We start from the raw sequence: 144,179 nt of genomic DNA on the forward strand, positions 1-144,179 counted from the left end.
ATTTTTTGCTTTACCGGATCCGCCACCGGATCCGGCGCTGACTCACCGGATCCGGTAGGTCCAAAAACACACCGGATCCGCCGGATTACCGGATCCGCCGGACCGGATTGCAATCCCTAATTGAAACGAAGAATAAAGTCACTTTTGTTATTATTTACAAAGACTACTATTATTTCATTATCATTTCAACTTCCATTAGAAGTTCGGCCAAAATTTTGTGGGAATTGAATTAACGTTGCCAATTTCCACCAAAAATCAAGAAAATACAGACGTTTGGTTAATTGAAACGAGCTCTGAAAAGCAATCGCAAATTGCTTTTCTATCCTTTCGGAAATTGATTAGGGTTGAGGAACCTACTTCGTTGGGTATTGAGTACGCACGAATTCCTTAAGCGTATATTGTAGGTAATGCAAGTTATTTCTCGGGACTAGGGCCGTACAGTGTGGCTACGGCGAGGACCCGGGCGATGCCAAAACAAGGGGCGCAAAAACATTAACGGGGTGAATCTGCTGATCAATAAATACTGTGCAACCAAGATTACAATCTCACAAAAACACTTTCTCACGCCCAAGCTTCAATTTGATTTAATTATGTATAAGGGTTTGTGTTTTCCTTACATGGTACGAAATCCTGAAAAAATGCCCTCTGAGGAACTACTTGTTAAATCAAATGCTTTTTATCATGTAAATACCTATGCTTGTACAATTTATTATTCCTAAGGAGTGCGTGATAACCGAAATTTACTAAAGCGCGAACGAAGCTCTCAATGAATAGTAAGCATTCTACTATATTCAAACAAGATTAAACTCCGCTCTCTATTGCAAAATTTTAGTAGAAAAGGAAATTATTTTATCACAACATTTTAGCATCAGGACGTTTTAAATGTCCTTTGGCGTCACTCTTTGCCGGTCCTTTCGTAACGAAAAGTGCAGGAAATATGGAATCTTCTTTTGGACGTGACTTTTAAAGGCGAAAAATACGGATATCGTGTACTTCACAAAATGTTGAAAGCTTGACCCCGTTCTGCGTCTTGCTGTAAATCGAAATATTAGGGATGCTATCACAGGGATTAGTGGTAGTTTCATTTGCTTACTTTATGACTCGTAGAAACGGTGTGAACTGAAAAAAGTAATGAGTTTCTTTACATGCAGTCTGGGAGCGCTACCAAATCCATTATGCAGCAATATAAACTTGCGGAAATACGTAATTAAGAATAAAAAGGAATGAGTTGGAATTAGGTAATCATATATTAGGATTATAGCTAACTAAAACCTTATTCTTGGAAATAAAAATATGACCTAAACTGTACTAGAAGTTTTTATAGTTATGCTAAAAATACACCTATTGCTTTTAAGATAAAATTTCTACGAAGAAATTCAGTCCACCGCCCGCATTTTCTCTTTAAGCGATCATCAAATCTATCGAATGAAACTCGCACTAAGCCTTTATGGCGTCGCACGATATGCGGGGCGTGAATTGATTAGATTATATTCCAGCCATGACACGCAATCCGGCCGTTACACCTGTTTTAACATAGAAAAAGTTTCACTGACCAACCAAACTCTTTTAAGAAACGACATCCAAGAAAGTAAGTAGGCGTACAAGCTATGGCCAGTGGCCACGACACAATTTTAATTCTGAAATTTTATCAGGACTCAAAACTCATCATGAAATGTTGGCATACCTACAGCGGACTGTCAAACTAAAAAGCTACGAGATATTACAATACCTACGTAAAACTTTTGAAAGCAATTTCAATTTTGGTCCAATATCTCTAAAAGGTGAGGCCTAATTTTCAACTCGCGACGGCGAACGTCTCTAGATGGTTCATGATTTTGTTTTTAATGTTTTTAATTCCTAGACTCTGAAATGGCATTTGAAATCGATACAGTCGCCCTGCGAGAATAGATGATGCGCTAAAGAGCCGGTAATCATCTGACTGCCCCTCATTTCTCAACGCTGATGCCAAAGAAAAATGGGGCACTTCTGTACAGGATATTACTTTGATGGTCGGCTAAGGGCGTCCTGCCTACAATTAAAGTACCAGAAAAACAGCCAGTACCTACTAGAACGTTTATTGACTCGATTAGTAAAACAGTTCACAGTGTGGTGAATCACAAATATGAGATACCTATCTCAATAGCCATCTATTGGAAATTAACTAATGTATTGACGTCTGTAATGGATGCGATCTTGCACGTAAGGCCGTTGCCTCGAATTTTGCGTCCAGCGGGGCGGCGGCGGCGCGGGTACGAAACGAAAATGTAGGTAATGTAAATATGCCGGTAGTGTCGTTTTATAGTTGTGGCCAGTGACCCGTGTGTGGGGACCCTTATCAACACTTTGTCAGCAAGTGTTAATATAATATTATGTATTAGTTTAGCACATAAGGTAAGTGCCCCCTACTTCGGTATATTAAGGCTCGTACGACTTTAACAATTTATTTAAAAATAGCCAAGGATGATATCAATTTGAAAGCTTTTGTATGCTAAAGTTTGGTCTTTTGACAGTAACTTAATACATAAATTATAGTTATATTGTTTAAACTTTTTTTTAATATTAATTGTTCTGCGGACCTCTTGTTTGAATCCTGTTTCGTGATAAAATTTTGCTCTGTTTCTAAGTTCGTGAACTCATGTCCCCTATTTCGGGATAAAGTTTTACGCATCGAGTTAGGATATTTTAATAATGAATTAATAAAGGGTTTAATAAATTTAAAAACGATAGTATAAATTTAGAATAAAAGAATTCTGTGATATTACTTACCTGAAATATTCATGAGAAATAATGTGAGTCTGTCTAGCTAGGTAGGTACGTACCTTCGTATAAAGTTTTGATTTATTATTCTAACAAAATATGTGAAAATATTTATATAACCATCAGAAATGTAGGGGGGCCTTACGCCTCCCCCCCTCGCCTTCGTACCCATAAAATTTAGATTTTTTATTTCTAACGATGTGAAAATATTTATACAAGTCTAAATTTAAAAAATGTGGGGGCGGGACTAACTCCCCACCCCTGGAGCTGCTTCAAGTGAGGGTAGTCCCCCCCCCCCTTAAAATAACCCCATATACGCCTATGACTCATAATAAAAAATAATTAATTTATTACTTAGGTAGGTAAGTATTAAAAACTAAAAAATATGTCGATTTCTTTGATGTTATGTGTCATACAAGTACTTAACACTATACATTTATCTATCACGAACTTGGGAAAAAGTAACAATAATTACGGTTCCTTGTTTCGTGATACTGATTATTCCAAATTCCCCAAGTAAAATTCATGGATTATTGTCAAATTGTGTCAATTAACTATTATCTATCCCATATAAAATACAAATAAACCAAGATAAATAAAACGAATCGAATTAAAACCAAAATTACGCTGGTAGTACTTATGCTAATTTATCTTAAAATTGGTCATTTATGTGAACTTCAAACTCGTGTCATATAAATTCTAGTGAACGAAACATATACCGAATTTAGATCATGAGAAACTTAGATAAATGTATTTTTTGTTTCATAACTTACATTTCAATTATCATAAATAATTATTTAAAAACCAAGCATCAAAATATTATCCATAATATTATCCTTGATTCGGTAGTATCACGAAACAGGGGACACCCGAAAAATAATATGTACGCTATTTCGTGAGTCAATTAATCGCAATTTTAAAGGAATTCTACGTTTTCATATAACTTTTTTCTAAGCCAAATCAATTGTCAAGGAACACATGAAACCACTATTACAAGTTTTATGCAAATGGACGTTACTTCGCCTTTTTATAAGCTTAAGAAGTTGGAGCGCTAACCTTACGGTGAGAGCAACATTTTCACGCCGCACGTCTGTTTTTGGCTCTCTGAGAGTTTGAAGCTTCGTATTGCTCTCATTTTTGGCGCCACAATGTTGGTACTTGGTTTTTTAGATAGCTTAAATAATAGAGTTTTTGTAGTAATAAAGAAATATAATAAATAATATTCCATTTGCTTATTATTTGAGCTAGAAAAAAAACTTACGAACTTACGTACTATCACGAACTAGTAGCCGTTTACCTTAGCTGACCTGTCTGTACTTTGCCAGCTGTGGTAAAGCGCCGGATATCTTCTTCTTGATGTAATGCGTTTGCCAACCTCTTTCCTAGATTTTGTGACCCTTATAACTACCGAGGGATTGTAAAACCGGTCATTAAGCTCAGTACTCTGAACGACTCTAGTACTTGCTCTACCAATTCGTGGGTGTGTGATCGTAGTTTTGCTTTTCAGGCACACATACCTAGGTTAAGGAGTCGTATGCTAATTGTTGGATAAGTTTGCCAATTGGGATATACCTACTAATATTTATTTATTGTCTGCAATTTTATTATGAAAACAAGTCTAAATTTAATGCTCATCCAATAGCGATTTCAGGAACTTATAATGTAAATTAAGATTTAATATACCTAGATAGACAGGTAGGTACTCAAGTTCTTTTTCTAATCAAAAGAATTGGAAAACAACAAACAAGGTTTTCCAAGAATGAAGCGATGACTTCTTGAAGTAAACAGAAAGCAATACCTAGAAAGAAAAATAAATGCTTTTAAAACGTGCAAAAGTTTCCATTGCGATAATAAATCAAAGACAGTTTTTAACTTAATTAATAATCATATCTAAGTTAATCTTATAATTATTGCTTAATACATTTTATCATATAGCTACTGTAATGAAAGAATTGTTTCAGGTTTATTACATACTTACTTGCTGTTGATAAGGATCTGGCGGTTTCATCCTCGGAGATAGGATCACAGTGGCCTGCACCTGAATTTCATCTAAAGTGTATGATGACCAAAGAAATCGTCAAATGTGATATTTTATTTTAAACCAACTGACCCGGAAGACGTCGTCCAGTTATTAAAAAATATTCTAATAGACATCTATGTCTAAAAAAGACGTTCAATTATTCTCGAATTTAAAATGTTTCCGGGAAACTCTATTATTTCACTTCATGAGAATTATTCTCGGAAATATAAAAAATGTACCAAATCAAATGTAAAAAAAAAAACGATTTCCCCTGCCTTTTTTGCGAATTACGGGTAAAAATTTAGTACAAATAATTATGTTACCTAATTAACTAACTACGAGTACTAGGTAATTTAGTTGGAATTGTTTTCTGACTAACTAAGCCCGAAAACATATAAAACAATGTGGTGAACTATGGATTTGAACGTTACTATGCAGTCTTGTCTCAAATTGAATTTTACTGTACTCACTTCAGACTTCGACTACTCGACAGAAGCGTCCTTTGTAAGTCGATTTAAAAGTTACTCGTTTTACGAGATAAAACCCAATCGACTAAGAATTTAGATCGAACACTTGAGACTTAGTTGATGAATATCGATAGTGTTTATTGCATCTAGAAATACACAAACGATTTTAATGAATTTTTCATCAAGAAAATTCTACCCCAGACCAGCCGTCCAGACCACAGGGGTAGAGCCCCTCATAATCACTCGAAAGATACGGTTCAGAATTCTTCAGAAAATAAACTATATTCACCAATGTCTAAGTAGGTACCTACTCATCCCTGATCGTGACATGATTGGAGACTCTACTATTTGTAAAATAAAGCAACTATTGCTCATTTGCGATTTTAGGAGTAAAATAATAATGCCAACAAAGTCTTAATATTTTAACAAATAAAAAAATATACTTACCTTTTGTCTTGTATAATAACACCAAACATTTTGTGTACCTAGTAGAGTACCTTAACATCAAATATTTTGTGGTGTAGAGTAGGTACTCGTACCTATGTACATACCTAACTAATATGAATGTTAAACAAGCCGTCCAAGGGACCAGTGATCAGCTTTCCCTCGTGTTTATAATGTAGATGACCGACGGATTTTGCAGGGCTGACAATAATGTAATGTAATAATTACCTACTTATTAACTAAAATAAGTGTTGAATAATGGCCACTTTATTAATGCTCCGGTCTTAAAAATCTTTTATCCACCTACAAAGTTACTTTAAAAAGGGTCTGAAACTGGAAGCCTGAGTGGCAGTTACATTATTTTCAGTAGTAAGATGAGCTAACAGGCCTAATAAACAAGCTTCAAAGGGTCGATCAATACTCAGCCTATCTGAGAAATTTTATTATACCCGAGAGGCTGCGTATTTTAATTATTACATTTAATAGAAGCGATGATCAATCATTGTCAAAAGATTCGCCATTGAAGTTCTTAAATATTTACTTACGGTAACGTCAAATTACAACAGTTTATTACGACGTAATTTTAGAGTAATGTGTCCTTTTTCATTCAAACTTTTACGAAACTATGTTATAATGCTGTAAATTGCTTTGTGATATCACTTCGTATAAAATGACATGTCGCACGTATAATGGCCAATTTCACATAATGAACATAACACCTGGCTTACCGCCATTAGGTACTTGTTTTTGATAGTTACTACACGGCTGATCCAGGGTATGTTTGATGATTAGGATGTTATGCCTTGTACTCTGTATTATTTGGTCTAGATTTACGAGTTTTCATATTATCTTACGTGCGTCTTTTGTAATTATTTCCGTGACAATTAGTTTAATAGGTACCTTTAATCTTTATAGCATTTTTCGGATGTAAAAGCTTAGTTTTTTTTTATGTGACAGGCGTTACAGGTGCGTTGCCGGCCTTTTTAAGGTGGAGATACGCTCTCCTCTTGAAAGCTTGCAGGTCGTATCCGTCCGGAAACACCGCAGACGACAGTCCATTCCATTATGTATTTAATTTGAGAACATTTAATTTTGTCACAACCCTATTCATTACACATAATCAAAATACGAATTTCTGATACAATGGCAAAGCATTTGCAAGAGTTAGATCTGGTTATTTCAGTATAATATTAATGATTACATGAAATCAGTTACATAGGTTTTCCCAACAAGTGCCAAAGAGTGTAAAGTTGTTTACACGGAAATATTGCATTTGCGATAAGTCCGCAGGTGGATTTCATTGCGTTTTCTTTCTGTTGCAAATTATCCTGCATTGCGGCGTTTAACAATTCACAAATACCACTTTAAGATGCAAATTTTACACACGTAAGATTGGTTCTTTAATTCTACCGTTTAGTGATACAGAAACGATTGAATTTCAAGACTACGTTTGTATTCCACATTGAATTTATTCTACGGATTTATGCTTAAAAGTTTACTTATCTTAAATACTTCTTCTTTACTTGTTCAAAATAAGTATCCTAGTATTAAATTATGTATATGATTCATGAACATTTAATATGTTTCGTACGTTTAATATGTTTAAACATATGAATCTATAGGTAGGCATACATAAAAAGTTTCTTGCGCAAAACATAAATAAAAAAAGAAACTTTTCCAAACTCATCGAAGAGCTTAGCAAAAAAGTTTAAGCAATTTCACAGCTGAGCACAGAAAATTATAGCGGCCCTCACTAATCAATGGTGGGATCGGCTTAGGGCTGGCGACTTGCAATCGAATAAATAAAAAATCTTATAAAAGAAATTACACAAATCATAATTTTTGTCATCCCTTTATACTTACTACGAGAGAATAAATGTATACTTCACAATTTATTTGGAACATTTCAACCGCAATTTCCGACCTAAATTAACAAAGCATAGCGCATAATTTCCATAACATAATCCCGTTATGACTTATTCCGAATTCCGTCGTCATCGTCGTTGTATTTTATAGTTCTATCTTCTCCGCAATCACAATTTTATGGCGCTGCAAGCCTGCAATAGTGCAATGCTTGTATAATATGCAAAGAGCCGACATTTTGAACCAATTCACAAGCATCGTGGAGTGAAATGAAAAAGACATTAGCGCATTAAATGAACTCTCCGATCTAAATGAAAATGATTATTTACTAGAGGGCATAATAAGGACTATAACTAGGGATTTAATAATATTTAAATTTGATAAAACGTTCAAGAGTTCAATCCATCTAACTCATTAATCTTACAAAGTATAAACTAAGGCCTAACTATCTTCAGAAAAACTTCTACTGTTTCTAAACTAAGACTAAAAGTCTTTGTAAGTGCTACATTATCTTAAGACGTAACTAAGGCTGCTTGCTATTCCAACAGTATCTTTTATCTAATGATACAGTAGTCTAATGGAAATGGAAATATACACTATGGACTGGAATAAAAATCAAGCTTTTAATATTAATTGTAAAGGACCAAAATCACGATTTAATTTAATTTTGCAATCTGAACACTGATCTTATTAGTTTTCCCGTCGTTTGCAACCCCACGCCAGTCATTGTACACGCAGTGCCCATACGATTTCTTGAATCGATTATAGATTACGGTTCGATTGAAAGAATCGCCATCCCTATCGAACATCGAATGAGATTAGCAAGTTGGGGAAAGGTCAAGCCTGCACACTAGTTTAGATTAGGTTTGTTAGGGTCTGCCGCTGGCCAAGGTGATTGGGATTACTAGGATACCAAATGTTCGCAATGACGGAATTGAAAAGGCACACAGAATACCTACTACTGATTAATTCAGAAAACTACTCTTTCCCATTAGCAATTGGCATTTGACCGTTACCTAATGTTTAAAATTAAACTAATTAGGTAGGTACTAGTTTCATTTAAAAGAATACAACACCTCTGTATCCAACGGACTTTTAAAACTTATGTAATTATGACTTAGTGTACTAAGTACTACTAATTCTATCCGAATGCATATCAAGTACCTACCTACTTAAAAAAAAACCTTATTAATTGTTAATACGTACGTAATGTAACCAACTTATAAATAGTTTTCCTATTTGTACCAAGATAAATTAACCAATAACGTGAAAGAGCTTCGTTGGACTAACATCAAATTAATGGGAGTTCCTTGACGTCATCCATTATTGAACTTTCACCCGAATACCTATACTTAGTTAATTGTTATTGTTGGCACTTAAGTAACCAACAAAAAACTCAAAACATAATGTTTTATAGTATTCTGTGTTCAATTTTAAAAATTATAGGCCTTTATTTTCCAAACCATGTTTTTCATAATTTTCTCGTTAAATCTGAACTATTACTTATATTGTAAATTTTCAGAGGACAAAATCATAAGCTTATTTAATTTAATTATTCAATATGCGCATCGGGTGACTATATTAAAAGAAGGTAAATATTAACACTTAATTAAGTCCTGAAACAATAAATTATGCAATAAATAGACCAACCAAAAAGTTTCGAACCAACGCTCTGTTTGCAACGTCATTTATTTTTAAAATTTACTCAATTATGCTTTTCCGCTGCTTGTTGGATACCTGTTTTTCGGTTTTTTATAGAACAATGACGTCCTGTATGACGGTTTCAACGGCTATTATAACAGTGGCTCTAGAGTTTTCTATTGTTGCCGTGCCTGTCCCGAGCAGGTAATTATGCCCTTTTTTAAACCGCAGCCAACGTTGCAGCTGAGGACAACACGTGGAAAAAACTGTGCCAAAATATTACAGGCATAATCAGCAGTAACATTGTTGAAGAAATTGGAAAAAAAGGATTTTTTTTTTTCGAAATTACCTCACCTTTAGGTAGAAAAATGCGTCATTGAAAAATGTTCTTTTGTAGAGTCGTATGTAGGTTGATGAGTTACCAATCAGCCAGTCAATCAGGATGCCTGTATTTATTGGCAAGTTTTATTCGTTTCGGCGTGCGCGAGTGCCATTTTTTGGCCAAATATGAAATAAACTATTTTCAGTTCATTTCATTTCGTGTTTCAGACGAATTGGATTATTTTTACTTTGTGTTCTGTTTTTTACAAGGGTATTGAAATATTGTGCACTTAGCACAATATTATCACATAACTAACATATGATTTTACTGTTATCCTACAACAAACATAAAAGCATTCCTACTTATATACCTTACCTATTAAATATAAAGCTCTAAGTAGGTATGTATAATTAAAATACTACCTTCTATCTTTCTATCTTTTGTTNATTTTGTTTCAAATCGTATCAAATATATTAATTTATAATTATCCATTAATAAAAGCTACCTTCTTCTTATAATTAGTACCGTCGTGAGGTATATTATACTGTAAATTAAATTGATACCAAAGACATTGGCTTGGCTGAATAAATTCCGTGTTATTCATTCCATATAAATGGTATTCTAATTGTGGCATTTAATTTAATCGCGTCTCCGTCTGCTTCTGAATTTATTGTACCTACAAGCTCATAGCGATTTCGATTTGAATTCATAAAATGTAATACATTTTCAAATACATGGCCCGCCTATTCGTCAAATTCTGGAAACGAATGTCTTTATCGAGTCATATAATACCTACTTACATGTACTCACGATAAGATACGTGGGCATAGGCATTCCTCTCCAGTACAATTTTAAAATATGTGACGATTGGTATGGTAGAAGGTTGGAATACCCATAAAATCAATTGAAAAGAGATCATTAATCTACATGTTCAAAATAAATAAGTTGGTTGTAGAAAAACCTGTGTCAATTAACAGAAAGCATGCTGATAGATGCCCTAACTTTTTGGGAAAATAGTAAATTTTTACAGACCCAGACTATAATTAATTCTTACTATCTGTCCAACATCTGCTATTCACTTACCAAACCCGCTTAATAGTACTTATTTGGTGTTACGGAGGAGGATATTAAAATGAGAAACGACGCTGTCCGACAGAAAACAGATTAATCAAATCAAAACGTTTTTATAATAGCTTACTCATTGCTCTTTGTAGAATTTATCCTCGTTTTATTCATATTTCATTAAAGTCAAACAAAAGATATGAGGCAATTAAAATAAGGATCGCCGAATACAAAATGGGTAATCAGGTGAAAAGTTAACGCGTTCAATTCGTAAAGAAGTCACATCTGCTATTCGATCTCGGAGCCATTCCTGGCGAAGTGAATGTAGAACGAGAATAAATTGCACCTAATTCCGGGAAAATCGGTGAGATGAAATTGAAATTGGTGGGTAATGGCCCTGTGTAGGTGATCCAGTTCCTTGCGCCTTCTAACGCAATTAATGCGGACATGTCGCAGGCAGACGGCGAAATAAAACAATCACCTACACAAACGTCGCATTAACCAAAACCAAATTGAACCAGGCCTAAACTGCTAATCTAATTATTTTGCAAGAAATAAAATGACTAGAATCAATTTTTTATGTAAGTTATGGAACTGAAACAGTAGAGATAAACAAATTTTGGGACTCCATTAATGTTAACAACTTCTGTAATAATGACTAAAATGTCTGAACTTAGATGACAACAGCGACTAAACTTAATTAACCCTGGTGGCACTTATTAAAATTGTATAGTACCTGTCGTAAACGCTTTATAAATATTTATCTCATTTAATAAAACCTAACAAATGTGAGAGAAATTCTTGCGAAGTTCCTCCACACCTAATTAGCTGATAAATTGGTCTGAAAAGTATAGTTTATGGTTAAATTTTCGGGTGTTTTTAAAAATGACCGGTTTTCATGAAGCATACCTACCTACATTCTAGAGCTGGGATGCTAATGTTAAGTACTGGTCAACTAACTATCAGTGGCTGTATCGAACTAGCTATTGGCTACACTGAAACCTACCTTTGTGGTATTTAAAGCAGTAAGTACCCGTGTGACCAATGTGTACGAGTAAAACGACCGCAAAACGGTCAAACAGTTACACAATCACCGTTTGAAGTCGAATTGAAGAGTCGTCAAACGAAATTGGATCAGTTCCCACAATCAAACAAGATGCGTATTACTGAACAAAGTCATTCCCCAAATTTGTAGCTGAATTTGTTAAATCAAATAGGTACTCGCACACACACAGTTAAACTCAAAACAAATGTACGTGTTCAGAGTTCCTTAAGGCTTGTAACCTGCTCAAATAAGTATTCAAGACAGAAGACGGTAACTTTGTAGAATCTCTTCTTTACCTAACTCACGGCGACATGCCTTGATGCAATAAAAGTAATAGGAGGCCGCTACACCTCCTCTTTCTCCGGGCGGGCCATTATGTTGGGAGTTATATGTAATTCATTTTCAAAGCATAATTAATTTCCCCGTGAAGGAAAAACTCAAAAGCCATTGGTACCTGCCTCTCTATTATGGGCTTATAGGATAATGGCTCTTATAGTTAAGTATCTGAAAGCATTTTAAGAGTAAGTGCCCTAGTTGCTACTTTTCTGTTTTTTAAGGTAAAATTATTTTATATTTTACTAACTTGACGGCAAGCGGTGGATACTTCAGGACGATATTTTAAGTAGGCTTACCTACCTATTCATTTATAGGTAAGCCTATTTAAAATATAGGTAGCCTGAGTCGTGATATGATTTACATCAAACAAAAAAAAAATATTCGCGGTCATTTGGTTCCACCCATATGCCATGATCTGTTGCAAATAGTTAGGAGTAACTAAAGAGCTCTACAAGAAATGGTTAGATTGTTGCATACCTAGTATGCTACTACTTAGGTATCTATTTCAATGTTGTTCCTGTAAAATAAGTATTGAATAAAACAGAAAACGGTTGTGGAAAATTATGAAATAAAAACTACGTTATTTAAAATTATATGAACAATTTCAAAATTTATTGCGAAATTATTTTATAGAGATTGAGCGAACACATATCTAAAACAATCATGTGAGCTTATGTAAAATATTTAGGGCAAGTTTATGTGTGAACACGTGTAGGTACATACCTACCTGTAGAATCAGACGTTACCTAAAAGTACCTAATATTTAACAAAAACAAACATCCTTTGATTCATAACCAAATAACACCAAAAACGAATCGGTTTAATTATCCCCAAAACCGTGCGCACTGAAATCTCAAATTCCAATAAAATCCATCCAATATTTTTTTTCAACTACGCCAAACGAACCAAAGTTTTGCTAATAAAGTTCCGGAATTGACGGGACTAAAACCGATCGACCTTAATTAACTTATTCGATGGCTATTGAAAGTTTTAATTCCTTTTTATGGATTCCGCATTGAAGCCGCCGCGGAGCTCCCAAATGAACAAATAAAGAGTCGTCATTTCGATACACAAAATTAATCTTTCTGGTGATTAATCCAGTTCAATCAAATGTCGAATCAACATTACTCTGTATCTTCAAGAACAATTTGTACGCAAGACACATTGCGAGCCTACTCCTTATTTAGCTGCTTGGCCGGTGTCCAAGCCTGAAGACTATACAATTACTTTGTGAACGATTTCGGTCGATAGCTCTCACAACATACACATTCTTTTCAGTACTTAGGTAAGTACGCCCATAGAGAAATGAGTACGCCACTTACGCTGAACCTCTGTTGCTATAATGTTGTTACCTACTACCAAAATAGTAGATTTTGATAAATACTTACTTGGTATTTACTTACTTAATGGCTTAGAATTAGATTAATAAAATAAATCTATGCTTAATGGATATCCATTTCGTAAATGTAAGTAAGTGTTGGTCGCGCATTAAAGTTGAGGTGGACACATACTTACTTACCATCGCGCATTAAAATTGAGGTGAACACATACTTACCAATTAATTTACCATACTCACTCTGCTTTGTTTAAATAGTTAGTTAGAACATACAAATCGGTCAAAATACAGAAGCCGTCGACGACGCAATATCAGCTACAAATCTTTGTTTATGTGATGACCTCTCAAGCTCAACTCTCGTTGCGCGACTTGTTGTACCTGCAACTTGGACCTGCAATAATTTGTTCAATTTTAATAAACCAAATCCACCTTTAGTTTTAAGAGATCCATCTCTAAGGAGCAAAATGAGTTTTGGGTTAGTTAGTAGTATCTACTTATCTAAAGTTTCATAATTATTTACACTAAATAAGTATAATTTGTCAATTAGGAAAAAATTTCCTACAGATCGTCAGTTGCAGGTTCACTTGGGGTAACTGACAAAATACAGTTTTTCAGTAGAGCCGTTTAAAGTTTTTTTTCGTCTTAAATCGGACATAACTTTTTTCCTATTTAACCTTTTTTGGATCTGTTTTTACAGAAATGCTTAGAATTCTACGCGGTTTTAGATTAAATAAAAAGAATTATCTAATATGTCTTAGTTAAGGAAATAAATTGCAGTTACACCAATGTATTTTCGTACTTTTGACAGTTACACTAATTTTACACCATACTTTTGGAAAAAACATAGGTCAAATTGGTGTAAGTACTGCCCAAACTAAAATAATTTGATGTTTTTGCTGGGTTTTGTTTACTTAGTTGCTGTATAATTTATGTAAAAGTATTAAAAAATAAGAGAATTCATGAAAAAAACAAATTTTGTCGTTTTCTTTGTTTTTTTTTAATTTTATTAGAAGTAACTTTTATTTTATTCATTAAAAAATGTTAAAAAAGCCACGGGAATCAAGAAAATATGTGTATTTAATTTTTTAAAGACAGAAATATTGAAATAACTAAAGTATTACTGTGAAACTAAGTCTTGTAATTTCAATATTTTTTTAAGCTTTGACTTACCAATACCGTATTTAGCTCTACGGGGCCACTTAAACTGAAAACAAAATGGATTTAATTTCCCACCTCTTTATAGCAATGTTGAATTAAGGTCATGAGTACTACAACAGTAAAAGTAACAGAGTAACAACAGGTTAATGTTAGCAACGCGCAGTGACGCCTAGTTGGCTGGATAGTTGCTCAATTTCAATTTTTTTTTTGTTAAGCTAACTTTAACTTCTTTAACTGATACTGCTGGTATAATAATAATGTAATATGCCTTGAAACTTTGTAAAATCCTATTTTATTTCATGTTATAAACCTTAGCAAATCAGTGTAATTGCAAAGTTTTGTAGCAAAATTTTTACATTATTACAGATACACCAATTCAACCTGGTAAAATTATTACAATGTCAGTTACACCAAAATTGTAAAGGAAATCTGAAAAGTTCACACCTGAAAATGTCCGTGTAATTGTAATTTTTTTAAAGCTAGAATTTTTTTACGTATACCATTCGAAAGAGCAGAAAAAACTAAGAAATACTGTATATTTAACTCAAAAACCGTATTTTGTCAGTTACCCCAAGTGAACCTGCAACTGACGAGATGTAAAAGTGGTAAACTAATAAAATCATCTAAGTTATTTAATACTTGTTGCGTACTTTTAAAAGTTAAAAACACGCTGATTTGATACTTAAGTCAACACGCACACAATCTTTCGTTTTCCGCACTTTTTGTTTCATTTTTTTTTATTGTATCCACAAGCATCCACGCATGCCGGTATCAATGGTATAGCCTGACCAGGAACATAAAAACCCTGGCATAGTGGCGCGTCAATTGCATTTGATAGTGCAACACTGAGTACAGTCGTACCTGTGTTAAATTAATAGGCTAACTTTATGTATCAGGATTCAGAATTACGGGCTAATTTGATATTTTCATAAATTAACGAAAAAATATTATTATAGGTAACCTGGTTTAAATAAATTAAATGAAACCATCAATCGAGCTAGTAGGATTTATTTTATTATTCATCAATAATAAAATTCAGAACTTGAATATTCAACTGCAGCAATGTCTGCTAAGAACGCTTCAAACTCGGTACTTCTTTCCCAATTCCATAAAATTCAACACTTAAAAAGTGACAAAAAACTTTAAAATAGGTAGTTGAAACAAACCACAGCTAATTTTCATAGTTGACTGTACTATACGATAAACATGTCAGTCAATTTGACAACCTTTGTCGGAAACATTATTCAATGAAAATATTGTCCGAACCCTTAGTATTTCTNAAAGCAATAAAAATAAGCTATGCATAACCCGTGCGCAAAAATACTGTAGACAGTTGTTATTGATGATTAATAGTTAGTACCAATCTTAATATTATGTTATCTGTATAAATCTGTAGAGCGCGCGAGCGGAAGGTTTGTGATTCCTAAACGTAACACCCGACTGATGCGCAGAAAAAGATAACTGTCAATCAGAGCCCCGATTACGGTAACTTTTATAACGTCTACAATCCAGTGGGTCTAGACAAAGTGCAAATTATAATCGCAAACCAGTCGAAAAGTGATCGAAAAGCCCCTTTTTTGTATGGAGTTTTGACGGATTCGATTTTCGATTCGATCAAAAAGTGCGTTTTGTCTAGGGGGGCAGACGCGTTTCTGATTCTGCGATACGATTGGTCAAAACAGCTGACGTACGCTGTTGAACGACCAATCGTATCGCAGAATCGAGAAGCGTGTCTGGATTGTTGACGTTAAAAATTACCGTAATCGGGGCTCAGTTGTGTCATGTCAAGTGTGAGCAAGCGGCTACGAGGTTATCTTTGAAAGCGTGTTGAGTTTGGTGGCAGTGCCGTATTATCCATAAGGCACTTTAGGCCAGTGCCTAGGGGCCCACTATGGCCAGGGGCCCACTATGACCAAGGGCCCAACACTCCCGATAAAAAAATGAAAAAAAAAATGTTAAAGATTATTTTAATGCAACAAAACTCAAACCACCTCAAATCTTCGACATTAAATCGTCATATTTCGATATTGTGGAACCTAATTAATTTTCATGACGTTAGCATTACTGCTTTGGTTTACATGACAGGTCGACGGTCGACGCCTTCAGAGGCTAAAAAGCCTCACGGCGGAGGCTAGGGAGAAGGCTTAGGGTGTGTTGGCTGTATTTATTTATTTATTTATTTATTTAATTAGGACAACCAACAAGACAGACACAAATTCAAGCAAAGGGGTTTACATACATAATTTTGTCTTAGGACTAGGTGCTATCTTAATTACAGGCTGCCACGGCATGCAAAAGTGGACTTTGACAGAATATTAAACTTAAACGTACAGCTGATTTTGACACAATATTCAATTTAGTATCATTCGATATAGCCAACACTTTCAATACCATCCCTCATTCCACCATACTCTAGGCACTTCAACATCACAGAGTGCCTCAGTACCTTTGAGCGCTGCTGGCCGATTACTTACGGGACCGCGAAGTCCTGTATGTTAACAGAGACGGCCAGCTCCAACGGCGCGGTGTAGCCAGCGGGGTTCCGCAGGGTTCGGTCCACTCTTGTGGAACCTAGGCTTCAACTAGCTCCTCCGGGGCGTCCTTCTCGCGGGCATGAGTGTCACATTATGCGAATGACACTCTGGTCACTACCCGGGGAAGACATTTGGGGCCTCGGCACGGCTGGCGTCAGCGGGCAGCACATTAGTCGCTCGCAGAATACGACGCCTCGGTCTGAAAGTCGCGCTGGAGAAGACTGAGGCCCTCTTCTTTCCGGGGCCTCGCCAGCGCGCCCCTCCCGACGCGTTGAGGACATTAGGATTGACGTCAAAGGCCAAATGAAATATCTGGGCCTCACGCTTGACGGGAGGTGGCATTTTAGCCCGCACTTCAACGGGCTAGCGCCACGCCTCCTCAAGGCAGCCAGCGCACTGAGTTGGCTCCTCCCGAATTTGGGAGGGCCACAAACGAGATGTCGTCGATTTTATGCCGGCGTTCTGAGGAGCATGGCGCTGTATGGCGCCCCAGTCTGGGCGGACGCACTCAACAAGAGGTAGAATGCTGCCCTTCTGCGCAGACCCCAGCGGGCCATAGCGCAGAGGGTCGCAAGGACCTACCGCACGGTAGGGCACGCTGCGGCGTGCGTCCTCACTGGTACTCCTCCTTGGGAGCTAGAAGCTGGGGTCTTGTCTGTCATCTATCACTGGATGGCAGACCAGAAGGCGCGTGGAAAGCGCCCGGCCCCGGAGCGATGCGGCGCCGTCACGAAGACATGACTCGCGCGCATTTTGGCCGCCATTGGTCCTGTTCTGGACCAATGGTTGGAACGACCGCACGGGGTCCTCACGTTCCGTCTGGCGCAGGTGCTGACCGGGCATGGCTGCTTCGGTTCGTACCTGCAAAGAATCGGGCGGGAAGAAATGCCCGTGTGCCACAAATGTGGAGCGGCGGATGACACGGTGCACACCCTCGCGGTCTGCACAGGCTGGGAGGAGCAGCGCCGTGTCCTCACTGCGGTCGTGGGCCGGGATCTTTCGCTTCCGAGCCTGGTCATCGCCATGCTGGGAAGTGAAGGATGCTGGAAGGTGGTCGCCTCCTTTTGCGAAGAGGTCATCCTTCAGAAGGAGGCAGCGGAGCGCGAGCAGGAGAACGATCCTCTCGCCCCATCGCTCCGCAGGCGGAGAAGGGGCCGGAGAAGGCGGTTGTACGACTGTTCTACTCTGCCCCCAGGTGGCGGCCAGCAGGCCGGGGGTGCGGGGGCACCCTTGTCACCTTCGTCTGACGGGAACGGCTTGGCGTTTCGGGCATTCCCGTCGGACCCCCACAAGTGGGGCGTGTAGGGTCCGCCGTGTAGGCGAGCTGTCGCTGTAGCGTGGTGTCGCGGAAGTCTAAGGCTACGGCCGGATACTCGCGACACCCCCACTCGGGCTACGACGGAACGCCGCGGAGGTTTTAGTGGGTATACCCCGTCCTTTTTAGGGCGCCGGGAGTCCCACACACCACCCTGTCCCCCGGCAGTGGTGACGGTGCGCAAAGCATTTCCTCCGCGACAAAAAAAAAGGGGGCCCAAAACGAGCTGTGCCTAGGGGCCCCGAGATGGTTAATCCGGCCCTGTTTGGTGGAACGTTAAATTGTAGGAAAAGTGGTTGTCAACCATCCAAGATATTATCTCCTTGCCCGTTAACCCACGTCTATGGAGATTCCACCCCTAGAGTTCCTTCTGATAGAGACCCAGTGCCTTTATCAGAAGTGGGATTCGAAGGGCACTATTCAAAGGAGATAAATCTTTCAGCATGCACACCATTGAAGTAATGTTACTACTATAACTCAATGATGCACACCTACGCTACGCAACTCATCAAGTTTTACATGGAGGATGCTGGCTCAGACATTTGGACATTGAGAGTTGGTGCAGGTTGACGGAAATTATTGTGATTGACGTAAACTGGAAGGGCCTTTGTGAGTGAGTGAGTTGAGGGGGCCGGGCCACCCTGTTGCCGTGGTTGAAGGGGCTGTTTACGCCCGGGCCACGCTGATGTAATGTTGGTTTCCTGGTCGCATGTCTGCATGCCTGGATCAGCAGTAGTAGTGGTGCGGTTTGAGGTAAATGGTTGAAGGAGCCTTGGCTTAAGCCTTGCGCGTCAGGCCATGTTACCTAAACCCCAGGCTGGCCGTGTCGGCGCCGGACACAGATGCTGCAATTATTATTGATGATTAATAGTTAGTACCAATCTTAATATTATGTTATCTGTATAAATCTGTAGAGCGGAAGGTTTGTGATTCCTAAACGTAACACCCGACTGATGCGCAGAAAAAGATAACTGTCAATCAGTTGTGTCATGTCAAGCGTGTTGAGTTTGGTGGAACGTTAAATTGTAGGAAAAGTGGTTGTCAACCATCCAAGATATTATCTCCTTGCCCGTTAACCCACGCCTATGGAGATTCCACCCCTAGAGTTCCTTCTGAGAGAGACCCAGTGCCTTTAAATTAATTAAATAAAACATAAACGGTAAATATAGTTAGTAACTATTTCTGAATAGTTAATTAATAAAATAACCCGGCCTAACCACTGCCTGTGCTCTGTGCTGAGGTTTCGTTAAAATAGTAAATGTCATTGTCAATGTCAATTTAAGTCTGTGGTCAGTCAAGTCAAACAAATGTCAAACGATTGAATTCAGTTACTTTCGTAATTCGTTAGTTTTTTTAAGTTTTTTCAGAAATCTGCAACCAAATTAATAAATTGGACGAAATTTCAAGATGGAAATTGAGTACTATGATGTTACTGCAGAGTTAAATGCTAGAGAAATATTGCGGTACCTAAATAACATGGGAATTCAAAACATTAGTGGAGAGGTCCTCAAATATTTCATAACTGGTACAAAAGACTGTTATCATATTATTTTATTGCTTAAGAATCAAAATGTACAAAATTATAAACAATTTCGTTATGAATTCACGTTCACTCATCATGAGTGTAATAATACAAACTTGAGTTTTGTTTGTTTACAGATCTAAAAAAACTTATCAAGTATGATTTGGAGCAGAAAAATCTAGAAGCGAGTGGACAGAATCAAACACCAGAACCTTCAGGACCTGAGAGATTGCACAGTGCTAGCACCTTTTCATCAAGGATAAGATCGAAATGCCCTCAAAGTGCCCCAGTCAGTTGTAACAGAGATTGTCAAAGAAGAAAACCCTTAGGTTCTCGTAATGTCCATTCTGCGCCGAGCATAGGTCACCGGAAACCAGAAACGAACACCGCTGAACACTATAAAAGATCATGTTCATGTGTAAGAGTGGTGGAAAAGAAACAAGATGTTATCTCAAAAGAAAAGATTCCTTCGTCTAATAGTAATTGTAAGAACTACTACTAAGTTACTAGACACAATATTACAAAAATATTGTGGTATTTACAAAATTTTCATAATAATAAGATCCTAGCTTCATTCATCATTTTCTTTTACAGTAATCAAAGTTCCTCAGCAGCAAGCCATAAAGAAGTGTGATCCAGTGTCACTGTATCACCATTACACATCATTGTGGGCCAAGTATAAGCCCAATGTGCCCGGTGAAAATAATTGGTCCGATTTGAGATGGAATGTCAGACAAAAAATGGCTGGAAATGTACCTAAACCTGTAGTTAGTAAAGTAAGTTATTTTTAAATCAAAAATCGTGTTATTGTTATTATGTGTTTCGAATGCAAATAACTAATTACTGTTTTGGGTTGGGGGCAAATCAGTGATTAGCTTCTTCAGCTTCTAGTTTTACTATTATGAAAGACACTATCTTGGATTTTTATCATAAATCTTTATAAACTCTTTTTAATTCAAAGTTTTCAATTTCCAGGTTCCTGAAGGTCAAAATCTTGACAAAAAAAGTTCATTGAAGAAATGAACAAAATGCAGTTTCAAGCTAATAATGTGCTATCAATTCGACAATAATTAATGCAGGTGCTTGGTTTCTGTATAAAATAAAATCACTCAAATATCATTTATTTTTTATTTACACTAATGTTACAAATTATTTATATTGCAAATAAGTTTTTACACTTGATCTAACTTAAATGGTGCTTGTTGCTCTTTAGCAATCGAGTTGAGGTTGTGTAGAATCCTCTCTTCAATTTTTTCTGCTGCTGCCATTGTGAGAATGAGTGTATCATGTTTTAGCATGGAGTATACATTGAGCCCGTACACAGGCATTATGTTCACATGGGGCAATGCATCTGTAGCCACTGTTATGTTACGAGGTACTATATCAGTACTGAAAACAAATAATACAGATTAATAAATAAATTTTATATCATAAAAATGGTAAACATAGAAACTGTATGTGTAATTGTGGATAGTAAATGGTGGCAGCACAATAATTGCATGTTAGCAATAATTAATGTCAATAGAGAATTTTCATTTGAAAAGAAAACAATACTTACTCATCAACTATTAGTACTGATGGGCCCCAATTCCTATTTTCAATCAAATCCTTCAAATAATCAGGTTCATCAGATGGCAAGTCTAAATCCTTGATGATGTGTAAATCATCTTGTGCCAATTTTGCTGATAATGTTGAAGTCAGTCCGTAGATTCTTTGATAGAACGGTAACATGTAGAAATGCGTTGTAGCGGAGCGAGGTCCGTGAGCAATTCCACCCCCGCGAAACAGAGGCGATCTGATGGATCCATGTCGAGCTCTGCCTTGACCTTTTTGAGGCCACGGCTTCTTTCCTCCACCACGCACCTCAGCACGAGTTTTTGTATGCGCCCAGGAAACCCATCTGTACTTTCTTTGCCAAATAACGTTAAGGTGAATTATATCGATTCGTGGAACTGTGGCAAACACTGAGGGGTGGAGTTCAAACAAACCCAACTTCTTCTCTTCAACTGTATCTATATTCTCAACCCACACTTCGCGGGGCTTTGTGTAAACAGGAGGAAACATCCATTCTTTCTTGGTTACATCCAAAGAACTGTTTGAAACTGTTGCGGTAGTTTTAGTTACAGCAGATGAATAGACTCGAGACGGTACTGCTGTAATACTAAGTCTTTTGAGTGCAGTTATCAGCACAGAGGCCATAATTACAATAAATCTATATCAGTTTCAATTTACTTGAGGTTTTCCGAAAATAGCTGGAAAAAAAGAAAACATAACCTAGAAACTTCAACTCTGACATTTGATTGACATTGACATGCCATAAACAAACATAGTCAATGGCACAAAAAAAAATATTGTCAATGGTCAATGGCAAAGAGCTATAAATATTATGGAGGGGCTCTATTAAAAACTTTGCTATCCAGAGGCGGGTTTACATATTTACCGCTCGTAGGCTACAGTTCAATGCTCTAAAAATCAATATCTATCCATAGGTAATCTATCTATCTATCTATAGGTAAGTAAAAAAATGTAAGAACAGAGCCCTGAGCCCCGATTACGGTAATTTTTAACGTCAACAATCCAGACACGCTTCTCGATTCTGCGATACGATTGGTCGTTCAACAGCGTACGTCAGCTGTTTTGACCAATCGTATTGCAGAATCAGAAACGCGTCTGGATTGTAGACGTTAAAAGTTACCGTAATCGGGGCTCAGATTACGGTAATTTTTAACGTCTCCAATCCAGACACGCTTCTCGATTCTGCGATACGATTGGTCAATGGTCATTCAACAGCGTACGTCAGCTGAGCCCCGATTACGGTAATTTTTAACGTCAACAATCCAGACACGCTTCTCGATTCTGCGATACGATTGGTCGTTCAACAGCATATGTCAGCTGTTTTGACCAATCGTATTGCAGAATCAGAAACGCGTCTGGATTGTAGACGTTAAAAGTTACCGTAATCGGGGCTCTGTTTTGACCAATCGTATCGCAGAATCGATGAAGCGCATCTGGATTGGAATCGTTAAAAGTTACCGTAATCGGGGCTCAGCTATTTTATGTTTGAACTTGAGTTTTAGTTATATTCGAACACGTTTGTTTTGTGGATATGACTAGTCCATAGATTTACAAGTCAATGTCAGGCGTAATCTGTCAGAGCCGTCATCTGTCATTACAGTTTTTTGTTGTGTGTCCGCGTTGCTTTCTTTGAGTTGTTTCTTTCGTTGATAATTCTAAATTATCTTACAAATAAACACTTACGAAGTTGACTGAAAAAAGCTATGGTAAGTTGTATTTCTTTTACGCTAGTTTACATACTCCATTTTGTCCGTTATTATTCAGCAAATCGCATCATTTACAAGGGCAATTTTGTCATTATTAAATTAGTAAATAAAAGATGTACTCAATCGAATACTATTAGTAGGAATCCTATAACTGTTGATGTTCCAGGATACGCCCGCGACAGGGACCAGCTCGCCTGGTCTCATCGGCACAGCGCCTCTGCTCCCTCCGCCGATGCTGGCTGGGTTACAAGCGATGCCTCAGGCTGTGGCGATGCCGCCTGTCCCGGGACTGCCGCCCAACATGACAGCTATGCCGCCGCCGATGGGCTTCCCGCCCATGATCCCGCCTTTCTCTATGCCACCACCAGGATTCCCGTCATTCAAGACAGTAAGTACAATAATTATAAAATCTTACTTGTTTTGGCACCAGCTGATCCATTGTCCTGAAGTGGTGATAGAGTAAATGCTATTTGTTTTAGCAATGCCAGGAAGAGAGCCTACATACCAATAAAATTAATTTGTATTTGAAAACTTAGTCCCTTTATTGGATCCACAATCTATCAATTTAAGTACTTAAATCTAATCATTCCATATTTTATAATAATTCTAGTTTAATAAAATTATTTATACTATGTCCTGTTTCAGGATTTAACTGCTCCTGCACCAGATGTGGCTCCAATGGCCAATCAAAGCAGTCCCTGGTCTGAGCACAAGGCTCCTGATGGTAGGACATACTACTACAACTCTGTCACCAAGCAAAGTCTCTGGGAGAAGCCAGACGACATGAAGACTCCAGCTGAAGTAAGAAAAAAATCATTCAATTTTTTTTTTATTTGACAAAAGATGATTATGGTAGATAGCATTTAAGAAATTGTTTTACTAATACTTCTCTTTATTTATTTATAGTGCATTAATAAATGGTTGTCAAACAAGTACTCATTAGGTATGTACTTATAGAATTAATCAGTAAGTCAATAATTTCCATTTTTCAGAGGCTTTTGTCTTCATGTGTGTGGAAAGAATACACAACAGATGCTGGCAGAGTTTATTATCACAACATTGAGACTAAGGAGTCCAGCTGGGTTGTGCCTAAGGAGCTCCAAGAAATCAAAGATAAAATAGCTGCTGAAGAGGCCGCCCAGTAAGTATAAAGTTTGCATCAAACAATACTATACTAATTAAATACCAACATTATTAACTTACCTTCTAGTTGTTAGATTTTATTTATGAAATCAAAGAAATCATACTATAGTTTCTTTAATGGACTGCTTAAAATGTATTCATTATAGTGTTTTGCTAAATTACTTCTTCTTTTCCTTTGCACCACCGTGACAATAACCGGTGCTTTTTGTATGGAATTTGACAGATTTTTGACGTTTGTCAAAGTTAAAGTAAGATGGTACAACTCAGTTTTACTGACATCATGTGAGCATAACTTGAAAATTTGAAATAAATATACCTAACTGCTCAAACCACCTTGGGTTTATTCTAATTATACATATGTATAATTCTAGGTATATTCTAATGCCAATTAACTACACAAGCAATGTTATTGCCTTGAATGATGTTTAATTATTGCAAAGAAATTTTATTACAAACTAAATGAATTTAACTATCAGGGCTGCACTTCTTGCGGAGGTGACTCCAGCAGAGGTGCCCTTGCCGGGCTCACCAACTGTCTCCAGCTCTGGCATATCGGCTCTGGATGAAGCAATGGCCAAGACACTTGCTTCGATCGACCCTTCACTTGCAAACAACATACCGATTCCAGAAGAAAGTAAGTCAATGCATTATTATTATTATGTTTGTACGCTTTGGAGCTCACGGGTCAAAAGTGGCCCGGTCCTTTATAAGGCTTGCGTGGGGATACAGATCCAACATGTAGAGGCCGTTTTAAGCGCAAAATAATCGACAAAAGTGAAAGTGGTGCACATGCTGGATGCTGGATCTAGTCTCTGACTATATCATGGGATGTAGCCAGAGACCATCCCCAGCCTGTGCACAGGAGCTGTTGCAGTTATTGGAGAATGGACTAGGGTTATGGATGAAGGATGGATGGACTGGTTACTGGGCTATGGATGGAGACTATGGGACACCTGCCTGGTTTATAGTCTCTGACTTATTATTATTATTATATTTGTGAAATATTGGGACTAGTAGAAATATTTTATCATATCAGTCACTATTTCAGCCATAGGACGTCCACTGCTGAACATAGGCCTCCTCTTATGATTTCCACAATGGCCAGGTGGTAGTGGCCTGTATCCAGCGCCTTCCTACCACCTTTATGATGTCGTCGGTCCACCTTGTGGGTGTTTTGATTGCTGATATTATTCTTTCTTTTTTTTCTGATTTATCTTTAAATATTTTGTCAAATCTTAAATAAGTAATTTGTTTTTACAGTAATGCCCGAAGAGATAGTAGCTCCACCGATGGCCGGTGGCGCCGACAGCAATGATCAAGCACCCGAATTCCAGTACAAGGATAAAAAAGAAGCTATCGAAGCATTTAAGGAGTTATTGCGGGACAGGGTACCTAATTCTTACCATATACCTAGGAATATAAATAAAAAAAACTGATATTTTTCACACCCAAATTCCTACAAAATTTTTTTTTTCAATAACTCGATATTATACCTTTTGTATTTGATTCTCTGTGTTCTTTTCTACCTTTTGGTTATTTTTCATAAAATTTCATCACATGATAAGCTGCTTCTCAGATATTTAATTGATTTTGTTCTCTTTCTAGAATGTGCCATCAAACGCGACATGGGAGCAATGCGTCAAAATAATCTCAAAGGATCCTCGCTATGGTGCGTTCAAGAAACTCAATGAAAAGAAACAAGCATTCAATGCTTACAAAACACAGAAGTTGAAGGATGAGAGGGAAGAACAGAGGTGAGTAACATTATTCACAATTTTTTTATGTTTAGTAATTTGTTATTTCACAATTTACTAATAGTCCCGTTAGCCCCTTGTACTAAGCTAAATTATGCTTGTATCACGAGTGAGCTCACCACAATAGTCGAGCGGCGGCGGGGACCGAATCCGCGTTCGAACGCGTTTCTCGAATCACGAGTCGGCCATTGCGACCCCTTCCCCGTTCGGCTATCGTGGCTTCAATATTACCTCTGTCTATCCATTTATCTATGCATTTTATGACAGGAAATTTTGTTATGTATTTATTTTATTTTAATTGTATTTTTTGTGAATCCAAAAAATTCGCATCTATTTTTTGTTCCAAACAGGTTAAAAACAAAGAAGAATCGCGAGAATCTTGAGGAGTTCTTGCTGACTTGTGACAGGGTAACGTCGCTTACAAAATACTACAAATGCGAAGAAATGTTTAGTAATCTTGAGGTTTGTATATTTTTTGTTCAAACTGGAACCTTATCCAAGAATTTATGTGTTTACTTCATGAATGAAATAACATATTCTAACAAGTTTATCCTACATTTTATAGATTTGGCGTTGTGTGCCTGATTCGGACAGGAGAGACATATTTGAAGACTCTATATTCACTATCGCAAAGAGGGAAAAGGAGGAAGCAAAAGCACTAAAAAAACGTAACATGAAAATGTTAGCACAAGTAAGTCTATTATATAAAAGAAAGTCGTGTTAGTTACTCCACTTATAACTCAAGAACGGCTGAACCGATTTAGCTGAAAATTGTCAAGGAGGTAGTTTAGAGCCAGGAGAAGGACATAGGATACTTTTTATCCCGTTATTTATTGCCATTAAGGCGGAACAAAGTTCGCCGGGTCAGCTAGTATCTTATCTTATATATCTATATATATAAAAGAAAGTCGTGTTAGTTACTTCGCTTATAACTCAAGAACGGCTGAACCGATTTAGCTGAAAATTGTCAGGGAGGTAGTTTAGAGCCAGGAGAAGGACATAGGATACTTTTTATCCCGTTCGAAATAAAAAAAGTCTGCTTATTTATTGACATTAAGGCGGAACAAAGTTCGCCGGGTCAGCTAGTTAGTGATAGTTCTCAAAAGCTCCAAAAGTAAATAATCTGTTATTTATTACATTATTCAGCTGATGATTTTACCTACCTGTCCTTTACATACACCCTTTATTTAAATATTTAATCATATCTATAGGTATTGGAGAATATGAATGAAATATCATACAGCAGCACTTGGAGTGAAGCTCAAGTCTTGCTTCTAGAAAATTCATCTTTCAAGAATGATGTCAGTTTGCTGGGAATGGACAAGGAAGATGCTCTGATTGGTAACATAATATTGACTAAAGCATTAATATTTTGCTATTCTAATTAATTCTTTTAGTTATGTATACCCTGTGAAGCTATTTTATTTTTAAAATATCTGTCTCTCTCACTCATCTGGGTTTAAATGGAGTGTGAAAGGGACTATGCTAATCAACATCATCATAGGTCTGTTTTTCTTTCAGTTTTTGAGCAACACATTAGAAACTTAGAAGCTGAGTACATTCAAGACAGGGAACAGATTAAAAAGAGGAATAAAAGGCAGCAGAGAAAAAATCGGGATAACTTCTTAGTAAGCTTAAAAATTATTTAACATTCATTTTTATTATGGTTATGAACAAACTGACATAAAAAAAAAACAAACAATCCATAAATGAGATTTAATTTTTTTCATTTGCTTTCTTTCTTTCATGCCAGTATGTTTGAATCAAACATTACGATGTATTGTGTTGTGTAATAGTTTACAAACTTGTTATTAAAATTACAGATCCTTGGTAAGGATAATGTAGCTAGTGGTGTGCTTTTTAAATTGTATTTTGAAGACTAAAGTTTTTCCTATTTTACATAATGATATTGATTTCAGGCACTGCTTGAGGGTCTACATGAAGAAGGGAAACTGACGTCAATGTCTTTATGGGTCGAACTATACCCAGTAATATCGGCTGATATGCGATTCTCAGCTATGCTTGGTAAGATAATATTGATTTTATTTAAACAAACAATTAATATTTATGATGTCAGGCTGGTGTAATTGACGATAAAATTTTAGTATTATTCTTTATTCGTTAAATAAAATATCACAATCTTTACTTTTTTACTACTATAGCCTGACTAGGAACATAAAAACCCTCGCCATGTTGCGGAAAACTAATGGTACTAATTTCTTTTAATGGCAACAGTAACTGAAAACTTCATTATAATGTCACCTTGCATGTCAGTTTATTGCTGTCATAGTATAAACAAACTTTATTTTAAATGTGCGCAATTGATTTTGTGAATAAATTACTAAAATCTTTTTATAGTCGTGAAAGAAAAGTGGTTCACAATGTGTTAAAGTATTTGTCGAAGAGAAATACTAAGGGTTCGGACAATATTTTCATTGAATAATGTTTCCGACAAAGGTTGTCAAATTGACTGACATGTTTATCGTATAGTACAGTCAACTATGAAAATTAGCTGTGGTTTGTTTCAACTACCTATTTTAAAGTTTTTTGACACTTTTTAAGTNCGTGGACATGCGGTGCGAGGGGAGGGTCATCCGATTACGCGGGGTCTCTATCGAATCGCCAAATTTTTTGTACGCCTAATTGTCTATGGCACACTCAAGCCTAAATTTTTTTTCAAATTATTTTTATTACGCCACTTTATTTTTCCGAAACTTAAATAGCGCTCGGCGGCCGCTACCGCGGCAGCTGTGTATGTGTAAAGTCGCAAGTTTAACCTAACCTAACCGAGATTTTGTTATCCAGCTACACGTGTACCAAAACCTTCATGCCAATAATACTTTAATAAAAGAGATGATAAAATTAGGGATTTCCAATACTTCAGCGTAATATGCATGATGCCGAAAGAAAGGTTTGCCAATAAATTTTAGGCGAATATTTTTTTCGGCCAAAGTATAATAGTGCGAAAACAACTGTCAGGCTAAACAATATTAATTGTGAGTTAAAAGTACCTATCGACCAATGTGGTTTGGCTAAATGAAATTTTAGGCGTACCGAGGGGGCACCCGATCACGCGACCGCGCTGGTGCCTCTTAGTTTTATACATTTCCTAATACAATATTGGAATTCTATAAAATTCCTAGGAAAAGTATGCATTTCCTAGGATATGTGCGTATTAAAAAATCTCTAAAGCAATATTTTATACATTTCCTAAATAGCTTCGGAATTGTATACATTTCCTAGGAATAGTATACAATTCCTAGATTTCATACATTTCCTGTAACATATACATAGTTGGTCAGGGAATTTTGAAAAAATTGTCAGGGAAAGTCAGGGAAAAGTCAGGGAATTTTTTCGAACATTTGCAGTGGACACCCTGGTTATGTATACCCTGTGTAGCTAGTTTTTGATATATCTGCCTCTCTCACTCATGCTGGGTTTAAATGGAGTGTTAAAGGGACTATGCTAATCAACATCATCATAGATCTACATTAGTTTTTCGTTTTTCTTTTAGTTTTCGAGCAACACATTAGAAACTTAGAAGCTGAGTACATCCAAGACAGGGAACAAATTAAAAAGAGGAATAAAAGGCAGCAGAGAAAAAATCGGGATAACTTCTTAGTAAGTTTAAAAAATATTTAATATATAATTTTTATTTGTAGAGATGGTTATAAACAAACTGGCATGAAAAAAAAAACGAATTATGAGAACCATAAATGAGATTTATTATTTTTTCATTTGTTTCCTTTCTTTCATGCCAGTGTGTTTGAATTAAACATTACGATGTATTGTGTTGTGTTATAGTTTACAAACTTGTTATTAAAATTACAGATCCTTGGTAAGGATAATGTAGCTAGTGGTGTGCTCTTTAAATTGTATTTTGAAGACTAAAGTTTTTCCTATTTAACATAATGATATTGATTTCAGGCACTGCTTGAGGGTCTACATGAAGAAGGGAAACTGACGTCAATGTCTTTATGGGTCGAACTATACCCAGTAATATCGGCTGATATGCGATTTTCAGCTATGCTTGGTAAGATAATATTGATTTTATTTAAACAAACAGTTGATATTTATGATATCTGGCTGGTGTAATTGACGATAAAATTTTAGAATCTTTCTTTATTCGTTAATAAAATATCACAATCTACTACTTTTTTACTACTATACTCGCCCTGCAGTGGAATGAATCGGTGGGTTAACTTTAAGTCATTCAACGTGTAATCAAATGTACGTTTGCTGCATACATATTGTGTAGTTTGTGTTGATTCAATATTGGAAATATGACTTTTGTCTATGATCATTTCAAAAGCTTCGAAAAAAAATCTATATATATAAAAGAAAGTCGTGTTAGTTACTCCACTTATAACTCAAGAACGGCTGAACCGATTTAGCTGAAAATTGTCAGGGAGGTAGTTTAGAGCCAGGAGAAGGACATAGGATACTTTTTATCCCGTTCGAAATTAAAAAAAAATCTGCTTATTTATTGCCATTAAGGCTAGGATTTACCGCCTCGATGCCGTGCATTCGTTACCTCAGCCCCCGCACACCTCGCACTGACACTCGCGCTGACACTCGCGCTTCGCGATGACGCCACAGTGTAAAAACAAGCCGTAAATTGGATTAAACCGTAACCTTCAAATAGTGAATAAATAAATAATAAAATTAAATATCCTTCGACATAATATTTTAACACTGCGCCTCTAGTCTCAAACTAAGCAAAGCTTGTACTATAGGATATGAACATATTACTTAAATAACATAACATAAATAAATACATTCATATTATGGTTAGAAAACACCCAGCCAGAAACAAACATTATTATAATGTTCATGCACACAAATGTTTGTCAATCAATAATGTCAAATAAAGATGATAATATTAAGTCAAACAAATACTTTTTACCGACAAAAATAGTAAGCAAATGATCACAAAAATGTAAACTTCATTTTAGGTAAAAATTATGATGTCAGGTTCAGGGATGCCAGAAGTATAAAATTATTTTACATAGCGCCTCTAGTCCCAAACTAAGCAAAGCTTGTAATTTAAACAAACATGGCAATGTACCATTCTGCTTGCTTTGGCCGCTAAGCCCTTGGCCAACTCAGTAAACGACCAATGACGGACGATTGTCACTCAACCACAAAGTATCGAGTAAATTAAAAGATATTTTTTAATTAAAAATATTAACCAATAATATTTTTAGTTAGATCAAATATATTTTAAAGTTAAGTTATACATAGATCGAAATGTATTTATTAGGTGATCAATATTAAAAGGCAAACTTGATATAAAAATCATCAAATTAACAAAATTAAAGATCAATAACTAAAAAAGAGGATCAAATATTATTTTTGTTTACCAAATATTAAAAGAGTATGTTAAACATAAATATTATGTTACCTTAAATGAAGATCATTCATAATTTATCCGTAGATCAACTAATATAGACACAATAATTAATATAAAGATAAAATATAATAAAACACATCATTTATTTTTAATAGTGCACATACAAAAAAGATCAATTAGTTTTTAGAGGATCAAATAATATTGTCCCCTTATTTAAGTAGTATCGAAAAAAGATTTGAGTATTATCGAAATGAGTAGGTATCGATACTTAGGTGATATCGGAACATCCCTAATCAAGGTATTGCATTCGCAAAAATATAGAGCAATTCACGAAAAAGAGCGATTTGCATAACTTTAATACAAGAAACAAAAATAAACTTGCCGTTCCAAATTTTAGACTGCATAAGATTGGGAATTCATTTATGGGGAAATGTTTTAAATTATTTAATAAATTACCACAAACTGTTGTAGAACTACCCATTCATTCATAAATTCAAAGCACATATTAAAAGTACCTTAATGAAAAAGGGCTACTATAAAGTCGATGATTATTTAAAAGATAAAAATGTTTGGGATGCGTAACTGCCTAGCTCGCATAAATATTTATAACTATGTATTTTGAAAACCTGTAAACCTTTGAAAAAGAGGCTGACAATAGTGTCTGAGTTTCTTGCGCTGCTTCTTCTCAGCACTGGCCCATTTATTGTCCTGAAGCAGTGGTAGGGTTAATACTGGGACGTATAAACGTGCTTTTTTAAAGCCTACTTACAGAAATAAATGAGTTTTACTGAGTTTTTTTACCACAGATTACAGAAACTAAAGGAAGATGTGAAAAGGGGGCGGGGCCAGTGTCGCAGCAATATGCCCAAAAACAGAACACATTGCTCGCGACAGCAATGATGACAGCAGCGACGTTATACGACCTATCCTATTTATATTGCTTGCCGGGTCATGTATACCTTAACCTTTAAAGTCCCAGACGGCATACATTAATGCCATAAAATTAAATTAAATTCATAAAATTCATTTATTTTTGCAAATAGGCTTTAAAAAAGCGCTTTTACACGTCCCAATATTAACCCTACCACTGCTTACTGGGACAATAAATGGGCCAGTGCTGAGAAGAAGCAGCGCAAGAAACTCAGTCACTATTGTCAGCCTTCTTTTCAAGGTTTTACAGTCTTTAAAATATACAAATTATAGTCATAAGTATTGATGGGAGCTAGGTAGTTAAACATTCCAAACATTTTTATCCTTTATATAATCATCAACTTTGTAGTAGCCCTTTTTCATTAAGGTGCTTTTGATATGTGCTTTAAATTTATGAATGGGCAATTCTACTACAGTTTGTGGTAATTTATTGAAAAGTTTAATACATTTCCCCATAAATGAATTACCAATCTTGTGCAGTCTGAAAGGATGGTGCCAGGGTCTGGACCAAGTGCTGCCCAGAATCAACCCATAGTGCATTTTGTTCCTCAGGTCAATACTAATGTGTAAACCGAAGTGCACTGAAATCTATCCCTGGAGTTAAGAGAAAAAAAGAGTTTTGTTTTGAATTATTTACATACAAAGTATCATCGATGTATACGTACTTCGCATAAGATTTCGCGATTTTGGCATTGAATAACACTCGATATGTTGAACTTAACCATACTGCATCCGTACACCTTACTTTAGTGCGACTTAGACATTATTTATAAGCGATCTAGCGCTGTTGCAGTAGTTTGGTTAGTTGACAGAAATCATTATTTCCAAAATGAACCAAGAAGTTTGAGTTCTCTAGCCTTGCAAAAAATCTATTTATTGGTGTATTACAATCGATTATTGAAATTATAGTAAGCTAAAACTTCTTGCTTCATTTTGGAAATAATGATTTCTGTCAACTAACCAAACTACTGCAACAGTGCTAGATCGCATATAAAGAATGTCTAAGTCTCACTAAAGTTAAAATGTACGGATGCAGTATGGTTAAGTTCAACATATCGAGTGTTATTTAATGCCAAAAACGCGAAATCTTATGCGTAGTACGTATACATCGATGATATTTTGTATATAAATAATTCAAAATAAAACTCTTTTTTTCTCTTAACTCCAGGGATAGATTTCAGTGCGCTTCGGTTTACAAATTAGTATTGGCCCGAGGAACAAAATGCACTATGGTTTCATTCTGGGCAGTACTTGGTCCAACTTCCATACATGGATTGGCACTGTCCTTTGGAACGGCAAGTTTATTTTTGTTTCTTGTATTGAACTTGTGTAAATCACTCTTTCTAGTAAATTGCTCTACATTTTTGCGAACATATAAAAGGTTTTCATAAATGAACTGTGAAGCTACTGTCAGTATATTAATCTCCTTAAAGAATTCTCTCACACACATAACAATTAATTATCTATTGTGTCTAGATTCGCGGGCCTTGAAGGATTAAAAACAAGTTCGATTTATACTATTATCATTGATTTGCGACCTTAAGGGCTTCCGCTAAAACTAGCACATGTGTGCGCTGCTCATACTAATCTTCGATATTGAACCACGTGCGCCCGCGCGCGCGATATTTCAACCGACTTCAAAAAAGGAGGAGGTTCTCAATTCGACCCGTATGTTTTTTTTTTTCTATGTTTGTTACGCGATAACTCCGCCAATTATGAACCGATTTGAACAAATCTTTTTTCGGCGTATATGTAATACCTCAAGGGTGGTCCCATTTAAATTTAATAATAGAAAAAACAACCCCCAAGGGTGGAAAATTGGGGATGAACTTTTTTATACGCAATATCTCCGCCGATTATAAATCAATTNTGCAATTGACGCGCCTCTATGCCAGGGTTTTTATGTTCCTGCTCAGGCTATACATATATTTATCAAAAGTGTTTGTTTCCCTAATATGAATAAATAAATACACTCGCCCTGCAGTGGAATGAATCGGTGGGTTAACTTTTAAGTAATTCAATGTTGATTCAATATTGGGAAGACTTTTGTCGTTTATCATCATTTTAAAAGCTTCGAAAAAAAAGTAACAATTATGTGAAACATTTCGTCAATATTTACGTTAATTTATTATTGCGAAGGTGATCTGTCGTAAATATATTTTTTGTAATGATTCCCACATTATAACATCACACAACTGACCAATACTAACGTGAACTAATCTTTTCAGGTCAAAGCGGATCAACGCCTCTAGACTTGTTCAAGTTCTACGTGGAGAACCTGAAGGCTCGTTTCCACGACGAAAAGAAAGTTATTAAGGAGATCCTCAAAGAGAAGGCGTTTGAAGTGCGTCCCGACACCACGTTCGAGGAGTTTGCTACCGTCGTGTGTGAAGACAGCAAGTCGGCCTCACTGGACGCTGGCAACGTCAAGCTGACCTACAATTCGCTGCTTGAGAAGGTAAATAAAGCCACTTTTACACATATCACATATTGCGGTTTCTGTTTTTCTGTAGGCCTAGGATGCGCGCCGCGATAAGCTGTTATCACACCATTTTATGGCCCCCGCTGAAAATCAGTTTCAAGACAAGCCCTGGCGGTCTTGATGTACGGGTGCCTTTGTGTCAGAGGGGCACAAGCAGTTAATTGTCCACTTGTTTATTTCTCTCTGTTTTAATCTATGTCTTACCTGCTTGTATACCTTTCTTGCAAATAAAAAGTTTTCTATTCTATTTTATCGATTTTGCCCATACATTTTGACGTCGATAAGAGTATATTTGTATATTACGGCGCGGATCCTAGCCCTACAAATGTGGATCTGGAGTTAATTTAAGGCTGTAGAAAGATTTAGCTTTATCGACGGTTCGTAGTTCTCTAATATGAAGGAAACGGGTAACAAATAGTTATATGATAGGTAAAACAGCATCAGATTAATTATACTTGCTTATTTGGTTTTATGAAATAATGAGTATACTGATATCGTTATTATTAATCTAAAACCCAACAGGCCGAGACAAGGAACAAAGAGAAGATGAAAGAAGAATCCAAAATGCAGAAGAAAATCGAAAGTGCGTTCAAATGGGCTCTAATGGACGCGAACATAGACTACACATTACCGTGGAGCGAGGCCAAAGAGAAGCTAGACCTCTCGGCGCCGGAATTCGCCGCCGTGCCGAGTGAGGAAGACCGCGTTAGGATATACAAGGTATTTCATACCCATCAAGGTATTGCATTCGCAAAAATATAGAGCAATTCACGAAAAAGAGCGATTTGCATAACTTTAATACAAGAAACAAAAATAAACTTGCCGTTCCAAATTTTAGACTGCATAAGATTGGGAATTCATTTATGGGGAAATGTATTAAATTATTTATTAAATTACCACAAACTGTTGTAGAACTACCCATTCATTCATAAATTCAAAGCACATATTAAAAGTACCTTAATGAAAAAGGGCTACTATAAAGTCGATGATGATTATTTAAAAGATAAAAATGTTTGGGATGCGTAACTGCCTAGCTCGCATAAATATTTATAACTATGTATTTTGAAAACCTGTAAACCTTTGAAAAAAAGGCTGACAATAGTGTCTGAGTTTCTTGCGCTGCTTCTTCTCAGCACTGGCCCATTTATTGTCCTGAAGCAGTGGTAGGGTTAATACTGGGACGTATAAAAGTGCTATTTTAAAGCCTACTTACAGAAATAAATGAGTTTTACTGAGTTTTTTTACCACAGATTACAGAAACTAAAGGAAGATGTGAAAAGGGGGCGGGGCCAGTGTCGCAGCAATATGCCCAAAAACAGAACACATTGCTCGCGACAGCAATGATGACAGCAGCGACGTTATACGACCTATCCTATTTATATTGCTTGCCGGGTCATGTGTACCTTAAAAACAAGCCCGATTTATACTATTATCATTGATTTAAGGGCTTCCGCTAAAACTAGCACATGTGTGCGCTGCTCATACTAATCTTCGATATTAAACCGCGTGCAATTTTAGCGGAGGCCTTTAGAGGTTATTACTGCCATATCTAATGCCCTAATGATCTTTGTGTTGTAATAAACTTTTTAATGATGCAAAATATACGCCACTGGTTTTCCAGGATTACCAACACGAGCAAGAAGACAGCTGCATGCACTACCACCACCCCAAGCCTCGCAAAGCGAAGCGTTCCAAGAAGAAGAAGCGCTCGCACTCCGCCTCTCAGGTTAATAAATAATTGTAACTGTATGTTACGAGTGCAAGCCTCGTCTACGTCACAGCATACGTCACAAATATTCAAAAATCTGATTAAAACATTTGAATTTCCATCAAACTCAGGTACTAGTCTTAGAGCTTTCCAAATTTTTTCTGTCTTATCATAGGCAACAGGCATTTGCTCGGTCGCCATTTCTTCTGCTATAGTCTCAAAATCACGATAAAATCTAAATTCTCTAGCTAGAATTAGGTCGGATACCTCGCCGTTGATTCGGCCCGATATCCCGGATGATAACTAATTAAAACTACTTATATAAAAAAAAATACTAGAAAATACTGTGTGAAAAATATTACGTCCTACGGGAGACAGGAAAGGGACCGCTGGCAACCAATAGGAATGCGTAACTTATAAAAAAATAACTCACAGGAGCAGGATGCTTAGCTTGGTCATTGATTTTTGGATTAGCACCGGTTTTCGAAGTCGATTCTTCTTCTCCGTCCGACGACTGCTTCACGTAGATTCGTAGGGATAGTCGAGACGCCGGCGAAACGAATACCAGGCGGTTCGAAGTGTGAAATCGCGCACTGACTCGACTATCCTACCGACTGCGCCAGTTACGGAGTTGAGCCATCGAGTAGGATTTTTAAAACTATACTTTTAATTATAGAAATATTTATTACATAGATATTACAAAGGTGATTATCTTAATGTGATCACGATGATCAGGTCTTAACTAAACGTCCTGATTAGGGCATGTAATATCGGAAGGTTTTCAATTCCGATATTGATTTCCGATATTAGATCTCAATATCGGAATTCCGATATTAATATCGGAATTGAGTTTGTGTTATAAATTGAATACATATTTGATTATTTTCGTAACATTTCTTAATTGTATACAGTAAAATAATGACTTTAATCAATATCTTTAATTTGGTACAAAACAGCACTTCTTAAAATTACAAAATTGAAGTACCTATTTAAAACCATTTTTGTATGTTATGGGTATCCAATTCCATTGCATTTGGTTACTGATGATAATAGGCCAATAATATGGACTAGCAAAGAATTTAAGTGTTTTTTGTAAAACAGGTATCAAACAAACTTTTACTTCATCAACCAATACTGGCGGAACGATTTGTAGAGTCATTAAAGTTAAATGTTACAAAAATTTTAGGTAGTGGTAAAAAAACTTGAATATCTTTGTAATTTGTTCCTTTTTGACTATCGATGTACAACTCACAAAACCACGGGCCATCATCATCATCATCATTTCAGCCATAGGACGTGCACTGCTGAACATAGGCCTCCCCCAATAATTTTCACAATGATTGGTTGGTAGCGGCCTGAGGTCCACCTTGTGAATGGCAGTCCTACTCTGCGATTTCCGGTACGTGACCTCCACTCCAGAACCTTGCTGCCCCATCGGCCGTCAGTTTTGCGTACTAGTGCGGAATCGCTGGAAGACCTCGGCACAATGCTCGAAGACCTTAATTGAATCTCCCAACAGGTAGGCCTTCGGATGAACATGGACAAAACAAAGCTTATGACCATGTTGCGCCCTACCTATTTTCGGTTGGGAGCTCGATTCTCGAGATTGTTGACAAGTATGTCTACCTCGGACAAGCGATTCAGCTATTCAATTTCATAGATGATCATAGATGCAATTTCGAGAAAGAGGTAATCGTCGAATCCTACTCGGCTGGTCCGCGTTCGGGGAACTACACAACATCTTTTTGTCCAAAATACCTCAGTGATTAAAGACGAAAGTGATGATATACGGCTCGGAAACGTGGGCTCTCAAAGTTGCACAGCGTGCTATGAAGAAGGCTGTGCTTGGTGTTTCTTTACGAGATCTAATCAGAAATGAGAAGCTCCGTTAACGAACTAAAGTCGCTGACATAGTCTGACGGACTAGCAAGTTGAGTGGCAATGGGCAGGGCACATTGCTATGTGTTTTGCTATATGCGTACCTGCTGGTACGCAGAACTAACGGGCCATAGTCCAATTAATGTTTGGAAGGGAGTTGAGATGTCGTTTTTCATTGCTAAGACCAAGTACGGCAAGTGTTAAAATTTTTTAGAACAAGTAAAATTAACCATAAATACTTGCAGTGGGACAAAAAGTGATGGTGAGAGACATGAGAAAATCATTGGTCTTTGCCAATCATGTACTTTGGGCTTTTTGGCAGGTTGTGGCGCGTTTAAACGCTTTGTTTAAAATCTCAATTAAAACCTTTATCTGATTCCGATATTACGATATTGGGTCGCTCAATATCGGAATTGTAATATCGGATCTCGTACTCCGAGATTCCGATATTACGAGATTCCGAGATTCCGATATTCATGCCCTAGTCCTGATGCTTCCACGATTGAAGCTCAAAGGCACCGCGAAACTGTCCGAAAGATTCACTTGATCGAAAACTGTCCACTATGCACTTTTTAACACTATTGAACAATCGAGCCACCTGCACTTGGGCAACACGTGATGTTCGCGTGACGTATGCTGTGACGTAGACGAGGCTTACACTCGTAACATGTATCATAATATTTTTCATAATACTTACATGTCAAATACTCTACTCAAATTATGATAAAAATTACACTTTTTACGAGCTGTTCAATCTATTGTAGTTCATCCAAAACTGTGCCTTATTCCCTTACAGTCAAGGTCGCGATCGCATTCGCCCGCGTCACCGCAGCCGGCGGCGCGTTCGCCGTCGCCCGCGCCGTCCCGTGGATCGGTATCGTCGGAAGAAGGACGCAAGCACAAGAAGCCTAAGCGCAAGCATAGGAAACACGAGCCCGTGCCGGTAACTATACGCAATATTGTCCCTTATTTTCTTGCAGCTAAAGTCGCGATTGCGTCATCTGATGAGGGGCGCAAGCACAAGAAGCCCAAGCATAGGAATCACGAGCCTGTGCCGGTAACTATGCGCGAAATTGTGCCTTATTCCTTACAGTTAAGGTCGCGATCAGTGGCGGNGTGCCTTATTCCTTTGCAGTTAAGGTCGCGATCGCCTTCGCCCGGCTCCGCTTCATTGTAAGCTCGTGCCGGTAACTGCGCGATATTGTGCCTTATTCCTTAGCAGTTAAGGTCGCGCTCGCCGTCGCCCGCGCCGTCGCGTGGTTCGGTATCGTCGGAAGAAGGACGCAAGCACAAGAAGCCTAAACTAGGGTTNCTCGCCGTCGCCCGCGCCGTCCCGTGGATCCGTGTCGTCGGAAGAAGGACGCAAGCACAAGAAGCCCAAACGCAAGCATAGGAAGCACGAGCCCGTGCCGGTAACTATACGCAATATTGTCCCTTATTTTCTTGATGTTAAGGTCGCGATTGCGTCGTGCGTGTCAGCATCATCTGTCGAGGGCTTAGGGGTCGTGTTAGCGTTAGTTCGCGTTGTCATACGTCTGCGTCGTTGGATGAGACGTGCAAGTATAGGAAGCACGAGCCAATGCCAAAACTTTGCGCGAAATTGTGCCTTATTACCTTGCAGTCAAGTCAAGCTCAAACAAAGGAGGAACGAACCCGTTCCGATAACTACTCTATGAAATTCATATTTAAATGCGTAAAGAATATTAATGATTCATGCTCAACAATAAATCTTCTGTTTTCCATTTTCAAAATTCATAACATTTTTAACAGTATTGAAAAGTTAGCCTGACAATAAAACCAAGTGTGGAAAGTCGTCCTCTCCGACATGGACCTATAAAAAAAGGCGGACGGAACTCGCGCTACAACAAAACTGTGACGCAAAATTTTGGCGTTTGTCTATTGTGTGAGTGAATTTAGGGATGCCATGTTAGCCAAAACATTTTACCCACTTATCTTAAGAAAAACATAGATGGGCAGATATGTTACTTGGAAATGTAGACGAAATTATATCGTGCCATTTGAAAAGGATGAAAGATGAATATGTTGAGGTAGACGCGAAATTTTCAAATTTTCTTACTTTGTTTGCAAGTCAGTGTCAGGTACGATTCACGCAGTTACAAATGATCAATTTTGTGTACCTACCTACGTAATCATAATCTTATGTACCATCAATATTATTATCTCTGATAGATTTTAACATACAACCTGACACTGACTTNTGCCGGTAACTGCGCGATATTGTGCCTTATTCCCTTGCAGTTAAGGTCGCTCTCGCCGTCGCCCGCGCCGTCCCGTGGATCCGTGTCGTCGGAAGAAGGACGCAAGCACAAGAAGCCCAAACGCAAGCATAGGAAGCACGAGCCCGTGCCGGTAACTATACGCAATATTGTCCCTTATTTTCTTGATGTTAAGGTCGCGATTGCGTCGTGCGTGTCAGCATCATCTGTCGAGGGCTTAGGGGTCGTGTTAGCGTTAGTTCGCGTTGTCATACGTCTGCGTCGTTGGATGAGACGTGCAAGTATAGGAAGCACGAGCCAATGCCAAAACTTTGCGCGAAATTGTGCCTTATTACCTTGCAGTCAAGTCAAGCTCAAACAAAGGAGGAACGAACCCGTTCCGATAACTACTCTATGAAATTCATATTTAAATGCGTAAAGAATATTAATGATTCATGCTCAACAATAAATCTTCTGTTTTCCATTTTCAAAATTCATAACATTTTTAACAGTATTGAAAAGTTAGCCTGACAATAAAACCAAGTGTGGAAAGTCGTCCTCTCCGACATGGACCTATAAAAAAAGGCGGACGGAACTCGCGCTACAACAAAACTGTGACGCAAAATTTTGGCGTTTGTCTATTGTGTGAGTGAATTTAGGGATGCCATGTTAGCCAAAACATTTTACCCATTTATCTTAAGAAAAACATAGATGGGCAGATATGTTACTTGGAAATGTAGACGAAATTATATCGTGCCATTTGAAAAGGATGAAAGATGAATATGTTGAGGTAGACGCGAAATTTTCAAATTTTCTTACTTTGTTTGCAAGTCAGTGTCAGGTACGATTCACGCAGTTACAAATGATCAATTTTGTGTACCTACCTACGTAATCATAATCTTATGTACCATCAATATTATTATCTCTGATAGATTTTAACATACAACCTGACACTGACTTGCAAAAATATAAGAAAATTTGAATTTCGCAGTTCCACGCCCTAGGGAGGGATCAAATCTGCCTACGAAAATATATCCCATTAAAACAGTTATTATGTATGATAAATTATTTTATTTCAATAGTATGCGTAATAAACACCTGAAGTCTTAAAATTATAGATTTCCCACTTTTCGGGTAATTTTCCCACGTAAATAACTGAGAACACTGGCCTTTGACGTATTATTTTGTCGGGTGATTGACGTTTGATTTTAATATTTTAATGTTTATAAAATCGGGGAAATAAGTGATTAGGTTATTAGTTTACCTGTGAAATGTGATTCCTTGATTTTTGTTCGTTCGATCAGAACGGTTTTTACACAATTTCACCACGCAAGACATGTCGTATTTGTGTTTTTTTTTCGCCGCGTAAATGTGTCAACTGTGTGAAGTTTGCACTCGAAGTGGTGTATCAGGGTGTGAATGTGTGCGTGCCGGCCTGTACGTACAGGCGAGCTGGTATATCCTAATGTCACAGTATTTTGTTGATGACAATCCGTCCGACTTTTTTTATAGGTCCATGCTCTCCGATACAGCCTGTATATTATGTACTTCGCGACTTCGTACGCGTGGACCCTGTTTTACTTGAATTTTGGAAAATCCCGTTTTAGTGAGCACCTACGTTCTTAAAGGAACCCACCCTCATGCAAAATTTGATTTCTGAGATTTCGTAATGAGTGTGTCAGACAGTGACCTTCCTTGTTCAAACTTCTCCTAAAACTTTCGAGACGGCGCTTGTTACCGCCCAACCCCGCTACACCACCGATCACATGCGGCCGCCTCCCCGAGAGAGCGAGGGGACTGACCGATAGTTCGCCCGCGTAATAATACCAAGTGAAAGCAGCAGTGTTGTAGTACAGTGTTGTATCCGCCTCTACAATCAATGTGAACAACGCCCCAACGTGACCACGACCGCTCTGCCAAGAGCGTAACGAATAAGAAGAAGAAGAATAATACCATTTTTCTGATTTCATGGTTTTTTCCATGATTTTCTTTAAATTTTTTTTTTGGCATCATTGTCGTGTATACTACCACCCCTAAGATGGTTGTTTTACAAAACCACAGCCTATAGATTAACGTTATTTTTTTGTCGGCAGAAATCCCCGAGCCTAGAAGAGGGTGGCATCTCGGACGACGAGCCGCCGCGCCACAAGAAGTCCAAGCGCAGCGCGCCCAGCAGCCCGGAGCCCGCGGAGCACCGGCCCAAGCGCAAGAAGGACCGCAAGGACAAGAAGGAGAGGCGAGTACACACAGTAGCGTACACGATAGTATAGTGCGGCACTAGTGTCGCAGCCGCCGCGCCACAAGAAGTCCAAGCGCAGCCGCCCAGCAGCCCCGAGCCACAGAATAATAATAAGTACTACGTACAGAAGTTTTACTTCGCGAAGGTATTTAAAAAAATGTATGCTCAATGTCATTAACAATATGGTGTAATTTAGCTTGTCTCAAGAGTCAAGCAAGTTTGTCAGAAGTTTTGTTGACAAACGTCAGTGATCGGTACTGCGCCGAAGCTATAGGGCTGACTTCGGTAAAATGATGTGACGTGAGGTGCCAATCTGCAATGATTTAGCATGAATTATCATGAATAATATTAACTACTTATTTACCTCTCAGTGTCTTCAGGCAACTTAAAAAAGTACATTCTGTGTTTTTATTATTATTTAGTCAGTTAAATACTGCACAGTATTTAGTACACCATTTTCTTTATTTTTTTTTTCATCATACACAAGAATACGCGTGCGTGAGTCAATGTTCGCTCGTATGTGAGGCCTTGTCGAATAGTACTCTTGTAGGGGGCAATCGTGCGTGTTTTGTTTTCGATGTAAACTCGCGGAGATGAACAGGCCTGCCCGAGCCCGCGGAGCACCGGCCCAAGCGCAAGAAGGACCGCAAGGACAAGAAGGAGAGGCGAGTACACACAGTAGCGTACACGATAGTATAGTGCGGCACTAGGGGGCCATCCATAAAGTACGTCACACGAATTTCATGATTTTTTGACCCCCCCTCCGTCCTTGTCACAGGTGGTCACATTTCTGAGACCAATAGTGTGACGTCACATGTTTTGCAATTTCACATCGAAAAATTATTAAATTAACAGCAGTTCCGAAATTACTTTTATTTCCATTTAAATTAAGTACTTTTTTTTAATGAAATCAACATTATATCAAATATTTGTAACAATTGAAATGTGATGTCACGAAACTTAGGACCCCTCCCACCCCTTGTCACACCATGTCACACTTTGTCAACCCCCTCCCCCCCTCTTTACGTGTGACGTACTTTATGGATGACCCCTAGTGTCGGAGCCGCCGCGCCACAAGAAGTCCAAGCGCAGCCGCCCAGCAGCCCCGAGCCCGCGGAGCGCTGGCCCAAGCGCAAGAAGGAGAGGCGAGTACATACTCCACACTAGGAAGGGTAGAAAGAAGGAAGGCTTTCCCTCGGTACTGATGTTGGGGTAGCATGAAAATTGACTTCATTTTACACGCCACTTCATTCTACACAAATCCTTTCAGGAAGACGCTGGACGCAGGCCGCTACCAACAGGCTACATGGAAATTACGCATGTATGCAGCAGGCCTGTATGCAGAAAGGGAGTCGGTCGGGCGACCCTCCTTGCGCAATAGGCACAGCTGCCCCTCCTTCCAGGGTTTCGGGAACTTTCCGATAGCAAAGCACTGGTCGAAAAGCTCCCGGAACCATAACTTTCATTCCTCCTATTTCATCTTTTAAGATTGTGTTACGGCTAGCTAACTGGGTTCAATTTTGATAAAAAAATGTGTGCCATAATAATTTTAGTTTATGAATATAATAATATAACTACTAGGTGGATCGACGATCTGGTAAAGGTCGTGGGAAGAGCCTGGATGCGGGCAGCGCAGGATCGTTCATTGTGGAGGACCTTGGGGGAGGCCTTTGTCCAGCAGTGGACGTCATTTGGCTGAAACGAACGAACGAACGAATATGACAAAAATCCAACAGCCTGTCAGTTATTTTCTCATAGATGATAATCGCACGCAATAGATTCTACGAGACTATACGCTAGGCATTATCTTGAGCTGTGTCGTCGCAGGTCGGGGTCGAGCGCGTGGAGCGACGCCGAGCTGGAATCGCGGCGCGCGCTACTGCTGGCCCAGCTGCACGAGCACGAGGCCGACTGACGCCGCGTCACGCACATACACATCTTCAACGACTACCCGCGCCCCGCGCCCTCCGCCTCCGCCGCCCCCCCGCCCGTCTCACCCGCCCCCTCCACCTCCGCCGCCCCCCCGCCCGTCTCACCCGCCCCCTCCACCTCGGCCCAAGCGCAAGAAGGAGAGGCGAGTACATACTCCACACTAGGAAGGGTAGAAAGAAGGAAGGCTTTCCCTCGGTACTGATGTTGGGGTAGCATGAAAATTGACTTCATTTTACACGCCACTTCATTCTACACAAATCCTTTCAGGAAGACGCTGGACGCAGGCCGCTACCAACAGGCTACATGGAAGTTACGCATGTATGCAGCAGGCCTGTATGCAGAAAGGGAGTCGGTTGGGCGACCCTCCTTGCGCAATAGGCACAGCTGCCCCTCCTTCCAGGGTTTCGGGAACTTCCCGATAGCAAAGCACTGGTCGAAAAGCTCCCGGAACCGTAACTTTCATTCCTCCTGTTTCATCCTTTAAGATTGTGTTACGGCTAGCTAACTGGGTTCAATTTTGATAAAAAAATGTGTGCCGTAATAATTTTAGTTTATGAATATAATAATATAACTACTAGGTGGACCGACGATCTGGTAAAGGTCGTGGGAAGAGCCTGGATGCGGACAGCGCAGGACCGTTCATTGTGGAGGACCTTGGGGGAGGCCTTTGTCCTGCAGTGGACGTCATTTGGCTGAAACGAACGAACGAACGAATATAACAAAAATCCAACAGCCTGTCAGTTATTTTCTCATAGATGATAATCGCACGCAATAAGTTTGGACGGCATCATTCAGGCGGATTATTATTAGATTCTACGAGACTATACGCTAGGCATTATCTGGAGCTGTGTCGTGTCGCAGGTCGGGATCGAGCGCGTGGAGCGACGCCGAGCTGGAATCGCGGCGCGCGCTACTGCTGGCCCAGCTGCACGAGCACGAGGCCGACTGACGCCGCGTCACGCACATACACATCTTCAACGACTACCCGCGCCCCGCCCCCCCCGCCCCCGCCGCCCCCCCGCCCGTCTCACCCGCCCCCTCCACCCCCGCCGCCCCCCAGCCCGTCTCACCCGCCCCCTCCACCTCGCAATACCCCGCAGCCCCACCCCCGTCGACCGATGCGGAAACCGACGAGTAGTGCACGNGTTGTCCCTTATTTTCTTGTAGCTAAGGTCGCGATTGCGTCATCTGATGAGGGGCGCAAGCACAAGAAGCCCAAGCATAGGAATCACGAGCCTGTGCCGGTAACTATGCGCGAAAATGTGCCTTATTCCGTCGCAGTTAAGGTCGCGTGGGTCTGCATCGTCGAAGTAGAACAAGAAGCGTGACGTAACTATCGCAATATTGTGCCTTACTCACACGAAGGGCCCATGAACAAAAAGCATGGCAGTAATTATGCAGAACATACAATTTATGGCAGTCAGACACTTCGTTTTCAAACCTTAGAAAGCTTTAGGCCATTTAACAAACCGGCAACTTTCGCAAGTCGTGCGAGGTGAGGCGAGGTTGCTCGAAGCGTAGTGAAGTGCATATCTACACAATCGTACATTGATTAATTTTTACCAACATCGCGAGTATAGTTCCAAAATACTGGACTGTCCTGTCGATGACATTGACAGTGGGGCGCCACCGTCAATACCGGATCGCTGGTTCAGAGTTTTGCCATGTTGGAAACCATATAGTTGAAAGATGGTAGCGCCCCCCTGTCATTGAGTTTGGCGGGACAGTTCAGCGTGGGTCATCTATAGTATTTATTTTACGTTACACATTATCTCCTTTTTATTGCAGAAATCCCCGAGCCTAGAAGAGGGCGGCATCTCGGACGACGAGCCGCCGCGCCACAAGAAGTCCAAGCGCAGCGCGCCCAGCAGCCCGGAGCCCGCGGAGCACCGGCCCAAGCGCAAGAAGGACCGCAAGGACAAGAAGGAGAGGCGAGTACACACAGTAGCGTACACGATAGTATAGTGCGGCACTAGTGTCGCAGCCGCCGCGCCACAAGAAGTCCAAGCGCAGCCGCCCAGCAGCCCCGAGCCACAGAATAATAATAAGTACTACGTACAGAAGTTTTACTTCGCGAAGGTATTTAAAAAAATGTATGCTCAATGTCATTAACAATATGGTGTAATTTAGCTTGTCTCAAGAGTCAAGCAAGTTTGTCAGAAGTTTTGTTGACAAACGTCAGTGATCGGTACTGCGCCGAAGCTATAGGGCTGACTTCGGTAAAATGATGTGACGTGAGGTGCCAATCTGCAATGATTTAGCATGAATTATCATGAATAATATTAACTACTTATTTACCTCTCAGTGTCTTCAGGCAACTTAAAAAAGTACATTCTGTGTTTTTATTATTATTTAGTCAGTTAAATACTGCACAGTATTTAGTACACCATTTTCTTTATTTTTTTTTTCATCATACACAAGAATACGCGTGCGTGAGTCAATGTTCGCTCGTATGTGAGGCCTTGTCGAATAGTACTCTTGTAGGGGGCAATCGTGCGTGTTTTGTTTTCGATGTAAACTCGCGGAGATGAACAGGCCTGCCCGAGCCCGCGGAGCACCGGCCCAAGCGCAAGAAGGACCGCAAGGACAAGAAGGAGAGGCGAGTACACACAGTAGCGTACACGATAGTATAGTGCGGCACTAGGGGGCCATCCATAAAGTACGTCACACGAATTTCATGATTTTTTGACCCCCCCTCCGTCCTTGTCACAGGTGGTCACATTTCTGAGACCAATAGTGTGACGTCACATGTTTTGCAATTTCACATCGAAAAATTATTAAATTAACAGCAGTTCCGAAATTACTTTTATTTCCATTTAAATTAAGTACTTTTTTTTAATGAAATCAACATTATATCAAATATTTGTAACAATTGAAATGTGATGTCACGAAACTTAGGACCCCTCCCACCCCTTGTCACACCATGTCACACTTTGTCAACCCCCTCCCCCCCTCTTTACGTGTGACATACTTTATGGATGACCCCTAGTGTCGGAGCCGCCGCGCCACAAGAAGTCCAAGCGCAGCCGCCCAGCAGCCCCGAGCCCGCGGAGCGCTGGCCCAAGCGCAAGAAGGAGAGGCGAGTACATACTCCACACTAGGAAGGGTAGAAAGAAGGAAGGCTTTCCCTCGGTACTGATGTTGGGGTAGCATGAAAATTGACTTCATTTTACACGCCACTTCATTCTACACAAATCCTTTCAGGAAGACGCTGGACGCAGGCCGCTACCAACAGGCTACATGGAAATTACGCATGTATGCAGCAGGCCTGTATGCAGAAAGGGAGTCGGTCGGGCGACCCTCCTTGCGCAATAGGCACAGCTGCCCCTCCTTCCAGGGTTTCGGGAACTTTCCGATAGCAAAGCACTGGTCGAAAAGCTCCCGGAACCATAACTTTCATTCCTCCTATTTCATCTTTTAAGATTGTGTTACGGCTAGCTAACTGGGTTCAATTTTGATAAAAAAATGTGTGCCATAATAATTTTAGTTTATGAATATAATAATATAACTACTAGGTGGATCGACGATCTGGTAAAGGTCGTGGGAAGAGCCTGGATGCGGGCAGCGCAGGATCGTTCATTGTGGAGGACCTTGGGGGAGGCCTTTGTCCAGCAGTGGACGTCATTTGGCTGAAACGAACGAACGAACGAATATGACAAAAATCCAACAGCCTGTCAGTTATTTTCTCATAGATGATAATCGCACGCAATAGATTCTACGAGACTATACGCTAGGCATTATCTTGAGCTGTGTCGTCGCAGGTCGGGGTCGAGCGCGTGGAGCGACGCCGAGCTGGAATCGCGGCGCGCGCTACTGCTGGCCCAGCTGCACGAGCACGAGGCCGACTGACGCCGCGTCACGCACATACACATCTTCAACGACTACCCGCGCCCCGCCCCCTCCACCTCCGCCGCCCCCCCGCCCGTCTCACCCGCCCCCTCCACCTCGCAATTCCCCGCAGCCCCACTCCCGTCGACCGATGCGGAAACCGACGAGTAGTGCACGTAGGGTTGCCAGGCGTCCGGACATGTTTGGCTTTTTAGGGACTTGTCCGGCCAAATATTGCCTGTTGCGCGCGACAGGTGAAAGTCCAGCCACAGAATCATATGAGCTATAAGCTTGACACTAATTGCACCCCCGGGTCCGGCTTTTAGGGTAAAATGTCCGGCCAAATGAAGCACAAAGTCCGGCTTTTGTGATTTTGGACCTGGCAACCCTAAGTGCACGTCGACATAATACAAGTTACTCTATGACGTCGACCACCGTTGAAGAACGCTTCTTAGCTATTGCGATTTTGTGACTCGAAAACTCGCGTGACCGTTGAAATTGAGGCTACCCTAGTGTCAAACGAGCTGACATCGGCTCCAAAATTCGGGTTGATGCTTTGACAACCTTCGAAAGAAATACTACAAAGGCAAAATGGGAAAGACTAACTGCGGATGACTGTGAATAACTACTACCCTCGACGCGTCGTGAAGTTTGTGACTTTAAATATTTTGTGCTACGGATTATATGATTGAATAGATATTAGTTATTTGTGATCACATATGCTTTTGATAAGTTGGAACATTGAGCAGAAAATGATAGTGTTATGCGATTTACGTGAATGTTTCTGTAATTTAGTAAAGATACTGAGTATCTCGCCTGTAAATAAACAAGATATTATTTTATCTACATTGAGACATTATAGGTAATAGAAGTTAAGAAAGTGTGAATTAGTTATTCAAGGTGACAAATAAATATATGTTGTTGTAAATCACTTCTTATGTATACTTGCTACATTTTATCTACAGTAGGTAGTAGGTTACCTATATAAATAAAATGTTATATAATAATTTGCATGCATTTCTCCAAATAACATTTATTCTATTTTTGTCCTGTCGAGTTAGGAGAAGCATTAATATTTAACTAGATGTCAATGCAAGTAATTTTGTTACTTTTGTTGCTATATTATTAGTTTTTACTTTTTATGCCTATATTCTGAATGTGTATTAACTAGCTTCTCGTAACTTCGACCTTAGATTCAACGTAAGATAGTAGCAGATACGACTTTTGACGGTTTTGACCTCGATTTTCAAACACTTCTTATTCATGTAGTACAGTTGAATATCTAAATAAAAGATATATCAATAATTTATGTTGCTTTATTTAAAAATAATGAATTTTCACCGAAATATTCGTTATAACAATAATAAGTTTACATATTAATAACAAGGCGATATTTATCAATTACATAATGCCGAAACTAATTTCTAGGGTCTTTAGAATCATTTCTAGTGTCTTTAGAATAAATTTTATATGTAGAAATCTATCAATAATTCATTAATTAACACAGAATATAATTACACAGTAATTACCTAGCGATTAGTCGGTTTTTATGGATATTTTGTTTTGATACTTTAAAAATATTGTAACTTGCTGTCATATTATGTATACAATCTTTATTTATCACAGTTAGGATGAATATCAAATATGAACTCTATATACTTCCATTTTGTATTTCATCATTATCACGATATCTTAACATAATTATCTATCTTATTATACATACGTTTATACCATTACGTCACACGCACGCGTTAACAAAAAGCTCAATTAATTAATTGCACGCTCATAAAAAGCTAATTTCGACAAAATTGAATTTAGATAGCACGAGCAGTTTTTATTTCAATAAATTACTTCTTGAACGACCTAAATATATGTTTAATATTGTTTATTTGCATAATATAATAGCTGTAACATACTATGTGCTCATCTAAAAAATATTCTCGCACTAGTGAGACTGTAATACAAAAGTTTAAATTCTTCTTCTATGATCTTGATCTTCTTTTCCGTAAGGGCTAAAGCTTGCTGCAGTTGAACTGACCCTTTAGTCTTCTGTTCTTCAAGGGTTTTTCTTTCAGTAGATATGTGCTTCCATACAGCATCGAACCAGTGTAAAGATTCAAAGTCAGAATCCTGAAAATAACATTTACATTTATAAATACATTTCTTGAGACCACAATGGTACCTTAACATTAGGTAAAATATTGTTTTTAATTGTCAGTTACCTGATCCAATAATTTTAAAATGTAAGCGATTCCCATCGCGAAACCATCATCAGTGAATGCTGCCCCAGCCTTATTTTTCTTTGTCATTTTATCTTTAGATAATATCATGTGCTCTACGAAGTTAAGAGTCAGCGGCGGCACAATAATGAAGAAATTCTTCAGGTGAACGTTTTTGGGGTTTCTGAAAACTGGCGCAAACACATCGACGAGCAACTTAAAATATTCCGTACCCTGTAAAAAGTTCGTCAGCAAACCATTGATAGTGCTGTCTAAATTTTCAGCGGAGTTAATTGTTTTGGGTCCCAAACCACATTCGTCGCTCAATTCTTTGAATGAACTCGTAGTTTCTAGTGACGGCAAGAACACAGTTGCGTCTGAACAGCAATGTCTGCCGCCAGACCTTATCATTCGCACGTACCCCATCGCATTCCCAATTTGGCTGATCAGATCTCTGAACAGATCCAAGTAACTTTGTCCATCTTCATCTGTTCCAAGCACCTTGATACCCTTATTGAATTTCTCAGCATTCCTATAGGGATACATATTTCCGCTTGTAACAGAAATTTCTTTGAAGTACCGCAGATCTTTTATCAATCTAGACTTAATTTGTTCATCGTACATAAACTGGGAAAAGGTAAAAAACTTTTTCTTCAAGAATTGATAAGTGAAATTGACTGTCGTGTTCATGATGCCAGTGCCATGAGTTCTTATTGAATTAGCGACGTGCCTGATATTAATTGAATTCAAATGCTTGTTATTGCTGCTTTTTTCAATAAATATTTGATTGTTCAGATTGTACAAGTACTTAGCGACAAATATGTGAATGTTTCGCATTATTTCCAACACATCTAAGCCTTGCTCGAGGGTTTGCGTGGGGAGGTTGTCTTGAACAGTGCGAAGATTGAACTTGAACTTCGCCATTTGTCGCATCTCGCCATAAGTTTTCCAGTCTGACAATACAACCGTGGTCAAGTTATAATACATGGTAGACAGATAGTGCTCCACTGATGGCACTACGCACAAATACACATTCTGAATACGAAAATTATCAATAGCCAGTAATAGTTTCTTTGTTATATCAGATGTAAATGGATTAACAACATCCAGTTGCAGGTGAGAATGAATATGTAATCTGAGATTGGTTTCAATATTCTGACTTGTAGTTTTGAGTATTTTTTCATCAATAAGATTTCTCATGTCACTGAGAAATTCTTGAGATTTATTCATTTCATAAAGGGTGTCAGTCTTGTGAAGCATTGTAAAACAGTCTTCTAATACCATTAGAAAATACTTGACTTTTAAAGCATTCAATTGAGTGGTGAAATTCTGCTCAAAGTAAATGGGTACAATGTTCTGATGCCACAGCATCCAGGAGCAGTTGCACAAGTTTTCAAAGGTCTTCTTAAAACTGGAAAGTGTTTGAACTTTTTCAAGCAGAACACCAAGTCTTGCATAGCTATCTTCTAAATATGTGGTGTCTGGCACAAAGCTTAGAGCTATATTCGCAGCTATGTTTCTCTCCATAGTCGTAGCTCCTTTTAAAGCTTGCTCTGCAATCACAATGCACGTGAGTTCATCAAGTCTTTTATTTGCGTAATTTTTGTCAGTCATTAAAGTTTTCCTCACTTCTTGCACAGACATGGTGGCTTGGAATATCAAATGCTGTATGATCATGTTGATAGAGCTAATTATTGGATAGTGATTTCGCAAAACCACATTTTGTAAACTTTTCAGCATATCTATTATTTCAAATGATGACATGAGCACACTTTTGGATAGTGGTATGCCAAGTGATAGGTGTAAATTAATAAGTGTCAGGATAGAGTAACTAATATTGGATGTGATTTCTAAGCCTTCTAGAAGTATTTTAGCATGTTGGGTCATTTCTGCTGCACACAGCTTGTTATGGCTTGATGAGAAGGTGTCTTCTACTGATAAAGCCCACTGAGTGCATAAAGACTGGAGATAAGAAATGTCTTTTGTGAGGGATCCTTTTTTAGCACTTATGTGTGCTTGGCGCGCTTTCAGCATTGTCTGGGCTATTTTTCCATGGCTTCCACAGAGTGCTGGTAAATGTCTTTGAAGAAACTGTTCTGGAAACCAAATTGTTGTCCCTATTACATGAATGCTGTGTGCCTGAAAAAGAGAGTATAATTATTTAGTTGATAAATGAAAAATACCAAAGTTGGTAAATTAGCATAAAAAATAAAAAAACCAACCTTTGTGTTTAAATCTATTAGAGATTTAAAAACTTTCTTATCATTGTTCCCAAATAAATGTGAACTCAGCACAAAAAGGGAATTCATTTTGATACATTTGTACATGTTGGTGACATTAGGTTTCTCCTGTACTAATTTATCTAAGTTGGCTATGGCTTGTTTTAAATACTGTGTGAATTCTAATGAAGCGTTTGAGCAGTTTTTGTCCACCAAATTCTTTCTGAGTGACAAAAGACTTTGCAAAGAGCTTTGGACAATGTCATCATTCATCAATTTAGTTGTAATGTTCTTTATGGCAGTAGTTAGGGCTTCAAAGTCTGAGACATCTAGACTGTCAGGGGAGTCCCTGTAAGCTTCTAGGCTTTTGCAGTATTTGCTCCATTTTGTAGACAAAGAACAGTTGGATATGAGGAGCTCCAGCAAAACAAGCAGCGTGAATAATTCTCCAATGTGATTGATTACATAATGTAGCTGGATCCCGTCTAAAAAAATACACAATAAGTAATTAGTTTACCAATAATCTGATTGGTGTGCATTACTGAAGCACTACTTCTCTATCTCCTAATGAATTATCATTGAGAAAGCTACAGAAAGTAGAATAATTATCCACTTTGTTTGTCTAAAACTTATGGTAAGGCCATTTTATTCGACCTTGGTCCCCGAGCATAACACCCGCTCGGAAGGAAGCACTAACATCTAGCTTCCTTATTGTGGTTGAGCATCATATCCCACATTGGTGACCCCGACGTGATGTGAGACGCAACCTCCATCACCACCATCTTCGGCATCAGCCTCCGCCATCCTCACCATCTCCGCCACTCCGTCATCAGCTCCAGTCTTCAACAAGCCAGCATCCAGCCTTCAGGGACCATCGCAGATCGCAACCGACCTTCCTGGTTTCCTCGGCAGCAAGCAACCGTCACTTCACTGGTCACAGGTACAGCTCTGGCCCAGCTCCACGCCCGACCATCGAAGACGCCTCCGCTCACTATCCCGACTCACCGTGGATAGAGCACCGCAACCTGCTCGTCTCGACTCACCGCAGACTTGAGCACACTGGCAATTGTAAGCTCATCACGCACAGACTGCTGAGCTCATCCTGACGTCATCCACCTCCGGTTCTTCCGGGGGGAGTGGTGTGGCGACGCCACTACAAACTAGTGACCAACAGATGGCGCTGTCACTACTTCACTATGGCACACTCCGCCGCTCATACAAACCTGCATCGCGGTGACGGAGTTTTATATCCTGCCAAGTATATATAGGCAAACCAAGATGGTGTAAATTGGACCTTGGTCCCCGAGCATAACACCCGCTCGGAAGGAAGCACTAACATCTAGCTTCCTTATTGTGGTTGAGCATCATATCCCACAAGGTTTTGTAATTAACAAAATAGCTAGTAGAAGAAATACTCATATAACTCTTACGCATAGTTAAATACATACTTAGATTGATTATTCCTTCTGTGTACACAGCAAACACTTGAGAGCACAGATTTCTCAAGCTTTCCTCACAGCGTATAACGAAAGCATTCAGTTCACATATGATTTCCATCTGAGAGGCAACCTCACTACTAGCATACTCTTCATAAACTGCTAGGAATGGAAAAAATCTGTAAAAAATTAATATTTTATTTACTTTTTTTTACAAATAGTGCCTTGGGTGCAAGACGAAGTATGTTTAAACTACTTTAAATATTATTTAAAGTGGCAAAATTATTACTTTAACAATATTATGCATCTCATTGTTGTTGATCTGTAACATACCTTTCAAACGCCTCCTTTTTTAGCTCCATCACCTCTACACAAAGTGAAGATAAAACACCCAAAACTTTAGTCATCAATGTATTATCAGATGCAACCAATTTCGTTACCGATATGTGTTCATTGGGCTCCATAAGAACTTGTATCGGCAAGAATGTTTTGTTTCCATCCCATACACTGTTGTTACTGAGTAAAGCAAGATCTTGGTACTGTTTTTTGAAAAAATCTCCATAGCTTTTGAGGATGTAAGAACCTGCTTCCTTCTCTGTGTCTGTGCCCATAGCGTTAGGGTAATATATTTAGTATTCCTATTTAGCAGCCTTTCACAATCGCAACTTTTTTAAGAAAAGTTATTTTGGAGTTTTGGAGAACAGAAATAACTTGACAAGTTGGTTGACTTGACTGACAGATGGACAAACCGGTTACCGGAATCCGGATATTTATCAATAAGCCACGCCCCTTGGCCCTTACGACGCCCCCTTCTCTATGGATGATAAGTGATGCAGGGCTACTGGCTAAATCTTCTTTTTCGTTATACACTTTTTTCTAGCACGAGACGTGCCATTTAAACTCTAAGGTCATCACGTTTGTGTTACATTGTGTGGGGTAGCGAAACACGCGCTTCAAGTTCAGATTCAAGTTCAAGTAAATGTAGTCTTCAAGAACCACTACCAAACCTTAGAAAATAATGAAATTTTTGAGTTAGCTGATTATAAAAAAGTAATTTACATGTGAGAATTATAATGTATACGCCTTTGACCTGTCCGGCAAATAGAAAAAACACTATTGACGAAAAAAAAATTTGATGACAGTGACAGATTTTTGACAGAACGGACACGAACAATTTGGCTTGGCGAGCAGTTTTGTTTTACGTTAAAACAAAGTGGAATTGTTTTTTAATTTCAATAAATTTAGCGCTGCAAAGTTTTATAGGTTATTCGTAGTTCTTAATAGTTGTTCAAAATGGATCAAATGCTTCCAAGTCCATATAATATACCGGGAATCGGTACACCCCTCCATCAGCCAGAAGAAGATCAGCAAATCTTACCAAATGCTATGCAGCAGCAGCAACAACACCAGCAGCAGCAGCAGCAACAATCACACACCCTCGCAACGATGGCTTCACCTCTCGTGGGCTTTAGTTTGGGTACACCTCAAAGAACTATGCATACTTACGCGCCAACCGCAAGCTATGCTACTCCTCAGCAAATGATGCAGCCCCAGACACCGGTGAGTACTGACCTAATGGTTTTTTATTAAGAGCCACCTATGAATGACAAATTACAAACTATTCTATAAAATAAAATTATGGAAGCAATAAACTATTGAGTATTGAGTATTGAAAATTATTGCTTTTTTCCAGCAAAACCTCATGTCGCCAATGATTACTAGTGGCAGTCTAGTGGGCCAGCCGATGCTCAGTCAAGCTAGTCCAGCGCCTATGACTCCAATGACTCCACACTCTGCTGACCCTGGCATACTTCCTCAACTACAGTGAGTATGGTATTTTTTTAAATAGTGTGGTAATATTAATGCTGTGGTATTTCTAGAAGGAAGTTAGATTTTAACTCGGTACCGAGGACTATAATTTATGACTAATAAGTTTGTTGTTTTATTTTAGAAATATTGTATCTACTGTTAACTTGAACTGCAAACTAGATCTGAAAAAGATTGCACTCCATGCGCGTAATGCAGAATACAACCCTAAGCGTTTTGCTGCGGTGATCATGAGAATAAGAGAACCCCGGACCACTGCACTTATATTCTCCTCGGGAAAGATGGTGTGCACAGGTGCTAAAAGTGAAGAAGACTCGAGACTGGCTGCTAGGAAATATGCTAGGATTATTCAGAAACTTGGATTTACAGTAAGTATTATATTCCAATGGTTAGATTATTTAATTTAATTTAATAATAAGAAAATGTATTTATATTTATTTATAAATACATTTACAAGTAGATATACTTGCTTCAGAAACTAGGTCATGTAATTACATTGTGGAGTTTTTGTTGTTTAATGTAATTTTGCATGCCATTTATTTTGGCTGAAAAAGCTGAACTTAATGTTATTAACAACATCCTTAATGTACCCTTTTTCAAATGCAAATAAATCATCACATAACTAATGACACTATTTTTAAAATACTTTAGTATAAACATGTAAATAATTTCTTTTACAGGCCAAGTTCTTGGACTTCAAAATACAAAACATGGTGGGCAGTTGTGATGTTAAATTCCCAATACGACTAGAAGGTCTGGTCCTCACTCACGGCCAGTTCAGTTCATATGAACCAGAGTTATTCCCCGGACTTATATACCGAATGGTTAAACCTAGGATAGTGTTATTAATATTTGTTTCCGGAAAAGTTGTGCTAACTGGTGCCAAAGTTCGACAAGAGATTTATGAAGCCTTTGACAATATTTATCCTATTCTAAAAAGTTTTAAGAAACAATAGTTTCATTAGTATAACATAGTTTTACTAGTATAAAGTGAGGATGGCAGTGTTCATAATATAAGTTATTTTTGTAAGGCATTAGCAATAAGTAATTATAATTGTAATTAATAATAGTATTATTAATAAAGCTAAATTTTCTGTATTGTTGATTTATTTGGTAACTTGAAATTTCAAATTGAAAAAACTATCATTGTTCTACTTTCTCTTCTAGATAAGAGTTTAGATTACTGATTATATTCTTTACTGTGGTAACTGATATCAAAGCGTTAGCTTTTTCTAAGCTATAAATTCCCTAATTTTGTAATAATTTGCTTATATCATCTTCGGTTATAAAAATCTTACAGCAAGTGACCCAGCTCATTAAAATTACATGCAGCATGGTTAAAAAGTTTTTTAATCTGATTGTGTGTGTATCAAAAAAATCACTTCAGTCGGTAGCCGCAGGCCACACGATCTCGGTCAAATAGTGAAGTACCGTTTCTATTCCACATCTAATGTAATTGAATAAGACTGGCATATATCGATATCAATCGATATAAATTTAAACTTGAAGTAGTGTCTGTTGGTTACGGCCACGGGCCACAATGGTTTTCTTTTGAATTATCTAAGCTAAAACAACACTTTTGTATTTTTTTATTTGTGAGCGGTGTGGCGGGATTTGGCAATTTGCTTGAAAAAGTAGTATTAAAAATTAAACCTAAACACATTCACGATTATTGCGATTCAAGTATCAATTGAACTGATCGCATCGATGCATCCCTATTTTTGACAACTACAAAAATGTCAAGTCTGTCAAAATTCACGGAACACCACGGCATCATCCATCATCAAGTATTTCTGAAAAACATCTTCGTATTACACTAATTCTGAGTTTAGTGCTTGTGTTTCATAAATAAATATCTAATATTCAAAATGGCAGAAACTATGAAACAGACGGTTGCAAGTATACTAAGAAGTATTGAAAGGTTAGTCTCATTAATGCAGAAGAGGTTAGGTAGTTCAGGTTTTAATGCTACCACCTTTATTAACTGAGTGAGTGTACTGTTTTGTTATAGGTATAACCCCGCCAATCTTCAGACACTGGAGCGATATGTAGAAATGCAGTCACGTGAGAATACCTACGACTTGGAAGCAAACTTGGCAGTCTTGAAGCTGTACCAGTTTAACCCGGAGAAATTCAACCCAGATATTACCTGCCAGATCCTTTTGAAAGCACTGACCAACTTCCCACATACTGATTTCACCCTTTGCAAGTGCTTGTTGCTTGAATCTGTAGTAAGAATGAAAAATACTTATACTACTTGAAATAAGAAATTTAATTTTACCTACCAGCTAAATCCAAGATAAATTTATTTTATTAAATTCAATTTATTTGTGACTTTCAGGTTGAAAACGAGACTATTTCTCAGATAAAATACTTGGCAGATATCCTTGAGCAGTGTGACTTTGCTCAGTTCTGGAACCGTGTGCATCAAATGCCCGAGCTGTGCAGCCGCATCAGTGGGTTCCACGATTCAATACGCAAGTTTGTGTGCCACGTAGTTGGAATCACCTTCCAGACCATCGACAAAAACAATCTTGCCAACCTTTTGGGAGGAATTGATGGTAATTAATTCTCCTAACTTGAAAAAGCTGCTGCAACAGCTGTTTTTTTGCTGAGAAACATCATCAGTTTTGAGATAATAATTAGCATTTATACACAATAGTCATAACAACAATGTGTTTTCAGATGTCACACTAAAGCACTGGGTAAAGAAATATGGCTGGAAAGACGAAGGAAACCTAATCTTCATTGCCAACCAGGACGAAAATATTAAGACTAAGAACATCACGGAGAAGATTGAGTTTGAGCACTTAGCTCCTCTTATGGCACTCTTGTAGATTTACAGTTATATTTTTACAATAAATTTTGTGCTATCTACATAATTCATGCTTTTTAATTGGTAATGTATTGAAACAGAAACTCCTTATTTAATTTTAATCTGAGTATTTATACACTTCACATTATAGTGATGCATTCCCTAAAGGCACAATGACTATGCTAATGCAGAGTAAAAATAGGTACATAAGCAAGTAAATACACAGAATTTTAAGTTTAGTATTTGGTTAAGCTAAAAACATTTTGTACAAATTGGATTTTACTACGGTATATGGGATGGACAGTAAGGTTAGCAAAACCTTAAGTTGAAAAGCAATAGCCTGAAAATATACACCCTAATTTTATTGTTTATAAAAAACACTGATAGACACATTTGGCTTTTATTACCAAAATTAATATCAGTATCCAAGATTGGGAGAATGCACATCAATCTGAGTTTTAATTTGTTTTTCCAAACTGTCCCTAACCATAGTTATATATTTAGAAAACAGTACCTAACATTTACTTAATGTTGAAGGTAGGATTATGGGCTAAGAGAAGATGTCAGAGGAACAAGAAAAAATCAATAAAATCCAATGAAAATCGAATATGGTCGTACCCTGGGACCTCCATCACAGTCGAATTATGGTAAGTGATTTTCGTATTATTTGCTAGGTACCTGAACTTGGCGTTTGCAGCTATATTTTGCTCCTGTAATTTCTGATAGAAAATCGAACCTGGGACCTCGGCACGCGGCATTCATGACGATTTACACTAACCGACTTTAAAAAAGGAGGAGTGTGTTCGGCTGTATTTAAGATATTTATTTCACTGTAAATGTACTTACTTATATATATTTTCAAACCCAAAAATTATAAATTTTACACATATTTAAGCACACACAAAAACGAATTGTTCACGGTATTAGCGATAATAATAATATGCCCCTTGACCTGCTTCTACCTACACTACATGATTGTTAAAGTCAAAAATGGAGTCCGTTCCATAAACGACACTACTGCAAACAACTAGGTATTTAATTTATTACTGACTTTGATTACATAGCAGAGCAAAGTCCTGTAGATTCATTTATTTCGTTATTCAATCAGCTTGCTAACATCAACTACGATTGTGTAATGCCAAGAAATCAATTTATGTAATGACAATAGCAAAAAGTAATGATGTTGTGGGCACTTTGCGTAAAGAAAGGGCCATTGAACAAGTAGGTAGGTAATCAATAATGATACGACTTTTTGTTTAAAATTAAACTAGTGATGTAGTAAAATATTATTTTTATTTCTAAAATTATAATTTCATAACCAGTTTCATTTCCAATTGATTCGATTTTTCAGTATTCACTTAATTAACCTAACCAAATGTTTAAATAATTTTCTTATTCAATAAATTAACAAAACATGACTCGTTTGAAATAAAAATAATAAACAACAAAAATGTGTAACAATAACAAGTGACTGCGTTCTGTTTATGCTTTCTTTCCGTGGCTGTATCCATGTTCCTTGCCGCCCGCGTGGCCGCCCTTCTTGCCGTGCTCCTCGTGGTGGGCGTGGTGCTCCTCGTGGCCGTGGTGGCCCTTGTGGCCCTTGTGGTCCTCGTCGTAGTGGCCCTTGTCGTGATGGCCCTTCTTGCCGTGGTGCTTCTCGTGGTGTCCCTTCTCGTGGTGACCACCCTTCTTGTGGTGGCCATCTTTTTTGTCGTGGTGGCCGTGGAAATCTCCGTGCTTGTGGTGATGTCCACCCTTGTGGAAGTCGTCGTAGAACTTGTGCTCCTTGTGGTACTCGTCCTTGTGAGACTTGTGGTGGAAGCCGGTCGTTTTGGAACCCTTCTTATGTCCCTTCTTGTGGCCGAACTTGCCACCTTTGTGTCCGTGTGCGGCTTCGTGGTGTTCACCGTGGTGATCGTGTTCGTCGTGGTGCTTTTTCTTGTGTCCGCCGTGTTCGTCATGGTGGCCCTCGTGATGGTGTTTCCCGTGGTGGCCGTGTTCGCCTTTGTCGTGGTGGTGGTGGGACTTGTAGCCTTTGCCTCCCTTTTCTTCCTCCTCCTTGTGGTGGTGGGCGTGGTGCTCGTGGCCGCCGCCGGCCTCGTGGTGGCTGTCCTTGGCCTTCTTGTGCTCGGTGCCGGCGGAGGCCTGGTCCTGCGAGGTGCCGGCGGCGGTCAGGTCGCCGCCCGTGGGCGCCACTGCATCTGCGACGCCTGGCTCGCCCTTCTGTACATTACGCGCTTCTATTGTTATGACAGCGCATGCTGACACCGCTATCAGTAGAAGAAGTCTCATCGCTCTGAAACAAAAATGTATTAGGTTAGTGTATTTTAAAGGAGATTAATTATTTTCTGCTATGTTATGATAAAGAAAATTTAAGTGTTATTAATAAACAAGCGACACTTACTTGACTGGTTCAGTAGCGTGGTTCCTGGGAGTGTCAGGACCGGAGTGACACAAGAGTGTTCGCACCTCGAATTTATAGATAACAACGCTTTCATCTGTCGTCGATTACAGAGTGATCTTTGGCAATAGTTAGTTGCTACCGATTTCTGGGCGAGCGGCTGCGGCTGTGGCGACATCGCACGGTTTAACACAATTAGTTCCGTTACAACGCCCAGTGATAGCTATGACTGATTTGTTTTCATACATTTGTTGATTGTTCATTTAATTAAATAGTGTTTACTATCCTAAATATTCAGAGAAAAATGTATTTGGTTTAACAATGCTTGTGGCGTAGTTATTTAAAGAACTGCTGTTTATCAAGCATTGAATGGTCACTGTGTACCGACATTAGGTAAGGCGATTGGAGTTACTCTCAGTCTGTAATTAATTCTATGCGGTAGGAAGAACAATAAGTACGCAAAAGTTCAGTCAACGTTAATTTTATTTACAGGGAGGTAATGTAAAAAATAACAACAAAGATATAACAAATATCCTAAGCGTAGTACGAGTATTAGTGTTTGCCGTGGTGGAATCCCCAGTGCTTGTGGTCCTCGTGACCGCCCTTCTTGCCGTGGTCGTGGTGGTGGTGGTGGTGCTCCTCGTGGCCGTGGTGGCCCTTGTGGCCCTTGTGGTCTTCGTCGTAGTGGTGCTTGTCGTGGTGGCCCTTCTTGCCGTGGTGACCCTCGTGGTGTCCGGAGTGGTGGTGGCCGCCCTTCTTGTGGTGTCCGCCCTTGTGCTCGTGGTGGCCATGGTGGTGTCCGTGCTTGTGGTGCTTGCCCTCCTTGTGGTGGTCGTCGTAGAAGTGGTGGTCCTTGTGGTACTCGTCCTTGTGGTACTTCTTGTGGTAGCCCTCTACTTCCTCGCCCTTGTCGTGGTGCTTCTTGTGGCCGTGCTTGCCGCCCTTGTGGTGGTGTCCGTGTTCGTGGTGGTGGCCGTGGTGGTCGTGTTCGTCCCAGTGCTTCTTGTGGCCGCCGCCGTGCTCGTGATGGTGACCCTCGTGGTGGTGTTTCCCGTGGTGGCCGTGCTCGCCCTTGTGGTGGTGGTGGTGTCCCTTGTGTCCTTTATGGCCCTTCTCTCCGTGCTCGTGGTGGTGGTGGGCGTGGTGCTCCTTGCCGCCGCCCTCCTCGTGATGATGGCCCTTATGATGGCTGGCCGCGGTCTCCAAGTCAGCGACCTGGCCGATCTCGCGGCCGTATGCGACTGCGACGCATCCCAATACTGCTAGGGCGACAAGCGTCCTCATTTTGTCTCCCTGGACTGCTTGTTCTAAGAGTAGACACCAGGTTCGAACTGACTGGACGAGGGCCGAGAGAGTATTTATATCGGAGCCTGCTGGTTGCACGGTGAAACCGCCGGCAAGGACGCCAGTACGGCACGCCGCGTTCGGCACGCGTTCCGCCTAATTACTCTTTTCACATTGCGACAATTTCTCAGGCCTAAATGATGTTTTTTATATTTTTCAAGTTCCGAATTGTTTGTTCGTATAAGTTATTAAGTGTATGTATTGGTGGTTTAATTGAACGCTGCAACTTTAATTTCATTCATCAATTAGTATCTAAATTATACAGTTGTGAAAAATTTTATTACTTAACTACGACGTAGGTTAGGTATACCAACTTACTAATTTAATGGAAGTGGATGATGGGAACAAAACAATGTTCATTAACTGCACATAATTAGTTGAACACTCTTACTCTTGAATGACTAGCATAGTATGGATACTTGTTATTTAAATAAAAAAATAATCAATATTTTAGCTTGCCTAATATAATTTTGAACTTGAACCTTTACGGCAGTTTACGGCTTAAAACCAAACATGTCCTGAAAAATAATAATTCCTGTTTTCATCATTAATCCCTAATTTTTAAGTTAACCCTATGAAAACACTTTAAAATTAGCGATTGATTGGTGAAAACGGGCATAAAACTATTAGATCTGCTTATTTATCACCTATATTACCTAAGCACTAGCTAATCCAGCAAACTTCATGCCACCTATGTTCATCAGAAATAATCTAGGATTCTAATGTTAAAAAGAATTTTTCAAATAAGTAGGTATTCAATAATCAAATATTTCCTATTTATAATATTAGTGTAGATAACATTGTAATCGCAATTTTGTTCATTTTAATCTTTTGCATCGAAAAATACGTCCGAAAAAAGGAGGCCACGAGAGCACGACGCAAACCGCAGTGATCTAAGTAACGCAGCCAATGGCCTATAACCATAACAACTGCGGATCGAACTTAGAGGTTTATGACCATCATTCGTGCAGCATAGAACAACAGAAGAAATTGTTAAGGCATTTTATTTCCAATAAGCATCACTTAGCCGTGCCCTTAGGCTGTTATTGGGGTAGCCACAGTACAGTCAGCGTCAATAGTTCGTGACACCCTAAGTGGCCAAAAAGTTGACAACACAACCTTATTCCAATAGTAATAAAGACGTGTTGCGAACGTTTTTGCAACTTTGGGTATCACGAACTAATTTGACGCTGACTGTAGGCAGCGCAATAATCTCGTATATTACCAGAATCACCATGATCACAGAGTATGGCTTCCATGGGCTTATTCCACTATTCCCCGTTGACAATCCTTAAAGAGAGAGTCACACAAGCACTCTTATGGTATCTAAGATCAAAAACTATGTGCGAGATTCTTATTTTTAAACACGAGAAATCAAAACCAGCTTGTCGTTACAACTTCCGAGTTCATAAAGATAATTCATTTATGGCTAAAATGTATTAAAATATTTACTGTTACTACTTAAATTTAAATTACATAATTACTTAACTAAAAGTACAGATGACGGCACGTCAACGTAACCACTGTGGGTTCTTGTGCAGTTGTAATAGGGGCGAGTTTTCATCAAAAATGGGTAACCTCATGTGCTGGCGTGTGTACCATAATGAAAAGGAACTATTTTATGATAAGAATAGAATAGAAAACTTTTTATTTGCAAGAAAGGTATACAAGCAGGTAGGACATATGTAGGTAGATTAAAACAGAGAGAAATAAACAAGTGGACAATTAACTGCTTGTGCCCCTCTGACAAAAAGGCACCCGCTCAGCGTACATCAAGACCGCCAGGACTTGTCTTGAAACTGATTTTCAGCGGGGGCCCTCTGTTGTCACGGCGTACCTACCCCTGCTGACGGAGATGCAAGAGGAGAAAGGAGTCCACAAGTCCGGCAGCAGGGAGAACGCAGCAAGGGGGCGCAATAGAAAAAGAGAAAACAAACAAAAAGAAAGAAACAAAAAAGCACCATAAAAATTAAATAATAAAAATAAATTCATTTTACATTAATTATAAATTACAATAATAATAAATTACAATTATAATAAATTACAATAAATTTAGATTTTAATTATTAATTACATAATTAAAACACATAATGTAAGGAGCTAAAATTTTGAAAGAAGCTGTAAGTAAGCTATGAATGAGTTTTCTTGGGCTACATCTTACCATTACTGGTCTAAATTTTTGTCCCGTAGCAGTGCTAGGGTTAATAAAGATTATAATATCGGGACTTGTAAAACCTGGGATTTAAAAACCGACTGAACTGAAAGTAAATTAATTTCATGTATTTTATTTAGCACGTTGTGTGGGATGTTCGATTACACTGGTCAACAAAAAAAATAAAATTGTTTGTTTCCTGTGATTTTTTTCTGTTTCTATCTCAAATTGACGCATATTTTTTAAATATGGCAACAGTTTTTCTCTAACAGCTTTTGTTTTTAAGTTATAGCTATCTACCCTCATTTAATATTTTTACTTAGATTTTTGATTTAATTGGACAAAAAAATATATTTTGTTGGTGTTTTCGATATTGCTTCGTTATGAAGATGTTGTGTGCTTAATCCAGATGGCTTCTGCTATGTTTGTGGTAAATATAATATTTGAAAAACATCGAAAAGATCTATCGGACTTGATGAAAACTGCGTAACATCGACACTTTAATATAAATATTTGAAATTAAGTAATCAAGACCACAAATGGGTCACTTGTGTTCTGAGAATAGGTAACATCTTTTAAGCCAACAAGGGGGCTACACAAAATTCCCGTTCCATATGTATCTGGAATAGTCGTAACAAACAATAGCATTGGTTACAAAAAAATTGACCAGTGCGGCTTCCCGCACACACAACTTTATAATACTTTATGATACAAACAATTTTATAAACGTGCCTTTAGTTAGCCAAGACCGTATCACCGTACTTCCACCACTTTATATTAAGTTCGGCATCTTGAAACAGTTTGTGAAGGCACCTGACAAAAGTGACGAATGTTTTAATTTTCTTTCACGCAATTTTTCAGGATTAAGCACAGAAAACTTAAAAGCTGGTAATTTTTGATGGGACTCGCATTAGGCAACTGGTGAATGATCGTAATTTAAGAAATCAATGAGTGAAGTCCAGTCCTAAGCTTAAAATGATTTTTTTTTATTATAAGTAATTTCCTAAGCAAAAAGAGATTGTTGAGAGCATGCTATCCAACTTGCAAGAGCTAGGATGCAACATGGGAATAAAAATACACTTCATATATTCGCATTAACATCGATTTCCACAAAATGTGGGTGATTTTAGTGAGGAGCAGGATAAAAGTTTTCATTGGAATTTTCTGACAATGGAAGAAGGTTATCAGGGGCGTGGTGCTCATATATGAATGGCAGACCATTGCTGGAGTATGCAACGAGATCTACTCAAACTTGCCTATTTAAGGAAATCATATAAAAGATCATTTGCTAGTGTTCAATAGAAATTTTATTAGCACAATGTATAATTTTTCTTATTTTTTTGTCAAAATAATAAAACTCTATATTTTAAAAAGTAAAGCTGTTGGTGATCTCCCAGTATTTTTTTCATAATCAGGGCCATAGAAATACCCAATAACAGAAAAAAATTGAAGGAAAAAAATCATGTGTTGACCAGTGTTATAGGTACATTTGTCTTCGTCTACATGCAGTTGATAGGTTTGTTGTCTTGTATATGGATATTGGATACATCTATACTAATACTCGTATTATAAAGCTGAAGAGTTTGTTTGTTTGTTTACTTGAACGCACTAATCTCAGGAACTACTGGTCCGATTTGAAAAATTCTTTCAGCGTTAGAAAGCTCATTTATCGAGGAAGGCTATAGGCTATATACCATCACGATACGAGTATTAGGAGCAGAGCAACAACGAAAAATGATGCAAAAACGGGTTTTCACGCGAACGAAGTCGCGGGCACAGATAGTACACCAATATGTAGCTTTTTCAGTCCTGGCTTTGTTTTTCTTGTACTTATACTTACGAGTAGTATTATAGATCCAACCTGATTTTAATTTGACTTGATTAGCAGATACTCAGTGGAAAACTACAAAGTTTTGTGAAAGCTTCTCCTTCAGCAATTTCAAAAACAATATTCGGGTATCTAACAAAGTCAAAGTCAAAATTCCATTATTTGCATGGACTATTAAAATAGTGCTTACAAACCTTTGATATAAGAATCTGTTTAACTTTTTTACCTAATATGTAGGTAACATGTCGGTAGGTACTTAGGTAGGCGTCGTTTTATAACTATAATAGTGATAACAAACATAGGGAAATAAAATTAAGTAGTTATAAAATATCTCAGATCATTTACTTGGTATAAAAAAATTGAACAACAACAATAACAACTTCCATTCTTAATAACAAAAAATCACAGTGATGATCAACAACGTGCTTAGTGCTTGCCGTGGTGGAAGCCCCAGTGCTTGTGGTCCTCGTGGCCGCCCTTCTTTCCGTGGTCGTGGTGGCCGTGGTGGTGCTCCTCGTGGCCGTGGTGGCCCTTGTGGCCGTGGTGGCCCTCGTCGTGGTGTCCCTTGTCGTGGTGGTGGTGGTGCCCGTGATGGCCCTCGTGGTGTCCGGAGTGGTGGTGGCCGCCCTTCTTGTGTCCGCCGCCGTGCTTCTCGTGGTGTCCGTGGTGGTGACCGTACTTGTGGTGCTTGCCCTCGTGGTGGTGGCCGTCATGGAAGTGGTGGTCCTTGTGGAAGTGGTCCTTGTGGTGCTTCTTGTGGTAGCCGTCGACGTGCTCTCCCTTGTCGTGGTGTTCGTGGTGGCCGTGCTTGCCTCCCTTGTGGTGGTGGCCGTGCTCGTGGTGCTCGCCATGGTGGTCGTGCTCATCCCAGTGCTTCTTGTGGCCGCCGCCGTGCTCATGATGGTGGCCCTCGTGGTGGTGCTTGCCGTGGTGGCCCTCGTCGCCCTTGTGGTGGTGGTGGTGGCTGTGGTGGCCCTTGCCGCCCTTGCCGCCGTGCTCGTGGTGGTGATGCTCGTGGTGGTGATGGCCACCGCCGTGCTCGTGGTGGTGGCCCTTGCTGGCCGCGACCGCCTGGTCGTCGTCGGCGCCGCACAGCGCCACGAGGCACAGAACACCTACTACCAAAAGGTACTTCATGTTGTTGTTCCACTGGTTGCTTTGGGAGGAAGTCCGGTTGTGACTGACCTCTGCTACGTTGATTGACTATTTATATTAGTCACTTTGCAGTGCACGCCTGGGCGATGGAGAAATATTCCGCAAGCGTCCAGGCGCACTAGTTCATGGACAAACTAGAAAAACGTAGCATCGTTTCATTCATTGTCTCACTAGCGATATCGACACCCATACAAGAAGCGAAGGTGCTTGGTAAGAAATCAATTTTAGATATTTGAACATGATTTTTATTAAACTAATATCTACACAGTATAAATATGGCGTCCGCCCAATTGGAGTTCGTCTTGTAAGAATTAATAATAAATTAATCAGTTCTTAGCCAAAGAATAAGATTATGAAATTTTAAACAATTTTAGAAATGGGAACTTAGTTTTAGAAATCACGTATAATACTTATATAATTATGTTGTAGCATATCTACATTCTTTAAAACTGTAAGACGCATCTATTTGCACACGTACTAAGTTATGTATCACCTTGTAAATATTTCAAGTGTTGATGATGACACGGAAGTGTTTGAGATTAGTGATTTGGTCACATTTCCCAAGACGAGCCGTCTACCTCGGCAAGGTAACTACCGCGGTCAGCCATGCATGTCTGCAGTTTGCGGCATTGTTCGCCCACCTCACAGAGATTCATTCAGCACACTTGATTGACAGCTTATAAGCTCGAAAATTATCTGCTTAGCGAAGCTTCTCGTTTGTAAAACGCCGCTATTTGGTTAGTGCTAAACAATCCTTCCGAGTGAGTGGGCCGGGGTAAGCCCGCCCTTGTTGGACTCATTCTCTCTGTTTGGGTACTCGGCTGATTATTCACGCTTATAAGTTCATCGTGGCTTGCATACAACTTATTATCGTACTCCCATTATATTTATTTAGGACAAAATAAGAATATTTCGGTAGGAATGTTGAACGAATTTGGCTGATCCACTTGTATAGTGTAAAAGCGCAGGTAAATACAAATAACTAAGTAGGTATGAACAGAAAAACTAACAACGATCTTCGCAAATCTTTAAGATAGTTTCTGATAAATAGGTAACTTATAGGTATAGGTAGGTTAAAGAAAAGCTAAACCGCCAAAAATTATAGGAAAATCTATACATAATAATTAGACTGCTGATTGACAGCATGGAAAAATAATGTTATTATGCAATGGTCATTGTACACAGCTCAGGCCAGTGTAAGTATTTGTCTCAGGTCAAGAACATAGCAGGTTGCTTTTTACAGTGTTTTTTGTTGTTTTTGTGCAGCAAGCGAGGTGTTTCTTGCTCGGCTGGCCGTTAGTGTCGAACAGAACTTCGTGGGGATCACATTTTGTTGGAGGTCGGCAATTAGGTAGCAGCTTAGTGGATAAGTGTTATTACTTTATTTATGAGCTTTGATATTCCTTTGAATATTACTTTTATTCTTCTAACATTTTATAGGTACCTACTTAAGTACTACTTACTAATTAACTTTGATCTAGTAATTCGAACCTGGCGGCTCTGTGTTTTACAATAGTATTTTCTCAAATAAGTATGAACAAGGAAGTACCGGCTCTCGCGTTTCAATTTCATTCATAAGACGTATTGAAAAGGGTAGGTACTTTACCTTTTAAAATGATGTCGTTTTCATGAATTTCCTTCTGAAAATATTTGCATTAACCAGGGGTTGTAATTAAACCCTTAAAACTTGACTACATAGTGCTTAGCTGCTTCAATGCCAGTGATTTAAATCTATGTCGTTTGCTTCTGTATTTCCGTTGTTTTTCTGATATCAATATCTGATATGTCATTAGCTTCTCTATTATCATTTTCCCGGTTGTTCTTATCTGTACAAAAGGCCAAACATCTGTTCAGAGCTGTTACGACGTGGTATTGTCGGAAATAAGTTCACGACCGTCGCGGTCTGGTGCGTTCTTTTCTAGACATGTCGAAAGAGTTTTCAAGGCCACCCTGACCTCCTAAAGTGCTTTCGCTAGGTGAGGTCCCTGGCAACTATGGTTGAGTGATATTAGATAACAGCCATGGTCACGCCATGATGGTTTTTTTAAGCAGAATAAGGCAGGTATTTTAGGTTAAATGAGAAACTGTCTACTAGTATGGTCTAAGTATCTGCCCTGTAAGTGCTTATTCACTCTCGCCTTGAGAAAGTGACGGATTTACTAATAAAAATCTTCTTTAATTGCTTAGTTCCAACTTATAGACGCGCCATACCGTTTAGCTCCAAATAACAGCTATTTAGAATTAATAATACTCGTAGTGTCAGAACATAAATATTACGGTTTCCTCATTAAATTACGCCCCTTTTGCGTTTCGAGCCCAACGGCAGTTGTCTAGAGCGCCGAATATCAGACGGCCGCACAGTTGTTTGTTTTACCCAACAACATTTAGTAAGAGTTTAATTAAGAATTTAATTACCTACTATCGCAGATAAATAGTTAATAACAATAACTAAAAGTCCCAGCTCTTTAACCATCAGACCGCGGAGGCGTAACGGATCGTATTGCTGAAGTGCTGAAATTAAACGATTAATTACAAAAGTAATTAAATTATCAATCAATTAGATATACTGACTATCTTTTCAGTGACTACTTATTGCACTGCTATTTTTCAGTATTTTTTTACGTTAAAAATTGATCTAAGCCGAAGTTACCTTACTCGTTTTCCTGATAGATGTAGGTACCTACAATACAATATTTTTTGTGTGAGACTTATATTATGTATGTTCCCCATGAAAATAAATAAATAAATGTCTACGAAGGTACGTTACTGTCCCGAAACATAATTATAGGTAATTTTATAAACGTATGAATCGTGTAAAAGTTACTTTTAACTGGGAAGAAGTTCATTTTATGGAAGCTTATTTAGGGCTTCACCCGAATTTAATATGCCAGTAGCTCTCGCATTCACGTTGTAAATATTAAAACCAAAGCTTAACATTTTCTTCCGTGCTTTTACACCACTGTAAAACCACAAGTAGTGCGAAGGCCCAGTCCCACNTCGCCCCAGTCCCACTGAAACACAAATAGCTAATCCTCTTAGCATCCAGGGCGTCGTCGTCGTGCTTACCAGAATTTGCTAAGAAGCCTAGTGTGCGGACACGCGGGATCCTGTTAGACAGCATTATTATAATGCTATTACCGCGGTGTAATATCATCCGTTTGCTGGACTAACATGCCGCGTTAGTGTGCAGATTACTAAGGCTGACTTGCACCATCTTACTTTAACTTTGACAAACGTCAAAAACCTGTCAAACTCCATACAAAACGCACCGGTTTTGGTATTGTTACGGCTAAAATAAAGTGGTGCAACTCAGCCTAAGATTGTGATTCTAGACTAGGATTAGAAAAGGTAGAATTATATCTAGACTGGATTGATAAGTAAGTAACACGTCCCAAATATAGTTTGCTTTACCAAACATTTCGGGACAACATATTTAAATATGGGCTCGTACTGGGAAGACATGGCGGAAAAAGCTCAGTCACTTTTGTGGTAGTTATATTCTTCACTATCATAGTAGACTGAAGACATTCGGAATTAAAATCATGTGCGAATTAATTCAATTTCAGTCCTAAGTAATTTAATTTACCTACTTACTTCAAATAAAACTTTACCTATGTAGTATATCTTATATCTATATATATAAAAATGAAACCCGTTTTCCGTTGTCACGACATAACATGAAAAGGGCTTGACCGATTTGGCTGATTTTTTTTTGTAGTTTTCTAATACTAAGTACATGGTTTTTACGGAAAAAAATATAAAGAAAATCTCTACGCTAAGGCGGTACGAAGTTCGCCGGGTCAGCTAGTTGTAAATAAGTTTTCATTTTTCCCGCCTTAGGCAGTTCGATTTTTTCAAGTTATTTATAATTTTTTAAAAATCCTACTGAAAGTCAAAGAGCTTTTGGTATTAAGTATTCATTTTTCCTCTTGGAAATTACGAAGCATAATACAGTGTGAGTCACGTTAAAGTGTACATATGAAAATAGATGAAACTAGACCTATTTTTATCGACAAAAAAGAGGTCANAGTCCCACTGAAACACAAATAGCTAATCCTCTTAGCATCCAGGGCGTCGTCGTCGTGCTTATCAGAATTTGCTAAGAAGCCTACGTGTGCGGACACGCGGGATCCTGTTAGACAGCATTATTATAATGCTATTACCGCGGTGTAATATCATCCGTTTGCTGGACTAACATGCCGCGTTAGTGTGCAGATTACTAAGATTGTGATTCTAGACTAGGAATAGAAAAGGTAAAATTATATCTAGACTAGGTCCCGTAATCCATTGTTTAACGCGCACAACACTTGCCAAAAATACCGCTTTCTCCCTAAGATCTTTCTCCATCATTAATTTGTTACTAGCTTTCCGCCCGCGGCTTCGCCCGCGGGGAATTTTGTCTGTCACAGAAAAACATAATCGCGCGCGTTCCTGTGTCAAAAACCGGGATAAAAACTATCCTATGTCCTTTTCCCCGGGAAGGTTGAGTCCCGACTCAACCTTTAACTATGCCAAATTTCATCAAAATCCGTTCAGTGGTTTAGGCAAGATTGATTTATAAGTAAGATTTGTATAGATAGATTTATAAGTAAGTAAAATCTAATCAAATAGTTTATTCAGTGCATAGGCCCTTTCCAGGGCGCTTAACCGTCCCAAATATAACTTGCCCTACCACCTCTTCGGAACAACATAAGTATATGGGCTCGTGTTGGGAAGAAGTGGCGGAAGAATCTTCATCTTCTTCAGAATATTCTTCACTATCATAGTGGACTAAAGACATTCGGAATTAAATTTTCAGTCCTAAGTAATTTACTTACTTCTAATCAAATTAAATAATGTGGAGTCGTACTTATGTAGTAGTTTCAAGTCTAATATAAGTACGAGTATTTATGTTACTGTAAAAGCTCGAACTATGGTTAATCTTAAGATTTAAGTGGAAGTCTTAGGATTTACCGACATCAATTGGTAAATGTAAGAATTTCTGAAAATACGACGATTTTTTCGAGCTTTTACCATTCGAATTCAGTATATTGCTAGGTTTTACCTCCGTCAGCTGGTAGATGTTGGTTTTAGGAATAAAACAATGAGTAATTATTAATTACTTACTTTAATCAATTATTAGACAAAACAGGTACATAGTATTATGAAGGTATCATATGATTTGATTTGATTTGATAGTAATAATTACAAACTAATACTAATACTATTGTTTATAATTTGTGCTTACTGTGTTCAATGAATTATATTTCTTCCTTTCTTTCTAACTTCTTTAAATTATTTTGAAAAACCGGCCAAGTGCGTGTCGGACTCACGCACAAACGGTTCCGTACCATTGATTTATGAAATTATTATTTTTTTATTTAAGTTATTTGTATGAAAGATTACGCGGTAATAAGCGGTTTACAGCGGGTGGAGGCCGCGTACCGGAAAACGCAGCGTGGGACGTCCACCTACAAGGTGGACCGACGACATCGTAATCGTAGCAGGGNAAAATAAAAACAGTAATAATTCTAAATAACAGGCAATACTAAAAAAATACATAAAATACACAAAAAAAGGCAAACAAATAACAAAAAATTATAATTTTTGAAAAAAATCTGCTTAAAAATTCGTGTTTTTTTGGTTATTTGATAAATTTCTCCAAAAAATGCCCCTATAACTGGTGGTTTTTATTACTTTGTATTATTCTCTATCGTATTACTTTCGTAAAACCAAAAATCGCATGTCTCTATCCCTATCACAACGTTTGCTATGATCGTTTGAACAAAGGCCTGCACACACTGTATACAGGGTCTAAGAGACATCCTGACAAAAACTTAACAGTGTGTTTAGGCTAGTAGTCCAGTAGAATTAGCTTTTAAATCGGAAATAATTCCTACAAAAGATTTTATTGCTTTAATGGCTTCATTGGTTGCCCATTAAGACTCTCCTAAGTTTTCGACATCGACGGAGTTGTGCTTAAGTGGTGCGGGCCCCCAAAAGGGGCGCTTTTTCGGTTTTTCAGTTATACCGCGTAAAGGACTTACCCTATCGAAAAGTGGTCTTCCTGATGGTTAAAGGGCATTTAATTCTGCATTAAATAAGACCAAATTCATATGTTTTGAACAAACCTTTCTCGTGCAAATGTTCGGCAAAGTAGAAAATATGTGTATAATTAATGATCCTCTCCACGTCCAATGGCTCGTTACCCGCAGGCTTCCAAGTCTTGAAAAGGAGCGCCTCAACCAGTGTAACCCTATCAAGGCATACGGCTAGGCAACGTAGTCGTGCAGGAGGCTGCAAGGAAGAGGGACAGCCACAGTAGGTAGCACAGGGTCGTTCAGGAGAGTGCAAGGAAGAGGTGCACCAACCGCAGTTAAGGAACGGCTGGGACGCACAAGGATAGGCGCATCAAGCTCGTAAGCCTTGATAGGTTTACACTGGTTGAGGTGACCCTTTTCAAGACTTGGAAGCCTGTGGGTAACAAGCCATTGGACGTGAAGAGAGTCATTAATTATACGTATATTTTCTACTTTTCCGAACTTTAGCGCGGGAACGGTTTGTCCAAAACATTTGAATTTGGTTTTATTCAATGCAGGATTAAGTGCCCTTCAACCATCATGAAGACCACTTTTCGATAGGGTAAGTCCTTTACGCGGTATAACCGGAAAACCGAAAAAACGCCTCTTTCGGAGGCCCCCACCACTTAAGCACAACTCCGTCGAAGTCGAAAACTTAGGAGAGTCTTAATGGGCAACCAATGAAGCCATTAAAGCAAATCTTTTGTAGGAATTATTTCCGATTTAATCAATTTTTGTGTTTAATTCTACTGGCCTACTTATAGGCATAAGGTAGGATCCTAGTAGAATTGAAAATCAGTGGCCTGTACAAAAATACATTTCAATTTCAGTCAACAGACATTATTATTCATAATTGGTGAGTTAAACTTATTTTTATATTCAGAAGAAACGTAAACGTTGATATTTCATTTCTGGGAAATCACTCCAATGACATCGAATTCGTGACGGTTGAGTTCACAATATCGTATTGTGTTGTGAAATCATATTAATGGTAGTAATTTTTCTATGGTGTTTTGTGAATTAGAACTTGTTTACCTAATACCTACTAAAAAAGTGTAATTTTTTTAACAATGTGTTTATCTTTACAATAATATCTAAGACACTATTTAATTATTTTACAAACACCTACTTAGTTAGTTAGTTATTTGTACATAGTTAATCTAGCAGTTCATTACTGTCTAACCCAAATAGGTAGATAAATGTTATTAACATTGCCAAAGTAGGTCACAGGATAATCTGCTTGCCATCTAAGTTATTCGTAGGCTTATTATTAATACCCAATTTCACAGATAAACACAACTCGAAACTGGCCTTTATGTTGATCGGGGTAAGGTAGGCAGTTGCCAGTTTATTGGGTCACGGTGCGTAAGTTGAATCCCCATATGTGTGCGACTTGTAGTTCGGGCGTGGCCTACAATATCGGCGTGGAGGTTAGCCTCGGATAATCCGTCCCATTGTTACCTATTTTAATGCTTACGCCCTTTGTGCGTCGTCCTGTATTAAGTCATACGCGGATAATCGCTCTATTATGCCGAGTTAATTTTCCATTAGCCGTAGGAAGTTGGCAGCTGCTTAGCCGCGGCGAGACAAACCGGCGACATCTCGCATTTTGTAAATACGCATTTGTACTTCACAATGGGCTGTGCAAAATGAAATCGATACGATTGAATTTTAAATGTGAATGTAATTCGTCTGGGACAAAGATTTTCGTCACAACAAACACATTGCGATGACAACTTTTAAAAAAAAATAGCACACCTGACACCAGTTGCAAATAATATAAAATTATGTTTTGTTTTTATTCCATAGTGGTGTAAGTACTTATTGTACGAGTAATAAACAATCAATTGTGATTGAATTATAAAATTTGTTTCATGAATGCGCAAATTATTTTCAAAGTCAATATTTTTTAATAACTATTATCTAATAAGAGTCAAGTAAGTTTTCCCCGATTGATTTGATTATAAATTATTGCAAAAGATTGATTTATAAAACAGCACCTGTTTGATTATTCAAGTGTGATTTTGAATCTAAGCAAAAAATAAGAAGCAGTTAATAGGTAACATTAATTTGATGAAAGTAATTTTAAGTTAGACTTGTTTTATTTATCTTTATATTTTGATAATGAATGATCGTGGTAAGTTAAGCTGACTTGATTACTAAAACACCATGTTTTCTAATTTGCGTCACTGTCCAACGCACGGAAGCCTCCACTCCAATAGCCTCAGCTTACGCCACGCATCATCGAGCGCTCAATATTTGCTAGGACCGGTCGCCCTAAGATGTTTCCGGTATAAAAGTATCATATTAACTGTCCAAACATAGGATTGGAGGTCGAGGCAGCTGGCGACACGACTAATTACATCAATTACAGGCAAACAGGAGCGACTCGGGTTTCGGCTCCCACCTTTGTCAATATTTGCATGGCGGCCGGCGGCCCATGCCCCGGCGGGGACGGACAGCGCTGTGTCAATCCGAACGATGTTTGAATCACAGTGCAGATTATATGCCTCAATGCACCACAATGTTTAACGTTTTAAATTTCATCGGATTCGATTTTTTTGTACTTTACATACTTACAGTAAATATGTGAACAGTTACAATGTTCAATATCTAAACTACTACAACTTAAACGTTTTCGCATTATCTTTCTGGAAAAAGTTCTGTTCAGATGGGTTAAGGCATGAAAAGGGTCTGGATCTATTACAGTCACCTAAGTATAAAGGTTTTAGATCAGAATATTTATTTGTTTTGTTGTGTCTGTTTATCACCTGTCTAAGTAATAATAGAATTCAAAACTTTAATCGCAATTTATGCTCAATGTTGAAAATGTTGTGCACATTGAATGTGACGCATCATCATGAATGTAACATAAACAGGGATTTACGCGCAACAACAATAATAATTAGCGAACCGCACTCGTTACGTAATTGGCTGAAACTGAAATGTCCCAAAGCCTAATGTAGGTAATTATTCTGTATGCAGTTCAGTCATTTAATACGAGTAGTTTTAGTGTGAACTTTTCTGGAAGTCTATACGAGTAAATTATACTTTGACTTATAAAAGTGGCATAAATACAAGGTGGCAAGGTTCAAATACTAGCAAATAAAGTTTTTAAATAAGTATGTACCCTGAAAACTATTAAACTACTCCTGAAAATCATGAATTGTGCTTTATTGTCAGACTAAGTATAAGTTAAACTAAAATGAAAAGATCTGTTTTAGTTTTTCTTAAAGCTATAAGTTTGGATTAATCTGTGCTTTTCGGATTTTTTGCGCTTTTTTGTACTCGTACCTAAATAGCAAAGAAATGATCACTAAATGGCCAAAAGGTTTCAGTTCCAAACGGAAAAAAATGATCAAAACATTCTGCCACCCTCTCAATCCGTCTTAAAAAACGGAATTAATTCTTTTCTCGTTTGTTATGTATTGTGGGCTTAAGAAAAAGGCGTTCGGTCGCCGCGGGCGCGTGGGACAGATAGACAGCTCTGTTCGCCCGCTGTCGCGGCTAATCTTGCGCTCTTGACAATTGCGACAAAGAACGTGTGATCCGGGAGCGATCCGGGGGCGGCGACGTAGGTGGCTCATGTCATATTAGGGCGCTCGTTCTTTGTGTATGAGGAGGTTCTACAAGATAAGAAAGGATAAGTAATTGGTAAATAAAAATACTCGTATGTAAAGCTAGGTACATTTTAGTAGAATTAAAAAAATACGAAAGATCACGCATAAAGCTAGACACGTGGACAAAAAGCCGTTTTCAAATTGTCTTAGGTTAACTATTCTAAATAACAATATTTTTTCCCATAAAAGAAACTAGCTTAAAAAATAGTAAAGCAAAAACATCTTAAAAGTAAAAAAAAAGTCGCACTACTTCAATATAATAGCGCCCATAGCCGTACAATGAATTCATAAGTCTCCAAATCATAGAATTAATCCGAACAGCCTACAATCCGCACAACATTTTATATCATGCATAAAATTATCTGTGAAAATGTACTAATAGGGAGGGATAGAGATTATTACTGATTGGGAGCGTCGTATTGTCACATCCATTAAGTCGGAGGGCGGGGCGTCGCAGGCCACGCCCGGCGCCCGCCCGCCAGAGGGAGCCGCCGCGGTGCGCTGCGAGCACGCGAGTATTCGTTAAGAAGATTTAGTGGCAATCGCATCACGGGTGATCCTGGTAATTGGTGTCTAGTGATGTCGGTGGAGTGCGAGGTTCGGTCGTGGCGGTGAAGCGGTCAGCGTGGCGCGGCCGGAGGGCATGGGCGGGGCGGGCGGCGGCTGGGCGCGCGAGGCGCCGGCGCTGCTGAGCACGGCGCTGCTGCTGGGCGGGCTGCCGGAGCGCCCGCCGGCGCCGCTCTTCACCATCGACAGCATCCTGGCGCCGCGCCCGCCGCCGGGCCCGCCGCTGCAGCTGCTGCACGCGCCCTTCCCCCGCCCGCCCGAACTGTTCGGTACGTCAGCTAAGATGTTCATGATGGGTGAGGCTCTTCATTACTATTGCATGGTTGCATGATTCGGTCATTGGAATCTCAAAGGGATGACATTTGGCCTGTAAGTTCAATCTCCTAACGTTATTTAGAGTCAAATAACTTCAATCGTCTATCAATAAAATAAAAGAAGTCGGGAGACCAATATACAATATCGACATTCTGTTAATTTTCTATTCAACAAAGAAAAAGTTTTTATGTGAAAAAAATTGCATTCATACTCGAAAGTTTTGTTATTTTAATTGACATTTAATCTACCCATAGTAATATTATTACCTATGTTAAATCGAAATCTTAAGGATACAATTTACACACCCACAACAAGTATTTATATTTTTCTTCAAATCAATTAGGGTTGAAATCAAGCCACTTTACCTCATTAAAAGTTATCCCCCGTAGCGATCGTGCTACGAGACTACGAATCGCGCGAGGGAGGGTAAAATTCGTAAATACTCAATGTGATACCATAAAATTATTATTGTGGTGAAATGATATTTTATACGGGGAATGGCTTTAAAAATCTTAACATGTGCTGTAATTTGAACGTAGCAATGAATCAAAAGCTGGAAAAAATATTCGAAATATAAAATCTAAAACTAATATTTATTTTTCATGCTAATAAAAGCTTTAAAGCTGTATTACCTATATTGTTTAAATATATAAATGTATGTAGAACCAAGCTGTAACATTTTTGTTGCCTAACTATTACAATAACAATACAAACTCATTATACCTACTCGTATATATACTATGCTTTAATTAAATGCGACTTACCAAAATAAGACCTACTTTTTTCACTATTTTCCAATTTATGAATCCGTGCATTTTAAAGTTCACTCACGCTTTTTGAAGTTGTAAAGGTAGTATTATACTTAGAAGCGGAAGCAGAATAAAGTATACTTAGTTACAGTCAATTGTTTATCCACAAAGGTTACTCTACTGATACTCTATTGTGATTCAAGTACTTAGTTAAGTAAATTATCTACTTTAATGTAAGTTGTTTAACGAACAATCTGCGTGGGTATCATCTATCGCTTAAGTCAGTACCTACTTCTAATGTATCAATCAACTTAAATTAGGTATGTTCAATTGATTTATAAGTTTTTATGTACATTGCCCAATATAGTTAATAGAATAAATAATATAATAACCACTTCGGCACAACAGTGTTAAAAAGAAATTATTGTTAATGAAGAAAAAAGGTGACTGCACTTTTTTCAGCCTATATTTGCAGGCGCGGATCCACCGTTGTGGGCACTGTGGGCATGCCCACAACCCTAATTTGCTTGTTTTAATTATGATCTATTGATAAGATCGATAGGCATGTATGTATGTCCGGGCATGTATTGATCCAACTCTCACTTTGCTATTTTTTGGTGGCTGTGCCCACAACCTTTTTTGAGGGCTGGATCCGCGCCTATTTGTAAGGTAAATAAGTGCGAGCCAGACACGTAACTACGCCATATAGCTACGACTACATTACCTTTTTACTAAGGGTTAATTCTTTATCAGTAATTTGAATTTGCATGAACAGGAAGTCCTACAAGTTATTGTGGGACTTTATTAAACATTTTATTATTTTCTCGCTTGAGAATTACTACCAATTACCACCAACTTTGCATCGCCTGAAGTTTGCAAGTTTTGTAAATTTTACTAATTAAAGCGTGTGTTCACAGCACTTTAAGTATTTTATATTTTTTGTTGCAAAATTGCCTGTATTACAGAATGCAGTCATCTGTATTTGAAAGACTACCTTTAACTGAGAGCAATACAAGTGAACAGCTTAGTTTGTAATTTATCCCATAATACGAGTATGCACTAGAATACTAGATAATAAATAATCGTCGCTTTCATATTTTTCAAGTTTTTTTACTATCAAAATAAATTCAAAAAACCTTCCCACTGCCGTTTGTTAATATTAATCCCACCCTTCCTCGATAAAACAATCCGTGTCTAGCTGTGTTTAAAGACGCTAATGCATTTTTAAATCCAATACCACCTCGGGCTTGCGGTAACCTGAGCCGCCCCGAACAACCCGCGCGAATCAACTTCACCGCATAATACGCACTTACATAATTGTATTAGTTTTGTAGGTTAATAAATATCTATAGTAATTTACAAATGAGAAAATTAATCTGTGTGTCTATAAGAACCGCTTTTGATTATTTTTTGTAAAAATTAAATTGGACATAGTATTTTTATGTCTACTTTTTATCGCGAACTAAACTGAAAGAGGGGATGAAAATTTGTTTTGGAAATCAATCATCTTTCGTGTTGGTGGTATGGCCATTCACTATTATGCTCTAGGTGATAATTCATATTTGGGCTAAGCCACTGGAAGGGTGGAAGCGTCAGCAGTGGATGACCTGTGGCTGAAATGATGATGATGATAATTGATAATGAATTTAACTGGAGATGCCCACACGATAATGTTTTTCTTTGGCACACTGAAATTCACGAGGCAAAGCTGCTTGTAACATAATAATTTAAGATTTTTGTATGTAAATACGAGATCATTCGGTGCGTTGAACTTATTAAAGCCACATTATAGGCCATCACAAGCTTTTCTTGGAAATTGGAACAAAAAGTTCTTGAAAAAGCTCGACCTATTTCAGTGAAGCAAATCTAATGGTAGTAGATGCGACTACAATGAAAATATTGATTACGTATCCCGAAATGGATTGCTTAAATTCTTATCATCTAATAGGGTCGTGGTATTGTAAGCTGGTTTGACTTTGATCCTATAGTTTAGCCGGAAAAGATGAATACTTAATTGATGATTCGATGCTTTTAGCTCTAAAAATGTCCCAGGACCATAACGTTTTTTATTGTCTTGAGTCTCTTCGGCCTATTATCTATACTTATAATAAATCTATAGAGAGGTCAATTCTGTACATGAAATATAATATTTTCAAAATAACTATCAGGGGGTGATTAGTGATCGATACTGATGCCAAAAATGCAATCAGTAAAATTTTTGTCTGTCTGTCTGTCTGTATGTTCCTTATAGAAACAAAAACTACTAAATATTCTTCATACTCCTGGGCAGGTTATAGTATACTTAGGAATTCCCACGGGAACGAGAATTAGCGGGAAAATCCTTTTGTATGAAAAATCTAAACCGCTTAAGTTAGACGCTTGAAATTTGGCATGTAGGTACCTTAGTAAACTTAAAGCTTAGTTACAACAAGGAATTCCCGAAAATCCCACGGGATCGGGAATTAGCGGGAAAATCCTTTTGTATGAAAAATCTAAACCGCTTAAGTTAGACGCTTGAAATTTGGCATGCAGGTACCTTAGTAAACTTAAAGCTTAGTTACAACAGGATATAGCAAAATTCCCACGGGACCGGGAATTCGCGGGAAAATCCTTTTGTATGACTGACTCACTGACATATCAACGCACAGCCTAAACGGCTAAACGTAGGAACTTGAAATTTTGAAGGGACGTAGCTTAGGTACCGTAGAGGTGCACTAAGAAAGGAATTCCCGAAATTCCCACGGGAACGGGAATTACCGGGAAAATCCTTTTGTATGAAAAATCTAAACCGCTTAAGTTAGACGCTTGATATTTGGTATGCAGGTTCCTTAGTAAACTTAAAACTTAGACAACAGGATATTGCGAAATTCCCACGGGAACGGGAGTAAGCGGGAAAAAACATTTGTATGAAAAAATCTAAACCGCGTAAGATAGATGAAGGGGGTAAAACGGGATCCACGTGTACGAAGTCGCGGGCGACCGCTAGTATTACAAAATAAAGTTAAAACTCGACTCTTTCTCAGTCAAGATTCAAGATTCTGTCCTGTGATTGATCTAAATTTTTTATGCATAACAAGGCAGTTATTTTACCGCAATCTCACCTGGTGTTAAGTGAGATGCAGCCTACATATCTGCCCTGTNTTTTTTTATGCATAACAAGGCAGGTATTTTACCGCAATCGCACCTGGTGTTAAGTGAGATGCAGCCTACATATCTGCCCTGTAGGTGTCTATTCACTCTCGCCTTGAAAAAGCCTGGATTATAGAGTTCAGGAAAGACAGCAGCACCATAAATATTGAAATTCAACAAATAAAAGCTTCAATCCATGAGGTTGGATCGAGCTTTGAGGTTTTATCATTAATATCAGGACCTTAGATTTTATTTTGATCCCATCAAAAACAATACTTGTCAAAAACCCCAAGTCTCGCAACTCAATTGTTCTACGGTAAAAAGTGTAATACCAAGTCCAGGCCAGGAAATCTTTAACGTTTTACATAAATTATTGACTTGGCCATCGCACTAAATAAGTTAATTTACACGTGTTTTCATGCGATGGCCAAGTCAATATATTTATGTAAAACGTTAAAGATTTCCTGGCCTGTACCTCTATTATGAAAAACTTTCGAGTTCGTTTCGTTTGCGTATTCAAAGTGCCATCGAAAAATTTTGTATGAAAAATTAAACAGCGCCCCCTATATTATAGCCGCCCTAGGGGGCGCTGTTTAATTTTTCATACAAAATTTTTCGATGGCACTTTGAATACGCAAACGAAACGAACTCGAAAGTTTTTCGTAATAGAGGTACTGNTCAGCTCTATGTTTTAAGCCTTGTTTACACTAGTCGAGTAATTTAGAAGTCGAGTAATTTAGAAGTCGCCTTTAGTTAGTAACTAAACTACTTGCTACTGACCGTTCGCACTTTGGTCGAGAACAGTTTACAAGTAATTAGTGGTTTTTGTATGAACTCGACTAAACCGCCCGGTTCTGACTCGTTTAGCCGTTGAGCGAGTGAGCAGGGACGCGTGGTGAAGGGTGCTACTAGCATTTCAAATAGAACAAAATGTACTGACTCGACTAAACGATTTAGTAACCTACTCGACAACATTTTTGGTGTTCAGACTAGTTTAGCTACTAAATTAATCGATTAGGTGAGAACAAGGCTTTACTTAAAGCTATATTTCAAATCGTGGTCGCCTTATTGTATCTAAATAAGTCTTCTATCGAAGTATTTTAGCTAGCTAAAGTTACCAAGAATTCGAGACGAGCGAGATTCATTCATTATACAGCGAGCGTCTAATATTCCGATATTAGTTTCCATTCTCATATCACGTAAATAACTATAATATTAAATACTTTACATGCAGCAATACCATTTAAAAGTTACTTGCATGAAGGTTGTACAAAATTTAATTAGATAAAATACTTTTTTAATTTATTGACACACCGAAATGAGAAAATTGACAGGTGTAAAAATATTGGCCGCTTTTAAAAAAGAAAATTACGCGTCACTTGGCAACAAGGAACAAAAGATTGTGAAAGATGCGTTTACAAAAATGCTAATGCATTTTTAAATTAGAGTGGTTTATAAGAGTTAAGCTCCCCAATAGGCGTGGTAAGTTGAGCCCCGGGGCCCCCGCTAAACCAAAGATGATCCTGGGGGCTATTCTGTACGAAAATATCATAGCATCGAAGTATCTTGTATCTCGTTTACTACATATATTCTAGTATGAGCGAGAACGAAAGATAAAGTTGTAAAATCAAAATAAAAAAAAATCAAAATCAAAATTTTCTTTATTTGTTTAGACTAATTAAATTAGTTCTTGCAAATCGTCAAATGCTCTTAAGGAGCCTATACATGTCTCATTATTTTGCCCTACCAGCGCTTCGAGACAAACATTTGGCAAGTGCTGAGAAGAAGCGCCGCAACAAACTCAGTCACCACTGTCTGCCGGTTTAAAAATATAAAAAAGTAGGAAGTTACAATACATTCAGAAGCAAGTTACTTACCACGCGCTCCCATTGATAGAAGGTGGCCTTTAAGACGCCCATCTAGCACGAGACCGCATGGCAGTTTTGAATATATTTATTTAGTGCCATGCTAATTTCTAGGTTAATTGTTGCGTTTTGATACATACAGGGTGGAAACGATAAGTGATCTCACTCGATTATTTCTAAACTATACAAGATATCCAAAAACTGGTTACTGATCCTGAAAGTCCTACACAAGCTCTATCCAACGGTACCAATAATAGTTTACAAAATAAACTAGATATATCCGAAAATTCAATGTTTCCAGCTTCCATACATTAAGTACTGCCACTGTCATGGCACTCATGTCCTGATAAAGTTATAGCAAGTAAAACCTAAAACCAAAGTTTTCCATGATTAATTTTAAATAAGAATGCAATTTACGAGTTAATTTTAAGTGTTTATAATTAAATAAAAAAATTAACACTTCTAATATTGTGTGGCTGGCATACATTTAGTATGGAGGCTGAAAACAATGAATTTTTGGATAGATCCAGTTAATTCTGTAACCTATTACTGATACCGTTTGAAAGAGCTCGTGAAGCACTTTCAGGATCAGTAACCAGTTTTTTGATATCTTGTATAATTTAGAAATAATCGAGTGAGATCACTTATCGTTTCCACCCTGTATATATTTTATGTCAGGTATATCTTTCCTTGACCAGTCCCCGAAGGCAGCGCCTGTTCACAGACATGACGTGTGAACCAGCCATCGCTTCACTCGACCATATTATAGGGAATGTAACGACCCGCCTCACACGCCACTACCCCAGAGACATTTTAGTGAGCATGACAAGTCTAAGATATCCTTCTGGCTAAGTGCCAGATTAAAACGGTAACCGCGTTTTAGAATTGACCGCTTAGATTGACGCTGCTTCCCGCCGAAAGAATATATTTTTTTTATTTTTACCTTAGGGTTCCATAACCAGAAAATAAATTAATTTAAATTGTTTATTAGGTATTTTCGTCTCTAGAATATTATAAAAATCTTTTTATTTGATTAAAATCAACGAATAAAAAAAAGTTTCATAAACAACAACAGTAATTTAGGATTCAGAGGAATAATCCCGGTAAAGTAGGATTATATTATATTATGTTCGGTTAATTTAAATGAAACCATTCAGGCATTTTTGTCAACAAGCTTATTATTAGGAACGTGGATTTCAGTAAATCAGACATAGGTGCATTGCATGTTAGTACTAACAACCAGTGCCGTATTATCCATAAGGCACTTTAGGCCAGTGCCTAGGGGCCCACTATGACAAGGGGCCCAGCACTCCCTATTAAAAAAAAGAAAAAGAAACATATGTTAAAGATTATTTTTATGCAACGAAACTCAAACCTCCTCAAATTTAGCCTTATTTTGGTTTACACATTCAATCGTCATATTTCGATATTGTGGAAGTTTATTCATTTTCGTAACGTTTAGGCCATAGAATTAGATTTTAAATCGGAAATAATTCCTACAAAAGATTTTATTGTTTTAATGGCTTCATTTGTTGCCCATTAAAATACTACCGAAACGAGCTGTGCCTAGGGGCCCCGAGATGGTTAATCCGGCCCTGCTAACAACTATCAACATCTCATTGAAAATCGAAATCTGCCAACCAACCCGTTTAAAATTCTACAAAATTAATTATAATATTACTAAATTGAAATAGTGATTCTATTTTTATCAGTTTCAGACATTCAATAAAAGCTATTATGTGAATTATTAATTTCACTCAAGCTTTTCAAGAATTTGTGAATACGTTTAGACAGAAATGAGATTGTCTTGTAACATTTGTAACAGTTACAAATAAATGGATCAGCCCATTGTGATAACATTATCAGGTCGGACCAACCTGAACACGTATTTAAAAATCAATACGGCTTACGACAATCGCGAAGGCGAGCACTGCGATAGCGCTCCATCTCCGCCTCGGGCCTTAAAAGCTTTTATATTTCTTTCAACAATAATACTTTGTAATACCGGCGCTGGGATGTATGCAAAAATATTCAATTTTTATTTGTGGTTTTAATATTTTTACCGGAGTGCGCCGGGCCCGGGGGCGCTAAGCCCGGATCCTCTCGCTTGGCCTGCGGTGAGCACATTACGCGTAAGCGACGTGACGTTCGACATCATGTCTGGAAGATCTCCTTTTTTGCGAGTTTCTAACATTCAGATTAGGAATGCATTTTTAGGAAACGTTCAAACAAATTATTTTAATTTAAAACATAAAATATAAATGGATTAATATTTGAGAAATATGTGTTAACTTATTATTAACGAGATTTCTTTAAAACACATTATCCAACCAGGAAAGTGATCTAATTTCGTTGATAAAATTGTCGCCTAATCTGATTAGGATGTGCTGGTACCTCTAAGCATCCAGTTCATTATACATCCAGCGGAGGATAGCTGAAGCCTAGGGCGGTTTGGAATACTTACTCAAATGATTATTTTACAGGAATTAATATTACCTCATATGACATACGATATCTTTCTGTTTAAGGGACGGGCGTTAAATATAGCGATATTACAAAACGTGTGAACTCTGCCTTAAAGACTGTCTCAAAATTATTTCATTTCGGAGGTGTAGGTTAACAGCAATGTCTCATAATATCTCATTCTACAGGTGTAGGAGGCGTAGGGGCGAACCACGGCGCGTACGCCGGTCTATACGGCGGGTACGCGGCGGCAGCGCTGGCAGGTCTGGCCGGCCCGCCGCCCAAGCGCAAGCGCAGGCACCGCACGATCTTCACGGAGGAGCAGCTGGAGCAGCTGGAGAGCACCTTCGACAAGACGCACTATCCCGACGTCGTGCTGCGGGAACAGCTCGCGTTGAGGGTCGACCTGAAGGAGGAGAGGGTTGAGGTATGTGCTTATTTTTCTTTATTTATTTATTAATAGGTACAGTTACATACAGTACTGCAATACAGAATACCGTTTATTTAGGAAAAATACAGCTACAAATCAATGAACCAGTTACAACTGCACACAACTGTACTGTGATTCACTAGCATTACTAGCAAGTAACGTAATGGTAGGTGAAAAAGCTTAGTGGGTGTAGATTTATGTTTTCCAGTAGGAACTTCGAACATAAAAGCACTGTGGTGTTTGTAATAAAGTCTAGTCATAAGATCAAGGTTTTACTCGTATTAGGAAAACATCTGAAAATAGGGAAATACTTTGGTCGAAATATTTAGTAAAACTATTTCAAAGGTAATTCCAAACAATTTTCATAATTTTATTTTATTGCACAAATATAAATTGGGATACTACTCCAAAATTGAGGTGAGGTTGTCACAACTTCTACTAAGTTTACTCAGATCCTGGTAAATAGTACTTAGTGATTGGTAAATTACAGGCTGAAAAGTTTACTTGAGTTTGAATAAGTTTTGAGGATTCTCAGATTATAAAGACCCCTAAAACAAAAACCCTAGAAAACAAAGCCGAATTTTGTGACAATGGGTGGTTGTATGTATTTATCCAACATCTTTGAACACGTTTTCTAAATCCACTTATTTCGTAATCAGAACACAATAGCAAGAGTAAAGGTTTCACCTCTTTGTTGGTTTAAAGGTTTCACCGTTCCTTTTTACTTATTATTCAAGTTAAAAACTTTTTTCTAAAGCACCGACGGTGACAAATAAAAAGACAGTTTACTTTTCTTAATAGGGTAACATAAATTTTATAAGTCATTACATCACCTGGCAAAGGATTTTAATCCAACTTAAGTTAGCATAAAGTGGTATTTTGGCTTATTTGTGAATTACTTAAATCTATTTAAATAACTGGTAATAGGATTAGGGGGTAATAAGAAAGTTACCTTTAAATAAATCCTACAGCCTAAACGTTGATCACGTAAAAACAATGAGATGCCATTTAAACCAATGATTTAATAAAATAATCATGAAAGCTTGTTGAACCCATCATTTCTGAAGTTAGGTAGCGTAGGTATATAAAATTATCCTTTTTGTAAGAAGTTAAATATGGATTGTGACTGTGTGGCTGACTACTGTAAATACGACAGTGTTTTGTTTGCGTTACAAGCAATAAAGACTTTCTACATGACTATTCAAAGGCTATAATGGTAAATAATAATAAAAGGATTGGATAAGAATTTAAAGCGCGACACACGACAGCAGTCAATAATCTTAGCGCGTGGTTATTCTTTTTTCTATGACATGTTAGCAGAGCGTAACGTTTTAGGTAGCTACTGCGGGCCCTTGGGCAAATAGTGACTAAACATTTTTTACTACGAGTGGCGATGTGGGTGGCCCGAAAATGAGAGCATTAAAATTAAGTACCTATACATACCTAGGTTAAAATTACACATTTTTCAAAGACTAGTGGACAAATAACTTATTCGCTAATCATTTAATAACGTTTAGATATTCTTGGGTTACAATATAATATATTTCTTGATTTCATTTAAAATATTTTTTTGCTTAGGTAGTATGTAGGTACTCAGGTAATTCGCAAAAAATATCGGTATTTTCACGATTTTGCTTTGATAAAGGATATCAAATTGAGGTTGTATTTTCCAAAGGTTCAAAAGTTTTTAAAAACTTGATAAAAGCTCCGTTGCTGCAAGAGCAGTAAAAAAATGTAGGTAACTCTGTAGTCTTGCGGAATTAATTTTAAACTATCCAATATCCCCCAAATGCTCCACAATCCACAGCCGTTTATTTAGTTAAACCGTGATATTTGTATGAGCAAAGCTGTCTCGGTACGCCCGCCAAGGGCCCTCGACAGCCGATCGTGAAAGTATCGTGTTTGGGCTACCGTGGCAGTCGTGTGTGCCGTCCACTCGGCGAGCGCCACCCAGAACGGACTGTTTGCACGCCCACGACAAACGACGATCGGGCCAATCTGCTAACCACACTACAGTTGATTCCACAAGGAAATGACATTTCGATCACTTCTGAAAAAGAAAATTCACTATTCAATAGCGGTCAACGTTTGAAAGAAGCTCTTACAGTATAGTTATATTTTTTTAATTTTCGTCATCTTTTAAGACAGATACCTAAAGAGTCTATGGATAATAGAGTGGCTTTCGCACTCACCTAATTTTATTTACTAGCAAGTTGATTCAAGCTTGCAATGTGCTCCAAATGTGTAAAAGTATCGTTCTACTACCTAATACGAATCGCTGAAATTACTTTTTGACCATTCGATTAGTAATCAGAAACCTAAATCAAGTTAAAACATACCGAATTTTGTTTACGAATAATGAAATATTCGTAATTACTTAGCTGGAATTCCTGCCTAAACCAATATTAGTGATGAAAATAGAGAGTCTGAAAATTGATGCTATAGAAATTAATTAATCGGAAGCTTTCCGATTGAACTTTTACCTGTTCGATAAAAGAAGCGATAAACACCCTCAAAAATGAACATTGTGAATTGTGATGTTTATATCTAACGACTTTATAGGGCTTAGAAGCCATGTTCACGAAACTTGCTTCAATGTAAACTTTTTATTAAGGAATCCATAGTAAGTCAGGAGCTAAAGAAGTTTTCAACCGCACTGTAATTTAGCTGAGGGCGGATAAAAAGGGCCACCGAGACTCGTCAGTGGCGAAAATTAATCTGAGTTAATTAAATTTGATTTATTTATATTGCGCCGGGCGCCGAGGGCGATAAAAGCACAACATTACGACTAATTAAGGCCACTTTTGCGGCTTTCTCTCGGATTTATTAAAGAGTTTTTTTCCGATTTACGAGAGGGCAGTACCTTTTTAATTTTTGCTGCTTCAATTTGGTTCTTGAATAACCGATTTGTTTCAGGGAAATATAGTGATTAATAAGCTGTTTCAACTTAGTTAAAGCCGTTAAAGTTTCGGGTAACCTACTTTAGACGTGCGTTAAACATTCGTGATCTGATAAAAAATCTAAAATAGTAGGAAAAGTTAAAAACTTACTTTTTATTTGGGCTAATAATACCAACTTACACAAATCATGACATTAACCATTATAATATTTTATGATAATTACTGAATACAGTAAATGCAGTTATTCTGCTGTTACACCTGAAAATAGAGTAGGTACATGATTATTAACTTTATCGAATGGAATATACCTCCATGTACCAGTCTATGCACTAATGTTGCTTTAAATTTTAAGAAATCTTAATAATATGTATACATTTTTACTGAACAAAGTTAACCATTCCAAGTAAAAATAAAAATACAATTTCCAGAAATTAACTTTACAAACTGCTACAAATTCTTTTGTTAACACTTTTCCTGCAACTTCCAAATGCAGCATTTTCTCTTTTAAACTATTGTTGAAGTGGTATTTATTTACTTGTGTTCTTGGTGGGGTAACGCTTGTTTTTATGGCAACACAGGCATGTTCCCTGTATTTGCGCAGCGCCAATTGGATGCTGAATTATTTAGGTCCCGTTGTTTAGCGCGCACAGCACTTGCCAAAAATACCGCTTTCTCCATCATTTATTTGTTATTGCTCTCCGTATAAGTCCATTTAAATTTACAACGATCGATACAGTAAAAGTATTTTTCAAAATAAGTTACTTTTATATAGGAAGTACATAATTTCAAAACAAGGCGCTAAGCTGCTCAAAGTATCTAGCCGAGATCAGGGTTAGTACTATTTTAGTGTACCTACTTAAGATTGTATAGTTTCATAATTTTGTAGTTTTAAAGTAAATTGTCCACCAGTGGACGTCATTTGGCTGAAACGAACGAACGAATAGTAAAAATATTGACGATAAATTCTGTTTAAGTTTCAAAAATAATAAGCTAGGTAGGTACCTAATATTCAGCTTTAAACATAAATTACTTTATTAAGTACGCCTAACGTAACGTGAACACGTTATTAAATTGCCAAATGAGCAAATCTAATAAAATTAGACTCGTGCCTTTCCCATGTGTTTGTAAAACATTCTATTAATTCGATCAGTTTGCCGGCTTCAGGGCGATTAAAAAATCACACTTAAGGCTTCCCTCTGTGGCGCGCGACGCAGAGCCGAACTTTATTAAAATTTGATAAATTGCTCTTTAGTAGGATTCCTCGCTTTGCCCTTAATTATGTTCCGTTAGTTACAAAAACGTTCACGATTTTGGGCCTTATTGATAAAGGAATAATTCAAACTCAGTAAGGTAAAATACGAACTTATGATTAGATCGAACTCTGCCAGACAGATTTTAGACCCAAAAAAGAAAATCTCGTTTATTTTCAAAACAACGAAAGAAGCTCTTATTCAATTCAGTGAGCCACGCCCAAAGCTAGTGAAGTTTAAAAATTAATGTTGATGTATCTGGCAGATTTCGGGCGTGTTTAATTTGACAACAATGGATCTGCCTCAGATATTTAATGAGTTGAAGAACATCGGCTTCAGTAAATACATGGAGACGGTTGTGCAAACACAAGATAGGGCTCCATTGTCGTGGGCCAACTCTTTGCACAATAAATTATTAACACAATTTGCCGTCTGAGTCGAGATGAGAGAACTAATTCTCTCGCAATGATGCCTACTTATATTATGTGCCTGTCTAATGTAGTTACAATATGACGTTTTTTGCAAAGATATAAAAATAGAATGTTATTAAGTATCGTTAAAGGCAGAATACATTTGTCACCAACCCCTACTCTTCCCGCGGGTGTCGTAAGAGGCGACTTAGGGACTACACATCAAACAGAGAATGGGCAGCAGCGCTCTCTGAAAAACATCAATCTTTTAAACTGCGATCTCCAACCCGCCTGCCAAGCGTGGAGATTATGGCAAAACCCTCCACTATAGTGGAGGAGGCTCATAGTCCAGCAGTGGACTGTAAAGGGCTGTTGATGAAAGGCAGAATATAATAAAATATTCAGATGTACATTTTTACGATTATATTAGGTACAGTCATATGGAAAATAGAAAATTTTTGTCGATCTCCATATTATATTAGCTACGAGATGAGAAAAATTCTGTTTATTGATTTTGTCAATCACCAACATAGATATTGATACCATTGATTCGGTTGCTATAAAGGCATTTTGCGAATCATCTATTTCCTTATTCTTCTATCTAGTGATTGTAGCCACTACAATCACAAGCGGTGAAGCGAGGCTGGGGTCTAGGACTCAGTATCACTGAAAGTTTATTTATCGAAAGCTATTTTTAATATCCGCCATTTTCATTGAAAATTAATTTCATACATGAGCTTTTTCACCAATAGGTAATTTCATCGAAAAGCCATTTGCCTGAAAACTGTCAGTATATCGACAGTATGTTTCTTCGAACGCCGCATTATTGAGATCTGGGAATTCCTACCTATGATTCTAAACAGTCCAACTATCAATACCAAAATGGAAAAAAGGTCCGGGGTTAATATACTTCATCCCTTCTAATATTATCTCTCTGTCTGTCTGTGTCGCTTTCACGCCTAAACCACTTAACCGATTTTGATGAAATTTGGCATAGAGATAGTTTGAGTCCTGGGAAAGGACATAGGATAGTTTTTATTCCGGTTTTTGAGACAGGGACGCGCGCGATAAAGTTTTTCTGTGACAGCCTAAATTTCACGCGGGCGAAGCCGTGGGCGGAAAGCTATAAGGTATAATTTAAGAATTGCTCATTACTAAAACGAGGGAAGAAGCCTTTTCGGTAAGTAATTGAATAAAGTTCACTTTCAGATAATCAAGCGTTCAAGCTCCAATGTATCATTACAAAGCACTTCCTCGGCTTGTCAACCCGCCGCCGGCGCCATGTCAATGTTGATCTTATTGTGATCGTGAGCGTTGTCTGATTAAATCTCTGCGGCTTATTTCATTCCGCTTGTGGCTTGTTTTCCTTTGTCATCCCTAATTAAAACATAATAGAGTGTTAATTTAAGTCAGCGGTAGGGTTTCCACGAAATACAAAATTAAACGAGCTTACATTTTACGACCCCCTTTTGTTAAGTTTATATTGTACGATGAGACGTTCTATGTTTAACTTACTATGGTACTAATTAGGGTTCTTTTATTTCAGTCAAAGTTCTAGGATAATAAAGTTTGATAACGTGATAATGAATAAATAAAGTTTTCGTTCTTATTTACCAATCTGTAATATTTAAACGGTGGTGTGTATTTTACCCTTGCTGATTCATAGCACTTTATGTTTCTTTTAAGGTGCATTTAGATAAAATCAACAACTAAGTTATACCAACATTATTATAATAACTTATGAAAGTGAAGGATAATGATGAAAGCCTGATGAAAATATATTTTTAAACCAGTAAAGGGTTAAAAGACTGGATACAGTAAGAGGAAGCGTTTTACTTTTTAGATCTTTTTCGTTGTAAACTTTCACTCCAATTCAATCCAGTGAGGGTTTTTAGAAAACGTAGCCATGATACGCCGCGTCGCAGCTCCACAAAGGCGGGTAATTCCCGTTGCATTCGCGCTTCGGTTCGCTAAAATAATTGAATGATCCAGCCTGTGTTAGAGCACTGGCAACTCGAAGGCTACAGAACATGCAGGCTTTGATCTGCAGAACGGAGGGCGAATATAATAAATTATTGAGGAGTGGCAGGCGTAGGCGTAGACCTTGTTATATTTGTATTTATTTGATAGTTCATGGTCAGACTAAATCGGNCAAATCGGGGTAGGTCTTACAACTAAAAACGATTTTTTCGATTTTATATAATAAGTTTTAAAATGTGTTATTAATCAATATAGGAAAATAAGAGTTGTATTTGTAAATACATATGTAGTTTCTCCTTAGAAATACTTATTTTCAGTATTTATGTTTGAACAACAACAAGGTCTACAAGGAACCGATCGGAAGAAATTATACTTGTTGTGACGAACCTTTGCTCAATGTGTACCTAGAATAAATAAATGTTTCTTCCAGAATGTAGGCATGGCGAAAATGCCTAAAGCATTTTTTACGCCAATCAATCCTATCTGATTTATCTTAAGTAATTTTGTCTTAATGGCAGAAAGCTCACAAAAGTTTTATTAAGTGTCTGCCAATAAATTACTCCTCTTTTATGGTAGGGTCGCAATGTGTTAGATATTGTATGATTGTTAAATAATAATGGAAGTGCCTGTTTGTGAGCTGTGCTTGTAAAATTAAAAACTTAAAAAAATGCACTAACCCTTACAAATAAAAGATTATTGAATTATATAACAAGAATAACAAGAGATCATGTGCTCAAGAAATGTTTTAAGTTTACAAACAATACGAAAAAAATCCATTCTTTAAGCACAAAGAGGCGGCCATCTTTTCACGGCGGGCATTTGTCATCCAGTTCGTGTGACGCATAGCTGCAAGCGGGCCAAATGACAGTGCCCCGTCGCAGCGCTCCTGAAAAAAGAAAAGTGGGCGTGGCGCTCCGCCCAGCGGGCCTTCCTGTCACCCGCCACCCCTACAGGACACTTATCTCGTAATAGATAGCTATAATAAAACAGATACATTCACGTGTTACTAAGTAATAAAGCGACGCCATTTTGTCTTCAGCTTCCTCCTCGGCAATAACGCTTTATGAGCTGAGCACCGATACGGCATGAAGTGATCAAAGGCTGCCGCTGTTTCATTTTACGCTTGTTGCTTCGTGAAAATACTTCAATGATAATAGTGATATGTATTTTGCCGCGCTATTTTTATTGAAAATTTTCTACGAATGTCATCCAATACTACTACGCTTAGGGAGAAACTATATGAAACTACTACTACTACTATATGAAAACATACAAAAAATTGTTTTAGGCATTAAAATCATCAGGTTCACCAAGTTTTTCTTGATTTAAAAATGTAAGTAATATTATATTCGCTTATTAATATTAAAGAAGATAATGTTTTTAAATAAACTACGTCACTTTATTTTACAGACCTAAGTGTCACTCCTCTTCATACGGCCAATTATCATAACATCGTAAATGTTATTATTTGATTATTACTTTAAACGAGCCACATCCCTGTGCGGTCACATCGGGGCAAAGTATCACTCTATTATTTATGGACGCGTTCGATACGCAATACAAATTATTGTTTTCAAAGTATAACGTTTAGGGGAGCGCGTTGTTTGCAGAACGACCCTCGGGACTTGCTCCCCCGCGACTCCTCGAATATGAAGCTTAAGCTTCCAGCTTTAAGTGTTATTTTAGAAGGGAATCACTGCGATAAAATGCTTTTTCGATTTACGAGAGAATCGGGGTACTATTAAAGCAGTCTTTATGACAATTGAATTTCGATTCGGCTGACGTATTGTGCGAAGATAGGACTTTATGGCAGTGCAGATATATGAACACGGGTGTTTGCGTGAGGTAATTGATACGAAGTGACAGACGCGAGGGGCGCGAAGCCTCCGGCCGAGTGGAGCGAATGTTTTGACATTAACGGAAAAGAGATGGGTGTGATTTGAAGTGGCCTTTGTGGAATTAGAGTCGCGGACGGCGTCTTTAATATTGACTAATGCATTTGCTAATGGGGTGATGGAACTCGACAGGTGTGAGGGCTCACGGCAGAGCGACACCGAGTAATCCTGATTGGGACGCACTTTATTACATTCGATGTTCATTAATTAAGTCGCCGTTTAATCGTCATTGATGTTGGGGTAGTCGGCCCGGTCTCTTTTAATTAACTAATAAAAAGTTTCAGCACCTGGTTTCAATGCGGATGAATGAGCTGATTACTTTTGATTACATTTTATATGCGTATATCAGAAGTTATTCGTTGTTGTATATATAACAGTTCTTATTCTATTTGGAACCGTATTTCTCAATAGATTACTTTGTTCCATAATTAGAAACTTTGATAGATAAGGTGTATTGTGTGTGGTAAGTAGATATTTATTATTCTCATCTACGTAGAAGAACACGACGACTTATGTAAAGCAAGAATTAAGTCTAAATATATCATTTGTCTAAACGTAAAAGCTGTTACCGTAATAGGTCAAAAGTAAAATGGTACTTTACACTGACTTATTAGCAGACGAGGTACGAATGCAAATTAAATAGACATTAAAGTATCAAGGGCGGATCAGGCGGTCCATTAATAAATCAGTTCGCTAAAACCGTAATTGTAATCTCAAACAAGGCGGAGGGCGCGTGTTTGTTCTAACAACATTATTACAATAAGTTGGGCCGCTTCGCCGCCCCGCCGCCACCCGCGGCGTTCGCACGCTTCTAGTGCCGCGAACTGTCTTGGGGCAGCGAATTACTTTTGCATCGGATCTGACTGATAACACCGGTCGACAAAAAAAAAATTTTTTTTTTTGCGCATGGATTTTACTTAATATATTCTGATTATATAAGCAAATTTATATAAAAAAATGCGATTACAAATCGAAAATATTTGCTTTTTAAGAAGTTATAACGATTTGAATTTTCCATCTTCATAGTAGAATGTCTCTAAAGATGCACGTCCCATTCTCATTGGGATATATTTATAGATAATTATGGGGGCTTATTCGCAAGAACAAGGGGCACGCTTTCATCAAAATATAGTGGGATTTGAGAAACGACGTTACCAAGGCCAGTATACTGAAAGCATGATAGGGTTAGATTTTTATGAGAAAAATCTTCAATGGAACATGACAGGAAATTAGAACTTTTCATTTTTAATAAATATTTGGACTCTATTTTAAATTTTCTCTTGTGAGAATGAATCTTAAATGGATGTTTGGTATGTTTTAATAAATAGAAAGAATGAAAGAAAGAAAGAAAAAAAATATTTGGCAACAAATTGAATCATCTCTATGTTCATGTTTCATACATTCATTGATATGAATTTTTCTATTTTTTACACATAAAAGCAAATTCAGAACATTTTTTTGTTGTTATTAATGTTATTATTATTTCTAGGTTACAAAGCAATAAAAATAAGCTATGGATAATCCGTGCGCAAAAATGCTGTAGGAGACAGTTGTAATAAATTAAAGATATGAGCTAATATTTAAATAGCTGAAAAGCTCTTGAGTGTCGACCGCAAACTAGAAAAAGTAGTGTAGGCAGCCCTATCACTTGATGGACCGACTATCTGCTGAAGGAAAAGGAAGCACCTGGATACGCGGCAGTACAGGGACACGTGGCTTTGGAAATCTTTAGGAGAAGACTTTGTCCAGTAGTAGATGGCGTTTGGTTAAAACATACGAACTAATATTATTGAAACAAATTCAGCTAAAGAAAAAAAGACCCTCGATGCCGTCAGCAGAGTTGCCTAGCCTAGCGAAGATGCTGCAAAGGTTTGATCTGGCAGAATCTATCATAGACTCATCATTACTCATCCAACGACACGATGCTAAAATCAATCCATCAATTCAAACTCAAACATAAATTCTGTTCTGTGATTATGAGCTTAACTAGATATACCTAACTTCCATTGAATTTGAAACTTAAAATTATTAAATTAAAGCAAGATGCTAAAATATGCTTTGGAAGGCACTAACGTCAAATGTTACTAATCTGTGATATAATTATTAATCAGTAATATAGTCCAATATAATGATTGCAAAGTAACAAGTATGAGCTAGTAGGTAGGTAGAAATTGTTATGAAGATTAGCTATAGCAAACTCGAAATCAAACAATCTATAGCAAACTTCTTTTCATAGACAATAAGCTTTTATTGCCGTAATGATAAAGTACAACCTTTCTATCTAATTATTTCGTGGAAACGTGGAAAAGCTCTTATACCTTTATATTTTCCAGAAACTACAATTTTACAACGAAAATATCATTAATCATACACGGCCATCAGCCTGAGTAACGTGTGTATTTTTTGTCTAGTACTGAATATTGGAATTGCGAAATTAAATTACATTTTCTTGGAATAAGCCTAACGGCTGAAACATTTGCAACACTAGTCGAATCAGCGGCTATACATGCATAATAAAAGTATTCCCGAACGCCGTATTGATTCGACCCGCCGGATTGAAGCTTTTACTCCACGAGTTTGACGGATAATGTGTTTTTGTTTCATGAAAATGTGATTTATGATCGTTAAATCACAAGTTTTTTTACATTAATCGTCATAATTATAATATTGGAGTTTGTTTTTGATGAGTGAATGCAGCTCCTGAATGACATTTTTGCTAAGCTTTGAAATCTTGAATAATACCATATTATGCAAGGAAAGAATAATAATAATTTTACTGTGCATAATAATACAAACGAAATAGAAATTACTTTTCAATAAACCAATTTATTTTGGCTGAATAAGTCGTAGTCGTCTACGTGGCTCTCGTAGCAATCCGTAGCCGTAGCCGTAGCACGTAGTACGGTGCTAAAGATTTCAACGGCTTCTTGAGCAGATGCAATTAAATTAAATTAATTATTTTAATTAAGAATACAGTATTTACGTTTGATATAATCTTTTAACAATCCCTATATTGAAAAAAATTGCTTAATTATTGTGACAGCAAAATAATCATGAATTTGTATCAAAAGTTTTTAAATATCCAGTCCTTGGCAATGATTTTAGGATTTGGGCAACCATCTGATTTTAATTATGTATTTAAATAATAGAAAGATAAGATTGACTTTTAGAGAAACACGGTCTCAGAATTCCATAGTGATAAATAATTTGGTTGCATTTGCATTCATCCTGCAGTAAGGCGCTCCGAAGTCGTTGAGGCACTTTTGTACAAAATACTCCTTTTGTACCAATTTTTTTCTTTACCAATAATTTAGTTGCAATGGTAAATAATGGTAATCATGACGATCGGTCAAAAGAGAGATGCAGGTTATGGCGCGAGAGAGCTGATCTCCCCTGCCCTTTTGTCCCTATGTCTGAGAGTCCTCCACCTGGACATGAGCTCCCCTGGCTTACCTGGAAGTCTTTAAATAGACTTCGGACGCAGGTTGGCCGTAGTAAGGACAATCTGGCCAGGTGGGGATTCTTGGATGGCTTGAACATGGAGTGCGGGTGCGGTTTTGTTCCCCAGTCGATGAGGCACCTGATGTCATGCCCTGAGTGCCCAAGCAACTGCACTCAGGAGGATTTGATGAGTGCTACTGACAACGCCACTCGTGTGGCGGAGTTTTGGGCTGACACTGTGTAGGTTTGTTGTCGACACGAAAAGAAGAAGATGGTCGTAGGCACTCGCGAAAGCGTTGAAGTGCAAATTTTGGTACTAAGCTAGTACCAAAGTAACTACTAAGTGTGATAGACTAGTCTTGTCCCTGTTGTCTCATTTCATCTAATATGTAGAGAAAGGGACTGTCTAAACTCAGAATGCCATCTCGATAAATAATTTAGTTGCAATGGTCGCGCCGTAAGGCGTTTCAGAGCTTTAGCAGCTTCGAAGCGCACCCGTACAAAATATCATAATTTATGTATAGTTCCAAAATGCTGAACTGTCCCTTGCATGACATTGACAGTGGGGCGCCACCGTCAATACCGGATCGCTAGTTCCGATTTTTGCCATGTTGGAAACCATATAGTTGAACGATGGTAGCGCCCCCTGTCATTGAGTTTGGTGGGACAGTTCAGCGTGGGTCATCTATACTATGCATTAGTGTGACTAAACTTGTCTTGTCCCTGTTGTCCCTTTCTGTCTATTATATTTAGAGAGAGACAGTCCAATCCAACTCAGAATGCCATCTCGATAAATAATTTAGTCGCAATGGTCGCGACGTAATGCACTTTCGAGCTTTAGCAGCGTCGAAGCACACTCGCACAAAATGTCATAATTTAGGTAATACGCATTAGTGTGATTAAACTTGTTTTGTCTCTGTTGTCTCTTTGTCTATTATATTTAGAGAGGGACAGTCCAATTCAGTATTCCATCTCTAATTTAACTGCAGCAATGGTTGCGACGTAAGGCGCTTCGGAGCTTTAGCATCGTCAAAGCACACTCGTACGAAATAGCATAATTCAAGTACTAAGACTATTAACTTGTCTTGTCCCTGTTGTCTCTTTCTGTCTATTATATTTAGAGAGGGACAGTCCAATTCAGAATTCCATCTCGATAAATAATTTAGTTGCAATGGTCGCGTAAGTCGCTCGGAGGCGTCGAGGCGTGGTGCGTCTGCCTCGGGCGCCGCCCCGCGCATCCTATCTCCCGCCCCCGCTCCCCGCCAGATAAACACACTGTTTACACTAATTGATTAGAATCAGATTACTATTAGTTTGGCTCAACTCAGGTACGAGCACTTATAATCGCTTGAATTAAGATTAACAACCAGACAGCACTTCAATTAATAAAGTCATTGCAATTTGATATCTCTGTGATAATCAACTCAAATGAATCTTCAAGTGCTAAGCTAGACCGAAGATTAGAAAAATCTGCGACTGGTTTTTTTTTTTCAATATTGTTTTGAAATGCTGATACTTTAATTTATTTAAGAAACATTAACAGAGCGTGACGAATAAAATAATTTAGCCTAATAAAAATCGATGCACTATTTCTGATTGGAATTATTAATTATGTTGACAAGAAAATCAATTTCTTAGGTTTCTTTGTTGAATCAAATTTTAATTGCAGTGTTTCATCTTTAGATCAAACTACGGAATTCACTTGTCTACTAACTCCAAAACTCGATTATTCGCTGCCATTTGATTCAAACCGAAAAAATGGAAATGTAGCTCAAGTTTACACAATACCCTCAGACCCAAACACTTTAACAGTCAACTCCTTTCTTGGAAGTCGATCGAGAAGCCAAAAGTTAGCCTAATACGGGTTAGTTCAAAATTACCTAATCTGTTTAACGATTCAGCTACCCGGGGCAAACACCGAAGAAACTCCAGGCCAAATTTACAATACGGTTTAGCTCTCAATAAAGCATGGAGTGTGCTCAATAGGGTGGTTACGTATGCACAGCCGATCCGGTGCACCGTACAATAGAATTTGGGCATTCTCCACGCTCCGCTTTTAAAACAATGGGAGCATAGGGACTGTTGCAGTTCGGAGTTTAGTAGATTAATTTGAAACTGAATGATGTTTGTGTTAATTAATAAGAACAAGCAATACAAGAAGCAATTAACCTTATCTCAAGACTTTTCATCAGCTTTACTGTTTTAACAAATGGGTGTAGCAAAATAAAATTGAAATAATTTTACACCGACGACCTGATAAAGGTAGCAGGAAGACGCTGGATGCAGGCCGCTACCAACCGTGCGATGTGGGAGGCCTATGTTCAGCAGTAGACGTCCTGTGGCTGAAATGATGATGATGATAAATTTTACACCTAAGATTTAAAATCTGCTAAGAAATTACTAAATATTTTTATACGTTACAATCTATCAATCCTCTAAAGCTACCCCACCCTAATTGAAATTAATATTTCATAACAGTGGTTTCTAATAAAATCGTTTCAGGGATTGGTTAAGTTCGTAGTAGACTATACTTTTTTAATTTTAACCTTTTCGATTTATTAATAAACTAAGTAACCCAGGTTGTTGTTCATAAAAGAAAAAATGGTCTTGTGTCTAATATTTAATTTAAGACAAAACAGTGTTTTAGTTGAAACAGTGTTACAAATTTTTTCATGATGTCAGATTACAAAAATTCTGTTCATGACATTCATCTAACACTCACCCAGCAAAACCCGAACCAAATTCAATAAGGCCTTACTTATTGTGATACGAATCTGCCTCATTCACTCGACATCTTAGTTTCGCCCATTGATAGTGTTGAGGGCTTTATTTCCAACGCGGTCCCTGATTGCCAATGAAAACGGCAAACGAGTTAAGCCAAACACAATGTGCCATACAAAAGAACAGACTAATCTCATTGCGGGCCAAACAATCGAAGACGACGCCGCCCTCTGCCTGCCGGTGGCGGTCATATTTGCCGCTCGAGTGCCGCAAAATGAGCCCGATAAGTGAGAAAACCCCCTCATTCGTTTAGCGAAAGTTAATGGCGCTTTTGTGGCCCGCCCGACTCTTGTAATGCAATTAACTCCTACAATAGCCGTATCGCTTACGAATTAATTTTAAAGCTCGCTTTAATACTACGGCCCGGATGGAAGTGACAATGATTTTTGTAAGTGGGCGGCTCGGCCTTTTTATTACATAAATTCGTCCTGAATAAATTGGTTGGGGGTGGATACCTACTACGTCTTATTTTAATAATGCGATAAATTCGGTGCCCGAGATTAAAAACGTAATATCTCTTGACTTCAAGGAATATCTAAATCAAAAGAGAAAAAGAAGTCAAAATCCACCAACCTAAAATAACAAAGGCACATAAAAACCTACAAGGTTTACTAAATTGGAATGTAGGTATTTGTAAAGATTCCCGGGAGCGCTCTGCATCGCGGTATATGAATAAGTTATTGTGCTACTTGTAATGCGGAATATTAATATTAAAATGCAATCTTGTTCGCACAAATATGAAACTAAGCGTGGCGAGTTTCTGAATGGAATAAGATGTGGGGCTGTTTGTATTGTGATGTTCGGCGTTGTCCACTGTCAATTGGCCGTCAGGCGTGAGGCCGTGGATCATGTGGAAGAGTGGTCCTTATTTCCTTGTTGGGACGTCTTAGGTGTGCGTATCTGCGACCACCCGCAGCGGCACTTGTGCGCGGCCACTCGAGTGGAAGCCCCGGCCTACCCAGAAACATCAATGGTTACTCCAACGCACACAAAGTGTTTTTTGTATCGCGCATTGATCCGGTAGCTAGGTCGCTTGGAAATTGGGTCGATAGCATTGTCCGGGCGGGCACTATTATGCGGCATTAATCGTTCGTTTACAGCTTAACTGATGCATCTATGTTACATCTTTTGAGGTGCGATTTCACACTGATGTTGCCGGACATAGCAATAACTTAAGTTGCTTGTTCGCTGTACAACAACATTTAGACCATGACAATTGATCGGGCATTCTTTTTTGCTGACAGAAGGTTGGCTTCTGAACAATTGAATAATACGACTACTTGTTCTGTATTGGAAAATAATAAAGCAATAATAAACTCATTACAAGTAGGCAAACTATAAAGTGAAATACTCGACTGGTTTAAGTAATGCTTTCAATACAGATTTCATTATAGATTTTGCGACATCCATGTCAGAATGTGCAATGGGTAAATTTTTCAATTAGAAAAAACTATAGGTATACCTACTCATATAACATTTTCATCCCCAGGTATGGTTTAAAAACCGGCGAGCGAAATGGAGGAAGCAGAAGCGGGAAGAACAAGAGCGGCTACGGAAACTCCAAGAGGAGCGAGTGTGCGGGAGGGCGCCTCTGCTGGTCCGAAGCGCCCTGTCTCCCGCGCACTCGCCCGCGGAGCATGCGCCGGCGCCGCCCACGCCCAGGCACTATACCGACGACTCGGAGTCAGACCTGGAGGTCGCCTGAGTGATGGTACACCTAGGAAGCGAGCCATACTCTCACTTGACGACAAAGAGCCAACGGCAGCGACTAGCGAGCCACTGGACTTGATAACATGATCATGACTGGAGAAGAACGTTGAAAGCGATTTGTTTCAAGCCACAACACAATGTTACATTATTTACAGATAACTTAGCCATGAAGGCTATATGTTGAATATTGCTGTGCCGTACATATCTGGATATATGGTTGCAGCTGAACGATGCATAATAACTCCGGTTAGACAACACAGTGCGTCGAAATAAGACGATAAGGAATATCCCGTAATAATTTTGGAAAATGAATACTCGACAATTAATCAAAATTAAATAAATTCTTTAAGAATAAGTTTGTGGCCTGATATTTTTGATAAGATGGAGGACAATAAACAGAAGAATGGTCTGATCTTAAATTTGAAACAATTAACCAAGTAATAATGGATCTGTGAAACAAAATGCTTTTCTCAACTTACTCCAATATGCCGGTTCGTTGGATGACACAAAATAACACGTTCGATAATTATTTATAGGCGCAATATAGTGATGGTGAAAGTGATGGGACGGTTGAAATCGCGAGTGCTTTCTTCATGGTGTATTTATTGTGTGACGCGCTATTTGGACATTATTGGACTTTCATTACACCTTATGACAATATTTTCGATAGAACAAGCAAAATTAACATTGTTTATTTTGAATGCATTCAAATCAATTTGTTTAACGGTGTAATATCTTCTACGGTTCATGAAGTTTATTTTCTGTCACAAAACAAGGTTAGGGGGATATTTTATCATACGATTTTCTAATACTATGTCAAGTTGTAAATCAATATACGTAATAAATAAGTACAATATTACAAAGTCATCACATAATCTCTAAGGATAATATTAAATTAATTTATCGTAAAAGATTGTATCTATAAATGTTTAGAAATAAATGTAGGTATCTAGTTGTAGCTTTCTACTTTATAATTAGTAGGTTTTTGGATAATGTTACGTTGCATCATTCAAATTTATTTAAAAATGCGACATTTAATTTGTACATGAAGGAAATTAAAGGATTGGCTTTTATTAAATTAAGATACTAACAATCATTAACGACTAGTTAATCCATCACTTATTCTAACGTATTATACTTTATCTGTATCAAATTAAGTATACCTATTAACTTACGTATGTGGCGTACTTTTAAGCACAAGATTATATATTTGTATTGTTTCATTTTAAATGTTGTAACTCGTAGTAAAATTAATTTTAACATGTCAGTCGAGTATTTCGAGGGCTTAATTTAAAACAAACTAATCAAACATGTTTTTTTCCTTTTAATCACTATACAAGTCTTAAGGGGCGCTACACAAACAAGCGAGTCGTCTAGCCTCAGCACAACCAAAACACAAAATCGAAAAGAACGCTCTTACTCGACTAGGGCTGATTTTAACATCGTCGGATAACTTTTAACTGAAGAACTTGTCATATTGGCATAATATTTTCCATACTGAAACTGTCAATGTGCCAAATTTTTTCTTCAGATTTATGAGTTATCCGACGATGGTTAAATCAGCCCTTAGCTGTACTACATACATGGGGATACATTTTCAATAAACAAGTATGTACCTACCTACCTACTTATACCCGCACTGGCCGACCCGCTTATGTGTAGTGCCCCTTATTTATCATTAGCTCGTAGCTACTGTAAAATACTAGGTATTAAAGCATTTGAGGTGAAAGTTATGCAATGAAGTAAATTGTAGGTCTTTGTATCATTCCAAATATCATCCATGACAAATATAATGTAAACATAGTTTACTAAGCAAATAAATGTGGATCACTTGCTTATCTGATGCACAATGATTAAATAACTACCCTCAAACAAATTGCGAAGTTAAGAGATCATTAAAGCAAATTCAAAATTGAATTCGAAACCGTTGCAATAGAAGTATGTATATGATTAATGTACTTAATAATAACAAGCTCTAATAAAAGTCATAGTACAATATACTTAAAGATATCTGTATTTTTCTTTGATAAATGCATACCTATTCTTCATTTTCCCACTAAGTAATGCCAAAAAATTAATAATTTTAAACGATGTATAACTCTTGCCGATTGCCTTGTGCAACCCGTGCAAGTGCAAATCAATCAGCTGCAGTCGCATTTGTAGTCCAAGGGCTGCTGTGTAATTTGTTTAATAATTGTCAATGTATAAAAATATTTCTACTTACTGTATTATAAAAACCTATGTATCAGAATTTATTATGAAGTCATGTCAACAGAGTATGGTAAGTATGATCCAGAATCAAACCGATAATGGTGTTTGATTAAAATACAAAAAATACGTACAATCGAACATAGAACCTCCTCCTTTTTTTAAAGTCGATAAAGAATACGTTGTTTAAATAGGCTCAAAGAAGAAATATAAGCTATAATGTAAGTAGACGACCGCCATATAGTGGGACCCACGCCTACAATTTGTGATTTTCTAGAATCCTGACTTAATAAGTATTTACCACCAAAAAAGCTCATGTTAAATAAAAAAAAAGTCTTACGTTTTAGATTGTATAAACTGCCTTCGTGCTCAAAATGCCAACTAACGTTTTTATTAATAGACTGACGGAAACTTCCAATTGTTTGAATTATTATCAGGTCAAACTTGAATGTCGATCAATGTTATGAATGTTCCCACAAGTACTTGCATTGTCCTGTCCAAAAGGATTCACACCGGCATACAAATTAGGGGGAAAACGCGTGAGACCTCGCGAATACCATGTGGGTTATGTCACGTCTATGTCATATCACATGCTAGGCCACCATGGACCTAAAAAGGTGTATACTAGGCCACAATGATCTATAGGAACATGCCCTCGCCATGACACACTAGATTTAATTAGAATAGATGTCAGTTAACGCAAGTTTAATATTCAAGTAGCCAATATTAATTCTACTGCCTACAAGACCAAACCAAATATGACTAAAGTAACCTATTTACGAAACTACCTACTTAGGCTGGGTTGCACAATCTTATTTTGACTATAACAAACGTCAAAAATCTGTCAAACTCCATACAAAATACCCCGGTTATTGTTATAGTTTCGGTTAAAGTCAGGTGGTGCAGTTACTAAAATAACACATTATGACACTACCCTCGTATGTTTGTTTAAAATAATGTCTTTGCTTATCTAACTACTTACTGGGTCAAGAAAGAAGAATATTAAGATCTTAATTAGATCATGTATTGATTTTGTGTATTGTGTATGTCTAACTTTTAGAAATTTTGATTGAGATGTTAAAATAGCCAAAGTTCACGAATTAGCTACCTAAACAAGTAAGATACTGCATCTTTCACTACAAAATTCAGGTAAAATAATAGAAAGTTAAACGATTAATATTATTTATTTACAAAGAAGTAAACATTACATAATTAACAGAGGCGGTAGATAGGTCTAAGATAATTATGTTGTATTGTTCAATATATTTGAAAATACATACAAAATACTTTTTTTTTTTTCAAGATATACACAGATCTTTTTAAATATTCATTATACGCGAGTACCTACTTATGAAGAACAATATACAATCACAATCACAACCAAGGTGAAGAAATTATAAAATGATGATCACATTACCACTGTAAGTTTAAATGATAAACAATGAGTAATTAAGTTACACATTTGGTCACAAAAACATGCCGTACTGGTTATCCGCAATCACAAAACACTCAACACTCAGGTGTTACTTGTAGTAGAAGGGGTAGGAATATGCGTAGGCGTAGGGGTAGGAGTACGTTAGGGGAGCGGCGTAGTACGAAGGGGCGTAGTACCCGTAGTCCAGGAGCACCTGGGGCTTCGCCAGGGCCGGTGCCAGCAGCACCGCCGCGAGCGCCAGGAATATCACCTGTGGGCAAAAAGACTTACATTTACGTTTTTATTCCTGAGAAAACTTTGGAAAACTTATGAAACACAAAAGATCCGAAAAACAGAATATCCTTCCATTTAAGTCTAAGCCTACGTACTTACCTATAAGTTAGACTTCTTACAATAGATTAATGCTTATTGATTTGTAATGCTCTTCAATTATGAATCCTTGGGTCTTCCATCGTAAAAAATTGTGATGATAAAAATAAGGAAATGTTTTTCGAATAAGTAGGTAATTACTTAATAAAATGTGGACCTTTTCAATGGGATATAATTTGTTAGTCGTCACGAGTTGGGTAATTCTTTCATCACAATCGGAATTATTTATGCTAATAAATAGACCAAAACTAAAAAAACAACGTTGTGAAGACAGTTGCGCTCAGAAACATGAAGAACCTAAATAATTTAGGTAACTAAGCCTATAAGTCAAGACAGTTAAGTAAAAACACTTTGAAAGATGATTGCGAAGTTGTATCATTTTAATTGAGACAGTATCAAACTCACCAGTTTGTACATGTTGCGTCAAATCACAGATGCTGCACTGCAACAGGAGTCAATTCTTCGTCAGCTGCGAAGCGAGTGCCAGCCTCTCCTGCCGCGTTCGCTTATATACCCGCTCCATGATCCTGTGTCCCGATCGTGCTCAGAAAAACTAATCGGCTCGTCCTCAAGTGTAAACAATGTCGCATTATCCGTTAATAGCGCATCATTTCCATATCGGACCCGGATCACGGATCACAATACACACAATAGAGCAACGCGGCCCGCTCGCAGATTGATGTTATAAAAAAGTTGACAATGAACGCGACATCAATATGCGTGAACAAGATGTATTGCCGAATTAGAAGAATCCAGAATGTTTCTGGTTTTCCGAATGACTTATTTTAATTATGTTTTATTCATTAATGTATTACCTACATGTCAGGTACAGGATCTACATATTTCTTTGATTTCTATCTAATCATAATGCGGACATCTAAAGGGCAATATCAAATTTGTAGTAGGTGTAGGTAGGTAGACGTTTTGTGAATAAAAAAATCATTTAAGCTTTTTATACGAGAAACCTCCGTTTCTCGCAATTGGAAAAACTACGCGCTTTTTTATTCAACTCGTTTACTTAGGTAAGTAGGACTTATAAGGCATACTTATAAGGCCTTATTTTTTAACAACCACTCCTTCGGCACATTTTTGTAACCTCACCTTTTCTTGTGGTTATTTTCCGTTAAAATATCGGGGCTTCATGCCCGATGGAGTGGTGGCGTGGTGAGCTGGTGAAATCTTTGTCCAGGGTTTGATACAAATAAATTTTTGTTTAAGATCAATATTCTTATAACAGAACATTACGTATTAATTTAATACTAGTTTTTCTCCTTGACAAGTTATAGTACCTACTAAGCCAACTTTCCTTCTCATAGATCGCTCCATCTTTAGAGTGATTGGAATACTTGCTCGATCTTTGGTTTCAACGAGACACAATTTCAACGGGACACATTTTCAATCAGACACATTCCCACGTGGACACATCAATTATTGTAACATCAGTTAAATGTTTTAATGAAAAAAAAAAGGTGCAGTCCTGTTGTCCCCCCTGCTTGGCCCCCCTGGGGGAGCCAACAGGATTTCGAAATCCTGTTGTCCCCCCTGGCTAGGGGAGACAACAGGACTAGATTTTCAATCAATGATATGAGGACTGTTGTCCCCCCTGGCAAACATTATTTAAAAGTCATGTGTTTTTATAAAATAATTTGTGCTGAAGTACTTGAATGAATGCCAAATTCCCAAAATGAGTGAATACCTAAACGTTTGTTAAATAATAATTACCATTTTGATAACGAAAAAAATAAGGTTGGTGCCGGTACTGACACCTACAAACTTGAAAGGCAGGTAGGTTCCTTATAGGGTGTAGACATCTGCCAAGAACGAATTTTATTTATCTATTTATTTATTTAAGGATAGGAAATAATACGAAACTTATAATAGGATTTTACGAAATTCCACACATAAGGGGGTAAAACGGAGTCCACGCGTAGGTACGAATATGCGGGCGGCCGCTAGTTGAATGATGAATCACTGAGCAATTAATTTGTTGAATATTATGACTAATTTAAAATTATGCAGTTTTAGCGTCCTACCTACTAATATTACAAATGGGAGTATGGAATAGTATAGATGTTTGATACTCTTTCACGTAAAAACTACCTACTACGGATTTTTAGTCAACTTTACAGAAGACAATATTTTTTATAAAAAATATTGTCAAGCATTATACTTAGCTTTTGCCCACGGCTTTGTCCGCATAAAATTTTGTCTGTTTAAAAACCAGGACTCGACACTCAAAACTATCTCTTTACCAAATATCAAAATCGGTTCAATGGTTTATGCGTGAATTCATATCAGACAGACAGATAACGTACTGTCGCATTTACTCGTATAATATTATTTAGGCCCAGTTTTTTTATTCATAGTTAAAATAACTAATTGTTAAATTTTGCTACTAATGGTTAAATAATACAATGTAAACAAATAGTTAAAAAATGTACTAAAAGTCAAGCTAACCATTATTCGAAAAACATTTTTTTCAGATATTTAACCACTTGTCATTTGTCATCCGGGCCTAAGGCCCGGTTTTTTGATTCGTAGTTAAAATAACTAATAGTCAAATTTGACAGATGTCAAATGACAAGTGGTTAAATATCAGAAAAAAATGTTTTTCGAACAATGGTTAGCTTGACTTTTAGTACATTTTTTAACTATTTGTTTACATTTTGTTAATATTTAACCATTAGTAGCAAAATTTAACAATTAGTTATTTTAACTAAGATTCAAAAAACTGGGCCTAAGTAGGGATAATTCATAACTATCTGTTAAAAGCAAGTAAAGCAGATTTTGGAATAGTCAGAAATATTACCGGTACCAACTTATATTTCTTTCGTTAACGAGATGTTAATTATTATTTGACATACGTTTAGGTATTTCATTTGTCAATATGGCATTTAGTCAGGTAGGTACTCCAGTACTTCTTTAATGTTACAAAAATATATGGCTTCTAAATACCCAATGTTTGCCAGGGGGGACAACAGTCCTCAAATCAGTGATTGAAAATCTAGTCCTGTTGTCTCCCCTAGCCAGGGGGGACAACAGGATTTCGAAATCCTGTTGGCTCCCCCAGGGGGGCCAAGCAGGGGGGACAACAGGACTGCACCAAAAAAAATTGTTAATTGTCATGGGTATGTATTCGTCTGCCGTTTGGTGTAGTGGTTCAGAACGGACTACTATGCCGAGAGGTCCCGGGTTCGATTCTCGGCCGGGCAGAAATTGAAATGATGCATTTTAATTTCTGTGACCGGTCTGGGTGTTAGACTATCTATACTTATAATAAATCTGTAGAGTCAATTCTGTACATGAAATATATTTTCAAAATAACTACCAGGGGGTGATTAGTGATCGATACTGATGCCAAAAATGCAATCAGTAAAATTTTTGTCTGTCTGTCTGTATGTTCCTTATAGAAACAAAAACTACTCGACGGATTTTAACGAAACTTGGTACAATTTCACTGGTCAACACATGTTTTTNTGTTTGAAAAAGTGGTCAATTCAGTAAAATTTTCTCTGTCCGAAAAACAGAAGACCGATCTTAAAACATTTTGTGCTACATATACCAGTAATCTTAAGCGAAAATGGAAATCTGCCAACAGCACACTGGACAATTTTAAGGTGAAGTTCGCTGGCTGGTTGGATTCAGAAATTAAATGGCCGGACTTTGTTGTAATAAACGAAGAAATATCTTATATGATGTTGGATAGTGAACTTTCAACTCCTAGTACATCATCCAGTCCTAATGTTCCTCGTAATGTCTCTGTGTCGACATCTACCACTCCATTTAGAGCTCGAAAAAGTTTTGAAGATCTAAGTCCCCTTCAAAAAAAGAANGAGTACATGAAGTGTATTTTTATGCCCATGTTGCACCCTAGCTCTTGCAAGTTGGATAGCATGCTCTCAACAATTTCTTTTTGCTTAGGAAATTACTTATAAGCAAAAAAAAAATTCTAAGCTTAGGACTGGACTTCAGTCATTGAATTCTTAAAATTACGATCATTTACCAGTTGCCTAATGTGAGTCCCATCAAAAATTACCAACATTCAAGTTTTCTGTGCTTAATCCTGAAAACTTTCATGAAGGAAAATTATAACATTCGTTACGTTAAGCGCCTTCACAGACTGTTTCAAGATGCCAAGGTTAATATAAAGTGGTGGAAGTACGGTGATACGGTCTTGGCTAACTAAAGGCATGTTTATAAAATAGTTTGTATCAACTTTAGCTGAAAAGCAAAAAGTTGTGTGTGCGGGAAGCCGCACTCGATCACAACGGAATTCACGCGTACGAAGTCGCGGGCGGCCGCTAGTCTTTCCATATCTATGTGCGGAAACGTCACGAAATCTGAATTTTAGCTAACCTCCTAACCCCTCATAAAAGCCAAGCCAAGCCAAGGATCAACAATAATAATAATAAATACACTTTATTGCACACCAGAATTGCTAAAACCAAGTGGCAGTGGGCGGGGCACATAGCTCGTAGAGACGATGGCCGTTGGGGAAGAAAAGTTTGGCGACCACGGGCTGGAAGACGTAGCGTGGGCAGGCCTCCTACTAGGTGGACCGACGATCTCGTAAAGGTCGCGGGAAGAGCCTGGATGCGGGCAGCGCAGGACCGTGCATTGTGGAAAACCTTGGAGGAGGCCTTTGTCCAGCAGTGGACGTCATTTGGCTGAAACGAACGAACGAACGATTGCACACCAAAGATAAGAACAGAAAGAAAAGGAACACACAAGGTACAACTAGGTGGTCTTATCGCTATGAAGCAAGTAAATTTTATTGATTGGTCTATGTTATGTTTAGGTTATTTTATTGATTTAAGGAAAGTACGCGAAGATGCTTATTTCTGTTCAATTTAGTTTTTAATTGTAATAAAATATAGTTATTTTAATGTTCAAATATTCATTTCACTTTCATTTATTCGACTGACTGTATTGCGTCAGTTTGCAACTGTGTCCACGTGGGAATGTGTCTGATTGAAAATGTGTCCCGTTGAAATTGTGTCCCGTTGGAACTAAATCCTTGAAAGCTATAAGTCCAGTGAACCAGCAGTTGAAACTGGATGGTTTTCGAACTGTGACGGTTCTTCGATTTAAAAAAAAAGGGAATTAACTAGGCTCCACCCTAAACATTGAATTGATACTTCTAAGGAAGCTGAAAAAATTTCATATTTTTTTTAACCGACTTTAAAAAAAGGAGGTGGTTATAATGTTCGGCTGTATTTATTTTCTATGTATGTCAATATGTATAGTTCCAAAATACTGAACTGTCCTATGCATGACATTGACAGTGGGGCGCCACGGTCAATACCGGATCGCTGGTTCCGATTTTTGCCATGTTGGAAACCATATAGTTGAACGATGGTAGCGCCCCCCTGTCATTGAGTTTGGTGGGACAGTTCAGCGTGGGTCATCTATATGTTCACCGATTACTCCGTCAATTTTGGAACGATTTTCAAAATTCTTTTTTTGTTCGATAGACTACACTTCTGAGGTGGTCCCATTGTCACCAAGTCCGGTGCCGGTAAATTTAGAACATTTCTTGAGTTTGGCATTGAGCAGGCTGGCACCGACTCCGAGAATATCAGTCATGGTATACATTTGTCCTAATAAATAAATAATGTAATTATTTTCAACTTTTTAGTACAGGTTTTTTTGGAGTCGGTTTTATTTACGACCTCGAGTATTTCCCCTTTCTAGGAATAGGTCGGGTATCCTGTATTTAGTGAAAATCGCATAAAATCTTTTCAGGTAAGGTAAGAAGACATCGCGACATCAGACTGACGTGGTTGCGGCGTGGGTGGAGGACTTTCTTTTATAATATGAAGGAAAATATTAGGAGCAATACGTAGTCTGGGGAGAACTACAATAGTCAAAACGTCAGGCGTCTATCTCAAAGAAAACGTTTCTAGTAAGAACTGACAGTTTCCTCGCAGGTTGACTGGTAATTATTGCTTATTGGCATAAAGTTCGTCATTTTAGGGTAACTTCACCACATGTGAATAGGTAAAAAATATTTCTAGGGTGATATTGTATGGACGGACGATTGTCTATCGGGTCAGCAAGATAAAGTTAAGGCATATTTATTATGTATTTATTTCCTTAATACATCAAGGTATAAAGACATCAGAGTTACAGTTGAATTGGAATGTTCTCATGTTGTACTACTTCATAAAAGAGAGAATGCAAATATTACCTACTATGGAGTAGAAATGTAATCCTCGTACAATGGATTCATATCAGTTACAATAATGTAAATATAGTGAATTATACTGATCATTCAGGCGCGAATCCCGTGTGGGCACGAATGGCATGCCCACTACCCTAAGACTCGTGACGTCACACTGTCACAGTCTATTAGATCCAGGCTGATAATAGGCTAATGAATTTGATCCAATGCCTAAAAGAAATTTGGACGTTTTCGCGAAAAATATTTTTTAATTAGAGTTAGCACCAAAATATTATTTTTTTTGAAGATCCGCGCCTGTTATCAATTTAACTTCATCAGATTCTACTAAAGATTGATTAAAACACACACAGATTTTGGTTAACATTACAATGTATAATATAACTGATCAGCCAGGCGCGAATCCCCTATTTTTGAAAAGACTCGTGACGTCACACTTTCACGGTCTATTGAGATCCATAGGCTGATGAATTTGATCCAATAACCTTAAAAAAAAATATTTAAGATCCGCGCCTGTGACCAATTTAATTTCATCGGAATTCTGTAGATTAAAACACACATATTCTGGTACGCACAGATAAAGTTCCATAATTGATTTCGGGTAATCGCTGAGTATCTTAAAAGTTATAATAAGTTAAGTATAAAAACTCAGTATTGGTTAAAATATTTAATCGTCGTCAAGCTTCTGCCTGGCGTTGCGGTTGCCGATCTTGCGGCGCTTGAATTCGACGGGCTCGTCGGGGTCTCCGAGGGAAGTCACGCGGCGCTCCCCAAACTTGATCTCTTCGGGCTCCACCACTACTGGTGGCGGCGGTTGCTCTTTGGTTTTTGGCAGCTGGAGATCTATTTTTTCAGGGCTGGAAGAAAAGGTTCAAGGTTAACATTAGGTTGGCGGTATCTCAGTATTAGCTCGTGGAACCCTAAACCTAGCAGCAAACTACAGACTTTTTGTCCGCTGGTAGTTAATCAGTAGACTTAGTTACAGACTTGGACGTGAATGAAAGTGCGCACATTACACCGATTCGGTATCGGCCGATTCTTCATACAAATTAGAAGCGGGCCCCAACTATCGGCCAACTAAAATTTGTAGTCTGGTGGGTGTCTGAGGTGAAACTACGGTAACAATGAAGAATGTTCACTAATGTTTTGTTTTTTAGCTTTCTGTATTCTTTGTTGAAAATAAAAAATACACTTGAAAGAATTATTTCGATACGTCAATTAGTTTCCAAGATATTTAATTTTAAAGGTGCGGGCGCCATGCGCGTGACGTCATTGTACAAGAACTGGCTCAAAGTTGGTATGGGTGGAATCTTGCAGCTGAATTGCGAGATACCTATAAATGCTACAGCTGATAACTAGCGACTGAGCGGACGATGTAAAAGTACGTCACACACATCNCATGGGGTGACGTGACCGTTGGCGGGACTCGATATTTATGCGAACTTTGAATGCCTATAAAATCATAACTACTTGGTATTTTTGAATGAAATAAAAACAAATGAATTTGTATATGTAAAAGGTTTCAACTGATTATGTACACCTAGTAACATTCTCAATTTAGGTTTAGGTTTAAAGACTTTATTCTCATAAGAAAATTATACATAGTTCACTTACAATAAGATAAATATAATAAATATTATTTAATTTAACATTTTGGCGCAGCACAGCATTATAAAAGTAAATAATACAAACAAAACAAAACAAAGCGAGTCTAAACAAAAACAAAGCGAGTTCTATTGTCTCGATTCGCTGGTACTTGAAGGGTTAAGCATAACTCCGCCGAAGTCGAAAATGTTGGCAACAAATGAAGCCATTAAAACAATAACACCTTTTGTAGGAGTTCAATCCGATTTCGCTAACGCGCATCTTCTGCCGAGTTATGCGCTCGTTCAACTGTCAGCACTTGTCAACTTACGCAGGGCGAACAGGCGACCAGGAGGTTGGCGGCGTAAGGCGTGGGCGACGTGGGCCACCGCCTACGGCCTCGCGGTACAAGGGGCCTCGCGCCTCAAAAAAAATGTTTTTTAATATTAATCTAATTTGTATTTTTATGAATAAAAACTTGTCAGTGTTCATTGTTTTTTTATTATTACTTTTTTTATAATTCAGTTCGCCACAGAACAAGGCCTCGCGAAATCTGTCTTGCCCACATCAAATTTTTTTCGTCCAAATTACCTCAATGCCTGAAGACTAGAGTGTATAACCAATGTGTGTTACCAGTGATAACTTATGGCTCGGAAACGTGGCCTCTCACTATAGGCCTTATACAGAAGCTCAAAGTTGCACAGCGTGCTATGGAGAGGGCTATGCTTGGTGTTTCTTTGCGAGATCGAATCAGAAATGAGGAGATCCGTAANAGGTCTTGCCCCGCCACTGACCAGGAGAGGTAGGACTGGGCGCGGGGCGTGAGCACCAGCCCAAATGCTTCTCCCTCCGCAAGTAGGTACTCAAATATCTCCCGAGCGATGCGCGCCCTCTTCGCTAATTCGCTCCTACCCCTATTGGTCGTAACGTGAAGGTATTATATTCTACATCGTTCAATATATTGGGCTATCCAACACAAAAATATTTTTTTCAATAAAACCAGTAGTTCCTGACTTTAGCGCGTTTAAACTTCAAGCCTGGTAGTAACGAGCCATTGGTCGTGGTCAATCACGTCAATCTTTTTCTTCTATACAGGTTGTCCCGTAAAGAGCGTGCCAAACTTATGGAGATGATAGATCAATGGATGAACATCTGTACAAAAAAATGCTTTAGTAAAAGTATCACCATTTCTTAGATATGATTTTATTTCATGTTTTTTTTTAATCCCTAAATGGAGCCTATCTCTTGTTGCTCTGCTCTGTGTACACATAAGTAAATAATTTTTAAGATGAATAAGAAGAAGAATAAGAGGAATATCTGCTCATTTGTACGCACAGCAACAAGAGAAAGGCTCAAAATTGAGGATTAAAAAAACATGAAAAAAAATCGTATCGAAAATAACAATACTTTAAAAAGAGATTTTTTTATAGATGGCCATCTATTAGTCTATCATCTTCTTAAGTTTGGCAAGCTCTTTACGGGACACCCTGTATATATAAAAGCGAAATACCACTCACAGATTAATCACGAAATCTCAGAAACAATAATATAGATGACCCACGCTGAATGTCCCACCAAACTCAATGACAGGGGGGCGCTACCATCGTTCAACTATATGGTTTCCAACATGGCAAAAATCGGAACCAGCGATCCGGTATTGACGGTGGCGCCCCACTGTCAATGTCATGCATAGGACAGTTCAGTATTTTAGTACTATAGCTACAAACTTGAAATTTGGCAGGTAGGTTCCTTAGGTAGTTTTTTACGAAACTACACCTAAGGGGGAAAAACGGGGTTTACGTTTACGAAGTCGCGGGCGCCCGCTAGTAAAGTACCTATACGTATATTTTCTACTTTGTCGAGCATAACCTCGAGAACGGTTTGTCCAAGTTATAGAATTTGGTCTTATTCGATGCAGGATTAAATGCCCTTCAACTTTCATGAGATCAATATTCTATTCAATATACATATATCAATACTGTAAGTCCTTTATTTACGAGATATTATCTCGTAATATTATAATCGTAAAACCACAGATTACTAAAGTTACTATGTAACATATACATCACTTCTTAACAAAACGGCAAATACTACGATTTATTTTCAAACTGTCAAGCGATGCGAGGAAAAATGAACTCAACGGTTTTAAGACAACAGAGCGTAATGATATTATTTTATGAAATGGTCAATTTGTGTTTTACCTTCTTGCATTGGTACTAGTACTTTGCATTGGTTAACTTGATAACAGCAAATAATCTGAATCACGCCCCTCTAGTCACTTGTACATTCGAAGTTCGAACGTACGGCTAAGCGGTAGGTTCTTATCGCACGAACTTGAGCGAGTGACGGAGGCCTGATAAAATCACAAAAATGCCCCTTTTGGGGGCCCACATCACTTAAACACAACTTCAGAACTTGAAAACCTAGGATAGTCTTATTGGGCAACAAATAAAGCCAATAAAATAATAAAACATTTTGTAAGAATTAAATCCGATTTCGATATCTTCTGCCGAGTAAGACTAGGCGCAGACCACCGATTTTTTGTCGGCCGATAGTTTAATAGTTAATCAGTATGGGCATGTATGGAAATGCGCACATTACACCGATTTGGTATCGGCCGATTCTTCATACAAATTAGAATCGGGCCCACTATCGGCCAACTAAAAGTCGATGGTCTGCGGTGCGCCTAGGCTAAAGCTTCAGCCAAACCAACGCGTGCAAATCGCGTTGGCGATGGCGATCACTGCGCGTGCAGAGGCTAATGACAGAACGCGCGTCCTGTCCTGTCATTGGCCTTTTATGCGCGCATTCACCACTGTCAGCAGTTCAGTTCTGCTGGCCCCCTAGACAAAATGCACTTTTTGATCGAATCGAAAATCGAATCTGTCAAAACTCCATATAAAAAAGGGCTTTTCGACCATTTTTCGACTGGTTTGCGATTATAATTTGCACTTTTTCTAGACCCACAGCACTTCTCATCCAACTTACAGAGAGCGAAGAGGCGTCCAGTCGCCTAAGGGCCGGGTTCGGGACACGGGGCCCACAATGGCCTTCGGGAGCTGATTGACAGGCGCGGGCACCGCAAGCTCGCGCATCTTCTCCCGGGCTATGCGAGCATTCACCTCCTTCAAGACTTCTTGACGTTGCGCCTCACTGTGAACAAGCATACATAAATGAATGAAGNAAGCTAGTACTACGGGTACTAGACAATGGTTATTGTATTTGTGTCTCTTATGTCGGTTTTTTCTAAAGTTGGAAGAATTTAAGCTTTTGTGCAGTAATATATTTTATAACACAAGAAACTGTATGCTTAAAAGGAAACGCTTAAACCTGTATCTTATTTAAGCAAATAAATAAACATTGTGCATTTGTATTTTTGTAAATTATTGGTATTAAAAGCTTTGGCGCACACAATTTGGCGGTGCAAAAATAATATGTTACATTAATTTGGACTTTATAATATGATAGAAAATAATATTTAAAATTATGTACCTACTAAATATTCAGGAACCCAAGCACAAGCTTCGCTTAGTTCAACACTAGATGGCATTGTGTAAAATGTTCAAATGAAATTGTCTAAGTGCATTCTCAAGATACTTACTTCTGCCTTGCCTTTTCTCTTTCTACTTTATTTTGTTTTTCTTTTGATCTTTGTTGTTCTTCTATGCTTACATATTCCCCATTAGGAGGACAATCCCAAGTAGTCTCTGTAATGAACACAATACTTTTGTGACATTTGCTTCCGTGGTTTAGTGTTCAAACTTATAACAGAGTACCGAGTTCATTCTATTTGCCAATATAGTTGAAACTTAGGGCTGAATCAAGACTTTCTTTAGATTAGTGTGATCAAGCAATGGCGGAAGCAGTTTATTGAATCTGGGTGATTATAGTCCGCAAAATAGAAAGAGCGAAAAATGTTTTATTCAGCGACACAATTCTCAAAACATGAATAAAACCAATAATTAAGTTAATGACAAGAAGTGTGTCACCAAATAATAGATGAAAACTACACTTAAAAAGTAGTTATAATTTTTGTACACTTACTATGTGATACAACATTCCAGTAGTATGACATTCCATTGGGAGCCTTGACTTCAACCCACGGAGGTGGAGTCTGGCAGCCTACAGAGATGTGGGCAGAGCAGGTTGGTTCTTCAACAACTATGGGTTCATTGGTGTCGCTGTTCTTTCCCAGCATTTCATTGATATTCTGAAATTAATATTAAACTTAATTAATAAGTATACAAACATGTTACATACTATAAATCCCCAGTATTTTTTTTGCATGATAATAGCAACTTTTGTAACTATACTATTTTTTTTTAATTTAAAGTTCTTGCCATAGCAAAAAAAAATCTGATATGTGTCACATTTCAAGTTTTTTGGACTTGACTGGTTAGACATTTTTTCCAAGCCAATGAACTAAAGGTGGTTTTTTAGCAGGGTTCGAGGATATATATCAAGGGATATATATCAAGATTTTGAAGAAAAAAAAGAAGCCGGTTTTGATGATATATATCAACTTTTAAAATTTGTTACTGTATTTGTACTTTTTGACATAAGATTTTTATTTTTTTTTGATGATTTGGCCGTATTTCAAAGATATTTTATGTTTTTGCTTTATTTGTCTGATTTTAAGTTTTAAAAACATTAAAAACATGTTTATGTAGCACATATGCAATAGTATTCATGAATAATGCAATAAAATAATACTTTGGCTTTCATACAAAATTGATATATATCAAAGTTGATAAATATCGGATATATATAAATATCCGATATTTTGATATTTTAATAAATATCGGATATTTTCGAACCCTGTTTTTTAGTTTATTGGCTTTAAAGCGACAATTTAAATCAGCTTACTTTAGAAGTCAGGTCTGCATTATTTTGCACATCTTTGAGGTATGCTGACATGGCAGCAGCCTCCATCTTCTTGATGTCATCATCCATTTTTTCCTTCTGCTTAAAATCTTTGGCACTCTTTTTGCTGAGTTGTGAGATATGCTTTTCAACATTCTCTTTATGGCGCTTGCCATTTTCATGGAAAGATATTGACTGAAATGAAATTGTTATAGATAGTCTAATAAAGTGATTTGTTCATTAAAACATAAAATATACACAGCACATCTAGTATAAAATATTTTAGCAATAAAGGAAGCAATTCACAACTACATGCTGAAGCATAATGCAGGTTACGGACCAAGAGCTAAATAAATAAGTACATTTGTATAGTTTGCACACAACTGTGGAAAACTGCATCAGGCAAACAAGCTAAGCTAAACTAAAGTCCGGTCGCCGAGCAGATGGAATTTCGTCCAATGACAATGATGGGTAGTTTGGGGTCACTGGACAAAATTATATCTGCTCGGCGACCGGACTTTAACTTAGCTCAGCTCTTGGTCAGCAACCCACAGGGTTCAGTATAAAACAGAAGGGAAAACTCTAAATAACTAATATTAACTATTTCTTTCAAGACTCATTACCTACAAAGTTCATGTTTTTAAATATCAATATCCAAGCCTTATCAGTAAAGCAGAATTTTGTTGCACAGAAATGTACTTTTTTTAAACAGCAATATAATTATATGCATAGTTATTATGTTATAATATCGCTTATTGCTTAAGACTTACAACTTTGTTGTCAGCAAACCAGCATTTACAGAATTCACAATATTTTCTAGCCTGAGATTTCCAGTATTCCGTCCTAAAACAAACAGTGAGAAAGGAGAGGATCAAGCAAATTAAGTTTTTTTAAGCTCACCAACTACCAACTAGACTTATTATAGATTACAGGGACTTGTAGTTTATTAAACAACATCAACAATATTTTGGTTGGAACATTAACTCAATGACTACCGCTTGGAGTACATCACATGCCTGGAAATTAAAATAATGCTTAAGCTTTCAACTTACATTGTTACTGTTTAATACAATCTAATGTATCGCGATATCTTATTCTTTTTTGGATGTATCGTGAAAGAAATTATCGATCCGAGCATGAAAAACAAATTTTCGTCGTCATGAACCCATGAACCAGTCATGAACTGTCATGAACCATAGAGAAAAGTAATACATAGGAAATAGAGAACCCACTCTGTCAAATTTTTGAGCCTACTAATTGACAGCCTGGTGTTAAATTCGCTGTACTTAACCTACGTACGTAACGCTCACATACACACATAGTACACGCACACATACATACATAAAGTCCACGCATACATACACACAGTTCACGCACACATAGGCCCTCATAACCTTCAAAGAATTATTGTTTTTTTGATGTACAATGTAGAATTTTTTCAAATCCATTATTTTGAAAGTATTTATCTTTATGGTGTACGTATTGTATTATTTTCAAAACAATGGATTTGGAAAAATTCTACATTGCACATGGAAATGCAAATAAACAAAAACTTTTCAATTTAATAATTTTACTTTATTTATGAACACACATAATATTATACACCAAAAGCGTCTTTTCGCAAAGTTTTCAACAACACTAAAAAAGCATTTGCACTTTGAGAAAACTCAGATCACTTGTTAACATAACAGAAAGTTTCTTCGCGATTCACGAAGGAACGAACAACACACACACACACACACACACACACACACACACACAAAACCTGTCATTTCCTATATTGCGGCCATGTTGTTTTCTTAAAGTGTGTACGTAATGTATGTGTCAGCGGCAATTTGTATAATTTAGGAATTCTATACAATCCCTAGTCAATGTGTAAAATCAATGCCTGGGGCGCGATAATATATATCAGGTGTATGTAAAATATTATTGTTCAATAAATACTTTACCTAGGCAGTAGACCTAAGAACCTAAGATGCGCGCCGCGATAAGCGGTTATCACGCTATTTTATCGATTTTGCCCATACATTTTGACGTCGATAAAAGTTATCACGGCGCGCATCTTAGGCCTACAGGTGTATGTAATTCCTAGGCATTGTATAGAATACCAGCTGTGAGCTGGCCCACCGGTAATGTGTAAAGTAAGCAGATTTTGACTTTGATCATTATTATTTATGTAGATACGGTTAGGGTGTAGAAAAGGGAGTGCAGGACTTAGCCGAATAACCGAATTTTCGAACGTAATTTGTATGGAGCTGACACTTAGAAAAAAATTGACGGATTTAGTATGGAGTTTAAACTTTTTAGAGTAGTAAAGGGGGTAGGGGTCATTTTAAAAAATTAACTGAATTACAGAATACTAGGTTAGGATTTATTTTTCCAAGGTAATCCTGAAGTAGCCTAAATAGCCCGATCTTATTTTCTAGGTAGCCTAAATGGCTACCGGTAGCCGTTTGCATTTTTTGGTCGCCATTTGACCCCCAGAGGTAGCCTAAATGGCGATAATTCGCCTAATCTGGCACCACTGCTGGTCGCAAAAATATGTGCATTGCTAGTTTGGAAAAAAATCACGATTTTTTCAGTCAGAATTTTTTGGATTTTTATTGATTATTTTGATTTTTATTCAGTTTTGCGATCATTGCTTTAGTTTTTCTTGGAAAGCATTTTTATTTAGGTAGAATTGATGTATAGTGCTGGCAACACCGCAAAAAAGTAAAATGTCACATAGACCAAAAAAATGTTTAGAGGTTATGTCATGTCAAGTTAGTTCAAGATTGTTATTGTTTTTATTTATTCTCGACACTCTTTCTATTCAAGTAACTAACTTAGTAACTTTCAAAACATGAGTGCTGTAAGAAAAAAAGACCCTATTTGGGATAGATATCTCGAAATTTCCAACGCCCTCGGAGACAAAACTGGGTGCAGGACCCAGTGCAAGAAATGTGGAAAAGAAATGAAAGGGTTGGTACAAAGAATGAAAGAGCATCAGAAAAACTGTTTATATGAACAAGGTAAAAGACTTCAAAACTAATTAGACTTCCTTTCAATAATGTTTGAGTTTTTAAATAATGAATAATTCGTATTGCACTGTTTTCACTTAAATGTGCTATTGGTGTGCTGCTGTATATGTGGCCTTGACTTTTTTGCACTAAAGACATTTATCAAAATTTTTTTTAGATCTAACGAAGAAAATTTACCGTCGACCTCAGGCCAAGGTCAAGGCGCCAATAGAGGCAGAGGTGCTGAGGATCCGTAAGTATCTATATCTGTAATCACTTACTATGGCCCTTTTTAGTGTTTGTTGCGTATGTGTTTAAGTAACAGGTACGAAGGTGAGCTGTATAATTATTTTGTTTTTGCAGGGAAGCACTTCTTACGGTCAGAGCCGCCCGACAAGTTTCGCAAAGACATTTTGCGAACTTGTCGGCGGCCGACAAAAAGGAGCTGCAGCGAGTGCTCCTTCCCGACGCGCCTCCGCGCAAGCGACGTACTTTTTAAGTACCTACCTTTTTTGTATTTTACCTTTATTTGAATGTGCTAGATCAACATGTAATTACTGATTTTTCTGTATAGAAATGCTTCTCCTGAGAGGGAGCTGCCGGAAGTAGTGGATCCACTACAGCCATCTACTTCGTGGCAACCTACGCCGCCTCTACAAGTGCCGGCTGACGTCGAGTTTGGTAAATATCATATTATTATTGCGTGCCCACTGCCACTGCAGTGCGCCAAACTTGTAATATTACTAACATTTATCATTTTTATACAGTTAACGAGGAGATCGGAGACAGCTCCAGGGACCCGACGCCGCCTCTACAAGTGCCGGCTGACGTCGAGTTTGGTAAATATCATATTATTATTGCGTGCCCACTGCCACTGCAGTTATTGCATACCGAAAATAAAACCTGTTAATAAAATAAAAAATAATAATATGTAAATAATAATCAGTTTTATTTAACACTGTTTAAAAAATCTTCAGCATAAAAGTAAGTTTAATTGTCACAAAATATTATGGTCATAAACCTATAGATTACGTTTAGAATCACAGATGCGCAACTGCATTAATCAGTCAATATTTAGAACACACTAATAGTCTAATGTGATAAAAAGTAACTCTAAAATTGTTACAAAATATTATTATTTAAGAATGATAGATACGTAGTTTTTATTTGTTTGTATTGGACTGGGTGTTTTCTACGTATAATAAGTATGTATTTACAAAAAAAAGTATTTAAGTATGTTTATATCCGTTGTCTAGTACCCATAATACAAGCTTTGCTTAGGTTGGGACTAGAAGCGCAGTGTAAAATGTCTAAGGATATTTATTTATTTATTTTATTTATTTAGTTACATTAATCAGCTGTTGATTAACAATAAAAGTAAGTTTAACTGTCACAAAATATTATGGTCATAAACTTAAAGATTACTTTTAGAATCACAGATGCGCAATTATTAATAAGACTCCTGTAAACGATTACACTGCTGAAATGCTGACAGATTTTCTACTTGTTTTGAAATTACTTCATAATAGCAGGCGTCGCTGAGCAGTGTGTTTAACAACTCTATGATATTCGGTTGCTTTTTTTTATTGTTTTATTAAGCTTTTTGTGCCATGCCTCAAGCATATTAGTAGTCCGGTGTCTCTCTCCGAATACGCACCAGATTGGAATAAACTCGTCTCGTAACCACTGACTGAGCATTTGCGGAAAAGCTTGCTTTTTCCATCGTCAGGGCTCTGGGCAGCTATGTACCACCAACCGTTAAAAATTTGATTTTGTCAAGTGTGCTGTACTGCCTCATTTGCCTCAAAATCAATTTTTTAATAGTAGGTAGTCTGTAAAAAAAAGTCAATTGATTTTGAACTCTATGTGTGAGACATAAGGTTGAAAATAGTTTAAATACATTTTAATATTGAAAATATCATAAGAAGAAAGCACTAAATAAAGAACTTTAATTTGTCTAAACGTCTTAAATATTATTATTATTTTAATTAACACTTATTTCTACATACTATTGTACCAGTGATTTAACGGAAAGGTAAGTGTGAGGAAAATGAAGTTTCACGATCATAGTACGGGAGATATTTTTAGCACAAAGGTTACGGCTGTGACCTTTTTAGTTGTTTTTTTCAGACAGCACCAGCTTCTGCACTACTTCTTGCACTTACATCTCACCATTTCCAGGCAAGCCTCGGCAGCTACGGGCAAACCGGTCTATGTAGGCTCCATCTTGCTATCGGCTCTGGTCCACCTCCAACCAGTCGGGTAAAGGGAAGACTGAGTCGGTTGCTTGTAACTAATGCTTGGCACCCGGGGCGGGCCGCCCCGGGTGCCAAGCATCAGAGGGTGACACATGTCGCACAGATTAGTACTCACTGGCGCATCTGCATAGCAAGTCTGCGGTCTATGTCAATGTCTTCAATCTTGGAATCGGTAGGTAACCCCAAAATCGTGGGGGTTACCAGGGGATGCCTTAGGACTTACGCCGCCACTGCAAAGATGGCCTTGGGAACGGGAACGGGCGTCTACTGTAAGCACTTCGAACATAGTGAACGCTNTGAAGTTTTAAGTGTAGAAGACACAAAACAAAAGTAATTGTCCTTGCACGGTTAGGACTCCAGCAGCGTTAAAAGCTGCGAAGGCGCGAACTCAAAAAAATCCCATGCGTTAGCAGACTTTGCCTGCCCTGGAGGTAGGCTTAAGCACAACCAGGGTGAAATTGGTATTTTGAAGACTCAAGGCTTCAAACTTTTTGAATAAAAATAAAAAAATCACTTAGATGCGCGTTTAAAAGACCTGAGATTGAAGAAATCCCACGTTTTGCTTAAGCGGTACGCGGGAAAAAAGTACCTTGAAAAATATTTTTCGAATGTTTTTTTTACCATGGAGGAGAGTTACAAAAAAACAAAATGGTAAATTGGATGCGTACATCAATAAAGAAGCACCAGCTTAATTTTGGCTGTCCAGCTAGGCCAGCTTATATCGTCACTCAAGTTTTGGTAACATGTCTCAAATTTGGGCTTTTTTGAGGTATTTTTTGCATGAAAAGCATAAAAACGAATGCCATTCTGTATCAAAATTCAGTTCTCACAAAGCTTATGGAACCTTTTTCACATATCATACTCAATAACAGACACTGGGAGTTCCAGCAGGATTCTGAGCCAGCTCATAGAGCGAAAAGCGCGCAAAACCCGCTCGTAGGCCGTAAAATTGACCTCAGCCGGCACGAAGTCTGGCTCTCATCCAGTCCAGACTCTAATCCGTTGGATTACAAAATATGGCAATATTTGGAGAGGAAGGCCGGCTCTATGTCTCATACTGATTTGAGGGCCTCAAGGCATTCCTGTATTAAACCAGCCGCCGATATTGATATGAAACTCGCTCGTGTTTCTAGAGACCACTGACCGCGCAGTTTGAACCCTTGTATTCATAATTGCGAGGAAAAATTGAAATAATTTTTATAAGCATAAAATCTTTGTTTTAGTACCTTTCTATTGGTATATAAATGATTACCGTAAAAACAAATATAGTATCAATTATTTCACTATAAACATGTGACAGAACTTATGACCCGACTAAGTATTATAAATCTGGTTTTGTTATTTATTAGTAGAGCTAAACCTAATTTCTACTTGTGACATCCCTGTAGCTCGTAGACTAAATACTACTCACGAACAAAACTCGCCTCGTACACACTTTCACTGCCCATGACTTGAATATTTCAGTTTTCAAGCACTAAATAAACAAAGATCTCCGAAGACTCACAGATATCTGAATATGTAGGAAACAGACAATATTATGTCACATCGCATGTCTGACTAGCATTTTTACTAAGAAAAAGTGATGAACCAAAAAAAAGAATATTTTCGGCTCTCGCGTAATACCCGAGATTTGAAACAATCTCGTTTTTGCTAAAACTGCAAAGGAGAAATCTCGGGGCAATTGACACAGTCACGCGACTTTGTGCAAAATTGGCTTTTAATACTTTATTTTTAACGTAATGCATATAGTCATTAAACTTTGAATGATCAAATCTGTAGGCACTCATTTATTTTTGTGTAATTACCTTTAAGCAGATGCATCATTATCTTTCTTTGGCTGCCAGTAAATTGCATTGCCGTACACTTATTGATTTATGTTTGCGTTTGAGAGAAATTGCGAAACTATTAATTATTTAAAGAGTCTGACGATAATCTCGTATAATCAGAGATGTCTTAACGATATCTTTTTGTCAATCTTAATAATATTTCTTTGGAGAATCGAAATGGAGTGGTCGAAGTGGGTTGATGAGCCGTGGCAGGCTGCTATTTACCATAATAAATAGCTGCACCGAGCGCTTTCCGACCGGAGCCCGTTACCCGTTCCGCTTCGTTCTGCGATCTCGACCGAACACCGATAAATCTGATGGTTTTACAGTTCATAATCGATGTAGAAAAATAAATTGGGGTCATAAAAATATCTTTCGACTTATAAAAAAAGTTAATTGATAACAAAATTAAATTACATTCATAGAAAATAAACGTCGTAATCCACCAAAGCTACCAGATGATATTGTATTAAAAAGAAAATTAAGTATAGGAAAGGAATAATATTAAGTGATTGGTTAGTTAGTAAATAGGTATTATAGTAGAAACTATACTGGTAATTATAAAAAAGAATTACTCAATTCCAGTGTAGCAATTACACGCATTATCACATCATCCAAATTATATTTTGGTGGCCCGTATTTAATTTGCTTGAATTATTTAGGCGTGTGCGACCTTGAGCGGCTCGCTCGGCTGCACTCGGCGGTTCCGGCCTGTCTCGGTCCAAATACATTACTGCAGATGTGTTAATTCTACATTACACACACAATTATATGAATAAGTAATTCAATTGGAATAATTACACATACAAATACCATGAGTTATTTCAAAACAAGACAACCACCACCTACCAAGTCTATTTGCGACATCGAATTCCCGAAACATTTGTATTGGTTGACGTGTTGTTTGTTAAAATTGGCGCGCTCCAAAAAGAGCAAACCGTATTCACGATGTTCCATAAACTCTTTCCAGTGAACAAGTCAGACCCCACATGGATTATGGTTCCCACTCCGAACCGGTTTATCCACTTGACTCGGCGTAGAGGCTATTCGTTGGCCGATGCGTCTAGTCTCACGGCGCCCAGCACCCTTGGGCTATTGCGCCCGTCGAATATCCCACAGCGATTCTTTGAAACGATAGCTACATTGGCGATCGCGATTTAAATTGTCGACTCTATTCAGCGTGTTAGATATTTTGTTGTGAATATTAAGGCAATCATTACGATGTCTGTCAACGTGGCCGCATCGGTCTGTAATACTTTTGTCGTGACTGCTAACCACACAAGTTATTGATTTAACCAAACGCATTATAAGCAAAACGCAGATTTCATTAGAAGACTCTACTCTATTAATTTCATCTTCAATTTTAATATTTCCAAAAATTGACTTCCCGAACAAAGTTACAGACATGACTTTTAGTTTTTATTTGCGTTCGGTAAAACCAAGCGAGGTGAAAGGGAGAGTTGCAGACAATAAAGGAATGAAGCGCTTTGAACCATAAATAATGAGATTTGGACGATGGGGGGTCATCCTTTTTATCTCGCAACTTATGTTGATGAAAGTTGCTAGAGGCGTCTATTTGCTAACACAATGTTGCTTGAAATAATCGTTAACTTTGATGTTATTACTATAGCGTACTTACAACTTTATTCTGCTACACAAACTTATATTTCTAGTATAAATCAATGTTCGTCTCGGTATTTGAGTTCGCAAAGTTCTGTAACCGTAGGACTTCTATTATTATTCCAGCCAGACCATTTATTATGTAAAACTTTTTAAGTTATGTTTTTACTGAAATGAGGATTTCTCAAGTTTATTTATTCTTATTTCCCATTAGGCGGAGCAGTAGTGCATATGTTTAGCTAAGCTTTTAATTAATGGATTCATTCAAGCGACCAGCCCGCTTCTTTACACCATCGCACAACGATTAAATTTTGCTTTATGCACCAAATTAATTTATGAATATTTTCATTTGATCGTTTTAGCAAATGTCATAATAAAACTTTCCCATAGAAACTGACCAATATACTTAGCAACACAAAGTAGGTAGAGCCCATTTGATCGTTAATCGCAGACTGTACTCGTATATCATGTCATCAAAGTTCGCCGTATGACATCAATCCAGCCCCGGGCTATTCACGCTTTGAATACGTATCACATGTGGTGGTGGAAGCGTAGGGGTACGTACTGCCCCTGGGGGACGATAATGTGGGACGTTAGTAGTCTTTGCATTCAACGCGCATTAGGCGGGACACGGTTGCCAACGTGACGGGGCTGTTAAGAATTAATGTACACATTAAACGAGCTAAACAGCTGGTTTAACGTGTAATCTCATAACTCAGAAAAGATCGCAAGTAACATCTTACTTGCAAGTTCTGGCAGACGCAACTGCGTAGTTAAAATTAGCTACGGAGTACTATAACCAACCCACAAATGGATTATGGCGTAGATGGCATCATTCTGAATCATACAGTTGAGTAGTTCACTACTTCAGCGTCTCGAATTCACATTGTGTGTTGTCATCGATTGTTGTAAACGCCGTTTGGTCTGTGTTTACCTTTATAAAATAGGTTGACTCCTATGAAGAGTATAATTTTATTTTTAGACCAAATCATGTGTGAAAGACCCAATTATTTGATGAATAAGTAAAACATTCGAAATTGCCCGAAAAGCGTTTGATATCATAAAATACAGATCGTCTTAAGAGGATATTAAGGCGACCTATACACATGACTTATTCTAATTTCCCTTGGGGCTAATGTTAACCTCGGGAGCTACTTAAGATCGCGATCCTGCTTACATAAATAAGATTCAATGTGTTCGAGTGAAACATTTGTTGTGGCTGTGGAGAAAGCGAAGGTTTTGGAACACACTAAAGCTATTACTAACTAAACGTTGAAAATGTAGTATAACTTCATTATCTTCTGAAAATAAATTAAGATCATTTAACAACCTTCAGGTAATTACATTAAAATATTCACTAACACAGCTTGATAGTAGCTGTAACTGACTGTAATAAAGCAAAATGAAAATAGTTGGTTTTAGTGGAGCGTAAATAAATAATGCAGCGATGTCTGTAAAGGTGTGCTCCAAGGGGCGTTTTTGAGTGTCGGACGTAACTGGCTGGAATGTCCCCGGATACAATGTTACTTGCATAACGGACATGTATAATGGACGTACAGCATAAAGACTGGCAAGCCGTGCCCGCCAGACGACCTCATCCCGCCGTCATTGTAGGCCCGCCTTGCGCTCATGAAATATGAACGACCCGCCTGAAAGAACGACCAACCTCCTCTCCAGTTTACTGTGCATTACTACTCAACTGCGCTTATAAAAATAAAACTGCCAACAAACATTTAACTTTATAACAAAAGGTGCTAACAAGATTTGCACTAAACTTTTCTCACATTCTTTTTACAAACCTGTCGTCTTTACAAAAAATACCCCTTTTCAATAAACCAGTCGCCTCAAGCGTGTTTGTTGACCATAACTAAAAATAAATTCTCACATAATAGTCTCTCTTCTCCCCTTGAACTTTTTATAAATTAGCATGTCAAATTGCAGACGAGATTTTTATCTTTCGAATAATTAAATTTCTTCCCACACATTGTTATCTTTTGCCCATTTTTGTTGGTTCATTTTATCTTTACAAAAAGACTCTAGAATTTACTAGTATGGCACGGTCCGAAATAGACAAATATATAATAGGTATGTAATTAATTTATAAATGGCAATGCCTTTATGAATTGAATGGATGAAATCTTCATATCGTATTTATACCATGTTGATCAATATTTGATATCTTCAAAAATGTTATTGATGTTTACCAAATCAAAGCTTTACTTATCATGTAAGTCAGTAACTTCCATTGAAGCCATTAAGAGCGCTACAAAAACATTTCTCTTCTCAATTTGGGAAAAATTCAATCGAATTGCTTTCTGCTCTGCTGCGATCTCTGATTAGTCAATATTGGGGACATTTTCTGTCAAATAAAACGCTTATTCAATTCGTTAACGTTTATTTGATATAGAAAATCGGAAGTCTTGATTGCATATCGGCTTTCTAATGGAACAAGTAATTGCACAGCTATTAATCGAAGTCAACGTATTGTTCAAGTAAAGAACACTATAATAAATTCTACTAAATTCTATAAAAAAGCGATCAAAGCAGCAATTAGTACGTATCTACACTAAATAATACTCTATTAATCACATCACATAAACATAATAAATCATTAATGTTTGCAAAACAAACTCTAGCAAAAGAAACTGAAAACAATCAAACATAAATAAATATAACAACGCTTACCCACAACGTGTAAGGTTGGGAGTCTCGAATGTAGCAGGAGTAGGTACAGCAGGCCGCAGGAATCACAGCAAGCAGTCACCACAGTGCATATTCCCAAGGTAAACAAAGATTACGTAAACGCAATCCCACGCACGCACGTCACCCGATCGATTTTCAAACTTTCGAATACGCCCACTTATATTTTACAAGATCAACTAGACTAGACCCATTCGCATTACTCTGCTCCACCGCATCCAAACACCAGGTATCGAGTCCCCTGCGCCCTTGAAGCGGTACAGGTTATGTTATCGATAAAGCACAACACGCGCACTGACAGTTCGGAAAAACAATCACAGGTCAAGTTCGGGACCGGTCTGTGTAAAGTACATTAAAGGAGGTCGTGATCTGTTTACAGTTCGTCAAATTATCCGGTACGAGTCGCACTGAAGGCGTCCCACGAAAGATGCGATGTGTGTGCAAGGTTAGCGAATCGGTCGACGTGAATCTCGTACGTAGCGACGCACGTCCCCCGTGGTCAGACGCGGACTGAGCGAGCCGCGAGGGCGCCGCCGAGCGAGTGCTAGGACGAGCCCCGCGCCCGCCGCGCGCGGCGCCCGTGTGCGCGCGCCTCTTTCAGTTACACCGCATCCAAAATTTCTACATTCATAAAAATATTCCATTAACGAGGATCCGCGAAGAATTTAGATCTCTACCGGCGAAACTCTTTGATCAGGCTTTTAAAAATTATCGGAAAAGATACGAGGGAAAATGATTCGGAAAAAGAAATCTTTGAACAATGTGTGACTATACATGCTCTGCTATAGGAGCAGGAGCTAAAAATTAAAGCTTTAAATAGAGTCTTATCATCTAAAGACACTACGTTTAATAATGGCGTTGATAAATAATATTTGTCAGCGAGGAGTTGACGGAGAGGGCGCAGTGACTGTCGGGGGCAGGTGATTGAGTCTTTATCGTGGGCGCGGGTGCAACCTGCGTCCGTGTCACTGTCACTTCCCTGTTCATTTATCATACAAAGAGGTCTTGAGAGCCTGCGAGCCTCACCCTCACAGTATCGAAAAACCATGAGGAAAGTGCCTGTTTAGCGTTACTCCATCGAACAATTTTTAAATTTACTGAAAAAGACTATGCAGAGGGGAAGTTTTATTGCCATTAATACCTCTACCCTCTTGGAAGGTGACGTCAGTAAAATATATGTAGTAAAAATGTCTCAGTCAAGGCCGGTAAGATACCGTAAAATAAATACAAATAATACAAAGAAGCCTTGTTTTGTTTTAATTGAATGATTACCGGAATGATGACTCCAGGTAAGCAACTACCTTAAAGCTGGGGACAGTCAGGTAGAGAATACCGGGAAATAGTGCAGTTTTTAGAAATTATATTGACGGATTTATCTTTTACGGTCGAAAGATTCTGACTCTACCAAGCAGAGTTTTGCTAAAATGTTGCAAATCGAATATAATGGTACTTCTTATGTTTTACGAGGTAAAATTCATTCATTTCATTACCTACTAAAAAGGTACCTTTTGTTTCATATTGTAATTAAATTAACACAATTACATCATGTTCTAAGTAAGTATTGATATAAAGTTGTTTTTTACCTTTTTGCAAAACACATAAAAGAAGTTAGCTTCTTTCTTGTTTGGGATGAAGAAATTCATTCACTCAAAAACTCCAAAGAATAGGGTTTTAAATATTAACTCAAATGCTCCATCAAAAGCTCCCAAAACTTTCGAGATACCAAATAAATTATTTCAAACTTTCCCCTTTTCCATCAAAACTATCGCTTTCCGTCAAATAACCCTTGCTCACTTTCTGCGGAGAAAACTTAAAATGAGGAAAATTATGACAATTACCTAGTATATTTACGGGTAGAGACTATAAAAACATAAAACTATATGACAAACATCAAGACAGTCGAATAATTTATTTCACTATAGCATAAACATAACTTTTATTTAAGGTGGGTGGACCATGGAAGGCCACTCTAACGAGTAAACGCTTTTTATTCCTTTATTAACTGGATAAATGAAAAAAACAAATTATCAAATAATAGTTTGTTTTATTGTGTACCATTATAAATCACTTTTTTTTAACCTAGCTTTAATCAGTATTCATTAAACTTAAGTTTTGTTAAGCTCTTCCAAATGGCCTTGCAAGCAACACGGCTCCAAACAAGGCCAATATTATACATCAGTCGTTCAACTTAAAAATAGAGTTGTAACAATTAATATATTCGCTTTTACTAAAACAACATAATAAGCTCTTTCATTTAAGCAAAACATTAAATGCTCAATATATTTTTATCATTTATAAAAAACTCAAAGAACATTACTTGAACACCATCGTATAACTAAGAATATATTATTGGAAATTATTTAAAAACAGTAGTAATGAGTATTATATTGACATCAAATAACTTGCCAACGCGTATTATAATGAAATTAAAAACTTTTTTTTTTACCTCAAATGGCCTTCTTATGGGTCCGTTCTTTGTAAGGCCAAAATGATTTAATATGAGTTAAAAAGTTTAATAACCCTTGTAAATAAAAATATTATAAATATAAAACATTGTTTTAACTGTAACGGTACGTATTTACTAAAAAGTAACTGTTCATATGTTCATGGTTTGTACATGTTCTTTGTAAGGCCCATGTACCCTAGCAAGGCCAACTGTCAAATNTTTTAAATATTAACTCAAATGCTCCATCAAAAGCTCCCAAAACTTTCGAGATACCAAATAAATTATTTCAAACTTTCCCCTTTTCCATCAAAACTATCGCTTTCCGTCAAATAACCCTTGCTCACTTTCTGCGGAGAAAACTTAAAATGAGGAAAATTATGACAATTGCCTAGTATATTTACGGGTAGAGACTATAAAAACATAAAACTATATGACAAACATCAAGACAGTCGAATAATTTATTTCACTATAGCATAAACATAACTTTTATTTACTTAATTACTCAGCAGGCCTTAAGTACTTGTTTAATTGCAACCTACAGCAATAATATATAACTTGTAATTATTGTTCACATAGAAGAAAAGACATAAAATGAATGTACAGTCGACAGAACATCAGACTTTTACATTTATGATGCAAAATCGTACCTGAAACAATGACATAAGGTGCCACAAAATTTACCATGAAGTGCTGTCATCCGTACTTACATTACCACAATATAGCCAGGAGATAGTAAAAGTATTTAATAGTGTAAATAGAGGGTATCATAGTAAAGGGGTTCCATTCATTTGCTTTTGAATAATAACTTTAATGTTCACACTGAAATGTAAAGTGCAATTATCATAATATGAGTCCCGACGTCTACCTGCGCACAACGGCGCGAGATAAAACGCAGACTGTTTACATTCGCTGCGGAATAAGTTGTTTCTAACTGTTGTTGCATTGTGAGCACACGGCTCTCATTCATCTTAAACCTTTTGAGGCAGGTTTTAATCCTCGTACAGCACTGCATACCGCGCCGGGACATAAAAACATTCATTTGCATTGGTGCTCCCGCGCGGACCGGTATTTATCCAGTGTTACTGCCACATAATAAGCGAACACTACCAGGCTTTGACGGCTGACTCAAACTCTTTAAACCATAACCCTTAGAGAGAAAAAACGCGAGCACTCGGCACGAACGCTAATTAGCCTTATGCTCATTCATTTCGTGTACACGATATAACTGCTCACAATGCAAATGTAGACATAAAATTGTCACATGCACGGCAGATCGTTTAGATGCGCCGGGACTGCCAATTAAATGGGCAATAAATTACAACCATCTAACTAGGACATGTTTGCAGCGAGCGTGGTTTTAGTTGCGAAACTGTTTAAACGAGGCCACTTATGTTGTGTTTTGGTAAAAACTTCTATAACAAAGAAGCTACCATTAAACTAATCGATGTATAACATGCAAAATCACAGTCACCGTTCACTTATTCTGAACGATATTACTATACACTTTTAGTAATAATGCTGCTATATGCTGTACCTACTTATATTATAAAAATATACGCATCTTTCCTAATACATCCAGTAATTTTAACACGAGAATATTAAAGACTAACGTTAGATTGTATTAACTTAGTTGTTACACTACTTCAGCCACAGAAATTCACTTTCAGCCAATCTCGTAGCCCTATATCATTTGCCGCATTCCCACAATTGTGATAAACATAGAGTGGCCATCGTCCCTCCACGCATTGCGGCCCTCGTCGGATCGCTTAAGGTAACATAACCTACGGTAATAACAACTTATCTTCATCGTCTGTTTCATTTCCGTGTCCAAGTTATCGTTGCTTTTCAGACCCAGCACCCTCTTTTAGACGCACTCATATTGACTGCGGTGTACATACAACAACACAAATAGCATTTCCCTCCTCTCTCTTTTAATCCAATATCAACTTTGCCGACTTGCCATAAAGATCTTAATAGCGTAATAAATTAGAATGTAAGCTATCTAGAATGATACGTTGGCGTTGGCAAGTATATGAGGTACACAATGCGAACATAAATTTTACGCACCTAAGTGAAGACGATCAAATTAAGTATTAACGTAATTGGGCACCGCACCGACTTCATTACGACCGCAATATATCCACTAATTGGGTTTTCACCTGTATGTATAATAATTTCGCCTTGATGTTTACAAATAGGTTTTGTATTGGATTAGATTCGGGGAGCAATAAAACACCGCTAACTCTAACGGAGCGATCTTCTCTAACACTTGGAGTAGAAAATTAATGAGTTCACCAATAAAGTTTTTTACATTCATCTTACGGCTTCATAATTTAAATGAAATGTTAAAAATACACTGATCCAACTTGCCGACAAAATTTTTAATGCTCATCATAATGAAAAGTTGAAGTCAAACTCCTGAAAAATGCGAAACAGAATCGGAATATTACTGATTGAATACGTACGTACAAAAGGAAATGATAAGTAATTGAGTGTAAAGCACGAGTGCAGGTGCGTGACGAGGCGGCGTAGGGGAGACATCGCGTATCTATATGGTTGTACCCCGGAATCACCTCCTGAAGCCGCGCCGTGATTTAAGGCCCGTTTTTCATGTGTATTGCACGGGGCCCGCGGCCCAGCCTCGCCCTTCGTCCCGTCCCGCCACACCCCGTACCGCAATCAATTGAATACTTTTTATAGCGCTCTACACGAATATACGCCATGGAAAATATTAATACTACATATCTACAGCAAACAAATTGTATTTTGTGTATACGCCAAAGTTGTACGCAAACCTAATGAGTTTCAGTCCATTTTATTTCACAAATCAATTAAAATAGTTACTAGACATTTTATATGATAATTATTTCAAACATTGTTTAAGAGCGTTTACGTCTAGCGTGGCATGTCAAGTTTAGGTAATTTCGATGCTATTTTTATTCACACTAAAATAATTGTGACTGTGTGCGTGTTCTCACGCTCTATAGTCAAACCAAAATACTTTGATCCACCATCGTAAAAGTGTGCCAGGCTGTCAAGTGACAGCTCAAGGAATTTATAAAATCTTCAAATCTTCCAACACCGACTCCATAATTATAAATCATGGTATACATTAGTCCTGATAAATAATAAATACGTAAATTCTTTATCAAATAGTAAATTATGAAAGGTTTTTTACTATTTTGAGAATATTTTGTACAGCCTATGTTCAGCAGAAAAAAAAATGAATTTTAATGGTGAGAGATTTTTTCAAATCGGTTCTATTCAAAACAAACTTTTCCTGTTAACTATTCTTTTTTTATCAGGAAAATGCATAACATTTCATACCCACCAGCTGCGGGGGCAGCTAGTGGGTTATGTGGGGTTCTACCTACCAGAAGGTGGGTAGCCCCTACACCCACTAAAAACTTGACTTTTTCTGCCATGATCCATATGAGTGATATGAGGGAACGCGGGACATCGCCATTGGCNTTAGAGCTTTAAACAAGGCCCGAGCTCTCGATAACTTATCACACAGTTATAAGAGGATTTTAGCGCTAAATGACGATTATGAATAACAATTTTTATCAAACGTTTTATAAACCTCTAATAAGCATTTGATAAAATGTGAAAAATGATTATGAATAAGACCGAAAGTAATTAACCTACCTGAATTTATTGCTATGTAACGACATGCATGACTAAGGATTACAAATAATTGCTGAAACTTAAAAAATCTTTGCATAAACCAATACATAATCGGGTAGTACCATCATGTAACGTAACATTAGTAATTACAGTTTTTTCAGTCATAACCTGCCGCGAAGTAAAAATAAATATGGGCGCGTTTTGTATATTGAAACACGCATACTTTCATCAAAATATGTTATAGGTTTTGGAGAAGATTAAATGGCGCCGTCCACATCAAAAGGTCGCCGTAACCGCTGATATTAAAAATAGTACTCGGGAAACCGTTATATATAAAAAGGATAGAATAGGTAATGTTTTCACAACATATAGTATGTTCTTTTATCATTGAATGCCCAAAATCCTAAAAAAGGATCTGACTTGAATAATGAACAACTCTGAAAGGGAACCGTGAAAAAATGCACAAGTGAATTTCGTTTGGTGGGGGTAGGGAATGAAAAAATTGCGTCTGTTTCTGGAGCGAGCAGGGTCGGAAAGGATCCGCTAATGGCGGCCCCAAACGCCAATTATATCAATTAAATACTTTACGACTACGCTGCTCCGCCACTTTTTATTTCGGGCTCTTTATTTACCTACTTAACGTCCTGACCCCGTAATTACTACAATATTAATTCGCTTCGCCGTGCCTATCGGGAAAATTGTTAGGCAATGTTGTTACATTTTACGTATAATATCCAGACTGAAATTAAGGTAAAATATAATTATCCTGTTGCCATTTAAATTCAGCGAAAAGAAGTTAGAAGTCTGTAAAACGGTCGACATTGTGAAGGGTCGACTAAAGTATTTAATTACGGAGATTCTCGACCGCGGCTCGTTTGCATCGGCGCAGGCCTTTAGCTCAAAGTAATTTTTCCTTCGGGTGTAGGGTAACTAATTACTCATTCATTAATTGATGAATACGAGCTCCCTCTATCCATAGAAATAAATTTAATTATGGATTTGAATTGGACTTCTGAATTTCAATGTAAAATGCTGAAAGAAGTAAACTATTGTTTATATCCAAATTATATCTATATAGGTACTTGTAAGTAATAACACCTACTCTAGACACTGGAAATATAATTGATATCCTAAATATAATGTATAATTACGTTCATTCGTTGTGCTCTACATTATTTTCGTGCATATAAGTTCATACTCGTATATCAACAAAACTAAATGTGTAGGATACTTAAAACTTTGATACTTTACAATACAGTGGCTTTTATTTGGCAGTCACCCAAAACAATCCGCACCAAGCTCAATTTACGTAATTTATTATAAATAAACAAACGCTGACCCCGATTTCTAGAGAAGTTACGAGTAGCTTAAGTGGACAGTAAAAAATGAAAGAATTTTTAAATTGCCACGAGGGTGACGACCCCTCTAATCCTAGTGTGCATGCTAGCCAGGATCATAAAGACACGTCCCTATTTTGGCTTCACTAACGACCTCATTACCTGCGAGGAGAAATGGGTGTATCCCTACTACCTTGTACCCGTGATTTCGCCGGCACAGTTTTTCCTTTATTGCACATTCTAAACGGAATTCATATTGCTAGCAATATAACCCACCTATATATTCAAATTCAGCATACATATTGTTTTTTATTTCCCGCATGGGTAAAACTTTGGCAATGCCACGAGTACGAATACGCTAATTAACTTGGTTTTAATTTAAACTAAGAGCACTGAAAACCTCTATAATTTTACTGCAAAATAGTTTTCTTATTTTCTCTAACTGAATCTGCTAGTACTCTTAGTAAACTGGTGAAATAAGGCAAAAGCAAAACATTAATCATCATTTTAAACCGAAATAACATTTCGAAGTGAGTGAAATTGTACAAAAAGAACTACTGCAAATTTCGGTCGCCGACTAGCGCTTTCCGAGCGGGATAAACTGAAGTTCTACCCCGTAAATTGAGATATGCTTGGCTCTATCCATCTCTCTCATATAGCTGGGATGAGTAAAGAGACTGATAGAAGAAAAAACTCAAATCGTTTTGGAGAGTAGACCCCTTGACACTATTAGGCTATGCCCTGACTCCAATTATATTGGACAGAACTATGGTAGAACGAGTTGCCTGCGCTACTGAAATATTTATTTTACATCGCGACGGTGCCATCCTGCACAAGGATAGGATTTTCTTAGGTTAGAATGGGTGGATATTGTTTATATTTAGACAAAAATACGAGTTATTCTTGGATTCGTTTCAATATTTTGCCATGTTGACTCAAAGCACTCAATAAAGATAAGAAGACAACGACATGTAAAGTGGCCGTTTAAGGAAACCTTTCTATTTTCGACTTTCTTATCTGGAAAATTTTGGCTGAAATGGAAAATGGAAAAAACAGTATTGTTTCTATTTAGTAGACAATATACGGGGTGGAAACGATAAGTGATCTCATTCAATTATTTCTAAACTATACAAGGTATCGTTTAGTATGGAGGCTGAAATCATTAAAGTTTCGGATAGATCCAGTTTATTCTGTAACCTATTATTGGACCGTTTGAAAGAGCTTGTGAAGCACTTTCAGAATCAGTAATCAGTTTTTCGATATTTTGTATAGTTTAGAAATAATCGAGTGAGATCACTTAACGTTTCCACCCTGTATAGAGGCTATTAAATAGATCCTTCACGAATAGCAATTTGGGCTATCTTGCGACCCTTACGGTAGATCTAATGTAGGTGTACCTACATTTATTGCTGCCGTAACATGAATTGGACATAATCAATTCTTAATAGTGTAATTGAATTTCTAGCCACATACGCGTCCTTTGAGTCCTGAATGAGACAGGAGTGTTTCTTTGATGGCGGTCGCCTCCCCCGCTCGTTACCCGCTGAATGCTGCGTAATTTCAAACGCTTCACGCCGCTTCTTCGCAAATTACTCGTCGCGGAGCCGGACACCAATGTCGTAAAGATATTAATATTATACTTACTCTGCCAAGTCTCAGAAAAGGGGTGTATACGGGGGCGTCTAGTAGCATTTTAAGAAACTTACTGATGCTTCTTTTTTCTCATGTTCCTATCCCATAGTCTGATTTAACTGTATTATGATGAAAAATATAATCCAATTATGACTCCAATTCTAATATTTGTAAGAACAACTTAATGTTTTAAAAGAAACTCTCCAACTGATAATTCCGTAGCTTTTAATATTAACTCGTTAACGGAGTAATAAAAAAAGCAATAAAACCTATAATTACAGTTTACTTATTGGATTATTGGATAGATTTGAATTCACATCAGAAGATAATTTAATACATTACACAATTCCCAAAACCCTTTAAAAAGAAAGCAATAGCTTCACAGAAATCAGCCATTTCAAATTTCGCCTCTGCGAAGTCAAATATCATGTATTATTCAAGCGCAACTCGCTGTACTTGTGAAAAGAATGAAAAATGACGAGATTTCAGGTAATTGTCGTAAGCTATGAAAAATCGCTAAGTTGTCGGAGAATCGTTGAAAATGAAATCTTCAAAGTAAACCTGAAATACTTTTAATAAAGGAAATTGAATGTTTAATGTAATGAAATATAGGTAACGGAGGACCCAACACAAAGGGAGACTCAAAGAAGGTAGAGAAATTGACCATTCCTTTTTCAATCAGGAATATGATTTTTGAGGTATTTTTATCCTACATTATGAAAATGAAATATTTTGACTGTAACAAAGGGCCATTATAATTAATATACTTTGATCAATCGAAGTAAATTAGATTTTAAAGCCATGAAATAATATTATCAAACAGTTCATTAGGAATACTCGTAATATCTCATAAAACGAAAACGTAGAGACGCGTAGCAGAAAATTTCAAAGCAAAACAAACAATTTCCTTTGTACTTTTAGCTGAGTTTTTGTAATATTGCGCCTAATTAAATTTAAACTCGTTTTAAACCTAATTAAATTAGCTTGGTAATAATTGCTATCCAAACAGCTAAATTAAACGGCACCTAATCATTCATTGCGACTTTCATGAATTCAAAATCACCGCCTAGGTAAAACAATTTATTTTTCCTCCTAAACATTGGAATATCCGCATACACTTAAATCACAGCCGTAAACATGAGTTCCTCAATCCGTCGCAGCCGGGGATACTGTCGGAAGCCGCTATTAGGACGTCCTCGCGCTTGCAAGCTTCCAAAGCTCCAGCAAGATAGAGCACAAAGGCACACGCGCGTGGGCTCATTGCTTCCGACTGCGGCGCTGCGGATATGACAGATAACGCCCATTTCCATATCACGGAAATGTGTTCACTGTAATTTTCTGGAATTCATGACCAATTAACGAAATATAGGTAATCGCATGTATGTGATATTAAATGATAACCTAATGGATTAAATAATATTTTTAACTTTAAACAACAATTTCAAGGTTACAATAGCCGTAGGGTTTGCTTCACAACAACAAAGTTCGTTACTGCTGTTAAACTCCCAAAATGTGGACTGAAAAAAATCCAACTATAGGTATTGTTTACGCAGACATACACTAGAACTATTGAAGGTTGTTTAGCTCGCAAATAAATTCATGCGGTGTCCCAAAATTTAATCAACAAACATGTTTTTCAATCGAACTGGATACAAACATTTATCATATTCGAGTGTGTGTTTCAAATATTGTGCTTACCAACTCAGCGTAAACACGTTACATAACTGTAAAACATAAAGCAGAAAATTAAAAACCATCATAATAATCAGTCAGTCGTCCTTTTTTCCGCCTACGCAAGGATACGGCCGAGATTACACATGAGATTGCGAAAGCGAACAATAGTCGCATATTCAGTAAGATGACTACGCAGCAGATTCGGCCGCCCGCCCAACGACGGGCCTCTGGTGGCTCGAAGAAAAATGTGGGCCGGAAGGGCGGCGAGTGAAGGTCGACGACCCCATGCCGTCTGTTTTCCGCTTTACCTTCATTCGGACCTAAGGAAGACAAGTTTACAAATATAGTTATTTAATTTTTAGCGTTAAGAGTCGCATCTCAAACTAATTTGAAAATTATAAATAACTTGAAAAAATCGAACTGCCTAAGGCGGGAATTGAACCCACGACCTTCCGCTTGCCGGGCGACTGCTCTTCCAACTGAGCTACTNTGGATTACACAATTAAAATTGCACTGAAAAATTAATAATCAAATGTTCCCTAACATTAATTACTACCTACGTAATAAACGAACCAAAATATTGTATGGATTATATGTAGGTTTAAAACTTGTACTAACTAGGCTAATGCTCGAGCTAAAGTTGGAGTTTTGACCGTGTTTTAGAAAATCCTACATACCGCCTAAGTACTAAGTGCCTCTGAATAGTCCCTTGCCACAGCCCTTCTGTGTTAGGGGGCTCATTAGGACATTTCTTCACACGTCTCGTCCTTAAAAACGTTCAGTCACTTTTGCCTCATTTTCAGAATATTTGAACAAAAAAACACAAAGATAAGGTTTCATAATCAACGATGTTTTTGTTTGTTCAACATAAACACAAAGAAAAGAGAGATATTCTTCAAAAATGGGCTTTACTTTTTCCTATATCAGGGAAAGGTGATGTATGAGACGCGAAATGGACCGTGTTTAAAGGGTGCGATGGGTGGTAACTAAACGTTTCTTTATTTTTAAGATACCCAATAAAGGGTCCACCGTAAGCGAGTAAACCATAAATCTGTCCCAGGAGACTTCTTGCAGCGCCATCTATTATTCAGATGGACAGCAAGCCACAAGGTGGATGACAAATGATGCATAGCACCAGTCGAGGGTGAAGATAAAAGTTATTCTTGACAAAACGAAAAGAATGTGACATCTTTTAATGTGAATGTAGAATACCTACCTAAAATTTTTAATCATGCAGTAAGTAGAGACACTCTACGTCACACGTGACGTTTTGTGTGTTTAGTAACTTTACACTAATTAGGTAGATACGAGTAAATACTTTATTGTATAAATGCAAAGTTACAAATAGTATGCTGTGATATTGAGTCGAGGTAAATTCTTATAATTAAACAGCGCCCCCTATATTATAGCCGCCCTAGGGGGCGCTGTTTAATTTTTCATACAAAATTTTTCGATGACACTTTGAATACGCTAACGAAACGAACTCGAAAGTTTTTCGTACTAGAGGTACAGATGTCACTGTCCACTGTTGGGTTTGTTGGTTAACTTTGATAACGTGACAGTTAACCAGGCATCATTTATAATGACGACTGAAGAAAACCTGTCTCTATAAGAATTTACCTCGACTCAATATCACAGCATACTATTTGTAACTTTGCATTTATACAATAAAGTATTTACTCGTATCTACCTAATTAGTGTAAATTTTAAGTTACTAAACACACAAAACGTCACGTGTGACGTAGAGTGTCTCTACGAAAAACTTTCGAGTTCGTTTCGTTTGCGTATTCAAAGTGTCCTCGAAAAATTTTGTATGAAAAATTAAACAGCGCCCCCTATATTATAGCCGCCCTAGGGGGCGCTGTTTAATTTTTCATACAAAATTTTTCGATGA

At 37.8% G+C, this 144,179-nt stretch overlaps 11 protein-coding genes across 19 annotated transcripts; 5 read left to right on the forward strand and 6 right to left on the reverse strand.

Annotated features, from left to right (window-relative positions):
- Positions 1-19,594: 19,594 nt before the first annotated feature.
- Hyls1 (Hyls1 centriolar and ciliogenesis associated) lies at positions 19,595-20,941 on the forward strand. Its single transcript, XM_028306844.1, has 4 exons — positions 19,595-19,825; positions 19,960-20,307; positions 20,417-20,598; positions 20,798-20,941. The coding sequence occupies exons 1-4, from the start codon at positions 19,708-19,710 to the stop codon at positions 20,843-20,845; spliced, it is 696 nt and encodes a 231-aa protein (XP_028162645.1). The 5' UTR covers positions 19,595-19,707; the 3' UTR covers positions 20,846-20,941.
- On the reverse strand, positions 20,937-22,117 carry mRpL4 (mitochondrial ribosomal protein L4). Its single transcript, XM_028306842.1, has 2 exons — positions 21,381-22,117; positions 20,937-21,211 (listed from the first exon to the last, which is right to left on the reverse strand). The coding sequence occupies exons 1-2, from the start codon at positions 22,019-22,021 to the stop codon at positions 20,995-20,997; spliced, it is 858 nt and encodes a 285-aa protein (XP_028162643.1). The 5' UTR covers positions 22,022-22,117; the 3' UTR covers positions 20,937-20,994.
- An 862-nt stretch (positions 22,118-22,979) lies between these two features.
- Positions 22,980-48,658, forward strand: Prp40 (pre-mRNA processing factor 40). 7 transcript variants are annotated; one of them, XM_028306864.1, is made up of 19 exons: positions 22,980-23,103; positions 23,270-23,491; positions 23,749-23,904; positions 24,096-24,244; positions 24,723-24,880; positions 25,507-25,634; positions 25,852-26,000; positions 26,351-26,462; positions 26,566-26,691; positions 27,212-27,341; positions 29,515-29,621; positions 29,928-30,033; positions 34,512-34,741; positions 35,288-35,485; positions 36,387-36,491; positions 39,148-39,294; positions 46,524-46,646; positions 47,315-47,337; positions 48,500-48,657. In XM_028306864.1, the coding sequence occupies exons 1-19, from the start codon at positions 23,101-23,103 to the stop codon at positions 48,585-48,587; spliced, it is 2,460 nt and encodes an 819-aa protein (XP_028162665.1). In that variant the 5' UTR covers positions 22,980-23,100; the 3' UTR covers positions 48,588-48,657. The 7 variants fall into 7 exon arrangements, with proteins under 7 accessions (XP_028162665.1, XP_028162669.1, XP_028162667.1 ...); XM_028306868.1 differs by lacking the exons at positions 46,524-46,646; positions 47,315-47,337; positions 48,500-48,657 and adding exons at positions 42,661-42,780; positions 43,449-43,471; positions 44,634-44,810; XM_028306866.1 differs by lacking the exons at positions 29,515-29,621; positions 29,928-30,033; positions 47,315-47,337 and adding exons at positions 27,522-27,628; positions 27,920-28,025 and having other exon boundaries at positions 46,524-46,669; positions 48,500-48,658.
- A 647-nt stretch (positions 48,659-49,305) lies between these two features.
- Positions 49,306-55,139, reverse strand: SWIP (strumpellin and WASH-interacting protein). Its single transcript, XM_028306862.1, has 5 exons — positions 54,774-55,139; positions 54,453-54,619; positions 53,008-53,489; positions 50,789-52,924; positions 49,306-50,696 (listed from the first exon to the last, which is right to left on the reverse strand). The coding sequence occupies exons 1-5, from the start codon at positions 55,049-55,051 to the stop codon at positions 50,490-50,492; spliced, it is 3,270 nt and encodes a 1,089-aa protein (XP_028162663.1). The 5' UTR covers positions 55,052-55,139; the 3' UTR covers positions 49,306-50,489.
- Positions 55,140-55,579: 440 nt separating this feature from the next.
- Positions 55,580-57,251, forward strand: Tbp (TATA-box-binding protein). Its single transcript, XM_028306871.1, has 4 exons — positions 55,580-56,000; positions 56,134-56,264; positions 56,392-56,635; positions 56,948-57,251. Exons 1-4 carry the CDS (start codon positions 55,734-55,736, stop codon positions 57,221-57,223), a joined length of 918 nt encoding a protein of 305 aa, XP_028162672.1. The 5' UTR covers positions 55,580-55,733; the 3' UTR covers positions 57,224-57,251.
- Positions 57,252-57,995: 744 nt separating this feature from the next.
- eIF3k (eukaryotic translation initiation factor 3 subunit k) lies at positions 57,996-59,149 on the forward strand. The gene is made up of 4 exons (XM_028306857.1): positions 57,996-58,188; positions 58,279-58,498; positions 58,609-58,828; positions 58,953-59,149. The coding sequence occupies exons 1-4, from the start codon at positions 58,136-58,138 to the stop codon at positions 59,102-59,104; spliced, it is 645 nt and encodes a 214-aa protein (XP_028162658.1). The 5' UTR covers positions 57,996-58,135; the 3' UTR covers positions 59,105-59,149.
- Positions 59,150-60,506: 1,357 nt separating this feature from the next.
- LOC114354446 (histidine-rich glycoprotein) lies at positions 60,507-61,623 on the reverse strand. Its single transcript, XM_028306834.1, has 2 exons — positions 61,487-61,623; positions 60,507-61,378 (listed from the first exon to the last, which is right to left on the reverse strand). Exon 2 carries the CDS (start codon positions 61,372-61,374, stop codon positions 60,565-60,567), a length of 810 nt encoding a protein of 269 aa, XP_028162635.1. The 5' UTR covers positions 61,375-61,378; positions 61,487-61,623; the 3' UTR covers positions 60,507-60,564.
- A 412-nt stretch (positions 61,624-62,035) lies between these two features.
- LOC114354448 (histidine-rich glycoprotein) lies at positions 62,036-67,944 on the reverse strand. The gene is made up of 3 exons (XM_028306837.1): positions 67,487-67,944; position 66,338; positions 62,036-62,287 (listed from the first exon to the last, which is right to left on the reverse strand). Exons 1-3 carry the CDS (start codon positions 67,942-67,944, stop codon positions 62,036-62,038), a joined length of 711 nt encoding a protein of 236 aa, XP_028162638.1.
- A 10,208-nt stretch (positions 67,945-78,152) lies between these two features.
- LOC114354447 (homeobox protein goosecoid-2-like) lies at positions 78,153-105,494 on the forward strand. Of its 2 annotated transcripts, none has more exons than XM_028306835.1 (3): positions 78,153-78,504; positions 86,918-87,156; positions 103,306-105,494. In XM_028306835.1, the coding sequence occupies exons 1-3, from the start codon at positions 78,285-78,287 to the stop codon at positions 103,519-103,521; spliced, it is 675 nt and encodes a 224-aa protein (XP_028162636.1). In that variant the 5' UTR covers positions 78,153-78,284; the 3' UTR covers positions 103,522-105,494. The 2 variants fall into 2 exon arrangements, with proteins under 2 accessions (XP_028162636.1, XP_028162637.1); XM_028306836.1 differs by having other exon boundaries at positions 78,153-78,477.
- A 1,408-nt stretch (positions 105,495-106,902) lies between these two features.
- LOC114354449 (uncharacterized) lies at positions 106,903-108,109 on the reverse strand. The gene is made up of 2 exons (XM_028306838.1): positions 107,944-108,109; positions 106,903-107,419 (listed from the first exon to the last, which is right to left on the reverse strand). Exons 1-2 carry the CDS (start codon positions 107,953-107,955, stop codon positions 107,258-107,260), a joined length of 174 nt encoding a protein of 57 aa, XP_028162639.1. The 5' UTR covers positions 107,956-108,109; the 3' UTR covers positions 106,903-107,257.
- A 5,588-nt stretch (positions 108,110-113,697) lies between these two features.
- Positions 113,698-121,353, reverse strand: LOC114354460 (WW domain-binding protein 4). 2 transcript variants are annotated; one of them, XR_003656020.1, is made up of 8 exons: positions 121,219-121,353; positions 120,937-121,009; positions 120,170-120,361; positions 119,348-119,513; positions 118,905-119,010; positions 118,292-118,456; positions 115,635-115,726; positions 114,373-114,576 (listed from the first exon to the last, which is right to left on the reverse strand). XR_003656020.1 is itself a non-coding variant. In XM_028306849.1 (7 exons), coding segments are annotated over exons 1-7 (894 nt in total). In that variant the 5' UTR covers positions 121,221-121,353; the 3' UTR covers positions 113,698-114,386. The 2 variants fall into 2 exon arrangements, 1 of the variants encoding a protein (XP_028162650.1); XM_028306849.1 differs by lacking the exon at positions 115,635-115,726 and having other exon boundaries at positions 113,698-114,576.
- Between the last annotated feature and the right edge of the window lie 22,826 nt (positions 121,354-144,179).

This window comes from Ostrinia furnacalis, unplaced genomic scaffold, assembly GCF_004193835.3.
Source record: "Ostrinia furnacalis isolate ACB-3 unplaced genomic scaffold, ASM419383v2 OfSCF2049, whole genome shotgun sequence".
Lineage (NCBI taxonomy): Eukaryota > Metazoa > Arthropoda > Insecta > Lepidoptera > Crambidae > Ostrinia > Ostrinia furnacalis.

Coding starts and splice junctions, on each gene's coding strand:
- LOC114354460 (XM_028306849.1), bottom strand. Junction 120,362..120,936: donor GGTTTGCTGACAACAAAGTT/GTAAGTCTTAAG, acceptor ATTTCATTTCAG/TCAATATCTTTCCATGAAAA. Junction 119,011..119,347: donor CTGGAATGTTGTATCACATA/GTAAGTGTACAA, acceptor TGTTCATTACAG/AGACTACTTGGGATTGTCCT.
- Tbp (XM_028306871.1), top strand. CDS start 55,734: ATGGATCAAATGCTTCCAAGTCCATATAATATACCGGGAATCGGTACA. Junction 56,001..56,133: donor TGATGCAGCCCCAGACACCG/GTGAGTACTGAC, acceptor GCTTTTTTCCAG/CAAAACCTCATGTCGCCAAT. Junction 56,636..56,947: donor TTCAGAAACTTGGATTTACA/GTAAGTATTATA, acceptor TTTCTTTTACAG/GCCAAGTTCTTGGACTTCAA.
- Prp40 (XM_028306866.1), top strand. Junction 26,463..26,565: donor AAATGTTTAGTAATCTTGAG/GTTTGTATATTT, acceptor TACATTTTATAG/ATTTGGCGTTGTGTGCCTGA. Junction 26,692..27,211: donor ACATGAAAATGTTAGCACAA/GTAAGTCTATTA, acceptor TCATATCTATAG/GTATTGGAGAATATGAATGA.
- Hyls1 (XM_028306844.1), top strand. CDS start 19,708: ATGGAAATTGAGTACTATGATGTTACTGCAGAGTTAAATGCTAGAGAA. Junction 20,308..20,416: donor TCCTTCGTCTAATAGTAATT/GTAAGAACTACT, acceptor TTTCTTTTACAG/TAATCAAAGTTCCTCAGCAG. Junction 20,599..20,797: donor CTAAACCTGTAGTTAGTAAA/GTAAGTTATTTT, acceptor TTCAATTTCCAG/GTTCCTGAAGGTCAAAATCT.
- SWIP (XM_028306862.1), bottom strand. CDS start 55,051: ATGGGCACAGACACAGAGAAGGAAGCAGGTTCTTACATCCTCAAAAGC. Junction 54,620..54,773: donor AAAAAGGAGGCGTTTGAAAG/GTATGTTACAGA, acceptor AATTTTTTACAG/ATTTTTTCCATTCCTAGCAG. Junction 53,490..54,452: donor AGAAGGAATAATCAATCTAA/GTATGTATTTAA, acceptor GTATTTTTTTAG/ACGGGATCCAGCTACATTAT.
- eIF3k (XM_028306857.1), top strand. CDS start 58,136: ATGGCAGAAACTATGAAACAGACGGTTGCAAGTATACTAAGAAGTATT. Junction 58,189..58,278: donor ATACTAAGAAGTATTGAAAG/GTTAGTCTCATT, acceptor GTTTTGTTATAG/GTATAACCCCGCCAATCTTC. Junction 58,829..58,952: donor CCTTTTGGGAGGAATTGATG/GTAATTAATTCT, acceptor ATGTGTTTTCAG/ATGTCACACTAAAGCACTGG.
- LOC114354446 (XM_028306834.1), bottom strand. CDS start 61,374: ATGAGACTTCTTCTACTGATAGCGGTGTCAGCATGCGCTGTCATAACA.
- LOC114354447 (XM_028306835.1), top strand. CDS start 78,285: ATGGGCGGGGCGGGCGGCGGCTGGGCGCGCGAGGCGCCGGCGCTGCTG. Junction 78,505..86,917: donor AGCTAAGATGTTCATGATGG/GTGAGGCTCTTC, acceptor CTCATTCTACAG/GTGTAGGAGGCGTAGGGGCG. Junction 87,157..103,305: donor TGAAGGAGGAGAGGGTTGAG/GTATGTGCTTAT, acceptor TTTCATCCCCAG/GTATGGTTTAAAAACCGGCG.
- LOC114354448 (XM_028306837.1), bottom strand. CDS start 67,944: ATGAAGTACCTTTTGGTAGTAGGTGTTCTGTGCCTCGTGGCGCTGTGC.
- mRpL4 (XM_028306842.1), bottom strand. CDS start 22,021: ATGGCCTCTGTGCTGATAACTGCACTCAAAAGACTTAGTATTACAGCA. Junction 21,212..21,380: donor TCAGTACTAATAGTTGATGA/GTAAGTATTGTT, acceptor ATTTGTTTTCAG/TACTGATATAGTACCTCGTA.